We start from the raw sequence: 123,846 nt of genomic DNA, 5'->3' as shown, positions 1-123,846 counted from the left end.
TGGTAAATATGATGGCATTATTGGGAGATGGTGAAAAGGAGGTGAAGGAAGTGGGTCACTGGGGAGTGGGTTCTTAAAGGCAGTATCTTGCTCTGGCCCCTTCCTATATTCCCTTTCTTTGTTTCCTGTCTGCCATGCAGTGAACAGTTCTCCTTCACCACATGCTCCTGCTGCCACGATGCTCTGCCCAAGTGCATGGAGTCAAGTGACCATGGACAAAACACTCTGAAACCATGGGCAAAATAAATCCTCCTCCCTTAGCCTGTTCTGTCAGTTATTTTGCCAAAGAGACAGAGAAGCAACTGCCACAGGTTACGAAGCAGAGGGAGTTAGTGGCCCTGTTCCCTGCCAGGTAGAGAAGGTCTGTCTACGTAGGAGCAAAAGGGTAATCTTCAAAGAGAAGTAGAGAGGGAGGTCACACTAGAGATAGAGAAGAAGAGCAGCAGCTCTCTTTAGTTCTTGGTTTCAGAACCTAGTTTTGTGAGTCACCTCTGTATTCTTTTCAGTGAATTTTACCACCACCACCAGAGCCACACATACCAGCTTGGTTTTACTCAAGCTGATTCAAGTAGGGTTTCCCTTATTTGTGACCAAAATGGTCCAAATGATATAATCTAAATGTTCAGAGAAGCAAAGAAGAGAATCACCAAGGAAAAGGGCATTTCGTTCATTGGAGATGTGTGACAGTGACCTGTGGAATAGAAGGCAGCAAGGCTCACATGTGGCAGGACACTCAATTGTATGGTGTGCTGTAGTTATAACTTCAAAAAGTGTAGCTGCCTGTAAGAAAAGGTGAAAATTTAGTCATTGTGTTAGGTGTTTCTGTTTTTTAAAAATAGAATTGCATTTTGTTATAATATTGTTGTTACAACTTTGAAAAAGTAGAGGCAGATTGGAGAGGGTGCATTATAAGTACAGTGTTTGAGGTCAGACTAACCAGGGATTTTTTTTTTTTTAAATACCTGCTCTGTGATGCTGGGGCTGGGTCCCTGTCAACCACATTTCTATGTTGTCAGCTGCTATGTCTTAGACTTTGTTGGTCTTTGCCAATAAGCAGGGTGGGGTTAGTCCCCCAAAGCAGGAAGAGAGAGGAGGGACTTGCTCCTTTATTCCCTGCAGTAGTGTCCTATGAGCTTCCTGTCCCCGTAAGCATCACCAGCAATGCTGCAGCAGTTCCTTGCCTGGCACCAGCCCTCTGCAGGGTCCAGGGCCAGCTGATGGGCCCCTCCCCTGAGTTCAGAGACACCAGCCCCAGCAGAGCCAGGGGCTGGAGCTCCCTTCTCAAGTCTATGCCTGGGTGCTCTTCAGGGCTCTCTTCTGGGTTTTTCCTTGTTCCCTCAGCTCTGGGGGTGGTAGATGCTTCATGTAATTGCTACCTTTGGAGTTCTTTTTATGACTTCTCAGTCACCCAGTTAACAACTTCATACCTAGTTAACAATTCTTTACATTAAATTCTGTGTTTAAAAAAAAACAAACTGGTGTAGTTTGTTTTCTACATGTTCCTTTGACACAATGTTTTGCTATTCTTATCAATGCGACTGTCTCCATCCTTTGACTTATGTCTCCTGATGCACAAGTACAAGGTTCTCTAGAATATACAGCTGAGAATTAGATTGTAAGAACGTGAATGAATGCTCAAGTTCACAAGAAACCTGCTTCCCAAGGTGTGGCACCCTACAGGCAGTGTATGATTGCTTCTGCTGCTCCACATCTGGCCAACACTTGATCAGTCAATCTTCTTAAATTTTTCCAGTGTAATAGTTGCCAAATGGTATTGCAGTATTATGATCTTAGGGCTAGGGATGGAGCTCAGTGGCAGAGCACTCACCTAGCAGGTGTGAGACTCTGGATTCAATCCCCAAGCACTGTAAGAAAACAAAACAAAAAAGTCTTTTCTTACGTTGCATGATCCTGATTGCAAATGTGATTGTTAGCCTGAGTTTTAATTTAATTCCAGCTTCACATTTTGATCTTAGGTAAGCTGCTTGCCTCTCTCTATCACAGATGAGACTGATAGTCTATAAAAGGGGGGAGGGTAATAATAGCTGTTATAATATTGTGTTGATTTAATCAGAAAATGCATGTAAATCACTTTACACAGCACTTAGCACTAAATAGGCTAATAAATGACAGTTCCTTCTTACTGCTATGTGATTACTGATTTGTGACATTGTGACAATTATGAATAGAAACACATCTCTCTGCTCGACCATGAAAAGTTGAAACAACCTTGGCCTCCAATGCCAGCCACTAGAACTTTATGCTTGTCCCAGCTTCCCACTGCAAGGCCCACAGACTCCAAACCCCTCACGCCCTCACTCCAACCCTCACTCCCACTCCAATCTGGGAAGTTAGACCTGGAGCCCCTCTTACTGCCCCTCTGGTGGGATATTTGTCCTTCTCCAAGTCTCCACATCTGGAACCAATGTTCAGTCCTGACCCCGGATCAGAGCAAGCTCAGCCTGGGCACTGGGGCCTGGAGTGGAAATGAGGTCCTGAGCACGGATCCTAGAGGGTGGGGTTGGAAATGGGCCAGGCAGTGAGCACTGGGGAGCAAGCACATCATGGCTTAGAAAGGAAAAGCCCAGCGTTTCTCTACTAGGGTAACAAAACCGGTCTGCACACCCAAGCCTGTATCCAGGGTGAGGGAGGAGGGGACACAGATAACAAAAGGATCAATGAGGTCAGAAGCTAAAAATCTAGGAGCAGAAAGAAGGGTAGATGGGAAACCCACAACGGGCTGGAACAAAGGGCAGGATTCACACTGGGGCTGATGAGAAAAGACCAGAGACTTGTGTTTACTAGGGATTGGGTCAGCATGTCACCTTACAAAGCATATATTAGTGTGTAACAAACTGCCCCAAACTTAAAACAACAGCAGCAATCATCTTGTTATGCAACAACCCACTCATTATTGTTGTGAATCCTGTTTCCCATGGGTCTGGGGGTTGCCTGGGCTCAGCCCAAGAGCAGGTCTTGCTTTGGGTCTTCCAACTGGTTTCAGTCAGATGTGGTTCCATGCATCTGAAAGGCTAATTCACGCACATGTCTGGCAGTTGACCCTGGATGTCCTCTGGGACCTTAGCTGAGACTGGTAATTGGAACACCTGCACATGACCCCTCCATTTGACCTGGGCTTCCTTACAGCATTGTGGCTGGGTTTCTGCAGTTCATGTTCTGGTTTTACTTTCTAGTCTTTCTGCATCTCTTCAGGTCCATTCCTACTGCTAGTGACTTCACGCTCCTGCTACTTGAGATCAGAATCTGTAGGGAAGGAAACTGATTGGTCAGTTCAACTTTTGACACCTGGACACAGGTGACCTCCTCTCCTTTCTTGTTCTTCCTCCACTTGTTCTCCTTCCTCTTCCTCTTTTTCTCCTCTCCTTCCCTTTCTTCTTCATTGTCAATACGTATGAAATATAATAATAGTGATTAAAACCGAGGAGTTTGACAGCAGCCTGTCTGGATTTGAATCCCAGGTCTGTTATTTATCAGCTCTGTGACCTTGGCCAAATAATGTAACTTTTCTGTGTTTCAGTTTGTTCTTCTAAAAGTGGGTATAATAAAAGAAATTACCTCATAGGGCTCTTAGCACATAAAGAATCATTCTGTAAATCTTTGCTTTTGGTAACAATGACAGCTACCATGTTTAAAATCAGGATAATGGAGTGGTTGTAGATTGTAGGTACAGTCTGAAGCCTTACTGCTTCTGTTCAAATCCCAGCTCTACCATTTACTAATTGTGTGCCCTCAGACAAGTCATTAAACTCTGTGCCTCAATTTCCTCATCTGTTGCTTATCCCCTGGGGCTGCTGTGAGAAATAAATGAGTTAATCTGTGTAAAGCACTATATCTGTGCTTATAATTTAATAAGGTCCATTTAAATGTCATGTAAGCTATTCATTATTGTTGTCAATATCTGCTAACTTCCAGCACCACATTAAACTCTATAAAGGTCTTATTGTGCTGAGCCCACTCAACAGCTCTACCCTTTTACAGATGAAGGAGGCCAAGTTGGCCAACATTTACACAATGAGTAAATGGCAGTGGTGGCACCAAGTCTCAGTCCCTTCCTCTACCTAAGTAGAGCTCTTACCAAGATGGCGCTGCTCCTCTGAGCTACAGCAGTGCAGAGAGAGAGATGTTGGGCCCACATAGTCCCTGCCCTCCCTCCTGGAGGCGTCTGGTGCGTGTGAACGGAACTCCAAGACAATGTCTCTGGAACCCAGAATCTGATGTCCTCTTCCCTGCTCCCACTGTATTTAAAGCACCAGTTCAAGAGTAGGATTTCTCCCCTGCTCTGCCTTCCTGTGATGTTTTGCCCTCCCCAGGCCTTGGGGCTGAAGTCTGTTTCTCTGGGCTAAAAGCCAGGTGTTGGCCAGGTTGTACTCCCTCTAGAGGCTCTTCATTGGCTGGTGGCTACAGAGGTCCCTTCACTTGAGGCTGTATTACTCCCATCTCCATCTGGGCCTTCTAATAGCCTTCTACTACTCTTAGTGGGTACAGCCTCACTCTGTCTACCTCTTACAAAGACTCAGGTGATTGCATTTAGGGCCCACCCAGATAAGCTGGGATAATCTCTCATTATTAAGATCTTTAATTTAGTGACAGCTACAAAGGATTTACTTTTTTTTTTTTTTTTTGCATATAAGATAACATTAGCAAGTTCCAGGGATTACAATGCAGTTTTTTTTTTTAACCACAGTTGTAAATCAACAAATAGAAATTTTCCTCACATTGCATTTGAAATCATTCTCTGGCTATGTACAGGTCTAAGAATTTCACAACTGGTCAGCCCTCCATTTCTACATCATTGAATTCAAGCCGCCGAGAACAGAAAATATTTAGAAAAATAAATTGTGCCTGTACTGAACACATACAGACTTTCCCTTTACTATTATTACCTAAACAATACAGTGTAACAACGATGTACACAATGTTTACCTTGTACTGGGTATTACTAGTAATCTAGAGGTGATTTAAAGCATGGAGTAAACTGTGCTAAATTGTATGCAAATGCCACATTTTACATAATGAACTTGAACATCCTGAGGTCCTGGGACCAATGCCCCAAAGACGCTGAATGACTGTCCCTGGAAATTTCCTTGGGCCTTGTCAGAAGAACTCCTAATTGAACACCTAATATGCACAGGCATCATAACACATCACCTGGCTAGTAAGCATTCCATTTACAGAGAGACTGATAGCCAAAAAGCAAAGACCAAGAAAGCAAAAGCTGGACAATTGAGAACAAATGAAATTGACAACCAAAGTTGGGCTTCTAACAAATGTTTTTATTTCCTTACCATGCGGAGAGGAGGGTAACTACCGTGCTTTGTATTTGGGCGCCATCTAGTGTCCCTGTAGAGCAATCCTTCAGGGAATTGGCTGCTCTGGGTGGCAGGACTGGCTCCTTCACCATCTGCTTCCCTGTTGTGGGGCACTGTGTTGGGAGGATCATGGAAGATGAGGCTTTCTGGTCCCAGAGATCTGGCTTTGAACTTCAATTCTGCCACTAAGTGAATAACTTGGGGCAAGTCTCTTCTCTGATTCTCCATTTAGCCTTAACTCCAAAATGAAATTGACATCTCTCAGGGCTGTGGAGGGGACTTTGGGAAACTTCTTCATAAAGATAGAATGACTGGGGACAATGGAAAGAAGTATTGTTTGTAGCTGAAGAAGTATGAAAAAATGCGTTCTGTCAGGGCTGGGAGTGTAGCTCAGTGTTTAAGTGCTTGCCTGGCATGCTGGAGGCCCTGGCTTCGATCCCCAGGAACACCCCCCTCCCCTGACACACACACACACACACACACACACACACACACACACACAACTTATTGTGCACCAGGTGCTGTCTGGGATGTGAGAATGTATCAACAGACAAAACTCATGTTTTCATGCAGTTAACTTTCTAGCATTCCAGATTTTGAATCATTCATTCGTTCATTTACAAATATGTTTCTGATACTTCCTAAACCAAGGGCACAGAAGGTATCCAATATGGCTGGAGCCCAGGTTGCAAGAGGAAGAAGACCAAGCAGGGACAGATTCAAGTGTGTAGAACCTGAAGCATATACAATTTAGGGTACTCATTAAGAGAAAAAATATGAAGCCACAAATACTGAATTAGATTAGGAAGAGTTTTTTTTTGTTTGTTTTTTTAGAATGAGAGAAGAAATAGCAAATTACAAACTTAAAAAAGCTGAGAATTATTCCAAACCTCATAAAATCTAGAAATGTAGTGTTATGATTTGAATCTTAAATGTCCCCACCTAAAGGCCCACATGCTAACGGCTTCATCGCCAGCCTGCTGTGCTATTGGAAGGTGGTAGAAACTTTAGGAGGTAGGGCCTGACAGAAGGAAGTTAGGTTATTGGAGCATGCCCTTGAAAGGAATATTGGGACCAGTGATTCTTCCTCTCTCTCTGCTTCCTGGCCATCATGAGGTAAAAAACACCTCCTCCTCCACATATTCCCCACCATGATGTTCTGCCTTGCCATAGGCCCCATAGCAATGGAACCAGCTGACCATGGACTGAAACCTCTAAAACTGGAGCCCAAATAAACATTTCCTTCTTGTAAACAACCTCACAGGTAATTACTAGTTTCCCTTCTTGTGTGATAAGGAGATGGCCTAGAGAGGAAAAGCTCAAGCTGCATAGTTGGGAATGGTAGATGACCTTCTACAAGGTCGACCAACTTTTTGTTTGTGGATACTATTGGGCGACTAATGTGAATGATCTTTTTAATAATAACGACAATGACACCCAATATTTATCTATTGCAGGCTCTTTACATGAATCATCTCATCTATTTCTTACCATACCATACGCGAAGGTGCTTTTATTTTCATCATTTCCATTTTACAGAGGAGAAATTTCTTGAGGGACCTCTACCTAGTAAATGGAAGCGACTGGACTGCATCAGAAGGGTGTTCACAGATGAGAAAGAATTCCCTTTCGCAGTGAGACTAGAGGACCCAGGCCCAGTCTCCCACATGCCCCTTACAGGTGTCAGAAGTCTGTTTCCAGAGCCCTAGGACAGTTCCTGAGCCTGCGCTAGGACAGGGCGCCCGCCCATAATCTCGCCCATTCCCTGCATGTCCTGCTCTTGTCCCGCCCCGCCGCCCTTGCGCCACGCCCCGCCACGCCCTATACCACAAACCCCGCCCATCTCATGCATGCCCCGCCCTATCGCCACGCCCAGCCAGACTGGAGCCACGCCTCCAAGCCCCCAGCCCCGCCTGTTTCCTGCATGCTCCGCCCCGCCGCCCTAGCGCCACGCCTCCCCACGCCACGCCCTGTGCGTAGCTGTCGCCCAGCGGAGAGCTTCTCGCCTCAGACTCGTCGCAGGCCCTCGCCTTCTGCGTCTCGTCTCGGCGGCTGCAACGGCGCGCCTCGCCTCAGACCCTGCGCTGAAAGTAGGGCGCAGCCTGTGAGGCGGGGTGGGCCGAGGGCAGTTGGCAGGCTGGGTGATGGGGTCCGCGGCCCCCTATATCCCCTTCCGAAGCGCGCCTGGCGCGGCGCCTCAGCTCGCGGTTCGGGCCGGGCCTGAGGAAGAAACGCCGCGGCCTGCAGCCCTCGTGGGGCTGGAAGCGCTCCCCGGGCTCCCCGGTTCTTGGCCTCCCTCTGGCCTCGGCTTCCCTCCGAGAGCCGTGTGTGGCGGGGCCCTCGCCCCTGCCCCGAGTTAGCCTGGGCCCGCCTCCTACTTTGCACGAAGTAAATTCCGTCCAAAAACAACTCCAGGCCCTGTGGGGCATGGCGGGGCGGGGGGGGGGGTGGCGAATATGCCCAGGGAAATCGGTGTTGGGGGAATATTAAATTACGGGGTTTCAATTTTGTTTTGCAGTACTGGGATTTGAACTCAGGGCTTTGCGCTTGCTAGGTAGGAACTCTACCACTTGGGCCACTCCCCCAGGCCTTTTAGCTCTGGTTATTTTGGAGATGGGAGTCTCCCCTTTAGACCCCATCCTCCTATTTTAGCTTCCCACAGTAGGTGGGATGACAGGCAAGCACCACCATCCCAACCAAAGGTTGAGATGTGGTCTCCCAAACTTTTGTCTGGGCTGCCTGGAATCGAGATAATCGCGATCTCAGCCTCCCGAGTATCTGGGGTGACAGGTGTGAGCCACTACACCAAGCTCCTCTCCCACCCCCACCCCAGACGCCCCCACCCCCAGTTGAGACAGGGTCTTGCAAACTTTTGCCTGGGCTGGCCTGGAGCCAAGATCCTCCCCAGCTCAGCCTCCCAAATTGCTGGGGTGACAGATGTGAACCATCGGCAGCCAGCTATTGGTCGAGATAGGATTGTGGGAACTCCCTGCTAGGAGTGCCTCTCAAGCTCAGCCTCCCATGTAGTTAGGATTACAAGTGTGAGCCACCCACAGAAGGCTAGGTTGGTTTTTAAGTATCTCACACCTGGGAGCAATTTTTAAAGATAAATTGGAAGATAACAAAATTCCAGATACAAAACATATTCTGTACAAAGAAAGTGGAGCCCACACAAGGCACAAACCATAAATAACAAAATTTCTAGGCACCTCATGGGAGCTGTGGCTTCGTAGAGTACATAACCTTTAGTTTGGACATAAGGATTTGATTCTTTGGGTGGAAATGGGCATTGATCAAAGTTCGCCTACGTTTTTAATTCTGTGGCTGACTTTGTGTTTGTGTTGGTTCAGTGTTCTCTTTTACCAAAACATTAGAAAAGAAGCTTCCACAATGGCAGTTTAAAATTGCTTGTTCTCTAGGAGTCAAAGTGCTATGACATTCCTTCTCTTTGTTGGCTTTGTAACTGAGTCTTAGACTGTTACCAAGAATAGTACGCTTTGTAGGAGTACATTAATTTCTTGTTATGTTTTAACTGAAGGTTTTCTTTTGCTATTCTTATTTCAAAACATTTAAATTTGATTTCTTGTTTCCTATAGTTTCCTTTTTCTTTTTTCACTTTATGATCCTTTGGAATTCTGTTATTTTAACTACAAAAATTAATATATTTTTGAGTAAACCAGAGTATCTGGAAGAGAACAATGAAATTCATTGCCTATATATATAAGTCAGTGATCCAACACTTAACCAAATTCTTAAGTTTTGGAAAGAAGATGACCTGTTTTTTAGTTTTGTCCAGCTTTTCCCATTCTGTTGTGTCCTTTTTTTGTCTCCCATTTTTTAAGCCTTCTTCCTTTATTTACTTGAGCATATCAGTAACAAGAGAACTCAAATCCTTTGTAGAATAAAATAAATTCTAAGAAGAGGTCATTGATTAGGATGCATCTAAACCAGACGTGATTCATGACGTGCTAGTGCTCTGTCATTAGTTTATAATTTTACATTCCAAATGTAGTTCTTTTTTTTACAAGAGAATAATTTGCATTGAATAATATATTAACCTAGAAGATAATCTGAGTGTTATTTTATATAATAAAGTGTTTTTGCTTGCCATAAAATAGCAGTGAAAGGTTTCTGTTGTCAAATTTTAAATATCTTTTCATGTTCTCTCTAGTTCCTTAAATATAGCTAAGGAATACAGGCAACATGTTTTACACCCATGTGCTTATGAGTAAACGAGGGCCATTGGCCAAAATATGGCTTGCAGCTCACTGGGAGAAGAAACTCACAAAGGCCCATGTATTTGAATGTAATCTAGAGATAACCATTAAGAAAATAATTTCACCTAAGGTATGTTACTGATTTAAATGATAGTTTGTATTTGTTACGACTTCTGGAGAGGAAAGGAATTAAAATGCATTTATATCATGAAATACATTTCCAAGACAACTTTACTTTTCAAATGATCTCTTAATTCCTATAGCGTTTATTGTCTGAGCAATAAATGTTTCTATTGATAATTAATTCATACATTTATCAAAACTAGATTGGACCCTGATGAATAAAGGCCATATTTTATATTTTTGTCATCCTTTCTTATTCCCTAAAATACTATATACATAGTAGGTACCTAGTAAGTATTTCTTAGGAATGAATGAAGAAATAAGTGAATGGGGAGAGTAGAAAGAAAAAGGATTGACTGCAAATAAAATAATGTGGAACATGTTGTAAACAATAAAGTACTATGTTCATTATAAAACACTATAAAGCAGCTATTAGAATTTGCATTAAAATTATAATTTTCAATTATAATTGAAAGGATGCTGTGTTAGGCATTGGGCTAGACTTTGTGTTTATTTATTTAATCTTCACAACAAGCCTATAAAATCAGCCCTTTTAGGCTTAGTGAAGTATGGTGATTAGTAGGGACTTTTCAGTTGGTCAAATTTATATATAATACTTTTTATATATATGCCCACTTATTGCCATTTAAGTGGGCATACCACTAAGGTATCTCAGCCTGAGTTTTTTTTCTGTGAATAGACATTGTTAAAATTAAATAATGTATGAAAAGCTCTTTAGACAATACCTGACACAAAATAAGTATATAATAAATTGTAGCCATTTTTAGTAAACTGAAGTTCAGGAAGGTTAAGTGACTCAGCCTCAGTAAGTGAGCCAAGGCTTGATACCAAGTTTGCTTGAGTACAGAGTTTATATTCTTCCCCTAATATTAATAATAGCATACTTCACTTAAGTGCCACATCACATTACCTTTGTTGAATAAGCAAAAAAAAAAATCATTTTATAAGTAAGGTGAAGGTTAGATGGCTTATTTTAAATAAGAATACAAAATATGTGCTTTTTAAAGAGAAGAAATTCTTATGATTTTATAACAGGACTTATAAACCTAATTTTTATTATTCTAATACTTTAAAAATTATCAAAAGGTGAAAATTGCTCTTCGAACTTCAGGACACCTTCTTTTGGGAGTTGTTCGAATCTATAATAGGAAGGCAAAGTATCTCTTGGCAGATTGCAGTGAAGCATTTCTTAAAATGAAGATGACATTTCGCCCAGGTATACATTCAGTGTTAATTTGTCTCACTCTTCTTGTGTTGACTGAATCTACCTTTCCATGGTTAAGGGATAAATTACATTCTTTCCCTTGTTTGCAGGAAAAGATTATGCTTTCCAAAATGCTAATGTTCCTTTGTATTTATGTAAGAAATACACTTAAAGCCACTACACTTGTGTAAGAAACCCATATTCTGTTTTTAATGGTTCCTTTAGTTTGTCATGTCTGTTTTTGCTTTATGAGAGAAATTAGAAATAGTATGACTGACAAAATATAAATATTAATAATTGTCATTGCTTTTAGAATCCTCAATTTTCTAAGTTGCATGTTATTTATGAAATATTACTAAAATTCCTAAGCATTCCAAAGTGCTAAAGATTTATGTGTGTTGTATAGTGCCTTCAAATTTTAATTTACATAGCTTGTGTTCCCCTTTAAGACAGCCATCATTTTCCATTTTGTACCATGGTTATTTCAATACAGGTTTTTTTCCCTATCTTTGATCTTCAAGCTCCCTGAAGGGAAGCATCTTTGTCATAGCCATTTTTGAGCCTCTTACAATACCTATCTTAGTACCTTGCATGTATCAATTCCTCAGTCAACATTTGTTGAATCAAATGTTCTTTGTTTAAAATATCTACAGAATCCATAGGTAGATTTGTACTCATACCGACTATGGTTCACCCATTCATTTATTATTTCATTTACATATTCTACAAATATTAATTGAGGTCATACTTTGTGCCAACCATGTTTGGCTCTGGGCATACAAGATAAGTAAGGTCTTTTTCTGTCTGGTAAGGAAATCAAATAATGAAAAAGTTTTAAAAACTTATAATAATTATTGATTGTGCTTTGCTATAGAAGAAAATAAACAGAGCACTGCAACAGAAAATGTTTGCTTTAGTTAGGATAGTTGGGAAAATCCTTTCTGAAGGGATAGAATTTAAGCTCAGACTTGAAAAATGAGAAGTACCTAGCCACATAAAAAGTCCCTGAGGGAATGGCATAATAGGCAAATGAAACTGCAAGAGCAAAGGTCTTGACATGAAAAAATGCCTGACTTTCAGGGAACAAAAAAGTCTAGTATGCTTAGAGTATAATAAGTGAGGAAGAGAGTGTCCTTAGATGATACAGGATAGGCTCACAGGGATGAAAAGGGCCCAATTAGAGATTTGGATTTTATTGATGTACTGGGGGAGTTGCTAAACCATTTTAAGCATCAGAGTTATCTAATCTGTTTGCTTTTGAAAAATATCACCCTGGATGCTTTATAGAGAATGGACTGCAGAGAGTGGATACAGGGAATCCAGTTAGAGTAAACAATAGTACAGTGAGAGACAATAAAGTTTTAATTGGAAGTTTCTTATACTTAAATAGCACCATAGCTTATTGAATGTGTTTTTAATTTTTTTTAGGACTGGTTGACCTCCCAAAAGAGAATTTTGAAGCAGCTTATAATACTATCACATTACCAGAAGAATTTCATGATTTTGACACCCATAATATGAAGTAAATTTATTTCCTTTCTAATGATTTTCTTGATATTTAATTGTTTTCATATTCAGATTTCATGAAGGTAAATGGGATGTTCATAACAAAGGAACAAGTACATATTCAGTTGACAATTAAATTTAGTGTGACACTTCATAGTACAACAATAACATGTATCATATTTATTAAATGTAGCTTGCAGTGTTGACAGTGTATTCATCTATTAATTCAGTCAATATTCCTAGAGTGCCTTTCCTATGCTATGCACTGTTGTAGTCGTTGAGATAGCAATGAATAAAACACAACTCCTGACCTCATGGATCTTACATTTCAGTTGAAGTAGATTGACAAAAAAGCCAAACAAGTAAATATACAATATTCCAGGAGGTGATCAGATGATCAAATATGATGACAAGTAAAAACTAAAATAATGCTCACGCCTGTAATCCTAGCAACTCAGAGGGCAGAGATCAGAAGGATTGCGGTTTGAAGCCAGCCCAGGCAAATAGTTTGCAAGACCCTATCTCAAAAAAAAAAAAAAAAAAAAAACCCATCACAAAAAAGGGCTGGTAGAGAGGCTCAAGGTTTAAGCCCTGAGTTCAATCCTTAGCCCTGCAAAAAATAAAAATAAATAATAGGATAGTCAGGAAAGGATTTTCTGATAAGAACAGAAACCTGAGCTAAAGGAACACATCATTCAATGATGTGAAAGAAAATGTTCCAGGTAGAACAAGTGGAAAAGTCCTAAGGACACTGGACATTTTCAAGGAACAGCAAGGAAGGAACTAAGACTGGAATGGAATGAATGAAGGACTGAGTGGTAGAGATGAGACCAGAGAGGTAGCAGGGCGTGCAGGTATTGTAGAGTGTTGTAGGGAATGATAAGACTTTTATTTTACTCAGAGAGTAAGTATAGGCAGGTTTTGAGTAGAGAATAGAGTAGTAACCAGATCTGACTTGAGTTCAACATGCTCCCTTTGGGTACTTAACTGTAAATGGGAAAGAAAGGAAGCAAAGAGCCTGTTGAGAAGACTATTGCAGTAAGAAAATCAGGGGAGGGAAGATTGTATCTGTAATCAGCTTTCAGCCTTCATCATATCAAGATGGTAGAAGTGAGATTATAGATATGTGTGAAAAGCAGAGCCAATAGGATTTGCTGATGAATTGAAAATGACTCTAAGACAAAGAAGTAAAGAATAACTCTGTAATTTGGGGCATGAAAATGGAGCTACCACTTAATGAAATTAGGATAACTAGGGAATGACAAATTTTAAAAAGGGAGAGAAAAAGAAATAAGTTAGATTTTGGACAATGTATGGTTTTGATCTGAATGTGTGCTCCCCTAAAGTCAGATGTTGAAAGCTAATCCCCAACGGTGATGGTATTGAAAGGTGGGTCCTTTAAGTGGTGATTAAGATCATAAAAGCCCTCATGGATGGGATCAGTGCCCTTATAAGAGAGACCTGAGGAAGCTTTCTAAGCAAGAAGGCACAGTCTACAAGGAACAAGCTTTCACTAGACACTGAATCTGCTGGCACCTCTATTTTGGATTTCCCAACCTCCTGAACTGTGCATAATGAATTTATGTTGTTTATAAATTACCCAGTCTAATGTGTTGTGTTAAAGCAGCCCCAAGGGCTGGGAAGACCAAAGTCAAGGTGCCAGCTGATTCAGTGTCTGGTGAGAGTGTGTTTTCTGCCTCATAGATGGCAGTCTTTTTATTGGGTCCTCACATGGTGAAAGGAGTAAGATAGCACTCTGGGCCTCATAAGGGCACTAATCCCATTCATGAAGACAACCTCATGACCTAGTAGTCTCCCAAAGGCCTCACCTCCTAATACTATCACACTGGTGATTAGATTTCAACATATAAATCTAGAGAGACCATTAGCAGAAGTGGACATCTATTTCAAATGCTGTTTGTTAGCACAAGTTAAATAAGGACTAAGATGAGAACTAGGTTTGGCAACCTGGAAATGATTTATGTATATTATGTATTTAAAAGTTGTATTTATAAATAATATTATTGATATAAACAAAACTGTCCTGTATTATAATAAAACATGGTTTGGGGGTTTTTGTTTGTTTTGTTGGTACTGGGAGTTGAATTCAGGGCCTTGCACTTGATAGGCAGGTACTCTATTGCTTGAGCCATGCTGCCAGCCCTTTTTGCTTTGGTTATTTTTGAGGCAGGGTCTTGCTTTATGCCCAGGCCAGCCTGGACCAAGCTCTTCCTATTTGTGCTTCCCCACATAGCTGAGATGCCCCACATAACAGGCATGCACCACCATGCCCAGTCATTGGTTGAGATGGAGTTTCTTGAACTTTTTGCCCAAGCTGGCCACAAACCTCAATCCTCCCAATCTCCACCTCCCAAGTAGCTAAGACTACAGAACTAAGCCATCATGCCTGGCTATTAAAACTTGGATTTTGTTTTAGGTCTTTTCAGACCTAAAACAGTATCTGAATGTGTGTTCATAAAATCATTATGTTCTGTTCAAATGTTTTCCTCAAACTTACATTTTTCTATAGTGCTGTTGATGTTTCAGAACATTTTACTCAGAACCGAAGCAGACCAGAAGAAATTACACTTAGAGAAGATTATGGCAATGATCTACTTTTTCAAGCTGGGAGCTTTGGTGAGAATATTTGAGAAGTCGAAATTTAAGTCATAAATATATTTGCATTTTTGTACTAAACAATGCCAGTAGAAATATCTATAAAATGGGTATTTTCATGCTTAAGTATAATTCCCAGATAAAAATTCCCTTGCCTTTTTCTAGTTTAGATGTCAATGCCATGGCTAAATCTTAGGGTATACTTCCTTTCTCAGTGTATAGCCATTTATTGAATTCCTACTATATGTCAGGTGCTATCACAAACACATGAGATACCAGTTTAAAGAAGCAGTTCCTTCCCTCAAGCTTCAGGCTAGAAGAGAGACAAACAGTTGCTATAGTTACATATATACAAGGTTTTATATGTATGCTGCTAAAATGCCTTCAAATATATTTTCTCTGGTGTATGATAAATATCAGTTATAAAATAAGAGATTTTAGGCAAGTCCTCTACCACTTGAGCCACACCTCCAACAAAATAACAGATTTTTAAAACAGCTTAGGGGAAAGGAGGAACAAATATTACCACACTGAATGATTATGAAATAAAAGCTGATTTTTAAATGTTAAAATATATTTGGGTAAAATTGAAGTGAGATGGTATAACTAAACTACATAATATTTGTTCTTTTGGGGGCATCTAACACTATCTGTCTTGTATCATATTTGTATGCCTTCTCTAACCTCCACTTCTTACTCTCATTATCCTTCTATATATATATATATATATATATATATATATATATATATATATAACTTGCTATCTATAGTTGTATTTCTCAGAAAATATGTGGCAAAGGACTAGCTTTATATTTTTGTCAATTTCCAATGTCTGTATTATATTTTACTCTTGTATAAAATGAATAAATTATAGAAGTGAAAATGAATCACTAGTAAAATTAAAAGTTTGAAAACAAAATTCAAGCCTTAAGTTTTTGTTATCAGAATCAACATAAATAAGATTACACTGTCAAATTGCTATACATCTATCTAAACACTTACTTCTAGTTGCTATATTTACTTTGTTATGGATCAGTACTGGTCCACAGTCCACATATTTGGAGTGGAATGGGTCTCTTACTGGCTGTGACTCCAGATCTAGAAATGTAACACATTGACAAAAACATAATAATATTCTTTATTGCCCAACATATAATTTCTTGCAGATTCTACTATTTTTCTTCAGGCATGAGGAAACTTTAGGATCACTTTCAACTACACATTCTATCAGATGCATACTAGTGTTGATTGACTTAAAAACCATTTGAGATGTCTCTTGGGTCTTCTGTTTTCTTAGCCATCAAAATAGTTTACTAATATCAAAGGTCTCGAATACTGTGATATCCTCCTGCAAATACCTCTTCTCTTCCTACATTTTACATATCTCTACAAAAGCAATTGTTTTTAAGTTCCTTTATTTTTCTATTACATTCTTTTTCTTAAGTACTTTGGGTCCCTATGACTTACTATATCAAATTCCTCTGAGTATCCTCATGGCCATCTACTAGTTTATCACTTTATTTTGTCAGCATTGTTTTACCCTTAATATAAACATTCTACTCTATTCAAACATATGTCTTACAATCTAACCAATACAATTTAATTGTTCATTGTTCTGTATCTTAAATAATTTTAAAAAGTGGAAATAACATGTTCTTAGCAGATCAACAGACATGGGTTTGAATCAGCTTTCTCTATTGGCTTGCTGTGTGCATCGGGAAGATTGTCTAACTGAGCTTTACTGCTATAACTGTAAAGTTGAGATACTCTAGCAACCTCATAGGTTATTTTCTTTATTCTTGCCTTTTAGTACTCTCTACCAATATGTGATTTTTCTCTTCTTCAAAAACTACTTCAAGCCTTTTATCCTTAAGAAATGTTTAATATTTATATACCCTGTCCTGGATTATAATATAATATTGAATGTAATTTTTCTTCCTTTTTGTAATCTCAGATTAATTTTCTTTTTCTTTTTTTATAGTACTGAGTTCAAGGATTTGAACTTGCTAGGCAAGCTCTCTCCCACTTGAGCCACACCTCCAGCTTCCCTCCAACTTTTTTGAGATAGGGTCTTGGTATATAGTTCGGGTTGGCTTTGACCTCCTGATCCTTCTGCTTCAGTCTCCTGAATGTGGGGATTATAGGCATGAACCACCACCATGATCAGTTTAATCCCAGATTCTTGTGATGCTCAATGCTGAGACTATCGTGTCTGTTCAAAAGTGTTATTCTCTTGAGTTTAAACCATAGAACCATCAAAAAAAGAAAAAGAAAACAAATAAGTGTTCTTTTCTGAATGACCAAGGCTGGTTTTTTGGAGGGGAGCTATCAAGCTGCACCTGAATGATGTCAACATGTTCTTAGTTCTTTTTGGGAAAGTAACTTAACCTTTTTCATTGAGCAAATCTTCACTCCAGTGTGAAAGATGATTTTTTTTCAACTCTTCCTTTTAAGATGTAGGTCTATAGAAGAATGCTGAATATGAGTGATACCTCATGATTTTCTCTACTGTCTAACACTAACTTGGGTTTTTGAAGGGAAGAAAAACACCAACTTCTGACCTCTTGGGGTTCAGACCCAGGGAAAAAGCATGCCAGAGCTGACTTTTGGTCCCTTGTAACTATCAGTATAACATTGTGACTACCAAAATGCAGATTTTGGAGTTAAAGAGAGCTGGGTTCAGATCCTGGCTGTGTTGTTTATTAGGGTGTGACTGTACACAGATTACAAAACCTTTCTGTGATGTGTTTCCTCATTTGTACGATGAGGCTTATAACATCATCTTCTGTTGCATAATCTAGTGCACATAATAATTGCTCCATTAATGATAGCTGGCTGGGCTTGTCCTTTTTGGTGCTCTTATCTCCAACTCCTATTATATTCAATGAATATTTATTAAATGATTGTTGCAAACCCATTCTTTAGTATTTTACCTATCTTTCTATTTTCCTAAGAAGGCAAATATGGTCCCTATTTCCCAAACTCTAATGATGGATAAAACTGTCAAGCAATTGTTTTTGAAATAATAGGATCGTATGTTCTCCCTCATATGCAGACATTAGATCAAGGGCAAACACAACAAGGGGATTGGACTTTGAGCACATGATAAAAGCGAGAGCACACAAGGGAGGGGTGAGGATAGGTAAGACACCTAAGAAACTAGACAGCATTTGTTGCCCTCAACGCAGAGAAACTAAAGCAGATACTTTGGGGCAACTGAGGCCAATAGGAGAGGGGGACCAGGAACTAGAAAAAAGTTTAGTTCAAGAAGAATTAACTTAGAAGGTAACACACATGCACAGGAAATCAATGCGAGTCAACTCCCTGTATAGGCTACCCTTATCTCAACTGGCAAAAACCCTTGGTCCTTCCTATTATTGCTTATACTCTCTCTTCAACAAATTAGAGATAAGGGCAGAATAGTTTCTGCTGGGTAGCGAGGGGATGGGGGGGGAGAGGGAGGGGGCGGGGGGGGGGTAAAGGAGGGGGTGGGGAAGGGAGGAAAATGACCCAAACACTGTATGCACATATGAATAAAATAAAAATTAAAAAAAAAAAGAAGTGATAGGAAATAATATGTGGTCAAGTGGAACTGAAGTACCAAAAGTTATTCTACTTCCATAGTATTTCTACCTTCTAGGAAATTGTAAAACTATATTCCAACTATAAATTCTACCTAATGGTTTAGCATTTTTTCCTTTTGTATTGGGAAGAGTATTAAATTAGAAATCTAGTCTGATGATTAATTACGCGTCTTTAGTAGAATAATTCAAATAATTTTTCAGCTTTCATTTTCTCATTCATAAACAAGGATGTAATATATTAAATAATATTTCAACTTCTTCTACCCCTAAAAGTGTGTGTTTCCATGACTAACTCAGCATAATGATGTATACTTTTTAGGGGAGGAATCTGAAATTCTCAGAAGACATAGCTTTTTCGATGACAACGTATTGCTGAACTCCAGTGGTCCTTTCATTGAACATAGTTCTGGGAGTTTCATTGGAGAAAAATCTTTGTTCTATGATAGTGGAGATGGATTTGGAGATGAAGGAGCTGCAGGAGAAATGATTGGTATGCTATCTGGTCATGTAGAATTCAGATATGTCTTTCAATCAAATTACTGTAATGTATTAGTAGATTTATTACATCAAAATAAAATTTTACATGTTTCTGTGTCATTTAGGTCAACTAATTTTTACACAAGTTTTTAAACTTGTGTACATTTAGACTAGGTCAAAGTAAATAGCTACATGTTTTAACATATTTTCCATAGAGGTTAAAAACTACTTCCTATTTTTAGTTTTACAAAACCCTAATTATTTTTGAAGAGGAAAGATTGAGGTTAATATATCCCTCACAAAATACATGAGATCATGTGCCATAAACATTGTCTTTAACACAAAATGTAGCATAGCTACTTTAAAGGATCTTTCCAGTATTTTACACTATTGTTTTATGTTTATATTATTATATTAGTATAAAATCATAGAAATATGGTAGACAAACACTGAGAAAATTAAATGTACATATTATAAAGATTGTTAACTTTATATCAAATATACTTAATTTTTTCCAGGTTATATTAAAAGTCTGGTCATCTCTTCACAATGCCTTGCATAAAATAATGTCAATAAATGTTTAGTGAACAAATGACAGATTCAGTCTGTATGACAAAAGTATTTATTATGTTTTTCAAGACAATCTATTGCAAGATGATGAGAATATTCTATTAGAAGACATGCATTTGAACAGAGAAATATCACTGCCTCCCGAGCCTCCCAGTAGTACTGTGGGTATGTTAAAGTTTTCTTTTGTGTAGTAAGTGAGCAGATATTAATAGCCAAATTAAGCTTCAGAACTGCTGGATTTAAGTAGCAGTATAGTATAGTGAATAATAAAGTGCATTGTCCCTAAAATTCTCTTAGTCTGAGAAAGGAACAGTGAGGATAGTTAACCAGGATTGGATTTAGTATGACAGCACACTTAAATACTCTGCCAAAATACTATGCTTTTAATATTAAGAATTAAAAATAACTAGCCTCATAAAGATTCTTCAGAATTTTTGATGTTATATTTGCTTTCTAACACAGTAATAGAAATTGAAAATGTAAAGAGACAATAAAAATTTAGTTATGAACCTTCATGAGTCAATTGATAAGTGGTTCAACAAGATATAAATATTTCAGCAGATATATCAAATTTATGACTGTTATTTACTCAAGTTGCTACCACTGCTTTCACTTCCAATATGACTGTCACCCAGCCTTAAATACCTCATGTGCAAAAGAGAGTGATATACTTGACTCACCCAAATGCCATGGGTCCCAAAGCATATAACTGAGCCTCTATGCCTCTATTATATATATAATTCTAAGACTTCAGATATGGCCTCAGTTAGCAATATTATTCTTTAATTAGTTTTCACTTTAATTTTCATATAGTCTTCTAGCTTTCACTATAGCTACGTGATTTTACAATTACTTTTTTGGTGCTATTAATTAGTAGAACCAGATAATCCAGATGACATATGTCTACCTGAAAATGAAAAAATGAGTGAACCAACATTATCAAATGAAGATGAAGGATTTACTCTTGACCCAATTGATATTTCAGGTCAGAGGCATTCATGTTTTATTTTTATCTTTGATATAATACTCTCTTATTTTCCTTGGGATATGTGAATAATCCACAGAATATTATAAAAAGTAATCAGTCTCGTAATAACATTTGTTATACAATGGAAGAAGAACATGAAGGAAGTTTGAGATGTTTCTTTTATTATATTCAGTCCTGTTCAAATAATATGTCTAATTTGGGAAAATGAAAAAGTTAAGTAGATTTCAGTTTAATAAGTTATTGAGACATTACTCTGTGTTAGGCACAGGAGTGAGAAAGATATGTTCATGACTTTAAGAAGTTTCAATCTATGCCAGGCATGGTGGCACATGCCTGTAATCCCAGGACTCAAGAAGCTAAGGCAGGAGAATCATGAATTCAAGACCAGTCTGGTCTATATAGCAAGTTTGAGGACAGCTTGGGCTGCATAGTGAGACCCTGTCTCAAAAAAAAAAAACAACAAAATGTTCCAATTTGATCAAGATAAGTAAACATGCAAGTGAACATAAGACAGGATCAAAAGAGAGACAGAGAGACATTGTGCCCTTTAACATTTAACATGCTTTCAGACATGATAAAAGTGAGAGCACACAAGGGAGGGGTGAGGATAGGTAAGACACCTAAAAAACTAGCTAGCATTTGTTGCCCTTAATGCAGAGAAACTAAAGCAGATACCTTAAAGCAACTGAGGCCAATAGGAAAAGGAGACCAGGAACTAGAGAAAAGGTTAGATTAAAAAGAATTAACCTAGAAGGTAACACCCACGCACAGGAAATCAATGTGAGTCAATGCCCTGTATAGCTATCCTTATCTCAACCAGCAAAACCCCTTGTTCCTTCCTATTATTGCTTATACTCTCTCTACAACAAAATTAGAGATAAGGGCAAAATAGTTTCTGCTGGGTATTGAGGGGGGGAGCGGGAGGGGGTGGAGTGGGTGGTAAGGGAGGGGGTGGGGTCAGGGGGGAGAAATAAACCAAGCCTTGTATGCACATATGAATAATAAAAGAAAAATGAAAAAAAAAAACATGCTTTCAGGAATAAACAATAAATATGACTCTAATATATAACAAGATCCTTTAGGAGAATTCTAGTTATAAGTCATATAATTAATATGACTTCTGTTTTCTGCCCAGTAAAATTCCCTAAAGGAGTTAAATCCCATAAACCTAGATACTTATTTTGAATTTATATATAAATTTCAGTGGGGAAGGAAAAATACACTGGAAAATATAAATTAATGTTTCAAAAATTATCCTCTTTCATAGGCATTTTAAGGAACCTCCTGATTGGTTAACTTCCCTATCAAGTAGGGGCTCTGCTCCATGTTTCCTCAGTTGTTCACATAGCAGGTCAACAAAGTCTGTCCTAAGCACTTTCAAGCAACATCTTAAAAATGTATGAGCTCGGGGATCACGGGTTTCCGGGTCCCCCTGCATTCTCCAATATGCAGTCTTTCTCTTCTCTTTTCTCCAACTAAATTCTCTACAAATAAAATCTTTCCGACCTCTGCCAAAAAAAAAAAAAAGTATGAGCTCTTGGCTGCTCAGACACTCTATCTGTGCAAAAACATTGCAAACTGTATGTATATTCAGACACTAGAAGGATTTTCTTCCCAATGCAATGCAGGTTGTATTGTGGTGCACATGTCTTAGATATGCATTACCTAGAATCTCATTTTACAAAGCTGTACAACCAATCACATTTATGCTCCTTGTATTTAGACATTGCTGAAAAAAGGAAAAGCAAAAAGAGGAGATTGCTTATAGATCCAGTCAAGGAGATCAATAGTAAAATTATGCATAAACAACTTACCTCCTTTGCTGACACACTTATGATATTGGAACTTGCACCTCCTACACAAAGATTAATGATGTGGAAGAAGAGGGGAGGAGTGGATACACTTCTGTCAACTGCAGCCCAGGATTTGATTCATGCTGAACTGAAAATGGTAATAGTTTCCATCCTTTGATACAAGTGCAATATTTGTTTATAAATAAATCAATCCACATTTACAACAAAACTTGAACTGGTGAAAAAATAACCTTCATTCTAAAATTTGTTGAATATGTGTGTATGAATTGCAGCTTTTACTTTATAGCATATATACCTGTTTTATTATATCACTTTACAAAAATCAAAAATAAAAATGTATGTTTTTGCAGTTGTTTGCAAAATGCCTTCTATCTTCTGGCTTTAAACTTGGAAGAAAATTGATGCAAAAGGAATCAGTAAGGGAAGAAGTGGGAAGCCAAAACATAGTAGGTGAGACTTCTTAATCCTGTTGGTGTTGAGAAGAATGTGGTGGAAGCAAACATCTCAGTATTTTATATTTCAGTATTTTCAAGTGTAAATACAATCTCTAGAAGATTATTTTAACTTAAAATAGTTACTTTAATATAGCATTTTTCTGGGGGTTTTTTGGATTAATTTTTTCCCCAGAGACTTCATTTAAAAGACAAAATAGCCAGGTACTCATGGCTCGTGCCTATAATTGTATGTACTTAGTGGGTAGAGATTGGAAGGATTCTGGTTCCAGACCAGCCTGGGCAAAATGTTTATGAGACCCCATCTCAACTAATAGCTGGGGACAGTGGTGTATGCCTGTCATCCCAGCTACTGAAGGAAGCATAAATAGGAGGATTGCTGGCAAAACAAGAGCCTATCTGAAAACAGTCAAAGCAAAAAGGGCTAAAGGCATAGCTCAAGTGGTAAGGCACCTACCTAATGCTCTGAGTTCAACGCCCAGTATCCCCCTAAAATGAAATATATATACTCTGTAGACCATTTTTTCTCTTCCTCTTCCTCACTCTCCTTTCTCCAAAGGCAGTATGCACAAGCCTTGAAGAAAGAAAATCTTTTTTATCTAGCAAGATAATGTTTCACTTTAAAACAACTAAACATAGCCAAGTGCCAGTGGCTCATGCCTGTAATCCTAGTTTCTTAGGAGGCTGAGATTGGGAGGATTGAGATTCAAGGCCAGCCTGGGCAAATAGTTTGCAAAATCCCGTCTCCCAAACAATCAGAGTAAAAATGGCTCAAGTGGTAGAGCATTTCTTTTGCAAGTAAGAAGCCCTAAGTTCAAACCTCAGTCCCACCAAAACAAAACAAAAATAACAAAACAAAAAATAAAATAGGGATAAGAACAGTATTTAAACAATACAGTTGACCTGAGACATAGATACTGCCATCTACCCAGAGGATTCATAGATTATTAATAATCACTGATTATTGTTGTGACTACTATAAAGTAATAAAACCAACTTATGTGGTGAGTGAGTTACCTCAGTCACTTTTCTTGAAGGCATTAAAATGTACTGAACAATATCCCACAATGATCTTGAACTCTCTGTGCTGTCTTATGAATAAACGTGTGAGTGTGGAGGGAATGGTTGGCAGAGGATGGAAGTGAAGAAGTCAAAAAAGGCAACCATAGGAAAGTTTGAGCACCTTGGCTTAAATCTTGGATTTTAAGTTGTCTGTCAGAAGTTTTCTTTAGTAACAACCGAAAATCCTTATTAAAGTTTGAAAAGTATCTTGGTGAAATATTCTTTACTTCCTTGATAATTCAGAGACCTTCATGATGGAAGAGCCAAATTGCCTGCAAGAGTTAAATCAGCCCCCAAATTGGAAGAATGTGACTGACAAATCTAAGGGTAGTTCTCATGAGGATACCAATAAAAATGTTAGCACTGAGGTAAGATAATCAGAGTCATATAAATATTCTTATGACACAGCTATAGTGAAGGAATGTTAGGAATCTGATGTGTCTTCTTACACTTATAGTCCATAGTTCATCTCATATAGTTCTGCTGTTTCTTTAGTGAGTAAGAGCACTGAAGGATAATACATGATTTTCATCTGCAAGACAGTATTCTATAGAAAAAAATGTCTTAAATCACAAGATAAAGTCATTTCACACTGAAACAGTATTTCGTATGATACATTAAATGAATGATTTCTGTGCTTGAATCTGGTTATCTGCTAAGAATCTACTAGGCCCCCTAATTAATATACTATGGAGTCTTTTAAGACTCTAGCCAATAAACCTATGTTTTGTTTCTCATCATAAATCCATCCGTCTACTCCTAGGATAAATATGTTTTAGACCTGCCAACTTTCTCAATCTTTAATCTGAAGAACTATCTAAAAGTCCATGACCAAAGCAAAACTTCTTTTAAAATTTTGTTTGAAAACGTAATTTTTATTTGAAAACATAGTTGGAAACATTGTACTTTAAAATATTTTCTCAATTTGCACTTTATTGATTGTACATATGTAAATATTGCAGTCATACTAAATAAAAATAACAACCAGTGCTTTTCTGGTCTGTGTCATCATCACTGTATTTTGATAACCACTCAATTCAAAGTTAACCTATATTGAAATTGAACATCTCAGGAGGGAAGACAGTTTCACACTGCATTAAATAATATTTACTAAATAATATACTATTTGCTAAATATTTACTAAATAATATACTGGATATTATAATAATGCCAGTACTGTCTTCCTCATTTGAGATTGGGCATTTCTTTGATAGCACTTACTGAAATTATGATTAAGCAATATTTTTTAGTTTATGATTTCTGGAAGGAAAATATGAGGCAGTTATCACAGATATATTAACAAAATATATTTTCCCATGTACTTGAAATAGGACAAAGAAAAAAGGTCAAGGTACTAGTTCTTTTGAACCTTTATTCCTTTACCCTATGCTATGCTTCAACCTTCAGTTCCATTGCTCCCAGAATGGTGGACAAATGTGAAATATAGTGAAGCATAGGAGCATAATCAGTTTGAAGGGACAGGAAGATGTTGATTCTGATTAATCATTTTCAAATCATCATAAAACAGAATTTCTATATATAGTAACTACAAATTTGAGAATATGTAAAATGTAGAAAGTTCACAGATTAAGGGGGAACATAAGAAGGCTCCACAAATACGTAAAGAATAAAATACAACTCCTTATATTCATTAAAATTTTTAAAAGCTGAAGTAAAAAAACCAAGGGAGTTATGTTAGAGGAAGCTTTTAAGGTCAGAGATGGCAACTGGAGAATGAAGCCTGGAGATAGGTTGAAGGTGAAAAGAGACAACAGCTTTCATAATAACTTAACAGGGAGGAGATAGCAGGGAATGGATCATTTCTGGCTTTCTCTTTTTCCCTCTTCCTTGGTGTGTTTGCTGTCTTTTAGAGGATACAGTTTTTTCTTAGCTATTGTCAGCCACAGCAGTGGGAGCAGGAATCCTGTCATGGCCCTCGGTAGGGATGGTAATACCCCTTCCCTCACTCTCACTCCCTCTGCTTGCTCTTTGCAGGTCTCTTTCCTGGGCTACTTGGTACTTACTTACCTGAGACTAGAGGTAGGGGACTAGGGCTAGAAAAAATGCTTCAAATGGAAGTGAGTACTGCAGCACAGCAGCAGAGAGGGAAATAGGAAGGAAAAGGATAGGAAGCAAAGAGGGAAGGGGTGTGTAAGTTCTTCATTTATGAAGGGCATATGGAAAAAAGGAATATTTAAGTTAGATACTACCTATCTGGGATAGCTCAGAAATAATATTATGTGAATGTAGGTAGTACTTTAGTTTTGAGAAATGAGCATTTACGTGATAAAAGCATTTAACAAAATTGCATTATTCCTGTTACAACCACCAATAGAACTACCTGTCTTTTTCTAATTTGCCTTAGCAGGGTATTATTGAAATGGTTTCTCCTGCTGCAGAGGAATCATCTTTAGTGAATGACTTTTTGGCCCAAGAAAATTGTCCAGTCGAATTGGTAAATACATGCATACTCTTGGGGATAGTCTCTAAAACTTTGTTCCTAAATATTTAACTAAAAATTGGTTTTTAGAGCTGTCTAAAATTGGTTTTTATATTAGTTTCTAAATTTATAATTTAAATTCGTGATTCTAGCAGATAAGTTTAGCCAGGCATGGTGACATATGCCTGTGACCCCAGCATTCAGATGGCGGAGGCAAGAGAATCATGGGTTCAAGGTCAGCCTAAGTTGCATAGCAAGACCCTGGAGAGAGGGAAAGAGAGAATAAAATTTAGACCTTGTTTCGCACTCCTGCACTTCTACCAGGAGGTGCTGTTTCCTCCATACTTTTAAATCTTATTACACTAAAATAAGTCCTTACTAAGACTTAAAAAGAATGCACAATTTCTGTGATTTTTTTGTATTTCTTAATTTACTTTGACACTTCAAATAATTTTAAAGGAAAGTGAGTTTAGTGCTTATCAAAAGTGGTGATGGGTTTTAAAATGTTGAGAATCACACTTTTAAGTTATTGTGGGTTTTTTTTAAATATAAGCATCAGGAAATTGTTTTGTTGCATGTAATATGATCATCACAAGCCTTACAAATGTTCAAATTCACACATACCCAAGAAACAATGACAAATGACATGATGTACAGCTTTATTCTTAGCCTGGGGTCCACTCCCCTTGGTCCCCATCTCTGGTACATCTGGACTAGGGAGGGTAGGCAGTCACCCCATGCTTAACTCCAGGATGAACTGTCCCAATGGGGACTGGTATGACCTGGGCAGCTACTGTCAGTATGCCTCTGTACTTGCTCATGGCATTGGATTGGTCAATATTCTTTACTCTTGACAATTTTATCACTTACAAGCCTTTTGTATGAAAGGCTTTAGTATTCACCTTCCACAATCCATCTTCAGCATGGAGTACTGGGGAGGGCCCTTCCTTTGCAGTAAGACCCTGTTATAGCTACAAGCCATACCAAGTCTGGTTCTTCCTCAGCCTGTCCAGTCTGTGTGCCCCACTGAGCCAGATGTTAAGTTAGCCTTATCTCTAGAGAAATCATACTATATTAAGGGTATAGCCTGGGGCATTTGAAATTTAATTTTATTTACAAAATAGAATCTGGGCATGGTAGCACATGCCTATAATCCCAGCACATGGGAGGCTGAGGAAGGAGGATCCATGTTTGAGGTCAGCCTGGGCTACGTATCAAGACTCTTGTTTCAAAAAAACACCAAAAAATCATGCACAAAAAAATCACACACAAATTAGCGTGGACATTTTTTTCTCTCAACATTATATGGCTCGACTGGTGGAATAGTTCAAATAGTAGAGCACTTATCTTGCAAGAGTAAGGACCTGAGTTCAAGCCCCAGTGTCATTAAAAAAAAAAAAGAGTAAAAAAAAAATTTATATGGCTCAAGGCCTATATCTTGTACAAGACTTCTAAAAATAAGAAAAAGAAAATGATCTGCTCAAAGAGCCACATGTTGGCCAGGAACTGCTGGGTCACGTCTATAATCCTAGCTACTTGGGTGACTGAGATCAGGAGGATCAAAGTTCAAGGACAGCCTGGGCAAGAAAAGTTCATGAGACTCCTATCTCAACAGGAAAAAGCTGGGCATGATGGTGTGTACCTGTTATTCCAGCCAGGCAGGAAGCCTAAAAGAGAAGGATACTGGTCCAGACTGGCCTGGGCAAAAAGAAAGACTCTATCTCCAAAATAACCAGAGCAAAAAGTTCTAGTAGACTCAAGGCCCTGAGTTCAACACCCTCAGTACCACCAAAAAAAAAAAAAAGCCACATGTTGATTCAAAGACAGGAGTAAAGTCGATTCACCCAACTCCCTATGTATTTCTGGCTTCTCTAGTCCTTATCCTGGAGTACTAAAGACATTTTTAAAATAGTAAGAAATTAGTAAATTAATATCAAAACACCTACTAATGCCTGATGTTAACTTGTTTTTAACAAGTTGTCTTTATAATTTGTTCCAAGACTATTAGATTGTTTTTACATACATAGAAAACAGACTGAATTCTCTGGATAATCTAGGACAGAATAAATAGCCTGAACTTTTTACCTGAAACATCCACACAGTTGAGCCAGGGTGAGTTATTCATTTCCACCTTTCTTTTTGCTCCCTTAGACACAGTTTATTTTCTACATGGTTAAGCAAATCACAACACAGAACAAGTTCAGCCATTTTCATAATATACTGGCTTTCCAAACAATGGATTCGGTTGTAGGGTGTTCACATAGATCAAATGGACAGGCATTAGCAAAATACACAGACTCTTTATTCTGAGCTTTTTTTTTTCTGGTTAATTCAGTTGTGTGTTGTAGTGAATTTACATTTTCATGGATCTTTAATAAAGAGTTTTTTTACATTTCAGAAGTATTAACAATATTTAAGAATGAAATAAACATGAATAAGTGGATGAACTAATTTATCAGAAGGGAATAAAAATAAATTGTGATTTGAAAGATTTGGAAAATTCTTCAGAAAAAAAGTGACCATATTTTCAAAACAATCTTGTTGGGATGTAAGAAAAGATATAGCATAGGCAGTGCTAGGAAGTCAGTATAGTGTGGGAATGGGGACTCAGCAATTCCTGGATTCAAAGAGTCCCTTTAGCCTCAAATAATTTCAAGTGTCAGGCAGAATATTCTGGAGCTTTTTGAAATCACTTTGGAGTCCATGAAATTGAAAGCTTTGCACAAAGCTAGACAAGCAGTGAACATGTGATAGGGGTGATGCAGATACTGTTGGGTGGTATGGTTAGAGCTAGCCTAAGAAACATGATAAAATGGTCTGATCTGTGCCACTTCCCTGCCCCCATGCCTTTGTAGGCCTGTTCTTTCATCAGATTGAAGATCCACAACTTTCCTTTGCCCAGTTTCTGTTCTCAACTCATAAGGTATTAGTTCATAAAGGATTAGGATGAGTTCTTATAAAGGGATTTCAACTTTGCAGTTTTAAATACTGATGTATTTCTGGAAGTGGTTAAGCTTTAAAGACTGAAAAGAATGAACCAATTCAGCTAACTCACATGATGGGCAGTGAGTTAACCTTTTTTTGCATAAAACACCCTTGAAAACTAAAAGGTTTCTAAACAAATTGTCACAAACTACTAAATGCCAATTCTTTTTAGATCCTCTATATCACCAGTTCAGTTCAGATAAAGGCCTTTACAATGCAGTTTTTCTATAGCTTTGTATATATTCCTGTCAACTGAGTTCAGATGGACCAGAACTAAGATAGTCCTAGCCAAAAGTGGCTGTCTTTGCTGACTTTACTTTTCAAAGTACATGACAGCATAATGCTCTGGAATGCATCACCAATATAAAGACAGCAGAATCTTCTACTTTGGATCTCATTATTAGAAGACCGCCTGGGGAGTATAGATGTAACCCAGCACAAGTTGATCTATATTTGCATTAGTTTTATTCTCTCCATTATCAAACTATAAACTCTTTATTTGTCAGGGCTCAGTACTATAGTTGTGTTTCTTGAAGTGACTAACACTGTGTTTGGCAAATAGTAAGTATTTAGTAAATTTTGCTTTATTGAAATATTTATCATTCAAACAGGAGTCATTGGGAAGTGAACAAAATTTTGAGACACAGAGATGGAATCGAAGATTACTTCAGATGTTAAATAGATTACGGGTAAGGTGGTAGGATTTGGCAACTCTATTTTTTAAAATAAATAAAATATGGACTTTAAACACCTAGATATTTATGAAAATAAAACAGCTTTTCCTATGTTTTTATTGAGGCAAAATTCCACTAGAGTCAGATGATTTTGAGTGATTTACCTGGGGCTAAATATTGAAGTTTGGGTTTGGTGTCTGTCGGTTTTAATCAACTTCTAATCCACACTAATGTACTAATGTCCCCAGACATGTATTTTATATCCCATTAGTATTTTCAGCAATCTATGAACTAATTCTAAATATGGAACTTAGTTTATAATAGTTTTGTTGCTGTTGTTGTTGTTGTTTTGCACTACTGGGGTTTAAACTCAGGGCCTACACCTTGAGCCACTCCACCAGCCCTTTTCTTCTGATGGGTTTTTTTGAGATAGGGCCTTACGAATTATTTGCCTGAGCTGGCTTCAAACCTCGATCCTCCTGATCTCTGTCTCCTGAGTAGCTAGGATTACAGGCATGAGCCACCGGTGCCTGGCTTAGCTATAAATCCATTGACTTCTTTTGGCAGAAAATGAAAATTTTGCTTAGTTATATTTCCCATCCCAGTATACTTGCAGCATAATATTCAGTGTTTACAGTGTTATAATCATAATTGTTGTGGTGCAGCTTTAATTGTGTCTGATAGCCAAAAAATCTTTGGCTTAAAAAAGATAAAAGTTTATTTCTCTCTCAGGTAATTGGCTCTGGTATGCAGCTGTGCTTGAAAAGTTGTCAGGAATCAGCTCCCATTTTTGTTGTTTTCCTCATTCTCAAGATCTAAAATATCTAACTACCCACCATGTCTATATTCCAATCAGCAGCAAATCTTTAAAGGCACAACCTGGAAAATGTGTGTGTCACTTTTCACACTTAATTGACCAGCACTTAGTCACATTGCCACATCTAGCTGGAAAATGTACCACTGATTTAGTAATCTTAGACCCAGCTAATAATTCTATTACTGTAGAAGAAGAGAATGGATATTAAGGTACAAGTAGCAGTTTCTGCCACAAAGATTATATAAAACTAGTTCATATTGAAGCTTCATAGGGTAATTACATTTCTTTTTTTTTTTGTAAAATTTACAGTTTTGTTGCTTGAATTCATTATTACCTCATTTTTTCCATTTGCTTAATGTTTATATACACATCCTTAATTCTGTTTCTAAATTCTCTGGCAATATAATAAAACTCCTTTTAACATACACTATCAAATACATCAATTTCATCTTTTTTAAAGGTAACCCTGTTGGAGCCCATCATCCTCTTGTTCTAATCCAAACCAGTTGCTCTGTAGGTCTTCTCCATAGCTTTTATCTGGGACATTCTTTACCATAAACATGGGAATTTCTTCATTTTCTCTTTGTACCTCTGTCTCTTTGTGCTTTATTCTTCCTTTAAGTGTTTTGGTGATTAACATCCTTTCCTGAGATAGTGTCTTATGGATAGAAACAGAGGCCTTGCAAACAAGCCTGGAAGTTTATTTTACCTTGATCTTGATTGTTGTCTCTGGACATAAATTGGAAATAATTTCTCAGATGTTGAAAGCTTTGTAACATTTCTAGTATTCTTGTGTTGCTGTCGAAAAGTCAGGTGCTACTTTGGTTTGTGATCCTTATTTTCTGTCTGGAAGCTTTTAGATCTTTTCTTTTTCCTTGGTGCTATGAAATTTCATGATGATTGTTCTTTTTTAAAAATTTTATTGTGATAAACATGTAATGGGTACTTTTCATCAGAAATTTCATGTTCTTGAGTACTGGGTTTTTTTTTTTTAATTGTTGAACTTTCTTCTTGTTGTTTCTGTTCTCTTGGGAGGGTGATGGGTCCTAAATCACTCCTCTTTTTTTAAATCTTTTACCCTCTATGTTAATTTCCTTTGTCTTTATATTTCCCACTCTCTAGATTACCTCATCTTTGTATTTCAGTTTTTATGAAATTTTTATTTCTGTTTTCACCTGCTTTTACCTTTTGTTTTCTGAGAGTTTTGTTGTTGTTTTGTTTTATTAAGTACTCCTTTATCTCATAGAATCATAATCTTATTTATTTGTTTTTTAAAATGTTTATTGAGGTATGGTTAACATACAATAAACTGTACATGTTTAAAGTGCAGCATACTGTACTTAGGTAATAAACTGTATAAGTTTTGACTTAGGTATATACCTGTGAAACTATCACCACACCTAAGACAATGAACACATCTAAAAGTCCTAAGAGTTCCCTTGTGTCCCTTCATGGTCCCTTGTCCCATCCCTCACACATTGCCACCATTCCCTGTCTCCAAGTAACCACTGATGTGCTTTTTCTCACTGTCATCCTAATCATTTCCCATGGGTGCAGTGAAAAACTCATAACTTCAAAGGTTACAGCTTGCTTCTGTTATCTGTAATCTCTTTCCATAGTGATTCTCTTAAATGCATTTATTTTTGCTCTTTAAAGTTAGGTTTTACTGAAATGACTGGTGGGTCCTTGGTTACCTGTTTTTATTTAAGATGAGACAAAAATAAACTGATTGGAAGTTCTGTACACATTGGCAGGGCTTGTTATGTAGGCTCACAGTCTTAAGAGAGTTAACTGGCTACTGCCCCCTCCCCAGATGATGACATTAGTCAAAGGGTGGTGGATTTTCTCAGAGCAGTCATTAAATCATAGAAGATACAAGCATGATGCCACAGGAGGTAAGGCAGAGTCTGGTTGTTTCACTGTGCAGGAGTGGAATGTGGTGTTCCACATCCAGGCTTCAATGGTTGGTATCTCCAAAAAGAAATCCTCTTGCTCCCTGTTGTGTACTCTGGTTCTGTGAGGTTGAAGAGTGGATACAGGTTCTAACTTCTCTCAAGTAGACTCTCAAGACATTCTGTTTTCAGTCTCACCCTCATCCCTACCCATGACAGTTTAATGTCTCCGATTCCTCGGTTTTTCCAAGGTTCTAACTTCTCTCAAGTAGACTCTCAAGACATTCTGTTTTCAGTCTCACCCTCATCCCTACCCATGACAGTTTAATGTCTCCGATTCCTCGGTTTTTCCAAGGTTCTATACCTCAAATTGGCTTGCTTTTTGCTGCTTCTCCTTCCTGTTGAGACTTAGGTTTCAGCTTTCTCTACTCTGTGAAATCATGAAGTCACTCATGTCTTCCATTTTCTTCATCTTTTTTTTTTTTTTTTTTTTAGCGGTACTGGGGTTTGAACTCAGGGCTTCATGCTTGTTAGGCAGGCTCTCTACCATTTGAGCCACTCTTGTCACTTTTTTATTCCTTTACCTTCACTGTAGAGGGTTTCTAAAGGGGAAAAAAGTAAGCACATAAGTTCATTTATTTGTTCTTCAGGGTTTTTCAGAAGAATTCTTTAATAAATGTGCTGGTATACTTCTCTCGAAAAGACTGTAGATTGGTGTTATTTCTTCTTTAAAAGTTTGGTAGAATTCACACAATAAAACCATCTAGATCTAGAGTTTTGTATTTTGAAAGGTTTTAACCTATGAAAGGTTTTAAACTACCCAATCCACATCTGTCTTTCAAGGGAGGAAAGAAATGAAGGTTGGCTATGCCATCTCTTGAAAGATCGCTGACCCTGGGCCACAACTTTGGTTGAGAGAAAGCACAATGAAGTATTTTACTTATTAATTTGTTAAGTGTTATAGACTGGAAAAAATTTGTAAGAACATTTCTAAAAGTGCTTCACCATAGGAATAGGGATACTGGCTAGCAGTCACTACAGTATTTCTAACTAAAAAAGTATACTTCTGTTGGGCATGGTGGCCCACACCTATAATCTTAGGTACTCAGGAGGCAGAGATTGGAGTATCGAGGTTTGAAGCCAGCCTGGGCAAAGAGTTTGTGAGACCCTATCTCAAAAAGCCCATCACAAAAAGAGGGATGGTAAAGTGTCTCAAGTGGTAAGAGTATCTGCCTAGCAAGTGTGAGGCCTTGAGTTCAAATCCCAGTATCATTAAGAAAAAGCAAAAAATTATACACTTCTGTAGGAATCTAATTCCAAGATCTAATTCTTGTGAAAAGAGTTATCTTCATTCATTATTAAATACTTTATTGTAAATCAATTATTTCTAGTAGGTCTACAGATTGTGTATGATGAATCTGACCTCTTTTTAACCTGTGCAAAGAAACTAGGAATTGTTTACATAGTTATAATTCCCTGCCACTGAAATGGACTTCTACACTTAGCATTAAGGTTGTTTTATAGTCATCCTCATCCTAGTGCCTTTAAGGAGAAGATACTATATTTGAAGCCTCCCAAAGTCCTGTGAATTCTTTTTTGCCTGCAATTCTAGACTAATTGCACTTTCCATAGGAGGTATTTTTGTTAACATCATTTTTTAAAAAACACCTAACATTTGTATAATGCATTATATGTTAATTTATATAACACTTTTGAGGGTTTTTTTGCATGCATTTGCTCAATGAACCAAGCTTATGCTCAGTGACCTATAATCACTTATCAAAAATGCTTTACTTCTAATGAATTTTTTTCCCTTTCCTTTCATCTTTTCTAATTATTTTCCCAGGAATCCAACAAGATGGGAATGCAGTCCTTTAGTCTGAAGGAGCTCTGCAGAAACAGTGACCGAAAACAAGCAGCAGCCAAATTTTATAGCTTGCTTGTCCTAAAAAAACAGCAGGCTATTGAGCTGAGCCAGCATGCTCCCTATGCAGATATTATAGCTATGGTGGGACCAATGTTCTATAAAATGTGAAGGAAGTCCAGAACATGCAGGTTTATGTCAGCACTGGCATTTCTGTATAGATTGTTTGATTTAATGCAGATGCCATGTGGAAGCAGCTGAAGGTCTGATCCATTTCATTGATAGGCTGACCTCATATTCCCTCTCTGGAAAGCCAGAACAATCATAGCCAGCACTGGAAACCTGTATGCTTACAGAAATACCTAATTACAGCTAAGCCATTTTTAAAATTTTAGCTGATTTTAATGTATAGTATCTGTCATTTCCCTGATTGGAATGTTGCATTTAGGGTACATTTAGGATATACTTTAAAAATACTATATGCCTCCAAGAAACATACAAGGACATTTTAAAAGACCATTTTACATTAGAATTATGGGCAATACTGCTATTAACTTTAGTGAATAAATTCTTGTGTACGTTTTTATTTTTCTTGGGTGCATAGCTAGGAGTAGAATTGCTAGTTGCATGATAAATCTGTTTAACTTTTTGATGAACTCTCAAGCTATTTTCTAAAGAGCTGCACCATTTCACATTTCTACTAGAAATGTATGAGAGTTCCAGCTTCTCTATATCCTTGCTGACACTTGTTATTATCCCTCTTTTTCTTTTTAATTATAGCCACCCTAGTGAGTATGAGGTGGTATCTCATGGTTTTGATTTGCATTTCCTTAATGATAAGGAAATGAACATCTTTTCACATGGATTTGATAATATTTTATTACAGATTTTTCTATTTATGTTCATAGGGATATTGGTTTGTATCTTTCTTTCCTTGTACTGTACTTTTGTGTTTTTTTTATAAGTGGTGCTGGCTTTATAAGGTAACTTGGAAAGTACTTCTGGTATACATCTCTGGAAAAGACTGTAGATTTGTGTTATTTCTTCTTTAGAAGTTTGGTAGAATTCACATCATAAAACCATCTAGATCTGGAGTTTTATATTTTGAAAGGTTTTAAACTGTGAATTCAATTTTTAAAATAGTTGTAAGACTGTCAGTTATCTACTTCATTTGCGTAGGTTAGTGGTTTGTGGTTTCAAGGAATCTGTCTGTTTTATCTACATTGATGAGTTTGTGTAGTTGTTTCAAGTATGCCCTCATTATCATTTTGATGTCTGTGAAGTTTATCATAACTCCTCTTTCATTCCAGATATTGTTAACTTATGTCTTCTCACTTTTTTCTTTTCAGTTGCTCCTCAGGCTAGAAATTTTATTGGTCTTTTCAAAGAACTATGTTTGGTTCCATTGATTTTTCTCTTCTGCTTTCCTGCTTTCAATGTCATTGATTTCTGCTTCTGTATTATTTCTTTTCTTTGGCTTGTTTTGGGCTTAATTTGTGCTTATCTTTCTGGTTTTATTAAGGTAAAATCTTAGATAATTGATTTGTGATCTTCCTTCTTTTCTAATATAAACACCCGATGCTATATATTTCCCTCGGAGCACTGCTTTAACTGTATCACACGTTTTTTATATGTTGTCTTTCCACTTTTGTTCAGTTAAAATTATTTTCTAATCTTCTTTGGCACTTCCTTTTTTTTTTTGTGGTACTGGGGTTTGAACTCAGGGCCTACTCATTGAGCCATGCCAGCAGCCCTTGTTTATGATGTTTTTTATCGAGATTGGGTCTCACTATTTGTTTGGGTTGGCTTGGAACTGTGATATTACTGACCTCTGCCTCCTGAGTAGCTAGGATTACAGGTGTGAGCCACTGGTGCTTGGCTGGTACTTACTTTTGACTTGTGAATTATTTAGAAGTATGTTGTTTAATTTCCAAGGATGGTTTTCCTGACATTTTTCACTAATGTATTTCCTAATTCCTTTTGTGCTCAGAGAACATACTTTAAATTGTTTTGATTCTTGTAACTTTGTTAGGGCTTGATTTAAGACCTAGTATAGGATCTGTCTTGATGAATGATCCATGGTGCTTAAAAAGAATATATTCTTAATGGTCAAGGAAGTGTCAGTGTTGACTGATCTAGTTGTTGATAGTGTGTGCAGATGTTCCTAGCTTTCCTTATTTTGTGTCCACTACTCATACTGATTACTTAACTTTTAAAGCTCTACTTAGAATCAACATTTTACTACTTCAAGTGGAGTATAGACTCTTACATCATATAGGTTCCTCTATATTTCCTCCTGTAGATTGTAGTTATCTTACATATTACATGTAATATATACATTAAAACTCCATCAGACAATGATATAATTGGTGCTTTCAACAATCTTAACTGTCAAAACATATTTCAAAGAATTCAAAAGAAAGGTCTGTTAAATTTACTCAGATATTTACCATTTTTGCTACCCTTCTTCCCATCCTGATGTTCCATGTTTCCTTTTGGCAAAATATCCCTCTTGTCTGAGGAACTTTCTTCATCAGTTTTTAAGCAAGTCAACTGGCAATGGATTCTCTTAATTTTTCTTTATCTGAAACTATCCTTCTTTTACTTTCACTCCTGAAAGATATCTTTGCTAGGTATAGAATCCTGATTGACAGCTCTTTTCCTTTGGCAGTTTATTAAATTTGTTCTATTTTATTCTGCACTCCATCATTTTTGATGAGAAATCAAAAATTATTATTGAAATCATTATTCCTATATAAAAAAGTTTATCATTTTTCTCTGACTGTTTTTTCAGGATTATTTTCTTGGTTTTTAGTTTTTAATAGTAACTGAAAAGTATTGTTTGTATCATTATCATTATTTGGTTTATCTTCTTTCGGGTTCACCAAGAAGCCGGAACTTGGATCTTCACTTGTTCTGCTCTGTTTTGTTCCCTCCTTTCCACAATTGTACCTGCATTTGGAGCCAGATGGTCAGAGGACCGAAAGAGACAAAAGTCAGCAGGGCCCTCAGGACCACAGCTACTCTGATTAGAGAACTTTCTCCCCCTCAGAGTTTTAGGTACCTGTGGCTTCCTGCTGTCGTAGCCTCTACTACAGAATTGCCTGGGGGACTGGATTGTAAGAAAATGGAGAAAAGATTTGAAAAGAAAAATTATTTCCCCCATTCACTGTAAGCATTAGTCTCCTTTCCTGATCCTCACATTGGACCTGGGGGGATTGTCTGGGAGCTCTCTCTGTGTTGATTCCCAATGTCAGAGTTTGCTCTGTCTTGAAACCAGTCTGAGAAATATCAGAGGAAACAAAAATAGTAAACTCACCACTACCACAGTGTTTCATCAAGTCCTGGCCTTCTTCCCTAGTTTGCCTGCCAGTATTTTCTCTTCAGAATCCTCAAGGAGCTGCCACAAGTATTTTGTACAGGTTTTATTGCTGTATTCAGTGAGAGATGTGTGCTTACCCAGAAATGGAATGAAAATTGCTTTTGAAACTAAAAGAAATTTAAGTATTTCCTAATTACTGCAAAACAAAACAAAATTACTGATTTCTTTGGAATAATTTTATCTTGTTTTATGCTTATATTCCTCATTTGCTGCAATTTACATTACAGCTAAACACTGATTCTCTTCTCAGTGCTTTCTGATGCTCAGGAGAATTCTTCACTGGCTTATTCCACTCCAGGTGGAAATAATGTGGGTGGAGGAGCTCTCTTGCTTTGGGGACATTCTTGGAGGAGATTTCTGGGAAATGTAGTCTTCTAACTACCAAGTAAAATAAAACATGGGAGAAAGACAAAAAAAAATTATAACAATCTCCAGAAATTTTTTCTTGCTAAACATAGTGATTACATGACTTCTTTGGTTTTGCTGTAAGTATAAACAGGTCACATATAATTTATGTGTATATTATAGCACACAAAACACTTCATCAATTAACTTGCTAATACAGCATCTGGTTTTTAGACAGTAGGCCTCAACATTTCATATGTCCTTTCAACTATGACTTTCTATTTCTACTATGATTGCTCTGCCATGTTTTTCCACAATGTGTATGAAAATGATAGATACATGATAGGAAAATTCAATTTAATTGGATAGAGGGAAAATTTTAATGACAAAAATATATAGACATTTATTGCAAAAAACTGAGATTTACTGTAAATTAGAGCTGTAGAAAAAATTTGACTTTGAAAAGTAACAGGAAATTTAAAATAATGATTTCTTCATGTACATTATAAATATTAACTATTTCTCACCCACTGAAGAGTCATGATGTAAGTCAGTGAAGTTATTTTACAAGGTCTTCTGTTGGGAAAGTTTAGCCTTGGCAAGAGAAGACAGAGACTTAATGACTTGAGAAACTTCAGACAAAAGCACTTCCAGGATGGCATCTGGCTGAGTGTTCTTATAGAAAACTGGGGCCTGGAATAGTGTATTTGTACTCTCTCATTCATGCAGCCATTATTTATTGAGCACCTACAAGGTGTTAGGCCCTGTTCTAAGTACTAGAGCTATAGGGAGGACATGTACATTCTAGTGGGGGTGACACATTGAACAAGCAGTGATTATATGAATATGCTGGTAATTATGTATAGCAAAAGTAGGGCAAAAGAGAGTGAGGGAAGGGGAAGTTGGTATTTCATGTGCAAAGATCAAGGAAGGCCTCCCTTTGAGCAGAGGCTGGAGGAAGTGAAGGAGCAAACCAGGTGGATGTCTGGCTTGTTTTCAGGCAAAGGGGACAGCACATCCAGAAGTGGAGACTTCAGCAAAGATGGCAGTTCCATAGGAGCAAGTAAGTGATGGAAAGAGCTGTGGAAGATGAAGTCAGAGGTGGGGTAAGAGGAGGACAGAGCCAACAGAAACCAGCAAATGATTTTGAGCAGAGGAATGACTGATAGGGCTGGTTCAGAAAGAGGGAGCCCCTTCCTACACCCCCATGTGGGTCAAGTAAGAAACCCAGCCCAGAGAGTGAATTAACTTACCTAGAAGCAGAAAGGCTGCACAAGGAAGGTGGAAATCCAGTTCTCTGGACTTTTTGGTCCTTTGTTTCCCTATGGTGTCAGATGGAATGCAGACAGTAAAGACCTATAATGAACACTTTACATTGTGACTGCTGATCTCAGATATTTAAGATTCTTGCTATCATTTTGCTTAGTAATCCAAGTGCTGTTCACGTTAATTAACCCTGGTACTCAGACTTGGTTTTGGGGAGTGGAAAATGTTCCAAAGGCATTCAGATAAAATTCTGTGTACAGAAAGTGAGGTTGGCATTACTATTCCATGTTTCAGATGAGAACGCTGAGGCCCAGAGAGGTGACGGACTTGTCCAGGGTCATGCACCCTGTCGGTGGACTAAAGCGCTCTCTGCCACGCCCCACCGCCCAGCTTCACTCACCAGCTGATGTGTAGGTGGGATTAGACCCCCTCCTAGCGTGCGGGTTTCTCCGCTCTTGGGTCCTCTAGGAGGACACCAACTATCTCTTTAAGAAGGAATGTGAAGACGGGCCGCTTACGCAGCTGCCGGCGAGCCGCCGACTGGCTGGTCCCCTGCATCCACCTCTCCCTCCCCGCCCTCCTCCCTCCCTCCCGGCAGCCCCAGCCCCGGAGAGCACCCGGCTAGCCACCTCCAGCAGGGGCTCTGGAGAGCAACTGGGCTGCAGGGGCAGGGCAGCCAAAGCCATGAGAGCCTCCGCAGGTGATGACAAGGACCCCGGGGGTCTCCAGGCCCACCGCCCAGCTGCGCCCGCCGCTCCCAAAGGGCCAAGTTGGGGGAGGGGGGGACGAGCGGACGGAGCCCGCTGCTGGCGTGGTGACGGCTGCGGCCGCCCAGGCGGTAAGCGGCCAGGGCTCCGCTGCCCCCGCGCCCCTGGCCGCGCTCACCCGCCCCTGTCTGTCTCTTTTCCCCACCGCCGCAGGTCGCTGATCGGGACCGGGCGGCTGCAGCAGCGACTGCAGAGGCGCTGCGCCAAGCCGGGCCGGAGCCGTGCGAGCCGGCGGGACTGCGGGGGGCGAGTGGTCTCAGGTGAGGAGGCCGCGGTGGGGCGGAGCGGAGCGGGAGGGGCCTGCGAGGCGCTGAGCTGAGCCGCGGCGGCTGGGGGCGGCTTGCGACCGCTAGCTGCGGTAGCATCCCTCAGGGGGAACCAGCCGAGGAGGGATTAATCGTGACTCATTCCTACCCTCCCTCCATTCCCCTGCATTCTCCTAAGCACCACTCCACCTCCCCATCAGCCGTGAAATTTACTAATTAGAGGATGCTGCTTGCAGTAAGGAAGACGCCCAAGGTGGGCGATTAGGACGGTTTTTAGGTAACTCCCCCTTCCCCATTCCTGTCTTCCTCTTCTGGTATTTGGCAAACATGTAAGCTTATTTTTCCAACCCCACATACACCCCAAGGTCAAGTGCCAATGACTGCCTTCTTCCTGCTTTCCTCTCTGAGAAGTATCAGGGCCCTCCAGTAGATCTGGAAAAAATGCCCATGACCCCTAGAGTTAGGAGATGTGCCTCAGTCTCCCCAGAGCTTCCATGGGATCCCACTCCTCAGCAGGGAGCCTGGCATTTGCAACACCTGCTAGGCTGGGAAGCCCTGTATTCCCTGCCTCAACCCTGCAGACTAAGGAGAGGCCTGGTCACATGCTGCCTGTTTCCTTGGCCTTCTCTGCCCATCTGGTGGTGTAGGCTGAGCTGGACTGGAGAAGCTTCCCAGAAAAAGATTATCTCTGCAGGCAGAGCAGTTTAAAGAATGTGCCAGAGATTGGGGTTCCAGGCCCTAACTTGCTATTTGACTACGAGTAGCCATCTTACAATTCTTTGGGCACGGGTGTCTGTCTGGTCATCTGTTAAATGCAGGAATTGAATTAACTTTAGTATGCCTCTCAAACTGCTCTTATGAGTCAGGGCGACCCCTATACTGAAACAATTGAAATTTAGGTCCATGAAATTGGGGTTTCCTTGACTGATCTCTTTCATTCAACTTTGAACTTTTCAAGTGAAAGATTGACCTTGTGGGCCTCCTGGCACTGGAGGCATCAGACAGTACTCTAGTGGCATCCCTGTGCTATCACATTACTTCCTGTCCTCAAGCTCCAGCTTCCTCACCTGTAAACCTGGGCATAGGGTACCTGCCTCAGAGATTGTGAGGGTTAAATGAGATGTGTGTGGAACCCCCTGAAATAGTGCCTTGCCTGGCACATAGTAGGTTCTCAGGGATTTAAGACTTAGGAGATAGACTGGAAGGTGCTGGGGGGCTGCCTTTAGTCTCCTCCCCTGCCAATTTCTTCCACATCCCTGCAAAGTGTCCCTACCAGGGGATAATGAATGCTGGAGTGTTTTGGGCCACCAGGCTAAGGTTTGCAGCCAGGAGATGCAAACATTTCCACTGCAAGAGCCATGACATCATTTTAGCAAATGATGGTCCCAAGGAGGCATGTACAGCCCAGCCCTGGGTTTGGGAACCCTTAGTATCCATGGGCGGAGTTCCTAAGGGAGAACAGAGGCATCCATATCTTGTGTGCTGGTCGAGGAACAGAGACCAAGGCTCCCAGACTTCACATGAATCCCACTGCTGCTCTCTTGACTCCCTAGGAACCCCTCTCTCCACTCTCCCTGAAATGAGGGACTCAGGTTTTTGGTGCCCATACTTCCTATTCATCTCCTTTCTGCTGTCATTTTTTCAGCCCACCACCCAGCCTTTCTTACTCTAGTTTATCCCAGAGATACCTTCTGCCTTTTGACAGCAAGATAAAGGAGGTCCCCCATAGGGTGGAGCAAAGCATTTTGCTGCTGTATCATACAGGCTGAAAGAAATCATCATGTCCCCCTCTGCCCTAAATCCCCACTAGACTGTGAGCTCCTTCTGCAGAGGCCCAGGATTTTTCTCTCTGGCCCATGGCTAGGAACAAAGTAGGTGCTTAATAGCATTGAACTGAATAAATTTGAGGAGGCAATGTTCCCAAGCCAACTAAGCTGGGGAGAAACCACAATGTGTTTATGTATAGGTGAGAAGACTTTCAAATATAGGACACTATACAAATGTTTGTTGTCATTATTGTTGTCACTAATACTGTCATTATTGCCACTGCCAGTGACTGACAGGTATTTTTCCTGCTCCTCTAGGACTCCTGAGAAGGGCCAAAGGAGCTAGATATGCCTGGTGGGGAGGGTGATATTGACAAACAGCTGTCCAGATGGGGTTGGCCAGTATAAGAGATGACTGTGAAGGGAAGAGGATTGGGAAGAGTGGTTGCAGCCACTGCTGCATATGAGGGAGGGGAGAGACATGGGCCAAAACAGACAGGTGGTAAAAAGTCAGGAGACCTGGGTCCCAGGCCCACTGCCTCATTGTATGACCTTGGGATAATCAATGTCTCTACATCCCCATCTTACATATTGAAGAGACTGGGCTAGTTGGTCCCCAAGATTCCTTCTGGTTCTGAATTTTGTCAAGTAGACTTTTAAAATTATATATATATATATATATATATATATATATATATATATGGGCAATAGTGCTGGGATTTGAACTGAGGGCTTCATGCTTGCTAGGCAAGTGCTCTACCACTTGAGCCACTCCACCAGCCCCTCTTAAGTGGATTTTTTAAAATTTATGGAATCCCAGACCATTACCTATTGCAGGTAATACTCATAACAAGTTGTACCTATTTGAAAATGAGAGGACTGAGGCTTAGAGAGATTAAGGTGGAAGTGGTAGGGCTATTGGTCTGTCTGACTTGGAAGCACGTGCCCTTCCAAAGGTTCCTCTGCCTCCACATACATCCGTGCTGTCACGTGAGTTGTGTGTACAGGCAGAGGGACTTACAGCCAGGAAAGATGTGTAGGATTCATGATGAGAGATTAAGGATTTCCCCAAAGTGATTACTGCAGAGGACTTGCCGGATAGAACTGCAGAGTGTGTGAGTCAAGGCTGCAGAATTTTTACCATGAGCTCTATTTTGCTGATGGGTGGTGGGCACCCCTTTACCAAGGAGAATGACTGGGTCCAAATGACAGCCATGACAGACACTTTTTGAGTGCTTCCTGTGTGCTGTGCTCTGTTTTACATGTGTTCAATTATTTACTTCTAAGCCATCTGAATATGTAGTCCCTATGTATCATTTTACCCATTTCACAAGAGAGGAAGCCAGAGCACACAGGCCAAGGGTCTTGCCCAGGGTTGTACAGCTAACGTGTTGTAGAACCTGAAGAACGTGTAGCTGGAAGTGGGTTGAACTGAGAGTCAAGGCATTGCTTTTAGTCTGAGCCCTCCCATTGCTGGGTAACCTCGGGTGAGCCAGTGTCCCGCTGAGGGTCAGTGTCCCCATCCGTCAAATGGGCAGAATGCTCCACCTGAATCTAAAAGCCTAGTTGTGACTTATTCAGGGATTGAGGTGGAGGGGATTCCTAGTCCTGCTGAACATTGCTCAGCATTTGTTATTACTTTCTAGCCAGGCTGTGGGCCAAGTGCACAGGATGCATATCTAACAGAAGAAAAAAGATAACCAAATATGTAGGAATGAAAAGATGTCTAGGAGTTGTGAGGCATTCTGATATAGGTGCAGGGGGAACAGAGACAGGATGGGAGGTGGTCTTCCCTACCCTACCCAGTGGGTCAGGGAGGCTTTGGAGAAATGATCTCCTATACTGAGTATTGAACTAATAATAGTGATGATCATAATAGGACAGCCTGAATATTTCCAAGCAGTACTAAGACTTATTGGCTCTTGTCCCCAGCCTCTCAGAAGGTGACCTCAGAGTGAGGTGCCACCCAAACTCACTCTGCGGCACAGTTCCAACTGAACTATCCACTTGTCCCAAGCAGACCAATGCCTTCCCTATCTTTAGAGACATCTAGAAGCAGGACTGTTGGAAAGCCTGTCTAGTGCCTATAACCATCCAGTAGGGCTGGGGAATTCTCCCTCCTGGTTCCTCTCAGCATTCCACCTGTTTGGAGGAACAGATCCACCTGGAGGGGTGGAGGCATTTACTTAAGATTATTCAACATGACTCTGTCCAGTGGGCCATGACTCTGTCCAGTGAGGACTGCTTTTCTGAACCACGTGGGCTCTTTCTACATCTAGGCCACTGGGGCCTGAGGGGTCTTTCTTCATCTGGTGGGTAGCTGGTGTGAAGTGAGGTTTGATTCAGGTTGGAACAGAGGGCCCTTGCGGAGGGGAAGGCTTGTGTTCCCCAGGCTGTTTTGCATCTCTTAGGATGGATATTTATGAAATGTTTGTCACATGCCCAGCACTGTCCTCTGAATTGAGGTGCTGAGTCAACCAAAAAGGAGTGTCTGGGAGGCAGCCTGGTTCAGTGGAAGGAGCCAGCACCGAGGAGTCAGGAGACTTGGGTCCTTACTCTAGCTCACTGGGTGACCTGAGGTCAGGCCCCTTGCTCTTCCACACCTGCAAAATGGGAGTCAGATGTTGTGATCTGTATGGGTTCTTCAAGCTCCAATAGGCTATCAATTCCGCAGCTCTTTCTTCTGTTCTGTAACCACTTTAGGGGGTACCAGGGTGGACAGGGTACAAGTAGCTATAACTTGAGGAAGAATAAGATCAGTGGAACAAGGGGCACAGACAAGGCTCTGTGGGTTTGCTGGAGGGGGAGGGATTGGGAATGGCTTGACTCAAAAGCTACTTCTTCAAAGATATGGTGATTACAGATACAGATAGATGGACTGCAGTATGTTTTGTTGTGTAGTTTGAACCAGGAGTAGTAGCAGAAGCCTGCTGTCATATGGGGACAGGAAGGCTGCTGGGTAACAGGGCAGTAGTTCCTGGACTTGGTTCACAGAGGTTCATATGCTTGGGACATTGGTTGGCCAGCTTTTCCTTTTGCCGGATAAGGCCACTTCAAATGATACTTAGTTTTATCTTCTATCATAAAGTAAGATTAAGAGCCTTTAAATACTTCTATCCTCCAAATTAAAAAGCTACAATGTCAGAAAAAAAGATACCACTTCAAACTGAATACACTTTGGTTTTTTTTTTTTTTTTTTTTTTTTTGTGCTCGTGGGGATTGAACTCAGGACCTTCAGCTTTCACTCTACCACTGAGCCACATGCCCAGAATTTTCACTTTCAGATAAGGTCTCAGCACTAACTTTGCCTGGGCTAGCCTTGAATTTGCGGTACTTCTGTCTCTGCCTCCTGAGTAACTGGGATTACAGGTGTGCACCACCATGCCCAGTTACATTTTGCTTTTTAAAAATCTCACTGCAGGCTAGAGGTGTAGCTCAAAGGTATAGCACTTGCCTCCATGCCTCCATATGTGAGACCCTGGGTTCTACCCCTCAATGCTGCAAAAAACAAAGAAACACAAACTCTTATTTCATTTCCAAATTTTGCTCATTTGTCAAACAAGTGCTTCCTTATCTGTCAAATGGGGAATGATACTCTCTATCTCCTAATGACCTTAGGAGAGCTGTACACCAAAATCAAACAAAAAGCAGGGGGCCTCAACTACCTTGTCTACAAAGGCAAAGAAGGCTGGCTGGGCTGTTTGGTTCTGTAGCAATCGGGGAGTGCTCACTGGAAAGGAGCAAAGGGCTGCCCTGTTCTGCCATTCTTATTTGCAAGACTGTGGGCCTGGTATTCTCACATCTGCTGGTCTGTAGGAGAAATCTGGATAACCATTGTGACATCTCCTAATTTAAAAAGTGTGACCAGTGAGACAACATTTTCAAATGCACATATTAAGCCATGCCTGTGACAGGCCATGAGTGACCTCTGACACAGGTTTTCCATATTGGGTACACAGTGTTTAGCAGTTGTCAGCTGGCCCCCAGAGGAAGGTGGAGAAGGGAGACAAGGCTGAAACAGCAAGCATAGGCCAGGGCAGGCCTCATCTTCAAATCTGGAAGGTTAGCCTTACTTTGGTAGATGGCAGTCATTTACTTCTGGGCCCCCGACATCAAAGGCCCTAATTGTGCCCCTTCACTTTTGCCAGCACCATCAGGACTGAATGTCTGGGAACTGAGGTCTCCAGATGCCTCTGTACCCCCTTGAAGCTGGCCCTAGCCAGGCCTCCCTGCAGTGTCTCTGGAAGCTCAGTCAGCAGCCTCAGAAGAGGGGTTTTGGCAGATGGCCTGTGAAATCTGGCACAGGTGCCACCTTGAGAAGGCAGCGTGAGGAGAGGCTCCTGGCAGCTCTGTGTTAGGAGGGGCAGCTCCTGTGTGTGGAAACAAGGCTGGCCTTACTGCTCAGTCAGCAGCAGTCTGTCCGCATGGCAGGGGAGTTGGGCTGTGATTGCAGAGGACACCTAGAGCTCAGAGGAGCTCCTTGTTAGCAGGAGGAACCCCACCAACGTGGTTTCAGGGCCTTCTGGGCTTTAGATTAAAGCTACTGATGACAGTTTACATTCTTGTGGCTCCAGTTAATCAAATATTCATCAAGCACCTAACATAGCAAGGTTCTATTCTGGCCACATGGAGGAATGCAAAGAAGTATTTCTATCCTTTCATTCACCCTGCACACCTGCAGGCCCCAAGGTGTGCTCCCTCCCTAGGGAGGTTTCCAGCCTGGCTGGAGAGCACATGGATGGGCAGTGCACAGGGTCTGGCATCCAGCTGTCATCAGGCTGTGTGCCTCTGAGCATTAGGTGCTTGCCAGCAGAGCACCTGATTCAGTGGGTAGACATGGGGATTGACATAGCATTCAGCACAGTGCCTGTCACTCAGTGAAGTAGCCATATTTTTATTGGCCTAGTAACTGGGTAGACCTAGAAAAAAGTCAAAATACAGATGTCAGAGAAAAAAAGAAGTAGTAAAACAATTCAGGGGCTGGGGTTGTAGCTCAATAATAGCATGCATGCTATGCCCAAGGTTTGATCCCCAGCATTGAAAAAAACAAACACCAATGAGGACCCTGAAGCTCAGAGAGGGAAAGTAATTTGTTCAAGATTACACAGCTGCCGTGTAGAACCTATACTTAGGTGCTGGTCTATTTGGCACCAAAGATGTGTTCTTTCCACTAAGTCATTCTGCCTGTAAATAAATGATTCACGAAGGAAATAAATAAAACTACCCTTTGTTGAACACATATGACAGATGAGGCACAGTGCTACTGGGTGAGGTAGGGAGTTTTTATAGGTGAGGAAAGTGGAACTACTAGAGAGAAGAATCTGGCCCTAAGCTGGGTACCCATAAAGTGATAGGGTCAGGACTCTGACCCTGGAATATGCATGTGGCTTCCTGCACCAGAGAGACAGATGGTACTCTTTGGGGTGGAAGGAGGTCATTACCAGATATTCAAAAGCCCAGTCACAGAGAGAGTGTAGCTTTCCACACACGTGCAGGGAAGATCCCCACCAGTTTTCAAAGTGCCAGCAAGGGAGGCAAATTCTGACAAATTTCAAGGGAGAGTGTTCAGAAATAACAGCCATCTAGCAACAAGACAGTGTGTTTTGAGAGCTAGTTGCTCATCTCTGGCTGCTCACATAAGCCTGGGTATCCTAAAGGAACTCTTGCACCAGGACAGAATTGCAATAGCTGTACCTGACATCTTGCCATCCAAAGGACCTGGAATTCTAGTACAAGTCTGGTCCCAGTGATGCAAGCAAGGGGCACCACAAGAGTTCCTAAGAGAAAGAGTAGATGTAGGGTAGGATATCTGGGAAGGCCTCCTGGAGGAGGAGGAGGAACTGGAGCAGGATCTAAAGAGCTGGCAGAGTAAGGGCTGGGGGATGGGAGAGGACTGTAAGGTGAGTGGGTCCCAGGCAGCACACCTACCGCTCTGGCTAGGCCGAGTCTACTATCCCTAGAAAGGGCAGCTCCCTGTTCCCTGAGGTAGTGGAGGCACGGTAAATCCATGGTCTTTTCCAAAGCCTCATTGGGAGACCAGCCTGATATCTCTTTCCCCTCTTACTTCCCACTTATCCCCTCCTATCTTCATTGTACCACCCACCTCCTTCCATCCTCACTTCTAGAAGTGACAGACTTTGGACACTGAGCCTGAGTGAGAGAAAACCTGGCTAAACATCACCTCTGCAGTGAGGCAGAAGTGACAGAGGTCACCTCCTTGCACTTGGGGCACTGAGCCAGTGGGGAGGAGACTCTACCCCATCCCCTGAAGTGGCCCTAGGTCTCCGGGGAGCTTCTCACAGCTCAGAGTGAGCACTGGCTTCAGTTGGGCCTGGCTTGCTTCCAGTTCTGCCACTCATTAGCCTGGGACTTCAGATACACTGTGTACCCCCCAGGGCTGTATTCTCATCTTCCAGAGTAGGATCAATTGTTCAGAGGACACGGGAGCCTCTATGTAAGAGGTGTCCCCACAGAGCTGTTTCCTCCTGTCGCCTCCTCTCCTCAGGCTTCAGCTGCTTCTCTACCTCTCTAAGTCCTAATTCTTGTCCAGGTTAAGGAAAGCACTGCATTCCAGGCAGGCTCAGGGATGTGGGGCCGTACAGCACCTGAGAGCACAGCAGGGCCCAGCATTATTCTCAAAAAGGAAGCTGAGTTACAGGAAATTTAAGAAACGTCTCCAAGTCCCATGACTGAACAACCAAACATCTAATTGCAGATTCCGAGTTCTCCTCACCCCTCTTGCTACCCCCTTGCTCTCTTCTTCTCTTCCTGACCCTCATTCTGTCCTCAGAGGAGGCCTGTGCTTATCCCAGCTCTTAGCTGGGTTCTTAAGAGCAAATCTTGGGCCTGCCCGGAGTGAGCTGAGAGCTAGAGAAGGACATGTTGTTGTTTATGACTTAGGGAAAGTCCCTACATGACCTTGGACATGTTCTACCCCAGGTGAGCATCTGCTCTCCATGCTGATCCTTTCCACAAGTACTTTTACTCGTTCTATTCCCTATCTCTAAAATCTTCCTGCTACCGCTCCTGTCTCCCTATGTTCAGATCCATCCTAAGGCCCAGCTCAAATGTGTCTTTCAGGGATCCTCTTCCAACTCCCCCAGCTCCTCCCCAGAGCCCAGGCCCTGGCCGTCACGCTAAGCTCTGCTGTCTGAGGTAGGAGAGCCCCTGCCTCACTGTGGGGCTCAGGGCCTGAGAGGGGATAGGCTCACGGTTCCTTAGGACTGGCAGGAAATTGGTGTTGTGAGGAATCCCAGAGGTCAGCTGTCCAGGTGAGGGAGACCAGGACCTACCCCCAGGCAGTATGAGAACTCTTGCCCTGCTCCCTGAGTGGTTGCCAACAGAAGGCACAGGTGAGATGGAGGTGCCCAGCTTCCCTCATGGCCTCTACCATGAACTTGCCTTGTGACCGTGGGTAAGTCACTTTATTTCTCTGACCCTCTGTTACCTCGGTAGTATAAATGGGCATCATAAGCAATCCGGTCCCTAGAGGAGCAAAGCTGGTGTGGGAGTTAAATAAGATTAGGAACCCCATATATGTTAAAGCCCCTGGGGCAGGGTTCAGCATGTAGTAGGGGCTTGATAAGTCCCAGTCTCCATTTCCCCCATAGAAATAGAAAGATCTTTATTACATCCCTGTTTCCAAAGATCACACACCTCTTCAGGTGGTAGTGAGCTCAGTTCTCCCTGGAGGGGTTCAAACAGGCCTAGTGCCTACAGAATAGGAGGGTCACTCAGAGAAATGGCACATCAGTCACATGGACATTGGTCTCTGAAACCCTCAGGTTCTTTCTGCCCTGATTTCCATGATCTGTGAAGACTTGACTCAGCTCTCATTAGTCAATTATTAGAAATCAGTTGGGGTCCAGCTTGGATGTCTATGGAGTGCAGATAAAAGGCAGAATTCTGCTGGAGTCATGAGCTAATTAAAGGCTTTCTCCCAAGAGGTGGCAAGGCTTAGAAACAAAATCAGGGCCAAGAGGAAGGGCCCTGATGGAGCCTGTGAAGGGAAGCTGGCTGAAGTGCTGGGAGCATGTAGCTAAATGTTGTGATTGAATTTGGGGAAGGACACAACATGGCTGTTGGAATGCATTTCCTAAGGCAAGGATGATACGTGATTTACCTCTGCACTCCAGTGCCCAGCATGAGCCTGGCACATAGGAAATACTGAATGGGAGATGTCAAGTAAAGGACAGGTAACCCTGGGGTCACTATCGGAGGGAGTCCTCACATGGGAGACTCATGGGGCTGCCTAGAGACCATGTGGTAGTTTCATACTCAGTGTGTGTGTCCGTGTGTGTGCATGCATGCATGCCTGGCTTCTTCCTGCTTGCCACCATACCTCCCTCTTCCTTTCCCCCTCCCCTTCCTCTTCTCCTTTTGCTTTATTGAAGAATAATCAATATACAGCAAGCTATACATATTTAAAGTATACAGTTTGGTCAGTTTTGACAAATGTATGTTCCCATGAGATCATGACCACAGTGGAGATAATGGACATGTCCACCATCCCTGAAAAGGTTCCTCTTGCCCTTTTGTGGTTCCTTCCTATCAAGCTTTCCCCTCTTATCTCCAGGCAGCACTTGAGCTGCTTTCCAACACTGAAGATTTCTTTGCATCTTGTAGAACTCTCTATAAATTGAATCATATAGTGTGCATTTTGGAGGATCTGACTTCTTTTGCTCAGCATAATTATTTCGAGTCATGTTGTATACAGCAATAGTTTATTCCTTTTTATTGCTGAGTCGTATTCCATTGTGCGTATAAAGGAAAAACCTTGATTTGTTTATTCTTTCATCTGTTGGTGGATACTTGTTTCTTTTTCCAGCTTTTTGCTACTAAAAATAAAGCTGCTATGAATATTTGTGTATAAATCTCTCAATGGACATATGCTTTTCCATTTTCTTGGGTAAATATGTACAAATAGAATAGCCATATCACTTGGTAAACATGTATGTAACTTTCTAAGAAACTGCCCAAGTGTTTCCAAATGCTTGAGCTATTTTACACTCCCACCGGCAGTGCACGAGAGTTCCAGTTCCTCCACATCTTCACCAACCCTTTGAATGGTTTTCTAAAAAGTGTGTAGTAGTACCTCTTCATGGCTTTAATTTGCATTTCCTAATGACTAATGAGGTTATGTATCACTTTTGTGTGCTTATTTGCCATCCATCTACTTATTTGGTTAAATATGTGTTTAAATATTTTGACCATTATAAAATGAGGTTATTGGTCTTATGCTGAGTTGTGTCAGTTCTTTATCCATTCTAAGTACATGTTCTTTGTCAAATATATATTTTCTCCTGGTTTATGGATTGCCCTAGAAAGCCTTGTGGGAGTGTACACACATACTCATACTCAGTGTACACACATGGGTGTGTGAGAGAGAGAGAGAGAGAGAGAGAGAGAGATTAGGAGAGAGTCTGAGAGAAAGACTGGCCTCCTGATTTTAAATTCAGTTCTGCCATCTAGATTCATGGCATGACAGGTGTTTAGTGCACCTGAGGGTACTGAGAGCACACCTCTCAAGAGCCTCTTTTTCAAACAGGTGGCCACGGAAGTTTAATGCCAGGGCCCATGCAGAACTCTGATTCCAGAGGAAGAGAGCCAGGGCTGGCCCTTGATGCCTTTTAGTGCTGGAGTAAGTCAGGCAACCCTCCCTGTCCTAGTCCATAAGGTGATACTGCAGTGCCATCCGGTGGGTGAGAAGCTGGAGCAGAGCTGTCAAGCTGCCCAGTCTCACCCTGAGGATAGGAGTTTGTGTCAGCACCTTACATCCAAAGGCCTTTGGGTGATGGAGGAGAGCCAGGTATTCATTAAGGAAGGTGTACTGAACTCCACCCTGGCCAGGTTGGGGTGAAGGATAGAGCTGTGCTCAGTGCCTTTTCTGCTGTGCTCTGGCTGTGCAGAGCAGGGGAGGGTTTCCTTATCTTTTCTACCCATGCCCTTCCCCAGCTTGCCAGCCCTGTGTGTGTGGAGGAGATGTCTAGTCACTGCCCCACAGGTAGAACTGTGTGGAACAGACAGTGTCTTATTAGTGTAAGATGTGCTCTGAAAGGGGCACATGTAATGGGACCATAAGATAGGAGCTCTGAACCTGGCCTCCTGTGGCCTACACAGGTGCTCATGCCTTGAATTCCCTGGGAATATGAGCAGGCAGGAGAGGCTTGAAGGGGCTTCCCAGGTGGAGGGAACTGCATGGACAAAGCCGATGACTCCGCAAGGTGGGCTCAGCCAACATGTTCGGAAGGATGTTTGTGGTGAGGCACAAGGCTCACAGGAGGGCAGAGGTCAGCTTGCCACACAGCTCTGAGAGGTGGAGGGTGTTAACTTCATTAGTAGATGGGGAGACTGAGGTACCAGGAGTTAACAGACATGTGTCTTTCTGTGTGTGAATTGATGGCAGAGTTGTCTCTTGGCTCCCAGTACTGTGCTCTCTATACTGTGCCAGGTTTTATCCCGAGCGAGAGGGTAGGTCTCTCAGGATCTCTCTTCCAGATGTCTGGAGTGACTTGGTTACCTGTTATCTGCCTGGCTTCCTTCACCAGAGTTTGCTAGGACTTGATTCTGAGTGCCACTCTGTTCTGGGCACCTGGAAAGACTCTAAGCCACTGAAGGTGTGGTGCCTGCTTCTCTTTTAGCCCTTGCAGATGAACAGCCACTAGCCAGGTTCTCAAGTCCAAGGTGTTGCTCACAACTCACAGGATGGAACTGCCACTGCACCTGTGGGCATGGAGTTGGATCTGTCTGTTTGTGTGCATGTTTTACACTGGTGTATTGTCACTCCTGAACAAAAACCAGGTTCTGTTGTTCAGGATAAGGAAGGTCTGAACATTGGGAGGCAGTGGCTGGCCATCATCCGGGTCTTTCTCTCTCTCATTCCCCTCAGGCCATCTCTTCTGAACCCTGAAGGCACTGCCTCCTAAACTTTCCTTAAAGCCATCTCTGTCTCTGTCACCTCCTGTCCTTTCATTTTAGCTTCCACAGCCCTCTTAATGCCTCATTATCTCTCACCTGTTCTCCTATTGCCTGTCCTCACCTCTTCCCTATCCACTGTTGGTGGAGTTGCTACAAGGCCATATTATATAATAGAAACCTGTCTTGACTTTAAACCTACTCAGAGCTTTTCTCTTGAAATTCAAAAGGCACTCCCTATGCCTCCTGACCCATCCTTCCTTTCTACCTGCCTTTGCCCTTACTCTGTGGCCTCCTAGGACCGGGTCCCCAGATCTCCCTGGAAAGGTTAATCCCTGTGCTTAACTCAGAGCTCTCCTCTACTGGCAGCTCCTATGCATCCATCCATCAGAGCCCTGCCCAGGAGCACCCTTCCAATTTCTGCAGCATTTGCTTCCTCCTCTGCCCAGCCCCTCCCAGACCCAAGCCTCAATAACTGGGTAAGTACTGACTGGAGATACCATGCCAGAGCTGCCACTCAAACAGGAGCTGCTGTAATTAGGAATGTCTGTGGGCAGGAGAGCTGTAGGAGGTTTGCTTTCAGTGGAGCTAAGCCTCAGTTTCCTCCCTTGCCCCGTGGGACTGAAGATACTTGCCACAAGGCAGAAAAGTTAGATCATCTTGGATGGCTCTCATGTGAGCTTGAACTCTGCCTTATCAGGTCAAGTGCAGTGGTTTTGTCAAGTGAAAACCGAGCTGATGTGCAGACATGGTGGCTGGGAAACAGCTGGCAGCCCAACTCTTCAGGAAAGTAGGCTGGCAGCACGTTCAGACTTTTCGACTCCATAAATCCACCGCCAGGGAGCTATCCTGAGGAAATAGTCCTGAATACAGAATAACAATATTCAGATATCTATTGTTACATTAATTTTTTAGTGTGGTTTTTTTTTTTGGTGGCACTGGGTTTTGAACTCAGGGTCTCATGCTCCTACCACTTGAGCCACTCTGCCAGCCCTGTTTTCTGATAGGTGTTTCAAGATAGGGTCTTTAGAACTCTTTCCCATGGCTGGCTTCAAACTGCGATCCTCTTGATCTCTGCCTTCTGAGTAGCTAGGATTACAGGCATGAGCCACCGGTGCCCAGAGTTACGTTAACTTTGAGAGTGAGAAAATCTAAATGTTCAACATAAGGGAAAAGTTAGCCATGATGGGCCGGTGAAATATTATGCAGCTGGTAGAATACGTTTCTATAAAGACTATGCCATATGGATAATTCTTAAATCATGTTACATTTTTAAAAGATCCAAAGTTGTAAATATACCATGGTTAGAACTATGTAAAAATAACACAGGCTCCAACCAAAAAAAAAAAAATCTGTGCTTAGAAAAAAACCCAAAAGGCAAAAAACAAATTCTTTATTCAGTGGTTTATCTTGGAGTAGCAAAACTGGAAGGTTTTTTAAAGGGTGTGTGTGAGTTTTATAACTATATTTACAATTTACTCATTCAGGATAAAGGGAGCCTATTTCAGTCTGTAACCTTCTTGGGATGAGTTACTCAATGTCTTGGTTTATAAAATAAGAGAAAGAAATTCTGTCCATTGAGCAGAGGCTCCAGGCTCCATGCCCTCAGGATCTAGTTAAATCTTCACAATTGAACCTCAGATGGCAGAAGTCAAGACACGTGGTCAGCCGTCTGCTAAGAGCTGGGTTCCCAACTCCAGCCTGCCCAAGGACAGAGCCCCTGCTCTCTGCACCACACACCTAGGGCCCCTGTGATTATGAAACTCTGTGCAATCATGGGAAAGGACAGGTGAGAGGGACACTTGAGAGCACCATGTGAAGGCCAGTCTTCCAGTGAGTTTAATTTACGGGCCAGGGATCGGTGTCCACTAGCTGGGAGGAAGAGAGTTTCTTGCCAGCTGCAGCTAGAACTGTTCTCTGCTTTCCCCTCCAGCCCCAGTGGCCTTGTCCTGATAGATTTCCCTCTCAGTCCAACTTCCCCATTCCTCTCACCAACAGCTGGGACCTAATCAAAGGAACCTTGCAGGGCTGGCTCCTCAGTCTCCTTATAGATTGTAGCACCCTGGATTCAGAGCTGTGAGCCTAGGGCTTAAGTCCTAGCTCCACCACTGATGGACTTGAGGCCTTGGCAAGTGCTACCCACTCCACACCTGATGTCAGATCCTGACCCTAAAATGAGATTGCACTAGACCAGAAATTCCAAACACCAACGCCAGGCAGCTGACAGACAGGACAGAACAGGTACAAGAGCAAGCGCTCTGGTCAGAACTCTGACAAAAGGAGCATTTCACACATTAGACAATAATTGCCATGCAGGAATGTGGGTACAGAGCTGCAAGAGCCTTGATTTAAGACAAGCCAGAAATCTGGATCATATATATTCTCTCAAAATACATATAGGCCAAAGGAAAATGATCTACAGGCATGTTAGGGTCTGTGATTGCCAGTTGGGACCACTGTCACTGCCTGCCTCTGAACACCTCTGACTTTGACCCTCTGCTTCCTGATCTTCTGGTGGACAGTGTTTGTGGAAGCCAGTGCTAAGTAGAAAGAGGCTCAGGCCTGGGAGTGCAGCAAAGTCTGCCTGTAGAAGAGGCAGAGGTGTAGGAAGAAGCCTAGGTTTGACTTGTGCTTGCCCTTGACAAATACACAAATCTTCAAAGGCAGTTGCCACCTGCTGCAAGTCCTTGCCATGCCCGTTGTGACAGGCCACATGTACCAAAGCTTGTTGTGTGGAGCACTGCACTTGGCAGTACAACTTCCCTTCATTATCATGACAGTGATTCACCTTGTATACAGTAAAGGAAATTGGCCCTGAGAGTGATTGGCCTGAGTGCTCACAATCCAGGAGTGTCCTCTGTATCACCTGAACTCTTGCATTACCAGAGCCTGCTGGTGCTGGTGCTGTTGGTATGGTTTAGTAGGGAAGGCATTTGTGGGTTTAATCACAGCTAGACCTGTGTAGAGGAAGCTGTGTTTGTACTATGTATTCTCATTATTTGTAGCAATTACATTCTGTAAAGTTATGACAAATACTGAATAATAGAGCACTGAACCATTGATCCTAAGGGAAATAGAGAGTTACGTTCCTGAGAGGGTCTAGTCACAGCACTTTCGTCAACGCATAACCTCGTCATATGTGTTTCTGTTTCAATATGCATTCGTGTGGACATGCAGCCCACAGTGCTATATTTTGTAACTCATGCCTGAATAGAGCTGGTGTTGTATGTGTGTTTCTCTATAAGGCTGGTCAAAGGTTTCCCTTTTTTTTTGAGATATTAAGGGTTGAACGCAGGGCTTCACAGATGCTAAGCAAGTGCTCTGCCACTGAGTTATATCCCCAGCCCTTCAGAGTCTTCTTGTGAAGAGGATCACCAGACAGCACTTCTGCAGTAGGCTAGAGGCCTGGCTTAAACAAACAAACAACAAAAACAACAGCAAGCTAGTTCTGAGTTCCAAACATGCCCTACCCTGCTAGTGGCTGGGAGGGTGAATCAGGGAATGAATGTGCCTGGCACCTGGCTGATGCTGTGTTCCTTCTTTCCTTTAAGATCTAGTTGTTAATTGGGCACCAGTGGCTCACGCCTATAATCTTAGCTATTCAGGAGGCAGAGATCAGGAGGATTGAGGTTCAAAGCCAGCCTGGGCAAATAGTTTGTGAGACCCTATCTCAAAAAAACCCAACACAAAACAGGACTGGCAGAGTGGCTCGAGTGGTAGAGCACCTGCTTAGCAAGCATGAAGCCCTGTGTTCAAATCCCAGTACTGCCAAAAAATAATAAGAAGAACTAATTGTTGAGCGTTTTGCACTTTAGTCTCTCCAGACCCTGAGGGTTCAGATGAATGAAATCCTTCCGCTTATAACCTAGTAGAAGAGACAAGCCTGCTGAATAGGCCCCTGTGCACAAAGGACGACAGTCATGTCAACAAAGCACCACAAAGCTTTTTCTGCCTCTTCATTAACTTGCTAAGAAGCCCATATTTACTTGGGTAATGACCTCAACCCAAGTGAAAGTAGACCCACTTATTCATTCAGCAAATATGTATTGAAAGATGATGGAGTACTAAGAGCTAGTCTAGGGCCTAGAGACTAAATAAAAACCAAAATGGGCACAAATCCTTATTTTCCTGGAGCTTATATTTTAAAGATAATAAACACATAAATATGTTAAATGTTGGTAAGGACAATAGAGAAAAATAAAGGGTAGAAAGAAAGCGAGGGAGTACTGGGTGGTGAAGGCTTGTACTTTAAATGAGGAGGTCAGGGTGGTTTGCTGAGAAGGTGCCTGAGATAGGAGGAGAGTATGCTGTGTAGAAATCTGGGAGCAGAGCATTCCAGGCAGAAGAAGCAGCTTGTGCAAAGACCCTGAGGTGGGAGTGTGTGAGAAGGCAGGGTGGCTACAGCAGAGTGAATGAGGGGGAAAAGGATCTGAGGTCAAAGAGATAAAGGGAGGGAGAGATAGGACCTTACATCAGTCAAAGTAAGATCTTGGCTCCAGGCGCTGTGGCTCATGCCTGTAATCCTTGGTACTTGGAAGGCTGAGATTGAGAGGATCATGGTTTGAGGCCAGCTTAAGCAAAATAGTTCACGAGACCCCCCATCTCAAAAATAACCAGAGCAAATTGGACTAGAGGTGTGACTCAAGCAGTAGAGCCCCGGCTTTGCAAGCACAAAGTCCTGAGTTCAAACTCCAGTCCCACAAAAAAAACCCAACAAAGTAAGAACTTGACTTCTGTTCCAAGATGGAAGCCATGGGAGGAGGTTTGAGCAGAAGAGATTTAAGTCATTTTCTGAAAGGTGCCCTTTAGCCACTGAGTAGAGACTGTGGGGGTCAGGAGACTGTTGCATCCAGGGGACGGATGGTGGAGGCTTGGGCCAGAGCAGGTACACTGGAGGGGTCGCAAGGGTCAGACTCCGGATGTCACATACAAGAAAGCAAGCCGACAACTCTTTTGATGCACATGAGATATGGACCTAACCAACTGGAATGATGGTGTTGTTAGCAACAGAAATAACGAAAGCCACAGAAAAACAGATTTCTGAAGCAAAGACCAGGAGTTTCTATTTTGGACATGTTAATTTTGAGATGTTTTGGCCAACCAAAGTGACAATGTCCTAAAATTCTGTTGTTTTGTAGACAGTTACTGGTTTGTAACCCTTTTTACGTTATTTTTATTTTTACATTCTTGTAAAAAACAAAACAAAAAATATTGTCATCAGGAACTTCTGAGCTACAAACTGTTATAATTTTTCAGTTAAGATTTTGAATTGGAATAAAGATAAGACATATGGATTACATTACAATAAGAATAGACTTAGGTAAATAAGCAGTCCCCACGGTCTCTCGAGTGCTTTCCCCACCTAGGACCTTGCTGGGCCTCTATCAGGCATTATTGGTGCTCATGACCCTCCTTGTACACAAAACCATAATTAGCCCCACTTTACAGATGAGGAGACTGAGGCTTAGAGAAATACGGTGACCTCTCACTGGTACGGAGATGGCAGCTGGTGGAGCGTGGAGTCCAAATGCAGGCATATTTGATCCCAGAGCCATGATTTCTTCTGTTAGGTCAGTTGACCTCTCTACGAAGGGGAAAAACTCATTCTGGTCCTCCTTTAAAATAAGACCTGAGTGTTTGCATTATAAAATACTCACTTTGGCTCAACTAAGAGGCAAGACAGCTTTTCCAGAGACAGAAGACTTCACAGGAGAGGATTTTTTAATCACCCACCCTCTTCGAACAAGTGTGAGCCATGCCAAACCTTGTTGAGGGCCCTGGGTCTTACTGAAGGTGAAAATTCAGCATGATGTGAGAAATGCTGTTGATAGCAGGGCAGCCAGCTGCTGCAGGAAGTGATGCTGAGAAGAGAGACACGGATGCTGACAGGAGACAGGCACAGCTCCTGGGCTGCAACGGGATGGGTGAGCTGTCTGCCTCTCTGCGCTCAGCCTTCGGGCCATGGGAAGATAGATGAGACTTGGCTTCTGACAGAAGTGGCAAGCCAAGGAATGGTTGGTGGTGTTAGGGTGAGCTGGCCCACCTTCCTGGCTCATGTTGTCTGATGCTATGGCTCGTGTTGTAGCCTTTGGCAAGTCTTCAGTTTTCTGCCTAGATAATGTGGCAGTTGGATTAGACGTCATGAAAATAAAAATACTAGGAGCGGGAGAGAGAGGAAGAGAGGATGAGAAAAAGAAAAGTGGGGGAGGGAGTGGAAGAAAGGAAGAGAAGACAAGGAAAGAGGGAGGAAGGGAGAGAGGGAGGGAGAGAAAGAGGAGGGAGAGGAGGGGAAAGGAGGAGAGGGGAGGGTAGGAGAGGAGGAGGAAAAGAAAAGAAAAGGAGAAAGGGACAGAGTGAGGGGCAGGGAGAGGGAGAGAGACAGAGCTCTCTGGTCTCAGGTTGGTGGAGGGCTATCTCCAGGGAAAGGGGCTGTGGTCCCAGGCAGATCAGATGACATCTCCACATCCCTTTGATCCACATGTTTCACAGTTCCTTCAGTCTCCTACAAACAAAGCACAGCACACAGGGGTGACCTGGGTGATCTCTGAGGGCACTGCTTTTCCTGTGCCCCATAGCCCTCCTTGCACACTCCCAAGGGCATGCTTTCCCCCTGCAGCAAATCCTCTACCAAATGTTTCTTTTAACATTCATTTTAGGGATATCTTTAGTTCTCTCTAAGAATTAATCTGCTCTTGCTCTCCCCTAACCATGAGAACAAGATTGAGCATAATTTCCCTTTTTACATCAGTGGCCAGGAAACTCAGAATCAAATCTGAGCCTTATGATTGCCACCTTGTAATTCAGGTCAGGCAAAAGTAGTCCCTTCTTCCCTGGGCCTCAGTTTTACCTGTGTCATTTGTGACCTTTCTGAAAAGTTGGCAGGACTTCCCCTGTCTTACCTTAGGCTTTTTTTTTTTTTTGTGGGACTGGGATTTGACTCAGGGCTTCTTCTGAGACTAATTACTTTAAAAAAACCACCCTTTGTTTTTGTTGAACTTTGGCCTACATTTCAATGGAGGTGAGGGGCAAAGGTTAACAGAAAGCTGTTCCTAGAGGCAGGAGTCCAATTGCCACTTGCTGCACAACCTGACGCAATGCTCTTACTGGGTTTTAGTTCTTCTCTATATAAAATTATGGGCTGTGACAAATTCTACCCAAGGCCCTTTTTGTTCTAGACTTGAGGAGCACACTAGCCTCAGTTGGTACTTGGGGTAAATGCTGGAGGAAGATGGGGGGATGACTAAGAGATTCTAAGAAGCAAGGCAAAAATCTGATAAAAAGGGAGACTCCGTGGGAATGGAAGTGCCACCACCTGCCCCTCCTGTGACATCAGACCTGGAACCACAGAAGGGGTGAGGAGAGGAGCACTGTGACTTGACAGCTCTATCAGTCAAGAAGCCCAGGGAAGCATATGCTGAGGCCAGGGCTGCTGAGAGGCCTCCATCTGCCAGGAGCTGCTTGCCAGGCAGCCACCAAGCTGGGGCTGGCACCACAGACCCTCTGCCCCACACCTCTCCCTTGTGTCTGCAGAAGGGCTGTCCTGGAGCAGCTGGGAAGGTAGAGGGAGGGACCCCAGGGTTCCCCTTGCTCCCACAGATCCAGGAGGCTTGCCAGTTTGGAGAGCCATCCCTGGGTATTTGGCCTGCCAGAGGCCACCCATAACTTCAGAGTCATCCCCAGGCCTGCTCTGACTCCCTGAGGGACGTGCATGACCATCTCTGAAAAGAGACCTTGAGAGGTGGTGGTAATGACAGCAAGAAATGATCTAATTGCCCAAGAACTACCCTATTCCCCCATTTATTGTCTTGCTATGTCCCCAAAGAAATAGGCATGGGCAGAGTATGGGTCTCACAAAATGCATGAGGTAACCAAGACTTAGATTATGGGCCCAAGTTTGCCCAGAGGGACTCTGTGATATGGCTCAGAGTGCAGAAGATCTTAGGAGAGCACTCTCTCCCACAGCAACCAGGCAGCAGTGGTTGTTGGAAGAGCAAGGGGAATGGTCTTTGGGTAGAGGTGTCTCCTTTACCTACAAGGCTGATTCTTACAGTGTTACCAGAAAGCTGGTCCCATGGCCTCAATGCCAATTCACAAATAACGAGAGCAAGGTTTTTGAGGAAAAGGAATTAAGGTTTATTATTTGTCAGACAAGGAGGAGAACAGAGAGAGTCAACTTCTCAAAGCTCTATCATCCCACTTCTGAGAGAAAACATGCGCTTTTTAAAGGGGAGTTGAAAGGGCTCAGCATGTCCAGAATGGCTGCTGCCTTGGTTCTCCAGGTGTCTGTCTTGGCAAACAGGTTTACTCCTCTGGTGGTCGGAGAGGGATAAGGAATAGAAGACTGCCTGGCTTAATTGGAGAGTAAAGGGGTTAATCATGGGCTCTCCAGCATGTGGACAAAGAGGGAAAAAAAATGGTTTAATTAACAAGCAGAGTGAATTAGCCAGTATGCAACCTGGCTACACCAATTTTTTTTTCCCTTTTGTAGTATCCATTACAAGAGGAACAGGGACATACCTTCCTTGTCTCAGGCAAAGACATAGGAAGAATTCCTTGTAAGCAAGCTCTATGATTCTGTGCTGTCCTGCTTCATAGGAGTAGCAATAGCCCAGAATGTAGGGACATGCCCCCCTGCTCTGCCATCTTCACCCTCTCTTAGGAAAGTCAGGTATGTCTCCTATAAAGCATCATCCTCTGTGTCTCAGGTCCATTGCACCAAGAGACCTTTGTGATGCAAGAGAAATGCAGGTGCCTGTAACGTGGACATCCAAGGTGCAGCCTGTGTCTCTTGTACCACCATGTCTTCAGGGTTCCCATGGATCAGATGAGAGAGTCTCCTCCTGGCCTCTCTCTACAGGGAGACTGGAAAATGTCACCTGCCTCCTCCAGGCTGACAGAGGGACAGGATACCAAGGCCGCACCCCGAGCCCAGCCATTTGGTGTCAGGCGGGAAGTGGAGTCCTGGCTCTTTTTCCTGTTTCACCATCCCTCACTGAGCCATTCTGGCCCATTCTCTCCCCCTTTCTGGACTATACCTATCCTTTTACAACTATTCATTTAAAATACGTGTTATGTAGATTTTAAATTTTTTATTGAGATATAACACACACCATAAAATTCATCCCTTTAAAATGTACCATTCAGATGACTGTAGTACATTCACAAAATTGTCTAATCGCTGTCACTGTCTAATTCCAAAATGCTTTCATCTTTACCCCAAAGAACCCCGTCCCTCTCTGTTCCTTCTTCCCTTCCCCTTTGGCAGTCACCAAACTGCTTCTGTCTCTACAGATTTGCCCTGTGCTGGGCAGTTCATATAAATGGAGTTGAACAATCTATGGGCTTTTCTGTCCGGTTTTCGTTCAACATTATGTTCTCAAAGTTCGTCTGTGATGTAGCACGCATCAATGCTTCATTCCTTTCTTTGGCTTAGTATTTTGCATCATGTTTATCCATTTGTCTGCTGATGACTATTAGGAGCAGTGCTGCTGTGATCCTTCCTATGTGCACTTTTGCTTGAATGTCTGTTTTCCATTCTTGGGGTTGATATACCTAGTATGGAATTGCTGGTTCATGTGGTAATTCTGTTGAATTTTTTTTTTGGTGGTACTAGAATTTTAACTCAGGGCTTCATGCTTGCTAGGCAGGCACTCTACTGCTTGAGCAACTTACCCAGCCTTTTCTGCTCTGGTTATTTTAGAGATAAGCTCTCACTTTTTTGCCCAGGCTGGTCTGGACCACAGTCCTTCTATTTTGTAGTTCCCGCCATGACTGGAATGAGACACATGCTACCGTGCCCAGCTTCTTTCCCTGGAGATAGGGCCTCACAAACTCTTTTTTTTTTTTTCTGTCCAGGCTGGCCTGGAACCACAATCCTCCTGATCTCAGCCTCCCAAAGTACCTGGGATTACAGGCATGAGCCACTGTGCTGGCTCTGTTGAACTCTTTGAGGAGCAGCCAAACTGTTTTCCACAGGAGCTTCCTCAGTTACATCCCCAGCAGCAGTGTCTGAGCGCTCCAGTTTCTCCATACCCTTGACATGCTCACTTGTGGATATGAAGTTGTATCTCATTGTGGAAAATATATCAAGGCCCTGGATCAAACCCAGGGTCTTGTGCATTCTAGGCAGTGTCAACCACTAAAGTACACTTCCAGCCCCAAACTCTTTTAAAAAATAATCTTACTTCAGACTTTCTGTGTTAATCAGTTTTCCTTGCTATGATAAAATACCAGAGCAAAACAGCTTAAGGGAGGAAGGGTTTATTTTGGCTTATGGTTTCAGTCCATCATGGCAGGGAGGGTATAGCAGAGCAGAGATGCTCCCAATTATGACAGACAAGCCAGGGTGTGGGGGATATGCTGGTGGCTCCAGGCTTTCTCCTTTTTCCCCTTAGGGGAGGTCTTCCTTCCTCAATTAATCCTGTCTGGAAATGCCCTCACAGACATACTAATCTCCTAGATGTTCCTCAATCTAACCAGTTGACCATCAAGATCGACCATCACACTTCTTCAAGTGAAATGGCAAAGAGGGCCCAAGCCTACCCTGCTGGGTCCCCAGAGCTAGGTCCCCTTGGGTGGTTTGAAGACTTGCACTCCAGGGTCAGGAGTCTGAGCCTGGTTGCTGGAAACTTCCTGTGTAGCACAGCCTCAGCCCTCAAGTCCATTCTGGTTGCCTTGGGAACCCCTTACAGCATTCAGCCAAGTAGAGGGACCGCTCTACCACTGTACTGGAGTTGCCACAATGAGAAGAAACAATCCAATAGCTTCCCATCAATGGTTCCAGCCCTGAGGATGGGCTTGTGTGGGTGACAGACAGCTGGTAAAATACCTCTTGCCTCACTTCCTTAATCCAGAAAGGACAGTGTGGAGAGGCTAATGAGGCTCTGAAGCTGGAGGGGTTTGGCAAACAAGCCCCTCAGCTAGGAGTTGTGCGGGTATCCCTACTGCTCTGGGGTTTGGAGTGTGACTGCTGGCACACACCCAGGCCCGTTTTCCCTTCCCACTTCTCTCCTCATTAGCATGCTAGGAGCACCAGGCACTGGGCAGAATGTTCTAGTGTTGCCTTGGCAGGGAGAGGATCTCTCCTAACTCTGAATGCAACACTCTGCTCTGCACAGCTGTCAGTAGCTTGAGTCACCAGTCTCAGACTGTTCCAATCCCTGGGATTTTGCTTTCTCATTTTATTGATAGCTAATGCTTTGAAAAGAGATTACTGATAGTATCTACGGGGACTTTCACTTAGCTAGAATATTAGGTTAACCAAAAAAACCCAAGCGCCTGCCTGCTCCCTAGGCCTTGTGGATAGAGTAAAATGTCACAGTGTCTTGGAGGACATTGTGCAGCTTCCCAAGTTTACAGATGGGGAAACTGAGATCCAGGTGTCCTAAGCATTGGATAGGAGAAAAACATCTGTGAGAAGTCCATTGCCCTAAAATCCACAAATGTTAGATCCAGGAGCACCTTAGAGACTATCTACTCTAACACCTTAATCTACTTCTGGTCCAACAACCATTGTGTTACAAATAGGGGGGTGGTAACTGTGTTTGTTCCTGGGAAATTTCCCAGGGATTGTTCCTGAGTTTTAGCCCCACACATGGCCTACTAAGTGGTCAAAACAGGAAGTGATGGGGGAAGACCTTGGAGGACAGACTGTAGGGCAGAACCTGTATAACATGCTGTACAAGTGACTGGGCAAATGGGCCAGCAGAGACTTGGTGGTGCAGTGAGCAGGGCCGTCCTGAGGGTCACAACAAGACAGGAAGAGAATTGGGACAATTGTAGTGGGGAGGGTCTTGAACACCAGAATAAAGAGTTTTTCTCTAATTTACTTTATCAGGAACCTCTAATGTATTTCATTCAGGACCCAGACCTTTTCTCTATTGCTCCTGCTGCTGCCTGACCCAGACCCTCCTAACTTCACCTCTGGGAGGAGTTAGCCTCCTAACTGGTCTCCCTCCCTCTGACCTTGTCCCTCCCTGGCATACTCCACATTGGCTTGTGCTGGGTCCTCTCCTTTTTTAAAGCACTTCCATGGCTCCCTGTTGCCCACAGGACAAGATTCTGGCTTAAGTGGCTCTGTGTGGTTTGGCCCCACCTCCATCTGCAACCCTCACCCCTACCCTATGCCACTGCCTTTGGCCAGGCTGCTCCTCTCATCTCACTGGTGAACACCTATTCATCTTTCAAGATCCAGCACAAGTTTCTGGTTGGGAGAAGCTTTTCCTGACCCTTCTGAGGCCACTAATATGCCTTGAATATGTTTCTGTTTTGAAGGTCATATCGCATTGCAGTTCTCTATTTCCAGAACACTGACTGCTCCCATCTTTTGAGTGTCCCTTGTGTAATGGGCACTGACCCATGTTCCGTGCAAGCATTATTTCATGTTATTCTCGCAGTAACCACGGGAGGCACATTTTTTCATAGTCCCACATAGGAACAAGGATGCTAAAGTTCAGAGAGTGGTCTGATCTACCCAAGTCATGCAGCCAGAGGGTGAAGAAGCTGGGATTGGAGCCCAGTTTTATTTGACCCAATTTTTGCATTCTTCCATCTCCTGGTCCCTGGACCCCCACTGTAGGTCCTCAGGAGGCACTGGGCATGTAAAAGACCAATCAAAGGATTGGATGTAGTACAGTTGCTATGGGGCAAACAAGATGAAGACATGGAGGGAAGCTGGAGTGAGGAGAGGCTGGGAGAGATTCTCAGCCCCATTACCCATGGCTTAGGGTTTCCTTTCCTTCTTCCATTCCAAGTGGGAGCCTCTGGCTATCTGGGGACAGGTCTATGGGACTCCAGACTGAGCAGGTGGCATGGTGACAAGCTCCATGGCAACATGCCTTCTCTGTGGGGCCCAGAGGGGATGGAAGACCTGAAAAGGCACTGGGCACACAGTGAGGCATCACAGCAGGATCCTGGAGAGGTAGCTCCTTTTGGGCCCCACGTGGCTTCTGACCTTGCACAGGGACCTTGCCTGTGAGGTCCCATCACAGCAGGGGAAATGCCACTTCCACCTCCTCCCTGAATGAATGGCTGCTTCTGGCCTCCCAGGAGAACTTCATCTGTATCCAGGTACAAATGCCACCTAGTTCCCACCCCCAGCCACAGAGGAAGGAAGGAACTCAAGAAGAGGAGGCATGGGATTGCCAAGCAAAGTAGTAGCAGGGGCAGCTGGGACAGAGCCTTCATTGTACCAAGGCCACACGCAGCCCCAAGCAAGTCTGGCATCTTGCCTGCCTCCCAGGACCTGAGCCTGGAACTCCACCTGGATGTTCCTGGCTCCTTAGCAACCCTCCCTCAAGCGGCTTAACAGAGAGAGGCCCATCCTGGGATATGAGTCCTACCTCTGCTGAGAATTCCTCCTGAAGGCCATCCTCCTCCCTACAACCTCCCAAAAGCCAAGAGGGAGGGGTCATGATGGGAACATTGCTTGTGAGGCCAGGGAGATATGAACGGACAATCAGAGCTGGCAGAGCTGGACCTTGGGCCTAAATGAGATAACAAAACCTATTGGAAGTCATGGGCCAAGGAGCACAAAAGTGCTCCACAGGATCACCTGCCACAGAGGGATTCGGTCAATGGTAGGTGATCCTTGAAGCCCTTGCCCGCCCATGAACAAAGACTATCAGACCTGTCCACCCACCCCCAGCTCCTGCACCCAGCAGGCAGTGAGCCATTTGTGGGCATCTGGGGAGGTGGAGCACTGCTGGCCCCACCCCTATACCTGTCCATGGCTCCTGCTGCGGGGGCTGGCCCTATGGTTCCACAGGCCCTGCCCAGGTGACTGGGCCATGGTCTGTGGGAAGCATTGCTAAGCTGGGTGAACGACTCAGGTGACGGGTGTGGTGTCAGCCAGGCACCCGACACCTCCGGGCAGACAATACTGGCTGTGTCCAGGCCTTCCAGGAGAACAGGACACACTCTGTGTCACAGCAGGAATCAGGCCATCTGAGCAGTGCCTTTGTCCACTCAGGAGGCAGTCCTGCCACTGGCTGGGAGGAACAGGCTCCAGGAGGCCCTGACATGGAAAGGAGAGGTCCCTGGACCAGGGTTTCAGATTCAGCTCCTCAGCATCTGATTCGGGCATGGTTCAAATGCCCGAATGCTCTGGGGTGTGACTCAGGCAGGTCCCTTCCCTCTCATTGGTCCTGACTCATCAGTGAAATGGGACTAACCATAGCACTTCCTCATAGGGTTGTTGGGAGGAGTCGATGGCGTAATGTACGTAATGTGTGTGCCATGGGGTCAGGTATGCAGTGGGGCTCCATAAACGCTTCTCTCACAGCATGGGGGTGGTCCAGGGATGGCATCCTCAACCACCTCCCAGAACCCAGGCTGCCATGTGCAGTCCCTGCTCTGAACAGGGAAGGAGAGGGCTGGGGTCTCTGGAGCTGGCTCAGGACCAGCCCATGGGCTACAGAGAGCCTGGGCCCCTCTAAATGGGCCTGTGGGAACTCAGGACTGATACACAGTACAGTCCCCCTCTCCACACAGCTGCACCCAGCCTGGTATGGGGCCTACTCCCTCTTGACACCATTGTGGCACAAGCCCCCTCCCAGGAAAGAGACCTAAGGACTCCTAGCAGTAGCCAGTGGCCTGAGTTTACCTACCCACTTCTCAAGAGTCTTCCCAAGCATGGCCGCTTCCTGCTGGGCCCACCTGCAGAGATACCCAGTAGCAAGTTGGGAGGGCTTCTGCTCCCCTGATCCCCATCCTCATCTGCATGGCATTTGTGCCCTATGTTCCTGGGATGTGGCAGAATCCTCATGTACTTGCATGGTGGGTACAGACATGCCTGCTTCCAGCATGGGGCCAGAGCCCAGCTGCGTGTCTTGCATGTTGGGTAGGTGCTTGGGCATGTTCACAAAGACATGTGTGGCACATCTTGGAATGACGGGACATGGTACCTTTTCATATTTGTGCATCTCCATTTGTCTTTCTACACGTGTGCCGGTATGTTGGTCTGTCTTGTCTCCCCTGTAGCCGGGAAGCCCTGAACCACGCACCAACTGGGAAGGTGACAGTCAGCGAGACCAGCCTGCTCTGATGTGGGGTTCCTGGTCCTACTCCAGGACTCCTCTATCCTGCATCCCCCTGCCAAGGAGGGAGGACTGGACAGCGGGAGGCGGGGTCTGAGTGGCAGGGACCTGGGGAGAAACAGGCCTGGCTCATAGAGTAGAAGACCTGCTGCCTCTGTGAGCGTGGGCAAGGCCTTCACCTACTCTGGGACACCGTCACTCCACCAAGGACACGGGGTCAGACTGATGAACTCTAGCCCCTGCTGAGGCTCTGAGGACTGTGATTTTAAGTCAGGCAGTGGGAGCCTGTGTGCCAGCCCCACTAAACTCATTGGTGGAGACAGCTGTGGCCAGAGCCCAGCTTGCCAGGCCCTCTTCTGGTCCTGGGGTGTCCTGTCAAAGGGTGAGAGGAGAAACCATGCCAGGCAGCGGTCCCAGCGAGAGGATGACATGGCCCAGCCCGGCCCTCCCCGCGGCCCCCCCAACCCACCCTCTTTCCTCAGCCCCGGGGACACCGCCCATCCCGCCCCTCACCCGGACCCGCAGCCTCATGGCCATGTCCTTGCCGGGGAGTAGACGAACCCCTGCTGGATCCCGCAGGTGAGTCTCCCCTTTGCCCAGAACCTTGGCCTCAGGGACGGGAGGAGGGAGGGCCTTCATTTCTACCTCTGCTGACATGTAGCATGTTCCCAGTTTTCCCTTCTTTAAAATAGGCTTGCCAACATTCACTTCCTCCAGGAACTATTTAAGGCCCAATGACACAATGGATCTGACAGTTATCTGGGGTCTTAAACTACTGGGTTCCTACCAGCCCCTGCCCCACCATTATCATGCCCAAAAGGAAGGCATACAGGTGGCCTCCCTTCAGCTTCACCCTCTTTCCCCACTCTGCTGGCTCCATTCTTCCCCCTCTTCCCCTGGGCTTGGGGAACCCTGAAAGTTGAGGATCCTTGGTAAGGGCAGATGGGGGTCTCACCCTCCGCTCGCAGTCCTGCCCAGCCTCCATTCTTGTCCCTTGGGAACCAGAATGACCAGCCTCCTTCTGGTTTCCATCTTGATTTCCACTGTTTGTTCTGTCACCCTTCTCTATGTGTCCTCTTCTCCCCCTGCTTCTCTTCCCTGTGGTGACCCCAAAGTGGGGGCACTTTGGGCCGCAGCGGCCTGGCAGTGTTCGCCCAGTGCCCACAGCTGCCCACCAGCCAGAATGAGCACCTGCCTCTTCTCCCCGCCTCCAGGCGCACCTCTCCACCCGTGAGCGTGCGGGATGCCTACGGCACCTCCTCCCTCAGCAGCAGCAGCAACTCTGGCTCCTGCAAGGGCAGTGACAGCAGCCCCACACCCAGGTAACCAGCCCTTCCCCATGGCCTCACTGCCTGGCAACCTGGTGTCTGGAGGAGGTGGAAGCAGCACGGTATTTGCCATCTTGACACTGTGTGCCCTTGAGCAATTCATTTCTGCCCTCTGTGCCTCAGTTCCTTTCTGTAAGACAGATGTGATAATACCTGGCTGAGGCTTAAACTAATCAGGCCTCCCCAGGAGGCAGCCAGAGGCAGGCTTTCTGGAGCATCAGGGGTCTCCCCTCTTCTTGTTCCACCATCCTTGCAAAACAGCTTTTGTTCTCATCATCCCAAGATGGCTCCTGTACCTCCAGCCATTGGTTCAGCTATCGAAGAAGATAGCAAAGACCAAAGTTCCCATAAAGGATTTTTTTTTTCTTTTTCCTGAAAAGGGACACCTTCCCCAGGAAATTCTGCCTATACCTCGCTGGCTGGAACGGGATCAGGTGACTGACTAGCTGCCTGGCCAATTAGTGCAGAGAGAGTTAGTTTTTTCCCCTGTACAAGGCCACCCAAAACAAAACTGGGGCTCTGTTGGGAAGAAGGCAAGGTGGATGTGGGGAAGCAGCCAGGAGCATTTGCCAGCTTGTTCTCCTCAGAGGATAACAAGAATGGCAGAGGTGGTGTCGGTTTGGAAAGCAAAATGCGTTACAGAGTTGGTACGGGCTGTTGTGGTCTTGAGCATGGTGAACCGAGACCTGAGACACAGGTCAGGTTGGAGAAGCAAGTAAAGGGGAGCTGTGGGTCCCGAAGACCAGAAAGTGAGCAAGAATGGTAGCCTCATCCTATTTCCCAGGGTTGAAATACAGGACAGTGAAGGAGCATGGGAACCAGCATGGCTCTGGATTTGGTCACTTCCTGTCTCTGAGACTCATTTCCTTGTTGGTAAAATGAAGCTAATAACTGGAGGTGTCAATGTGTGGTTAGACGTATGCCACCTGCACATCCTAGATGGACGGTTACAGCCCTTCAGAGGCCTTTGCTCTGACTTGAGGCAAAAAGATGAGGAGGTGCCTGGCCTGCCTCCCCCATGGCCAGATCACATCTCGGGAAGGCTTGTCTTGCCCCTTGAAGCAGAAAAGATGTCATTTGTGTGCCATGATGTCTGGAGCTGCTGCAGCCACAATTCTCAGGGGTTCCACCATAACAGCAGGAGAGGTGACACATGTGTGCAGGTCCCATCCTGCCTATAACCCACCACAGAGCCTGGGGTAACAGAAGAGTGGTATGCTAGCTTTCATTTTGAAAAGTGTATAGTTGGCAACTTGAATAGTTTTTCATTAGTAACAGATTTTTTTGGCCCACATCATCTACCTATAGCCCCTGGGGCAGTCCCAACCTCCAGGCTGAGCCCTGCTTCTGCTTAAAATGTTCTCTTGCCCCCACCCCCACATGGGCTGCTGCCCTTGGGTGAGCAGTGGGGCCTCTGTTTGAACCTCACTGCAAATAACCAGGCTTTCTAAGCTGTGAGTAGCTGAGAAATGTATTATAGCATAGTTTTCTTCTTAGTTTCATACATATATAAGTATATATTTGTTTCATAAATTTTATTATGTACAAAATGTATATAACATATAAAATATTTATATATAATATATAAAGAAGAATGATGTGTATATTGCACATAATTTTATACAATTACATAGAATTATATAGAAGTGCATAACTTTTATATATAACTTTTTTTACAAAGATAGAGCCAGTGACTAAAAATGGGATAGTGTTATATTGGGGGAAAATATTCATGAAAGCAAATAATAAAAGTTAAAGCAGTCAGTCACTTCCCTCAGTCCTCAATTCTGAGTAGTTTAGCTGATCTTGGCTCCTTCACCACTGCCCACCCTGCCCCAGGCTGGGGAAAGACCTCTCTGTACTGTCACAAGTGTGTGTCCTCCAGCCACAGCCTTTGCAGGGCAGCTCAGTGCTATCATATGGCTTGCTTCTCTTTTGGAAAGAGGTGTCTTAGACTGGAGCAGAAAAACTCAAGCTCCCACCCCACACCCCACCCCTTGCCTAGGAAAGAGGCCTGTGTGTGACTTGGCTTGAGTTAAACTCAGGCATGGTGAAGAAAACCATTTCTATCTTTCCACACCTACCAGCACATTCTCTTCAACAGCTTACAACCTACAGATAGATATACCTCAGTAAGCATCAGACAGCTTCCATAAAACTTCTAAAATTGCCTCCAACTTGGCCACTTCCACAAATGGGCCTTCCTGAGGCCTATCATTTCCAGCCCTGGGCCTGAGCATTGCCATCTCCAGTGGAGCAGTATGTGATGGCCACAAGCCTGGGTCTATAGTTTGGGAGCATACTGGAGGCTTGAAGCCAAGATCTAAGCGGGTTTCTCAAGGAGCAGAAGAACCTGCCGCCAGGAAGCTGTGGGTGGAGCCGTCTGGACCAGTCTGTTGTGGAATGAGCTCCCTGCTCCTCAGGAGTTTGGCCTCCTCACAGCACTGATAGCTCAGGACTACACATTACCATGTAGGTGCCACTGTGTTGGGAACAGAGCTCGCCCAGCCTGCCGCCACCCAGGCTGTTGACCCATGCCCAGCCCTAGCAGTGTCCACACATGCACTCACACATGCCCCAGAGGGGTGGATGTGTGCATGTGTGCATGTGCTCGTGTCCTGGCCCATGTGATTACCCATGTGGATGGCAGGAAGCCAGTGGGGATGTGCAGGTACAGGGATGTACAGGTGTGTGTGCACACGTGGATGTGCAGGTACACATGGGCTGAGAATCCATGGATTTCCTGGGAGGAAGGAGTGACTGGGACTTCCCACCACTCCCTGTGTGTGTATGTGCCTATAATGCGTGCCCACATGTACATGAGGGTGGGTGAGGAGTCGGAGTGTGTACACACGTGCGTCTGCTCTCCCTGTCCGTGGGCTATTGGGCTCTGAGCTCAAGGGAGGAGAGCTCCCTCCCTGCCATGTCTCCTCCTCCGCACCACCAGCCCACGCACTCATTCCCAGGGTTAGGGATGACTATCTAGCTCTGAGTGAGCACTGGGACTGGCTGGGGGTGAGAGCCTCCTTGAAGTCAACACCCCTCTTCAAGATGCAGGCTTCTCTGTATCCAGCACTGCCGTGAGGACAGTGCTGATGGCTCTGTAAAGCACTGGGCAGGTGCCAGGGTCATGGGTGCACCTTGTGATATGTCTCCCCTTCTCTGACCAAAGGAGCCCTGAGTCCCCAGTCTTCATTCATAAAACCTTTACTGAAACCCACCTCCCAGAAAGCTGCATGTCCTCGTGAACACAAGGACCCTGTGCAGAAGGCCTGGCTTGGATCTGTCTGGTGGTCATGGGCAGAGGATGGTTGGGCCGGTGTTCCCTCCTCCCCAGAGGCTGTGCCTTGCCCAGCCTCTTCCTCCCCCACCCATCTGATGGGTATCCTCTTGCAGGCGCTCCATGAAATACACATTGTGCAGTGACAACCATGGCATCAAGCCCCCTACACCGGAGCAGTACCTGACCCCACTGCAGCAGAAGGAGGTGTGCATCCGGCACCTGAAGGCCCGGCTCAAGGACACGCAGGACCGACTCCAGGACCGGTAAGCAGCAGTTGGGGTGGCCTGGGGACAGCACCAGCTCCATACTTGGAGGAGCTGGGACCCTGGGGAGGAAGGGATGGCTGGAGCTGCCCACTTCCACCTGCTGTTACCTGTCAGCTAAGACATGTGCTTGTTTGGGTCCTTTTTCCTAGCCCCCAACTCCCCTTGACTGCTGTAGGTAGCTTGGGGCAGGTGGGGAGGGTTCCAGATGAGCGCTTCCTGTTGACTTCCCTTCTGTGGCTGTCCCCTTCAAGCCTGGGTTCCATAGACTCTTTTGGCTGCTTCGTATCCCCTGGTTCCTGTCTTCCCAGGAAGCTGGAGCACAAAATGTCTTTCTGGTGTTTCTGTCCCTGGGGGTGAGAAAGAGTCTTTTAACTCTCCTCTGCCTCCTGGGACAAGAAGGGGATATTAGACTCCCAAGTCAGTTTCTCCTCATCTGCTTCCTGCCTACAGATGATGTAAGCTCAGGGGACTTGTTGCTGAGCTCCTGACCAGACTGGGTCTCCCAGGAGCCCATAGAACCAGCTGTGCTCATTTTCAGAGCCCTGCGGATGCTCAATCCTAACTGTCCCAGCCTCTGTCTTTCCAGCCTGGCAGTGTCGCCCCCTGATTGCCCATCACCTTAACTGCCTTTCTCTGGACTATATCTGTCAATCACCTAGTCTGTCATGAACTGGACAAGGCCCTGTGCAGGGTTCTAGAGCTCAGGACAGACACCACAACCATGTCCTTCTCTCCTCCCCTCTCCTCCCCTCCCCTCCCCTCCCCTTTCCTCTCCTCTCCTTTTTCTTCTCTTCTCTTGTATAGAAGCTTTATAGAGCACTTCGTCCTATGTAATTCATACCATACAATTTGCCTATCTAAAGTACAGTTTGGACGATTTGTAATATAGCCACAGAACTGTAACCATGACCATTACCTACTCCCATAAACTTTTTATCACCCCCACAAAAGGAACCCTATTCCCATTTGCAATCACCCCCCCATTTCTCTCCAACCACCCAGTCACTGGAAATCATTAATCTTTCTGTCTCTACAGTCTGCCCCTCTGAACATTTCGTAATGTAGCATGCATGACCATGTCTTTCTTGACCTTGGATGTGTTGTGGTTTCAGAGTGTAGGTGGTTTTAAGTGGTGTTCCACGGGCCTCAACTCAGAGCTGCAATTTCTATTTCTGCTTCCCAATGATGCCCAGGGTTAGCTTGGTCTTTTGCATCAGAGTCCTCAGGAGGTGGCGCCCGTCTCTTCTCTTTTTCTCAGGCCAGCCCCTTGGCTCCCAGTGACCATCATCCTGCATGATTTGGCAGGATGCCCTGCCATGGGCTCTCCCTCACCTTACCCACTGCTAACCTTGCTTTGCAGGCCCCTGTGGCAAGTTGTCCTTTCTGTGCTGCCCCACTCCTCATACTCTCTAGGTGTTCCTTCCTGGTGTGTCCTACCTTCTATTCCTCACAGGTGTCATGTGCTTTGACACCTCTGTGCCTCTGGACCCTGTGTCCTCACCACCTGAGGGGCTCTTCCACTATCTCCCTTCCTTGGCAACCTCATCCTTCAAAGTGCAGTTCAAATGAAATGCTCAGTGGTCCACTGAGGCCTAGCCAGTGCTGGGAAGCCATTGCTGGCTGGGGTCCAGCTGGCTGCAAGGAGAAAAGGCCAAGAAGCAGCCAAGCCAAGCATGCCTAGTCCTTCTTCTAAACTCATTTTCTGCCCAGGGCAAAGCATGTGAGGAGTGGGGAGAAAAGCCAAGAAGGCCACCTGGAATGAGCCCTGCCCTCAGGCAAGAGGAAAAACAAGTCATGTGTCCTGCTGTGTCCTCTGTCTTCCAGCTCCCCATGCCTGTTGGTCCTCTGTAATTTCCCCTGATGAGCTATATCCTGTTGCATGCTGGCCCCTTCCAGACCACTGGAAGCCACTGTTGACCCCTGTGGCTGCTGCAGCCCCACAGTCCTAGTCCCTCCAGCATGTCGTATAGTGGGATTCCTGGGGTCAGTTCCTGGGTGGAATTTCTAGTCTGACTTTGAAAAGTCTGTGGGGCCTGGTCTAGCACAATCGCCATTGAGCTTATAACCCCCACCTCCCCACACACACACATGTGAGGGCCAGGCATGTGTGGAGTTTATTCACATGAGTCCAGGATTCAGGGTGAGTGGCTGCATGTGGACCATTGTCACTAAGAAGGTTTGTAGGAAGGATGCCCAGGACAGATTTCAGACTCCTGAGTGATCTTCCTCCTCTCTTTCAACTTGCCATCAGTTTCTGTTCCGTCTCACCCTGGTTTTACCTCCAGACTTGCCCGCATGTTTTTCAGACTCACCTGGATCCATCTGTAACTCAGAGATTTGGAAAAGCCCAAGCATTTCTGGACAACCATCTTCCAGTTGGGTTGTCTTGTGTGTCTGGCAATCCCTTCCCTAAGGAGCAGCTATGTACCTTTCCCCACCACCTTTTCAGCCTCTCCTCTTGATGTAGATGCAAAGAAGAAACTTCTTGTGTGGATGAAAAACAGCCACCTTGTCCTCCTCACCCTCCTCCAACTCATCTACCACTTCTCATCCCTCTGCTTGACGGATGAAGTAAAATCATCTCTCCTCTGCCAACACTCAAGAGGGTCATTTCTCTCTTGGCACCACCCTCTCCTCATGATCTCTGGCCAAATGTGCCTCCATTTAAAACATCCACAACCTGCTTTAGCAGGAGGCCACAACCTCTTCTTTTTTCTTGATAGTACTGGTGGTTGAACTCAGGGACTTGTACTTGTCAGGCAGGCGCTGTACCACTTGAGCCATGCCCCCAGCCCTTTTGCTTTAGTTGTTTTTTGGATCAGATCTCATGGTTTTTGCCCATGGGCAAAAACCCACAGGAGCAAGGCACCACACCCTAGCTGCTTATTGAGGTGGGATCTTATCAGCTTTTTGTCTGGGTCAGCCATGGCCATGATCCTCCCAATCTCTGCCTCCCAAGTAGCTGGGATTATAGGTATGAACCACCACAACTGGCCAGCCACATCCCTTTCTAGAAATTTTAGGTCTAGTTTCTGTTTTACATGAAGATTTCATTGTTTTTTTGTTTTGTTTTGTTTGCAGTACTGGGGCCTGCAAACTCAGGGCCTTCACCTTGACCCACTCCACCAGCCCTATTTTTGTGAAGGGTTTTTTCAAGATAGGGTCTAACGAACTGTTTGCCCAGGCTGGCTTCGAACCATGATCCTCCTGATCTCTGCCTCCTGAGTAGCTAGGATTACAAGCATGGGCCACCAGCACTTGGCTTCATTGGGTTTTTAATAGCAGTGGCACATCTTTGTTTAGTCTCTCCTCTAGATGATCAGTGTAAACTATGACCATGACCGGAGTCATCTGTGGGTTGGCCCTAAAGGGTGGGAACTGACATTTCTTCTCCCTCCCAGTAGGAGGCTTTTCTTGTTTTGTCCCTGGCCCCTGGGCCCCCACAGCCACTCTTACCACTCCCTGTGGAACAAGGACAAGAGGCAACAGTCCTCCTTTCCTTCCCTTTGAGCCATCACAGAACAAGGCCCTCTGTGCTCAATGACATGGCCCCTTCTTGCCTCTCTGAGGTGGCGGTGACAGGCCAGGGGGCAGGCAGTGAGCAAGTGTGTCTCCTCTGCTTGCAGGGACACAGAGATTGATGACCTGAAGACACAGCTGTCACGCATGCAGGAAGACTGGATCGAGGAGGAGTGCCACCGTGTGGAGGCCCAGCTGGCCTTGAAGGAGGCCCGAAAGGAGATCAAGCAGCTCAAGCAGGTCATCGACACAGTCAAGAACAACCTGATTGACAAAGACAAGGGACTGCAGAAGTACTTCGTGGACATCAACATCCAGAACAAGAAGCTGGAGACGCTGCTGCACAGCATGGAGGTGGCCCAGAATGGTGCTGCCAAGGAGGAGGGCACTGGGGAGTCAACTGGTGGCTCCCCTGCTCGTTCCCTCACCCGCAGCTCCACCTACACCAAGCTGAGCGACCCAGCTGTTTGTGGTGACCACCAGCCTGACGATCCCCACAGCGCCTCTGCTGAGGATGGAGCTGACAGTGGCTTTGTGGCTGCTGATGACACACTGAGCCGGACGGATGTCCTGGAGGCCAGCAGTCTGCTGTCATCCGGGGTGGACTGCGGCCTGGAAGAAGCCTCGCAGCAGAGCTCCTTCAACCTGGGCCCCCGCTTCCCTGCCAGCAACACCTACGAGAAGCTGCTGTGTGGCATGGAGGCTGGCGTGCAGGCCAGCTGCATGCAGGAACGGGCCATCCAGACAGACTTTGTGCAGTACCAGCCTGAGCTGGACACCATCCTAGAGAAAGTGAGCCAGGCCCAGGTGTGTGGGACAGTCCCTGAGGACTGGCACCCAAGACCAGATCCCCAACCCCCAGGGCCCAGAGACTCTAACTCAGCAGTGGTGGTGACAGTGGGTGACGATCTTGAGGCCCCGGAGCCTATCACCCATGGGCCTACCGCACACCAGCCTGGAGCCAACCCCAGCCCTGGGCTATCGGTGAGCGTGGTGTGCCCTGTGGAAGACGAGGAGGAGGCCGCCACAGCCTCAGCTGAAAAGGAGCCCAAGAGCTACTGGAGCCGCCACTACATCGTGGATCTGCTGGCTGTGGTTGTGCCAGCCGTGCCCACGGTGGCCTGGCTCTGCCGCTCCCAGCGGCGACAGGGCCAGCCCATTTACAACATCAGCTCCCTGCTGCGGGGCTGCTGCACCGTGGCCTTGCACTCCATCCGCAGGATCAGCTGCCGCTCACTGAGCCAGCCCAGCCCCAGCTCGGCAGGTGGCTCCCAGCTCTGAGGAGGCCTGTCCAGGGCAGTGCTCCGCTCCAGCAGCCTGACCACTGATTGTAGGGATGTCATTTGTTCTCCGCCTCGCATATCCCCATGGGCAACATATTTATTTAGTTTTGGGTTTGGAACCATTTTCCCCAGGATGTTAACAGTGTCAGGGGCTGGGAGTAGAGACTGAGGAAGTCATCCCACAACTTTAAGAGTGAGAAAGTAGGGAGTCATACTGATTGGATGCACTGCAGAGAGAAAAGCTGGTGAGGGCCCCCAGCCTGGCCCCTCTGTCCACCCAGTCCTTCAGGTAGGATGGGCCCTGCTCCAGGAGTCTCTGGCTGCATTTATTTATCTGGGAACCCTCTGCTCCCTGCACTGTCCTGCCTCCTCCATGCCTTCTTTCCCAAGCCACCCCTTGCCCTCTGCCCAGATTATCTTCTCAGATGGAGGCAGCTGTGGCCTGAAGTGTAGAATAGGGTCTAGAACCCCTAGGCCTGAGCTGGAGCTCCAGCACCCCTGGCCTGTTCCCCACTTGGGATGCAGAAGCTCAATTGAGGCCATGGGCTAGAGGAAAGATGTTGGTGCAGGAGGGGCAGAAGGGAGAGTGGTTTCTGTGCTTGTCGGTCCTTCTCATCCCTCTCTACAATCTTGGCTTCTGGGTGTATCAGCTCAGTCTTCCTGTGAGTATGGATCCAGAGAAACTCTGTGCCCCAGCCCCAGCCACCATCGGGGGAGCTCACTAGCACAGAGGAGGCAGGGCAGGGAGTTCCAGGAGCCCTCACCTTCTGAGATGAGGCTCTTACCTGCAGGCTGGAAGGCACGCTGGACTCAGGAACCTTTGGCTGTTATCTGTGGTGAGGAAGCCAGAGTCCATGACTGTCTCTGGGGCTTGCCTGAGTCCCTCTGGCCTGATTTCTGCTTTGCACTATATTCACTTTGGGACTCAGTTCCCACCTATCCCAAGACCTACAATGGGGTGGCTGCTTGCTTTCTGGGATGAGCGTTCCTAAATCTTCAATGTGTTTGCCTCTGAGGAGAGCAGGGACTCTGTCAGGATGAATCTCCAGGTTGGGTACTGAAGCCATGATGTCATTCAGGCCAAAGCAGGGAGCCTGGGGTGTGCTTCCTGGACAGGGCTGTGGCAGGGTGGGCAGGAGCCCTGTGGCCTCTATTCCTAGCCCAAGCCATCAGCCTGGGAAGGTTCATTGTCCCTTCTTTCCCTGGGATCACTTTTGAGTCCCAGCAGAACTGCTGATGTTTTAGTCCCACTGTTAGTCTACCAAGTAAATTCCCTCCTCTTCCCCCCACCCCCCGAGATCACACCCATCTGGTCATCACACCCATCTGGTCATCCCACCTACTCGTCAGGGGTTAGGCGCCACATTTGGGGAGTTGGTAGACCTTGAGTCTCACTCACCCTCCTGGCCTCAGGGCCACTCTGGTTCTCTGCTGCCCCGATGGCCACTGCCCTTCCACACTGTGCTCTCACAGAGGGGGAACCTGCATGCACTGGAAGTGGGCAGCCAGCCCAACCATCAGGGTGAGAGCCCCTCTGCCACGCGCTTTGTGCCTCCAAAGCTCCCTCACCTCAGCCAGGGCCTCAGGCCAGCCATCCATTGGGGAACACCCCCAGCCACAGCTGAACCAAACCTGAATACCTGGGGCCTAGCTGGAGCTGCCCCATAGGACACTGGGGTAGTGCCACGGAGGGGGCAGTGGACAAAACTAATCCAAAGCCAAACCAGGACTGGCCACGGATCCAGCCTTCTGTGCCGTGTACTCACGGAGCTGCGTAGCGTCTCCTTAGAAACAGTCGTCAAAGCTTTGCTGAGAAAATAAACGTATGAACTATATTTGACAACAGGAAAAAATATCTATATATTTTTCACCACTGGAGTTTAGTCCAGCTTTGCAGCCCCTCTGCTCCTGTCCACGTCTTGCTGTCTGTGGCCTTCCTATTGTGTTTTGTGTTTTGGTGAACGTGAGCAGGGCTGGGCTATAGTCCACAATGTCCCTGCTATGGGAGGAGCCATGGTAAAGGGCTGGGCTGTGGGTGGCCCAACACCTGCGGACAAGGTGAGTGGGGCTGATGGCCACCCTCTGCCCCTTCTGTAGCCTGAGACCTGCCTGTGTGGTCACCAGGAAACCTAGCCCATTGTACTGAGGGGCCTGACTTTTGTGGGTTCTGGTGAGGCCTTTGGTGGGCTTTCTTCTTGCCAGTGAAGGAAGAGGCTCACTGCCCAGCGTTGGGACAGATTCTGGGGCCCCGCAGGCCGGTGGTCCTGGCCTGGCTCCTGAGTATGTGTGTGTGTCTGTGTGCGTGTCCATGTGTGTCTGTGTGCTCAGTGTCCTGCATCTATGCAAAGGGACAGCACTGCCCATGTGGCTCCTGGAGGTAGGTGTGCAGCAGCCTGCTGACTCGGGCTCCCAGGCCTGACAAGTCAGGGTATAGAGCAAGGGACTGGGTAAGGCTGGGGCCAGGGGCCAAGCCATCCCCTGAAGCTCCCTTTCCCTTCTGCTCAATGCCTCCCCCTGTTGAGCTGTGGCCCTTCCCTCCTGCCTCAGCTTCTGGAGCAGAAATCTTTGGGGCTCCCCTCTCCCCAGTCTCCAGCCCAAGCTGATAAAATCCTGAGCAACAGTGTCCCAGGAACCACTGTTTCTTAGATCTGGGGCCAGGGCCAGAGCAGCCCTGCTGCCCTCTGATCCAGGTTCAGGCAGGACTTGGGAGCAGGACTTCTGCAATGAGCCTGCCCTGAGCAGAGTTTATGACCCATATCTCTCAAGGGGGTAACTTAGCTTTTCACTGAAACACCTTCCCAGTCGCCACTAGCACAGGGGCATCTGACAGCACTTGGGGGTGGGGTGGGGGGCAAATTACACTCTAGGGCAAAGGCCTCCTGAGGGGCCTCTGCCCCAGGAACTCACAACTCCCTCTCTGACCTAGGGACAATGCAAACAGGTCACAGTGCACTCATTTTAGGCCATCCTCGTGACAAGAGAATTCAGGGGATGTGGGAAGGGGGGAGGTGGGGAGGGATTTTGACTCTGGTCTCCTTTGTCCTTTCGTTCAGACAGAGTTGTATCTACAGCAGACAGCTCTGAATTAAAGCATGAACACAAGTGAGCCTCCTGCCTGGTCTCTTTCTACTGTGTCAGTTTCTAAGTTGCAGGGGAGAAGTGTGTGTGTGGGCGGCGGAGTTATTTCATCCATGCCCAGCACAGAGGAAAGCAGAAAGCAGCATGCTAGGTCAGCCCCTCCAGATCTTGCTACATGGGGCTGGGAAACCACAGGCTGTAGAACTCTTGCTGCCCTCTGGTGTCAGATCCTGCAGGGCACTGTCAGGACACTGCAGTTCTTCCTCCCCAGCAGCCCCCATACTAGTTTCTTATGCCCACTGCAACCATGGTCACACCATGGCACTGGAGGGGGTCCGTCTACCCATCCTGCTGCCTCACAGCCCCCAGTACCAGTCATCCCTGCACCAGACTGGCAGGGAACACATGACATGTGATGGAGGCACAGCCAAACCACCGCTGTCAGAGGCAGTACATAATAGAAAAGGTTTGGCCTCGTCACGATTTATAAGAAAAGCCCCAGCATGACATGGGACCCGAATTCTGGAATTTCCAATTACTTTTGAGAACAAGATTGTGTTTAAACCAAATCTTTATTCAAAAGACAGTAAAGGATTCTAACTATACAATCTATATACAGTCTGTGACAAAGAGCAGTAAAGGCAAAGAAAATATTCTCACTAAGAACACAGTTCTGCTCTCCCAAATCCTGTAGCTGTTCCCGGTAGCAGCAACATCTTGAAAGGGACCCAGCCCCAAGTCTGAGAAGTGTTTGCCCTGTCTGCATGCCCAGCATTTAAGCCCAGAGAATGTGCTGCCTGGGGGCCCTGCCTGTGCCTCCGCCCAACTAGGACACTGAGACTCCAAGGAAGCCTGTGTGCAGAAGTGACAGACTCACGCCATTCAAAGTCCACCCACCTGGAACACCCCCTTTCAAGACCCTGACCCCAGGCAGCAGCCCAGCTGCAACCTGTCATCTGAAGATGGCTATTCTTCCCTGCAGGGAGGTGGGAGGCCCAAGTTGCCCTCCTGTGGCTTCAGACATCTGGGATAGAGTGGTCCATGGTGTGATGGAGCAACCTTGGGGACAACCTAGACACAGAAACAGTGACAAGGGCTGAAAGTGCAGCCCCTTCTCCCCGCCCTCACAGAGTCTGTGCACCCCAGGGGTGCCATCATCTCATACCCCACTTCTAAGGCTTTCAAGTCACCAGAAGCTACCAGCCACCTTGGAGGGAGGGGATAATGGGGAGGGCAGGACTGCACCCAGGGTCAGCACCAGGAGGCCAGGGCAGGGGAGGGGTGCAGCCTTAGACCTTACTTTTTGACCATGTGCTCATAGATCACGGTGGGAATGATGGTCAGGGTGACAGCATTTCCAGCTGTGGCCAGAATCTCGGTGATCTTTTTGTCCTGGAGGAGAAGTGAGTGAGTAGTCAACCTGGAGGCCAGAGGCCCCTCTGTGTATATGTGTGTGTTGGGGGGGGTGGTAGTGGTCAGCATGGCTGTTGCCAAAGGACACTACTGATACCAGCCTGCAGAAGTTGGGCCGCCTGGGACCCTGGGGCAGTCAGGAGAGGGTCACACGGGGTCTTGCTGCAACAAGAACATGGGTTTCCCACCTGAGGATCTCCAGTGTCCCAAGAGAACGCCACCCCCCACCTTCCCCTTTCAGGCTAGCTGTGTGGGCCTGACCCATAGCACAGCCTCACAAATGTGATTCTCCTCCTGCCTCCAATGGCCTACATTTCCCTATCTCCTATCTCCTTGACAAGGAGATAGTGTTTGACTGCCCTGTGTTTGACAGCCACAGTTGGGTTCTGGCCCAACTTACAAAGAATGTGTCCAGTGGGACACTCTAGGCCCACCTGAGCTGACCACATGGGTCTTCTTCCTCTCCCACCTTGTTGACTGGACAAAAGAGGAAGCGTGCAGAAGTCATTTAGATTGTGGGGAGAATGAACTAAAAGTCTGCAAGTGCCAGCGGTCCAAAACACCGCAGCTGTGGCCAGAAGAGCCTCTGCCAGTATTCAGGGCCTAGTGACCTTTTCTTAACACACAGAAGTAATCAGGTTATGTGTTTTCTTAGTTGTTCTAGACTAAATGGGAGATGTGTCACAAGAGTGCCACTAGCAATGGCCACAGGATAGAAGTAAGTAAACTTGGAAAAGGTAAATGCTTTTAATAATCATCTGAGCCACACAGTAGAGGGACAAACCTTGTCTCTAAGAGCCTCATGGGGCCATGGCTTGGTAGGGGTCCTGATGATGTCTTGAGTCACCCATGCAGATGAGAGACTCACATCTTAGCATGATGGTTCTCCAGAACAGTTAAGATCTAGGAGCGATAATGCCTTCAAAGGAGTCAATTTGCTAATAATCTGAACCTGACTGCTCTCAATTGGTATTGCTACACTCAACTATTTTAGTAGAATGAGTTTCTTTTGGATTGCTGGTATTTGAGCCAGGATAAAGGGGCAAGGAGACATTAGGAGGCATCATCATAGTCAGATATTATGGAAGAACTTCCTGACCACAATGGTCACCAGAACAAGCCTCCTAAGATTGTGAGAGAGACAGAATCATGTGACAGGAATGGCTTGTGCCAGCTGCCAAGTGAGATGCAACCTCTCTGCTGGGACAGCCCTGCCCCATGATCACAGAAGCTCTGTCACAGGAGAGAGACTCACTGTGCATGACAACTGGGATTGAGAACCACTCTTAGCACAAGTGGCATCGAGTCAGGATAAAGCCCCTTTCACTTGTTCAATACCAAAACCACATGACTTGTTGTCTGTCCATGGTCCAATCCTGGAAGACACCTTCCTCATTCCATGTCTATGGCACTAGACCACTTACATCTTCCTGGTTTTGTAAGGATAAAACTCATAGGCTTAGGGCGTGGCTGACATGGTTGAATGCTTGTCTAGCATTTGCGAGGCCCTGGATTCAATCCCTAGTGCCACAAGAAACCAAACCAACCAAACAAAAAATAACCTGACCACGCCCTTTGAAAACTAAACAAGGTCAGAAATGGACTTCTGAATAATGATTTTTCTAAAAGAAACTATTACGAAATGTGATCAGCATGCAAACAGAAGTACCGCGCAGTCAGGAGGCAATCCATGTAGCCAGTAGCCACCTTCTGGGTGCCTGAGTCCTCATGCATGCTGACACCTTCTGTGAGTTAGTAACAGCAGCTGATACTTACTGAGCACTCACTATATACCTGGCACTGCTTGGCGCTCTAGGCACATGGTCTTATTAAAGCTTACAGTACTTTTGAGGTAGAGAGGATGCAGCTCAAGCAGGGGCCACAGCCTGTGCAGACAGGAGCCGTCCCACCCCAGCTGCCTCCCTAGTGCCCACAGCTCCTGGAAGAACATGGCCACCACCTACCTTCAGCCCGATGATGTTTTGCCCATTCACCTCGCACACATAGTGGTTGGTGAGGAGCCCGTTGCGGGCAGCAGAGCTTCCCTTGACCACAGACACAATCTTCCCCTTCTTGATGACAAAACCAACTTGGCCCAAGCTGTCCTTATGCATGGTGACACTCCGCTGGAATGGCCTGGTGGAGAAGAAAAGTGAGCTGGGCCTGGGGGTGTGGCTGGAGCCCAGCAGAGAGGATCCTGGGACCTGGCTACTCACCTGTCCCGAACAACCATGACAATCCTCTCTGCTGATGCCTTCTTCACCACTCTGTGGGCTTTGTGTGCACTCCACCCGGCACAGTCTTGCCCATCAATCTGCAGGATCTGGTCCCCAAAGCGCAGCCCCACAAGGGATGCAGGGGTGTTGGCCTGGACCAGCTGCACAAAAAGCCCCTGTGGGAGGCAGGACCAAATTGTCAGAATCCCTGGCTGGTGAGCCCAGATCCCTCCTCCAAGCTGATCCTCCTGGAGTCCACGGGGTAGGCTTGCTGTGCAAGGCGGGTACGATGGGTATGTGCTCTCTGCCCCCTATGTTCCTGGGGAGGAAACACACCAGGCCACTCAACTAGAATAAGCTGAGTCAGGATTTTAGCCCTTGCCAGAGGTGGCTCCCAACCACTCTACTATCCTGCCTCTCCCAAAGGCACCTGTCTTTCTTGACTGCTATTGCCTACAGTCACCCCAAAGCCAGATCCTTGGAAATTGGGGTACAGGAAATGGGAAGCTCTGGACCACAGGAGCCCAAGAGTGGTAGATGGAGGGTGGTTACTGCAACCAGGCACAGTCTGGAGCTCAGTGTTAGGATGCCCACCCTGCGCCTTCCTTACTGTGGACAAAGGCTCTCTCAGGGCCCATGGTGGGGAGGCCCCTTGTGCACTGCCCCATCTTGGGCAGGTGGGCAACTATGGCCCAAAGCCACAGCACATGTGCATCCCCAGAGCGCTGTCCAGCCCCAGAGAGGTGCGTTTTCCTCCTAGGCACTCATCTCCTGCCATCGACCTACCTTGTCGATGGCCCGCAGCTGCAGCCCAGTCTTGCCTCGCTCATCCTTGCACAAGTGGATCTCACGCACCCCAGGCTTGATCTCGGCACGACGTATGCCCAGGTTGTTCCCAGACACTGGAGCCACCACCTGGCTGGGCCAGGGGCTGGAGACCGCTATCTGCAGACACCAGAGGAGCATATCAACCAGAGGCCTGGGGTCCTATGCCTCAGGGATCCCTGAGGTTGGGGTAGGAATGGGCAAAGGAGGATGGAGCAGTCCCTGAGTTCCTTCCACCCCCTCCCCCACCTCCCACCCCAGACAACACAGTTCTTAGCAGGGACTGAAAGTGGACGTGGCTTTATGAAACCACTAGAGGGCATCAAAGTTCATACCCCTAAAAATGGGGAGGAAAAAATCAAGCTGGGACCCTCATTTTCCAAGGGAAATTAATATCAAGAACAGGTCCCTTTAAAACCCACTTAAAATAGAAATAAGTTTTATAGTAAATAGTAAGCAATAGGGGATAAGAGAGCTAGGCTTGATCCAATTTTTGTCTTGAAAGAATTTAATCCATAAGTATAAAAATTAATGGATGCTTCTTCCTAAGATGCAGAACAAGGCAAGGATATCCATTCTCACCATAATACTAGGAAAGTTAGCCAGTGCAATGGGTCAAGAAAACAAAAAAAAATTCATACAGACCAGAAAAGAAGAAATAAGCTGTTCCTATTCATTGATGACAGGATGGTCTACTAGAAAATCCCAAGGGATCTACAAATAAATTCCTAGGTCTAATAAATGAATTCAGCAAAATTATGGGATACAAGGTCAACACACAAAAATCAATTATGCTGATCACGGTGGTGCATTCCTGTAGTCCTAGCTGCTAGGGAGACTGAGGCAGGAGGATTGCCTGAGCCCAGGAGTTAAAGACCACCTGGGCAACATAGCAAGACTCCATTTGAAAAATCAATTGTATTTCTATATACTAACAAAGAACAAGCAGATGCTGAAATAAAAAATACAATACTACTTATAATCATTTTTTAAAAAGGAGATACTTAGGTACATACCTAACAAAACATATACAAAAACTGTATATGTTTTTGCCAAAATGACAAAACACATAAACATCAATGAAGATCTAAATAAACAGGAAATCTTCTGCAGCCATGGATTGAAAGAACCAGTAAAGGTGTCAACATTCCTCAAATTGATGTACAAGCCAGGCAAGGTGGTACACAGCTACAAACTTGGCACTAGGGAGGCTGAGGTAGGAGGATCATGAGTTTGAATCTATATAGCAAGACACTGTCACAAAAAAAAATGAAACTAAAACTGATGTACAAACATAACACAATTTCTAACAAAATCTCTACAAGTTGTTTTGTAGATACAGACATGACTAATCTAAACTTTACATGGAAAGACAATAGAAACTATTCTAGGAATGGGAGGAGAGGGGATAAAGGAGAATGGTGGAGGGGGTGAATTCAAGTATGATATATTTGATATATTGTAAGAACTTTTGTAAATGCCATCACCAGCACAACAATAAAAACTGACAATAGAATTAGTATAACTAAAACAATTCAAAAAGAAAGAATAAAATGAGAAGAATCACTATGGCAAATTGCAAGACTTCTCCTATACTTACAATAACCAAGATAGTGTGGTACTGGACACAGGGTTGACAGAATGGAATAGAAAGCTTGGAAATAGCTACACACAACAGGAACAACTGTTTAGTGACTTACCAAAGAAAGAAATGATAAGTTGGGCTTCACTGAAATAAAAATCTTATGGCTGGAGGCATGGCTCAAGTGGTACAGTACCTGCCTACCAAGTGTGAGGCCCTGAGTTCAAACCCTAAGAAATAAACAAATTTTTCTCTGCAAAAGACTCTTTTAGAGGTGGAAAGATAAGTTGAAGACTGGGAGAACATATTTACAAACCACACATCTGAAAAAGCACTTTAGAATAGGTAATGCAGCCCCAAAACTTGACTTTAAAAATCCAGTTAGGATGCATGAAAAGATGTCCGCCATCACTAGTCATTAGGAAAATCAAAATGAAACCCAGGGTGAGCATCTCTACACCCTTCATGATGGCTACAATGAACACACGCGCAGGTGGTGCACTCATGCACTGCTGATAGGAAAGTAACATGACCCGGTCCCTCTAGAAAACAGTCTGGCAACTTCCTAAAAAATTCAACAAAGCTACATGGGAGGCTGAGATTGGGAGGATTGTAGTTCCAGGCCAGCCTGGGCAAAAAAAATTGGGGAAACTTCATCTTAATGGAAAACAGCTGGATGTGCCTGTCATCCAAGCTACAGCAGGAAGTGTAAAATAGGAGGATCCCAATCCAGGCTGGCCTGGGCAAAAGGTGAGGCCCTATCTCCAAAATAAACAGAGCAAAGAGGGCTGGGATAAGGCTCAAACAGTAGAGAGCCAGCCTAGCAAGTGTGAAGCCCTGAGTTTAAATCCCAGTAACACCAAAAATAAAAAAAAAAATCGACATACATTTATCATATGAATTAGCAATTGCACTCTGGACATTCATGCAAAAAAAAAAAGGAAACTTAAGTCCATACAAAAACCTATATACAAACAGCATTGTTTGTAATCATCCAAAACCAAAAACAACTAAAATGTCCCTCAAGGGGTTAAACACGTGTGTGTCACCTCTCAGCAGTAAAAAGGAACAAATTATATATCACCCCAACTTGGACGGACCTCGAGGGGCATGACTTAGTGAAAACACCAACCTCAAAGTCACACACTGTATGATCCTGCTTCTGTAACTGTCTGAAATGATAAAATTATACAGACAGGAAACAGGGTTGCCAGTGGTCCGGCAGGTGTGGAAGGGAATGGGTGTGATTACAAATGGGGCCACCAGAAAAGACTTTTGTGGGATGGACTGCAGTGTTGGTTACATGGATCTAAATACGTGATAAACTGACCCAGAAGTACAGACACACTGCCCCAGTGTAAAGCTCCTGGTTTTGATATTGTCCTCTGATACTAGTATATTTGCGACTTCCTGTGAGCCTATTATTACTTAAAAATAAAAAAGTTAAAAACAATGAAAAAACTAAAATTATAAAAATCCACCTGTCATAACTTGGGTTGAATCTATTCAGGTGCTAAGCAGTGGAATGAAGACCAACTGGGTCGAGCTGTGTCGAACACACCCTTATTTCTTCATGGCTGCATTTCACAGCTTGATCACCACAGGAGTCATTGTGCAGAAACTCCCCAGAGTGCCACACTTTTTCTCAAGGTCCTCATGTCCTCGATCTTATGGACTTTCTCCTGTCAGATCTCATTTGTCAATGGCTTTGTATATGATCATGGCAGTTCTCTGTGGTCACATCCACCAATTTCACAAAACCCTGCAGCCTCACCAAGATTTGTCGTTGAGCTCTGCAGTCGATTCCTTTGGCTCAGGAAGGGGCTGGCAGAGGAGACACTGACAGATGGCCCCCAGAGATTCCAGAGCTGATGGGAAGGGATTTTGAGTTTGTACCAAATCTGTACATGAATGAGTTTTCAGTAGTGAAGGCCACCATGTCATGGTCTCTTTTGCTATCTGAAGCCAGGAAAACCAGGAACCAAGCATTATTGTTTAACTTGGGGACCAGAGCTGGGTGACAAGTTCCTGATACTGCTTCTAAGGCACATGCACGCTGCCTCATCCAGCTGGGTCAGGCCAGCAGCCTTAAGTCATAGCTCAAAGAGCAGGGAAGACATGACACCATGAAATCCCAACACATTTTTCCTGAAGACTCAAAATGAAAAGTGCCACCAAGAAACAGAGCCACAAATAAGAACACCGGCAAAGAGGAGATTCAAACAGAGAAAAAAGAGGAAGTCTAAATGGTAAAATGAAGAGGGAAGCAGGTTCGGACATGGCCGCCCACATTAGGCTGTAAACAAATACCTACACTGTCACCCTCTGGAATCTGAAGCAGGTTCTCCTGGACTGCTTGACTGGAGAGGGAAAGACCCATGTAGCTCTCCAGTTCTGCCAGGTTTGGGTACAAGACTGGTGGGGAAGAAGAAGAAAGGTATTACTCAAGGCCCCGTGTTTAGCTACCCTGCCTGGCCTCCAGGTGGCTGCTCTGGTCAGTAAGAAGTGGAGCTTGGGCAGCTGTTCGTTCTCGAGAATGCCATGGTTCCCATGGCACGCTGTGTCTCTCCAGGAGCTCTCGGTAGGATGCGGCTCATCTCTGCACAAGGTTTGAGATGCGGGCTCTGCCTTTGTCCAGAAGCAGCCTGGGACAGCAAGTACCTCATGTATCACTGGGGTATTGAACTCAACTGACTTTGTACCAGCTCACACAGAGCCAGCATAGGTATGGGACAGGCAGGCCCCTGGGAGACAGCAACACATTGGGGATAGGAAGAGGGGGCCTGAGTTCAAGCTTCAATCTCAGACTATTCCAGACTGCCACAAGCACTTCTAGAGGGCACCACAAACATCCTGATCTCCCCACGTGGACAGGTAGACCAAAATCAGGTAGTTACTGCCTCACTAAGCCACTTTTCCCAGCATCCCCTTAAAGAGTTCTGGTGAGAGTGAAGTGTGCATAGAGCCTACCACAAGGGTGGGTGAGGGGAGAGCACTGGGAAGTAGCCAGAAGAGGCAAGGCCACATCCTCTGGCCCTGGTGAGGGGGGCATCTCCAGTCCTACAAGAAAGCCTCCAAGTCCTTTCCAGTGCTGGAGCCCCACAGTAGTGCTCGAGCTGGGGATGGGTTGTCATGGTGCGAACACCTCACTCACCTGAAGGTGGGGAGGGAGCTGCCTCCTGGGCCGGCAAGGCAGGCATCCTGGGCAAAGTTCTAGCCTGGGCCTGGGAAGAGGCAGGGAGTGTGGGTCAGCTGCAGCTGGAACCCCAGGAAGTCTCGGAGCTGGGGCTTCCTGATCCAGAGGACTCGGCATTGGATATGTCAGTGGATACTAAGGTGGGGGCTGTCCAGGAACCCTCAAGGTTTCAGGTCATTTGTAAAAGTGGACTCTAAATTATGCTAAGTGAAATAAGTCAGGCATGGGAAGACAAATGCCACATGTTCACATATGCAAAAAGTTGATCTCAAAGTAGAGAACAAGGGAGAGGGGGGGACAAGAACATGTAATAGAGGGGATGAATATGATCAAAGTATATGTTGTCCCCAGTACAGAGAGAGAGAGAGAGAGAGAGAAAGAGAGAGAGAAAGAAAGACAGAGATAAAGAAAGAAAAAGAATTTTAAAAAAGAAGAAGAGAACAGAACAGCCTTGGGGGAGTCAGGATGGGTTTTGGGTACAGGGTGCTCTGGATAGGAGAAATAACTTCTAATGTTCTATTGCACAGTAGGACTCTAGTTGACAATAAAAAATTGAATATTTCCAAATAGCTAATTGTGAGGATTTTAAGTGTTCCCAACACAAAGAAATGATAACTGTCTGGGGTGGTGGGTATGCCAGTACCCTCATCTGATCATTACACATTGTCTTCATGTATTGAAATGCCACACTGTACCCCGTGAGTGCATAGTTACTATGTGTCCATTAAACTTTTATATGAATATATTTAAATGTGGCCTCTGCGGACATGCATCTTTCTGGGAGGAGGTTCTCCTGGAGCCCATGACCACCCATTTGTTGTCTGTGGCAGCCAGGGCCACCTCCCAACCAAGTTCTCAATGGGGAACACCCAAATTCTCAATGCCCTCTGGGACCATAGGGCAGTGGGATGAGGATAGGGGAAACTTCTAGAAGTTGAGCAGGTCAAGGCCCACACCCACTGGGTTTCTTATGGAAGTGGGCCCTGTGCACAGGGTCTACCTGCAGAAAATAAGAAAGCGCTGGCACAGAGCCAAGCATGACAGGCATGTCTGTGGATGCTTGGTCTTTCCTCTCCCATGACTCCATGGGCCCTGACTTCTGGATACCTCCTCTGCCCAGAAGACCCTGCATGTCCTGGGGCCTCTCAAGAATGCCCAAGGTTCCCCGATTCCCAGCACCCGCCAGGGCGATCCTCCCTTCGTTAGTCTGGGGTAATCCTCCAGGCCACCCTCAGGAGGCCCAGGCTAGCTTACCTGGATGACTTGGTCTACCTTCAGATCCTCCAAAGATGGGTACAGGGCAGACATGTTGGCTCCTTGGAACACCCTGCAGAACACAGGTGAGGAGGGATGAGGATGCAGCTCCTAGCCTCCTGAGAGGAGGCATGGACATCTACCTCCTGCCAGGTGTGCCCCTAGCACAGATGTGAGAAGGGTACTGGGAGGGGTTACTCTCCCCACTTTAGACACGGGAACTGGAATCTGAGCCAGTCTGTTTGGTTCCCATGCTCAGACTCTCCACCCACAAAATTCCATTCTACCATGGTTGACAGAATCTGGGCTTTAGAATTCAGGTCCAGGATACCACTCAGGACACAATGGCCAGGAAAGGCAGGATCATAGGCCACAATCTCCCCTGCCATGTGGCAAAAGCCAGACAGACTAATGAGGTCAGCTCATACAAGACCTAAATCCAATGCGGCAGGTGTATATTGAGGACCTGCTGCGTACTACTGCATCACCCCATAACCACAAAGGCAGTAGGACACCAGAATCCTCCCACCTCCACCTTCCACCCACCTCTAGAAATTTGAGCTCCACTGTATATTACCCATTTTCTGTCTACCTGGCAACTCTTGATCTTGGCTAAAATGAGGTTACAACTCATGGAAATCTGTTAAATCATGCACACAGCGTCTGGGACATAGGTAGTGGTAGGCCACTTGCCTCGCATGCTGGAGGCCCTGGGTTCAATCCCCAGCACTGCACTAGCCTCCCGCCCCCATCCTGGGGCAGAATTTAAACATTCAACAGAGTGTTGCTCCAGAGAAAGGAGGGACTGTGGGTAGGGGGGGCACTGCAAACACTAATATTTTCAAATTGTCCCAGGGGAGAATTGGTAGAGCCTCTGAGCAAGGTGCCCAGAGAAGTTCAAATTGTAACCTCCTGAGAAACATGTTCTTTCCTTCCTAGATGGCACATGGGAAGGAGCATTCCTTCTTCTAGCTTCTTTCTCTTTACCCACTAGCCAGACCCTGGCTCTGTCACACCTCCTGCACCCTGCTGGGGCAGTCCATTGCAGCTGGATGCCCTCACCCTGCCTCCTAGTCACCCTCAGCTGCTAAACAGGCCTCCCATGCAGACAGGCCAGTACACCATCACCCTGAGGCCCCCAGGACAGGCTCTGGGCCAGCCTCCTGCCCTGCACTCTTCAACTGTCTTCCTAGTTGGCTGAAGTTACTTGGGGTTAAGGCAGATCCTAGTTGCCCAACTTTTATAGGTGCATGGGATAGAGGAACGCCTGGTGGTAGCACAGAGAGTCTAGTAGTCTGCACCAGGGTGACAGAAGTCTAGCACCCCCAGGACCAGCTCTGCTGGGAATCTCCCTAGGTGACCCATAGGCACAAGGACATTCTCACACATCACTGTCCCTCCCCACTCTGCCCCTGCTGCCCTAGCCTGTGTCCTACTCTCACCCAACCCCACCATGCCTCTGACCTGTCATCAAATCTCTCTCTCTCATATCCTGGTAGCAGACCTCCTTCACCTCCCTGTCCATCCCAGTGCCACAACATCCCCCAGGTGACCACTTCCCCTCCTGCTGCTTTTCAGAAGGCAGCTACCAAACCCTTTCAGCCAGGATGTTGTGTCTATGCTCAGAGGCCCTCGGTGGCTCCCCACTACCCTCGGAATCTAGCCTACATTTCCCAAAATGGCTCACAAGAACGTCCTGATTCTTCTACAGATTAGAACTGGTGGCCCATTGGCCAGATGGAAGCTGATAGTATCTGACCTTACAGAGTACTTAATGTTCAAATTAACGGCCTAAATGTCAAACTCAAGACATTGCATTTAATAATCTAATGTCCCAATACTCCTGAAAAACAGGAAGAGCTGGCAATCCCGAACTGCAAGTGCTACTCAGGTGAGTAGCAGCAGACTCTAGGGGGCCCAGGCCCCACCACTTTTTCAGGGGCACAGGGTGGGGGGATACTGGGAATTGAAGCTAGAGCCTCCAGTTTTGCTAGGTAAGCACTCTAACCCTTGAGCCACCCCCTCCACAGTCCTTTTGGTTCATAGATAGGGACATGCTAACTTTCCTCAAACTTATGATCCTATTGCTTCCACCTCCCCTATAGCTGGGATTACAGGTGTGTACCACCATGCCTAGCTCCTACTGTTCTCTGTTGTTTCCTACACCCAGGCCATGTATTCACTGGAGTCCCAATAGACATTTGTGTGCAACGGCCTGACTCTCCTGCTTCATTTCTTGCCATGTGTCCTTCTCCCAACCCCCACTTTCAGCGCCTGCCATGATGAGCTACTGTCAGATAGGCGAATGAATGTTGTTCTTTCCTGTCTTTGGGCCTTTGCAAGTGTTAGTCCCTCTGTCTGAAATAGCACTCCTTGCCTAACTTGTAGTAATTTTCAACTCTCAGACCAGGGGACCCTTCTTGCAGGAAGCCTGCTTTGATTTGTACTCCTTGTAGCCTTCGCCACATGTTCTTACTTCTGTTGATTATTTGCTACTCCTATGGCTTTTGGGAGTCCCAAAAGGGCTGGAACTTGGCCTTCTTATTCACTCTAGAACTGTTAGCCCCTAGCAGTAAGGCGGTAACATCAGCAGAGGCAGTACCTCTGGACTGGGCTTCCTCCTTCTTCTTGTAAAGCAAACCTCTGGTATCTGAACACCACCCACCTTCCTAGGATGAAACCAAGGGCCATAGATCCAAATATGCTTCTTTTGTCTCTCACAGTCTTGTTTTGTTCCTCAAATATGGGGTGTTTTTTCTTTTTGTGGTACTGGGGTTTGAACTCAGGGCCTCCTACTTGCTAGGTGGATGCTCTACCACTTGAGCCTTGCTTCCAGCCCTTATTCTTTTATGTTTGAATTGGTGCCAACATTAAAAAATATAAATTATAAAATTTTTCATTCTTAACTTGCAATGAAAAAAAATTAAAACATTTGACAAGGCAAGGGAATGAATTATGCATGGCAACACCCAGCCAGGGATTGCTCTCTTCCAGACGGGGGTACACTTGCCTTTGTGCTTCCCGAAGTACCCAGCCAGCCCTTCACTGATTTATACTGCCTGCTTGGCTCCTGGAGGCAACCAACTCCAGACCCTTGCCCTAAGCTGACCTTTGGGGCAGAAAGGAAATGATTATCCCCAAACAGAAATTAAGGGAGACCACATCTGACTCTGACATCCGTTAGGGCAGCAAGGGGAAGAAACCCCTTTAAATGGGCCTGGGACCTTCCCACTATGTACACATGTAGGGACAGTGCTCAGCAGTTACCACCTATCAAAGCATGCCTTGCCCCAGGATCACACATGAACAGCAGAAATGAACCTAAGAGACCACCTTTGCCCTCCTTTTTCTAACTCCATAGCACTGAGCAGTTCTATTTTTTCAGCTGTCCTCTGGGAGAGCACAAGATCAGAGATCAAGTTCATGAAAATTGCCCCAGACTAGAACCCTTTTACCACTGACACCTCTGGGTCTCAACTCTGTGCTGGGCTCTGGGAGGGAGTGTCAGGAAATGTGTCTTTCCCTGCCTTGTAGCAGCTCACTATAGAGTGGGGAATGGCTCCCTGCCAGCAGAGATGTTTTGTCTTGATCATCCATCAATTTACTCAAAACATCTGATTGTTTACTGTGCACCTGTTTTAGTCATGCTTGGCACAACTCCCTCCTCTGTGTAGTTCCTTTAAGGCCACATTCAGATGCTACTTCTCTGGTTGGCTTTTCCAGGCCATGTGACCCCTGCTAGCTGGCTGAGTCCTTTTGTATATTCAGCCCTGACCTGTACTGTGGTCTATGGTAAGCATTTATCATATTATTTGGTTAATAACTATTTTCTCACGCCGGACCTTACTTTACACCCTACCCCTGCTCACCAGACAGTGCCAGCACACATTTGCTGGCCCAAACTGTTATTTGACTGAATTGATCACATGTGGTTTTCCAAAGAACAGACTGGGAATTTGTGTGGGCATTTTTAGCTGTCACAAGACTGGAGAAGCAGTGCCAGCATTTAGAGGCAGGAATTAGGGATATGGACTTCTTGTAATGGACATGACAGTTCATCACAACAAATTGTCCTCTGTCTTGCAGAACCTTCCAATGTCTGCCAAACTTTCATGTAGGGGGAAAAGAAAGAAAAACCTGCTGATAATGTGTTATATACAAGTATGATTAAACTTTTTCCCATTTTAATGTACACCATGTTGCCCAGGAATACACAGACCAGGTTAACAGCAGGAAGTTATACTTTGTTTTCTTCACCATTTTGGAAAATCACTATGGACTTGCTTACCACAGGTGAGTCACCAGAACAGTACGCCCATGTCTGCTGGCATTTGTAGCTGTCACAGTGACTACAAGCTGGGAGACAAATATACTTAGCCTTTGACTCAAGGTCAAAGTTCAGTTGAATTACTGTCTTATTAAGTCTAAATTCCTAAGCAGTTACAAGCATCATGGGGTTTAATCCGAGGGTTTTTTGTTTGTTTGTTTTTTTACAAAAGGCAATGCATATTGTTATTATAAGCTGCTGTCATTTCTGTCACTTCTCCTTTACGGACAAGGCACACTACTCATTTTTTGTTTTGTTTTTGAGACGGAGTCTCGCTATGTACCCCAGGATAGCCTCAAACTCTTGATCCTCCTGCCTCCGCCTCCCGAGTGCAGAGACAACAGGGTTCACCGCCGCGCCTGGCTCTGATTTTTTTTTTTTTTAACCAGGAGGAGCCACGGCGTGGGTTGTACACCAGGACGAACTCGCCCCTTCCCTTCGCCTCAACTGCCCGCTTTTAGCAACTAGGCTCAACCCCCATGTGCTGGGGCACCGGAGAGAAGCGCAACGGTCACTCAGACCAGTCCTCCATACCCAGCCTCAGACGGCTCATCTGTCACAACCATCCAGCAATCCCCAAACGGAAACCACGACCCCAAACCCGGCCGGAAGCGACGTCTTCCGCTTGCTGTGGGCTACGGCGCCTGCGCAGGCCCCCCCTAGGACGCGCTGGTGACTAGTGCGCATGCGCTCTCTGCACAGCCAGGCTTGCGCGGTGAGGGCGGCTCCCACGAGTCCTCGCGACAGCCGAGCAGACGATCGCGGCGTCCTTGCCGCGTGGGTAGTTGGCTAGGTAGTTACTGGAGTGCACCCAGCCTCAAGCTTTCTACAGGTGTCCGTACCCACAAAGAGAGGTCAGGTAAAGCAGCAGAGTAATGATGGGAAGGTTAGGTCCGGCTCTGCGGCCCTCTCTTCCGGGGTGGAGGCTGAACTTGTCCGGGGAGTTTTAAAGTGGGCTTGTGCCCTCTCGCTCCCACACACCCCAGGCCTCTGAGAGCCACTTGACTGCGAAGGCGTGGATTGCGTTTGAGCCTCCCCCTCCGGATGGATAAGATATGTATAAGGCAGTAGTGGGCGGAAAGGGTTCTGGTACTGAAAAGGGCACCCCCTCCCCCAATTGGTTTCAGCAACGCCCTTAAGTCCGTGAGTGTTTACTAGCGGTTGTTATGTTACTCTCTTCCACCCTCTCTCACCCAGAGTTCTGGCTTGGCCCTGACTCTTGACCCCTTGCTGAGCTGAAAATGCCCCTCCCATCCCACGCCGATTCTTCTCCGGCACCACCCACCAGTGATTGATTGAGCTCCTGCTGCCCAGGAAGGGGACTTACGCTTGGCTGGGCAGGTCACTTCCCACCGTGATAAGTGACTCAGGCATTTGGGTCTGCGGGGTGCAAGAAAAAGGACAGGGAAACCAGGAAAGGCTTCTGGAGAAAAGGAGAAGACCCTGATGTGGCTATGAACGATGGGAAGTTCAAGCTCATTGGAGTGAAGGTGCTATTCCAGCCTTAGGGAGGCCCCTGCCTGAGAGTTAAGCCGCTTTCTGGATATTTGTTACTTCCTGAAGATTATCCCCCTGAACCTTTCCCCAGCTGTGCTTTCCTCCACTGCAGCCCCACCAAACCCACACAGGGGCTGAACCAGAAATCTGGGAGCTATCCTCAGTTCCTGCCTTTCTCTCCTCTTAATACCATATCTAGCTCTTCTCAGGATGAATGTCATCCTTCAAGTGCATTATGGTTTTCATGACTGACTCCTTGATGTCTCCCATCTCACCTCACCTAGTCACTGCATCTCATTCATTCCAAACTACTTGATTGTCCTAAAACTCAACCTGCTTAGCTCATGCCTCTGAGCTTTACCAAGTGCTCCTCTGTCTGGAATGCCATTCATACCTTCTCTCTCCTGGTTCATCTGGTGAACTCCAGTTCCAAGCCTTTCCCTAAGTCCCACACTGACACATAGCCCCAAGGATGGCAAGCCTCCTTTTTCTAGAGCAGAGCATATTTTATATTTCTCTTCATTCATTCCTGAAATGCTTATTAAACACTGACTGTGAGCCAGGCTTTCCGAATTTCCTGGGTTGGAATTCTACTCTGCTATATTTGTTTGCCTGTCACTGGTCAGGGAATGTCACTCATGAATCCCCTGTGCTGAGCACAGTGCCCAACACACAGCAGGCATCCAGTTACTGCTTCTTAAAGGAGTGGAAAAACAGACAGGGAAGAGAAAGCCTGAAACCTAGATAAACAGTCTTCCCATTTTCATCTGTGTTTATAACCAGTTAGTAACAAGTTCTTTGAAGAATAACCCTGGGCCTAGAAAGGGAGTCGAAAACAGGTAGATGGAAAGTCTGCATGGCTCCTACAATGTGACAGTGGAAGAGTTTGCTCAGTTCTATGCTAATGGCTTCCTGCAATTAATTGGCACCTCTGAAAGGAAAAGAAGCCATCTACCCCTCTCCAAGAGGAATTTTCCTCTCCTGCAGTGCTTTCCAGCTCTCCAGCTCTCAATCCCTTACCTTCCATAGTACTTGATATGATAATCAATAGCAACACCCACAACAAACCAGCAGTCAGGTCCTGGGAGATGAGCAGGGCTGAAAAGGGTCTTCAGCCCCCATCTTTGAACTTAGAATGAGAACACTTTGTTCTAAAGAGCAAAACTCTGGGACTCCCACTTGTCCTGTGGACAACTCATCTGTGGGAGGGGGAGCGTGGGTTAGCACAGCAGGGGAACAGCTCCTTGAAGGCCAAATTAGCCCAGGGATCTGCTGAGTGGAAAGGAAGAGGCTGTTGCTAGGCCACCGGTATACCCCCTCCTCCTCTCAGGGCTGTACTGCCTGCTAGGGAAAAGCTGTGGATTTCAAGGAATGCAGATGTTCAGAACAAAGGCTCAAGGGAGGCAGGTGGGAGGCTGGACTGTTCAGGCTGGCCTGTGAAAGCAGAGCAAGGCAATGTCATTTGTTTTTTAATATAGGTAATATTTGCATCTCAGAGTTATCTGGGTATTAGAAGCTTTTAAAAAGACGTATGGAAAATATTTAGCACATCATAGGCGTTCAATAATAGTTGTTCATTCAGCACATGTTTACTGAGTGCCCCTAAGTTACTGACACCTAGAATCAGTCCTTGAGGAAGGTACTTTTCAGTGAGGAACTGAATTTAAAAGCTCCACGACTTTGTAGGCTACATTAGGTGGTGTGATGTGCTGGGGAGGAAAATGAAGCAAGATGAGTGGCAGAAGCCCTGAAAGAGCCTCACAGCGGGGATGGAGGGCATTTGAGCAAAGGCCTAAAGGAGTAGGTAGGGAAGAGCATTCTGGGCCAGCTGAGAGCACAGCCACTACACAGGCCCTGAGGTGGGAGTCCCTGCTGTGGTTAGGAAAGTAACATCTGACCATTGAGACTGAATCAGCTGTTCAGAGGAGAGCAGTGGGAGAGGAGCCTGGAAAAGAGGCAAGAGGCACCAGGGCCTGTAGGTCTTGGCGAGGACTTTGGCTTTTCCTCGAGTGAGGTGGGAGCCACTGGGAAATGCTGAACAGCAGAGTGAGATCACGGTCCTCTCATTTATCAGGTCCCCCTGGCTGGTGTTTGGAGAGGGGGCACAGGTGGAAGCAGGAGCCCAGGTGTGAAGTGCTGATGGAGTAGTTGCTAGCCAGAACAGCCCACTTGCAGCAGGCTCACTCTAAGCCCCTGTCCAGAGCCCCTGCTGTGTAGAGGGTAGGTACTGACTACTCCATTTAATTTCCAGCATCCAGACTAGGACACTGGTTCTTAGAGAGGTGAAACCACTGGTCTGCTTCCCCACCAGGTTCTCCTTGTTCTGGCAAGGGGTTGTTGATAGAAACAGCTTCAGACAGAAAAAAGCGACAAATGGAGGCCCAGGCTCTCTGCTGTTTGCGAAAACAGGCCCTTTGGCTATCTGCAGCCTGTGGTTCAGCTAGGGCTGTGCCACCAAGGGTTCTCTTTAGGGAGCAAATATGGTTGCCACCTCTTGGGCCTTAATGATGAGAAGCAGAGTGAGTACCATGATCTGGCTTTCCTTTGAACAGGCTCCTGGCTGATGTTTGGGGAACAGACTAGAGGCCAGAGTACAAGTGGGGAACAGTGGAGAAAATCACTCAAACCTGGTGTGGGTCTGGGGTCAAAAGAGGAAACCCCAGTTCACACTTTGTTCCCAGAGTGAAGCATGTTGAAAGCAGAAGTGAAGCGGTCCCATAGGAAGCCCCAGAAGGGTAGAAACAGGGAGGGAAGGAGATGAGATGGGAGATTTCCCTCACCCTATTCCACCAAATACAGCCCTGTCTTACCTGCAGGCCAGGTGCTGCTTTGTCCTCTAGCTGCTGCTGAGCGTCTGTGTCCCTACCTGGAAGAGGGTAGAGGCTCTTATCCCAGCTGGGTTCTTGCTCTAGGAAGGGTGGTACCTATCCCTTGTTCAGCTGACTCACCTTGGACTGGGATAGGCCCAGGTCAGGCCTTGTGACTGGGTAAAAAGGCAGTGGCCAGGCCCACAGGAGGCCTTTGCCTTAGTCTAGGTTCTGAGGTGGGGTTAGGACGCACACAGCTGATGAGTGTAAGTGCTGTTCAGATGGGTTGGAACCTAGGCTGCTTGGCCTCTTGAGGTAGTCTGAAGTTGGACTGAAGGCCTAGTCCTGATGTGGGAAAGGCAGTTGCCTGGAAGGCCTTTAGGTAAGTGATCTGGATCATAACATTTCTATTGGCATATATTAGTTGTACAACGGGTTTCTTTGTGGCATTTACATACGTGGTATTCTGTTACAGTAGAGCTCAGGGCCTGTTACCTAATAGAGATAATCTGCAAATCCTGAATGTCCACCACTGCAGTCTGGCTAAATAAGTCATCACTGATGGACGATCACAGCCTTTTAAAGTTATTTAAAGCAAGGAGCTGTGAGGAAATTTTCCTGAGATGCTGGTGAGATAATGTAAGTCAGTATTGCAGCTCTGCTCTCGTGTTTTATTTTCAGAGGAGTAGAGATGTAGTACAGATAGTTCAGGAGGGTATATGCTCAAGTGGCATACGAGGGGCTCTGGATTGGGGAACTAAGAATGAGCCTGCCTGACTCCCTCCTCCGGTGCTGGGGATCAAGCCCAGGGCCTCCCATGTGCAAGACAAGGGCTGTATTGCTGAGCTGTATCTCCAGCACCATGAGCTTTTCAGTTTGTACTTTTGTGTGTGTTCCATGATGATAATATTTTTCTTTTTTGAAGTTTTTGCTTTGATTTTTTGTTTTTTTGTTTCTGCTTAAAGTTTTTGTAAGTAAGGAGCAAAATAATTTTTTTAAAAAAGGAATATTGAGCCGGGCCCAGTGGCTCATCCCTGTAATCCTAGCTACTCAGGAGGCAGATGTCAGGAGGTTTGCGGCTCGAAGCCAGCCCTGGGCAAGTAGTTTGAGAGACCCTATCTCAAAAATACCTAACACTAAAAGGGGCTGATGGAGTGGTTCAAGGTGTAGGCCCAGAGTTCAAGCCCCAGTACTGCAAAAAAAAAAAAAAAAGGAGAATTGATTGGTCGTCTCCTGAAAGAGGAACTAAAGAGCTGTGTATTGGAGTGGGAGGAGATTTTCTATTTGTAGCACATTTTAATGCCTTTTAAATTTTGAATATTTTACCTGTGTTACTTGCCCAATTAGTGATCATGTGAAAGTTAAGTTAAACAAAAGAGAGGAAATTCCTGTCAGGTTTGGGTGGAGGGTTCTTATCACACTTGGTACCTGGGAAGGGACCTGGACCTGTGTCCTGGAAAGTCCCATGAGGAGTGACGCAGCGTACCCACTCAGGGTGGAGTGAGGATCAGGGCTGTTCCCAGCCAGGCAAACCCACTCACAGTGCCCATGACGAGCCTGGGCAGAGGCACACTAGTCTTGGGCAGCAGATCCTGTACTTAGTCCCACGGAGAAGACACTGCCTGCCTGTGAGGAGTCTATAGCCAACACGCCACACAGGAAATGAGTGACAAGAATGGTGACATCCCTCTCCATGTGGCCTCTCACCTCTGATTTAGGCAGATGTTACTGGTGCATTCTTTGAGAATCATCACCTCACTGGCTGCTGGTGAGACCCTCACTTCCTGGAGGCCTGGTGGTTAGATCTATAACAATGGCTCTTTTCAAAATCAACAGTGGAACCTGAGCTCTGACCAGGGTAGGTTCCTGCTTTGTTACAGATTTGCATGAGCACAATATGAACAGGTCAAACAGGTGACCAACATTCAGCATCCATTCAGGAACTCCCTAACAGCACCCATGCTGACCTGAGTAATCAGCCACTGACCCCCTGCCTCCAAGCCCAAAGGCTGCTCAGGATCGTCTCATCCTTATGCTACAGGAGTAGGCCCTGAGGTGACATTCCTGTAACATATAGAATGGGCACTCCATGGTAGCAAGGTATTCTCTGGGCTTCTTATCCTAGGATGTAGCTGTGCCTGGCACATGGTAGGCTCTCAATAAATAGGATTGAAGTAAGTGCCCCTCCTAGAAAACTGGCTGCAGCAGTTGTAAACTTAAAGATTTTAAAAAGAAAAAGGTTTGATTGGGGTATCAGCTATGAATCACAGCTCTGTGGGCTACAAGTTGCTAAACCTCTGTAACTGTGTCCACATGTACCTGCTTTACAGGTTTGCCATTGGGATTAGATGAACTAGTCAAGTAAAGTGCCTAGGGCACAGCTGGCATTCAATAGATGTTAGTTTCCTACTTCCTCATGGCTGAAAATGACAGAAACACCAATTTTCTGGTTCAAGTGAAAGTGGAGGTGCTCTTCCCACAAGAGGGGAGAAATAGTTGACAGGCAAAGAAGGAGCTCTGTGTACTCTGACCTTCTGTGTATGATCTGGATGGTGCAGCACAACCTAGGCTGATGTTACTGCAGCTGCACCTGTCCCGTGGGATAACGATGGAAGGAACACCATGTATCAAGGTCCTGCGTACTGGATACTCTGCTGGGCAGGGGGCCTAAGCTGATCTCATCTGTTATTCATAGCAGCCCCTGGATTCAGAGATTTTACCCAGGGTCACACAGCCAAGAGTGGTAAAGCCAGGCTTTGGCTGAAAACTGGGCAAAAGAGCCTGGCTCCCAACCCATGTAGCTGAGGAAGCCCACCAAGACGTCCTAGGTGGGCTTCTGCTTTGGGTGGTAACAATTTAATCAGGCTACGTAGAACTGCATGGGAGGCTGGGAAATGAAGTCTGTTGGCTGGGCTGATTGCTAGATAATATTGGGGTTTTTTTCACCAAGGAAAGGGGGATATGGATATTGGGTAGGCAAGGAGCAATCTCAGCCACCCTTTCCCAGGTGCGCTTAGGACCTGAACCAGACTGATCCTACCTGACTGCCTGCCCATCATTCCCAAGCAGCAGCTGCCTTCCTCCAGGCTGTAGAGAAGGGAAATGGGCTGGACGCTGGCAGGACCTCGCCCCAGGCCACACACAGCAGAACCTGGGGCCAAGGCCTCCAAATCGGGGTGTCTTTGGCTACCAGCCTGGTGAAAGCTGCCCAGGCCTTTCACCTTTTGGCCTGGTGTAGGAGGGCAATGGAGGGGGGGAGAAGTAGCATGGTCTGAGAAGTATGCTCAGGCAGACTAGGACCACTAGGTCCACTAGGACCACTAGGATGAGCTGTCCCTCACCCTGGCTGGAAGGGCCCTATTAAAAGCCTGCACTGATGGAGACATGGCAGCAGGACAGATTGCTTCATCTCATGTAACCCCAAGGCAGGTCTGCTGGGTGAGTTCCTCCATTGTTTTCTCTTTTTCCAGCGAGGGAACATGAGAGTGGGGCTCAGTGTCAGGACCCACAGTGCAGTGCTCACCACACCGAAGTGGGCACACCGGAAAGCGGGAACAATGGCTGGGCAGTGGCTGAGGCCAAGTACCTACTCCTGGGGTGGGGCAATGGGGAACAACAGCAAGACGACACCAGCATTTTTGAGCACTAGTTTGCCAGGATCCAAATTAAATGCTTTTGAGGGGTTGTCCCAGAATCCTTACCTTAGGCCCATTGTCAGCCCCATTTTACAGGTGAAGATATTGGGGCGTGGAAAGTATAAAGTAAAACGCCCGAGGTAAATATTGAAAAAGATTTGAACTCAGGTTCCAGATCCTGTGCTCTGGATTTGGTGGGGATCCTATGCCCCACCCCATAGCCTCTGGCTTCCTGTTCCTACCACACCATGGGCTTTTCCTGCTCTGACAGATGATCTAACAAGAACACTGTTCTTCTCTTGGCGGTGGGGGATCCAGAAGTCACCTTCTGGATCTATTATTATTGTATATTAATGTAATATACTTACATGTTACTCTTCCATAGATAGCTGTTTGGGGTCACCCAGCACCCATTTGCTCTTATGGTAGCTGCCCCCATTTTCGTTTGGGGAAGCTTCCCTTCCTTTGCCTCTGACTCCAAAGGAGAATCAGAGGGGAAGGAAGGCCAGCAAAACCTGCATTCTATTCCCCAAACTGGGAGGAGGTTTGGAGTCTTGTGACCCAATTCCAGCCAATGTCATCAAGCTTGAGACTGTCCTTCTACTTGGAGAAATCTGGAAGCTTCAACCCTGAGGGTAGTTGAGGCTAGGGTTACTGGTCATCATCCCGCCTTCATGGAGAATGGAGCCCTTGCTGCCTGCGATGGAGAGAAAACTCTAGGTGATGCTGTAGTTCAACCAATCCTATCTGCGAGCATCAGACCCCCTTAGCCCTTGGGTTTTGCAGTGCTGGAGCCACTCAGGTGCCTTGCTCTGAGCCAGTTCCAACTGGGCTACTAGTCACAGCCAGAAGACTGCTGCTTTGTTGGGTTTCCTTGGTTCTGTGCCACCAAGTCAATTTTTAAAGAAAAATATTGAGTCAATTTGATATTTGATAGTGTTTTTATTTAAAATATATATGCATCCTTTAACAAACTGACAATAGCTTGCTTTTGTGTATAAAATTGCATTTTGGTAATCTGATCAAGGTTCTTCACATCTACAGTCTAAACACTTATTTGGCAATTTTTACTTCTAATTGCATTACCTGGTGGTGATAATCAGTGTTCTGCACACAGTAATCTTTTTTCCTTTTGGCATTGTGAGGGAAGCAGTCTTTTCTATCAAAATGTGTCACCATCTTAGCTGCTTGCAGTTCCAGGTTCTTGTTCACTGAACTCCATTTTCACACCAAAATTACTGCCTACCTCCCTCTCCCCCAGATTCCAAGTGTAACATTAGCCATTTGTGAGCAGATTATGCACCTGAGGTTGACCAATCCAAGTAAAGGGGCAGAACACACTGCATCAGGAATAAAAAGGAGGACCGGTTGCCTGCTCCTCATGCCAGCTGTGCCAGTGCACTTGTGTATCCTTCTGCAGAAGTAAGTCTTGCCTTGCTGAGACAATTCTCCCCTTCTTTTTCTTTAACTGTGACCCCAGTGGTCTTCAGGGTCTCATTTCTAGCAATTTGGGCATTCGTCTGGGAAATCCCATCTGGGAGAGTTGCTTGGGAGCCTCTTCCTCCAAGGGAGATGCGCCCCTCCACCTCGTTGCGGTTTCCTTGGGGCATTGGGCGACCTGCTCTTGGACTGGAAATCCATTCCAGGCCTGAGTTATCTTGGCAACGCAGGGAAAAGGGGCTTTAGCAAGCACTGTAGAGACCAAGCAATTCTGTTCACAGGTCACGTAAGAAACACTACCAATTGGCAAAGTATTCCTTGGTGGGGAGGATCTCAGAGGTTGTGTGAGAGTGAATAAAACAGCTCTGAGACACAGGGCAAGTGTGGAGTCCCAATCTGCAGTTCCATAAATATCCAGGCGACTACATAAGGCTTATTGGCAGTCTATTTGGACCTAGTCAGGGACTCATACTGACCTGCTTATTGCCGAGTACTGTCACCCACTGGATATCATCTCACAAGGGAATCAGATGGAAATGGACTAAGTGTGTGGGGGGTAGTGTGTGAGACACCTCCAGGAAATTAGGGAGGTTGAACATTTGCCAGGCATTCTCATCAACCAGGTAGAGGAGCTCTAAGGAAGGTGAAACTAATCTAAATGGCATGTGGCTGAGGGTTGGAGCTGCTTCTCTCCTGGATTGTTTTCCACCTAATTCTAAATCTCTCAATCTGTCTAAACTCTACTAACAATTAACCCCACTAAATCTTGCTTTCAAGATGGGATACTTGTCCTATCACAGACAATAGAGGGGACAGGTCATGTCCGGGTTGCTGCAAGTGGCAACCATGGGCTGGCCAGTTCATATTCTTGGCCAAGACACCATGCAGCCAGGGTTATGGACCCATGCTCTTGGCCTCATATACACACAGGCTGGAGGGACCAGAGAGAATTTCAATTTCCTGTCTAAGCTTTTCTTTCTCTCCTACAAATGGCCATGTTTTAAAGTTGGGACCTTAGTATTCCAGGTTGGTACATTAAAAGACAACAAGACAGCCCCTTCTTGGGTTCTGTTATGGATTCAAAAGACATTTGGGTTTTTTTTTCCCCTTATGATTATAAAGGGCTCCTTTGCTGAAATTAACTCGACAGGCTAATTCGTTCTACCTTTTCAATGCTTACTAAGATATCACCAGTTTCATTGGAGATGTAATCCCCTTTTTCCTTGCCTGACATGCAGATTCTGATTTGAAAAACTAATTTTTGGTGTAAATTAAGAGGCTGAACTCATGCATCCTGTATCCTTTTTCTGGAGGAGGATCTAATAGGATGGCCAGCTTTCCACCCAAAACAGGCTCCCTAAATTTTCTTTAAAAGGTTTGACTAATAACAAAGTTGCTGTAGTACGAGTTAAACTGTTATTGGAGGTTATTTTAAAAGCACCCTCTAGGGTTAAATCTGAAGTCTTAAAAGCAGCCACTTTAAGTTAAGACCCCCACTCATTGATTCTAGTTGTGTGTCTCAATGTGCCTAGTAAGGGGACCCCTAGAGGATGGGGAAGTCCAGGACCCAGCAATAAGGACCAGGAGGTGCAATTATTAAAAAGTGACACGTCCATAAAAATCATCGCAGGTTTAATTAATCATGCTTGTTAAGGTGTAAAGAGACATTCATCCTTAAGGGTATAGATTAATTGTTCCAAATAAAGGGAACAGATGCAGATATGCATGACTCCATTTCTATCTTTTCTTCTTTCTGTCTTTCTTCTCCAAGCACAAATTGAGATAGCATAGGAGAAAATGCAGTCCTGGAGATTCTCCCTTAGGATTTTATGAGCACTGCTTACTGCACTAATGGTACTACTAAATGTGCAAAATTTTTAAAAGGAGAGATTAAAAAATTAATACATGACCAAACCTAACATTAAGATGCCTCAAAATTGGGCCTTAAAAGACTCCAATTGCAACTTTGGCATTTTGAGCCATTTGTGTTACTTTTAAACTGATTTTGAGTTTCTGCAGTTTGTCTAATGGGGAAATTTGGATTCTATGTGGTCTTTAGCAGGGAAGGGATGATACATATTAAAACAGGAAGTTTAAAGAGATTTGTTGTGATTTGTGTAAAAATTAAAGACCTATCTTGTTGCTATCCTAGGAAAATTCTAACTTACACATGGTTTAAAAGGTTTTACTTTGAGTCCACTCTATTTGTCTTTGTGTGTATGTCTATTAGTCTTGCATTTATGATTGTTCTGGAATTCCAGGTTTTCTATGTGTCCTTAAATTGACATTTATGGCATGCCTAATTTAAAACTTTGTTTGCATATGCATGTGTTTAAACAACTTTAAAATGATTCTTATTATAGAGTTAATATAAAGGAATTGCTGATTCTGTTCTCTTCTCTCCCACACCTCTTCTGCTACTTTTTAGAAAAACCAGGTTTTCAAGATTTTATTTCAACCAGGTCTAACTAAAATGCAGGCATTATTTTATGGACAGTAATATTGATCTGTTTCATCCCGTCTTACATTTAATTCTCTTTCATAATTGGATGTGTCTTTAAGTTACTTGTATAGACAAACAGTTTAAAATTGACTATCATCATGGATCTATATAGTAAAAATAGAGCTAATTGAAAAGACAATTTTATGTAAAATAAAAATTCTTATAAAAGTTATTTTCAAATACAAGTTACAAAGTCAGCAAGTAGAAAGGATATAAAAAGGTATTGAGTCTGTGTTTGGGGAATAGTTGAAGGGATAAAGTGTTTTTGGATGAGAAAAAATTTTGTAAAGCAAGGTTTGTCCTAAAGATTATTCCAAATAAAAAGGGATGAGGACAAACCATCAGCAGGTTCAGAATGCCATATGAAGGTCCTGAGTAAGTCTTGAAAGTGTATGATAGATGGAGTTTATAAAAGTTTATGTGTGTAATTAAGTTGACTGTAATTTAAGAGTTATCTAAGGGATTTCCTAAAGTCAAAATATTGCTTGTGGAGATCATCAGGGTTTTGACTCTTTAGGAAACTGAGTTCTAACTGTCTCTTCAGTGATTTTAATAAATTTGTCATGCTAAAAATGTGTGGGATATATGTCTAAATTTCATTTAAATGCTTTAGAAAGGTTTATGGGGTTAAAGTTATAAAAGTTTAAAGTGACCAACATTTGAACATTAAAAAAAATTCTATTTGGGGGCACTAACACTGTCTCCCTACATTTGTAAGAGTTCTAAAAGCTTTGCTAAATCTTACTCTAAAGCTAAAAATTTAAATTACTAGCCCTAATAATCTTAAATTTAGATAATCCTTTAAAACTAAAAGGCAGGACATAATATTCAAAAAGAAAAAAGCAGTCCAGCCTATTGCTTCCTCTGGGGAAGCAAATGTAAGTTATTTTAGGGTAAAAAGCACTCAAGGCTGTGGAGGCATTCCTCTTCCCTCTAAAAGCCTGTAAGTTTATCCCCGCTATAAGAAAAAGTATTTAAAAGATCCATAGCTCAAGAAACATCATTTGCTTACAATAAAGGTGGATGTTTATATTTGATTGTAAGACTAATACTGTAACTTTTTGCAACATAACCGTTGTTTGTGAGTCAGTAAAATTATTTGCTTGGTCTCTCTTCAGCTTTATCATCCCTTAGGCAACAGGGACTGCTGGCCCAGACTGCACTGCTCAAATTTCCAGTGCATTTGCACCGGGAGATTACATCCTGATCCAGACTTGGAGTGGAGAAAAACTCGAGCCATCCTGGGAGGGACTTTATCAGGTGTTACTCACTACCAAGGCAGCAGTACATACTGCTGAGAAGGGATGGACCTGCTATATCCGAATAAAACGAGCTCCCAAGGAGAAACAATGGACCATGACTTCAAGTCCTGGCGATGCAAAAGTAACCTTAAAGAGACTATAATAGGGTGTTATTCCTTTTCCATTTGGGAAACTATCAGTATCACTCAGACCTCTCCTCTAGCTATTGAATTTAATGCATGCGTTGTAATGCCCTGTGGGGATCTTGAGAATCAGTGTTATATCTACACGAGGGCTGAGATCATACATATATGTGTGCAGACCCCCCCCCTTTAACTCAAAAAGTAGTTATGAAGGTGGTTGTAGTCCATGGGATGTGATGCATGGGACATGATAGGATGGACAACTACACCTGGGGCATATATCTCACCATACTATGGGATGACATGGGGCAAGTAAAAATGGGGTAAGGAATTAAAGGACAAAATCCATCTTAAGAAAGTTATTCCCTATCCCAGTTGTCAGCCCCTCCAATGCAACCCCCTTAGGCTGATCATAAATTATCCCCATTCTATGACCACAGGGCCATCTGTCTTAAGGTGCTATGGATTAGGAGCTAATCTTATTGGTAATACTGATCCTATAGGTTCATTTCTCTTAGAATTGCTCAAAGAACCTGCTACCACAGCACTCTCTAATTCCCTGTCCCTAACACTATCCCCCAGCTCTGTCATCAGGCTGGGATAACTGTAGTAGAAGTCAAAGATCTAAGATGGACTACAGCTATTAAAACTGGTTAGGGCGAAACAAAGGCCTGGCTGGAATTGATTAAATATTCTGTACACACTTTAAACAAAAGCAAATGCTACACATGTGTGACAGGAAGACTGAAACCCCAAGATGTTTCTTTTCTTCTGGGATGGACCACTGACCCTGCTGGTATAGCATGCATGATTGCCCTCTTCCAAGAAAGGACAGCCTGGGGCAATGGATATTGCAGGACCTTGTCCCTGCTGTTTTCTGAGATTAATGACCATGGAGAGGCTAAAGCCGCCTTGGCTGATCAGACTCCATCCCAAAGCTCTAACTTTACCTCTTGCCTCTCTAGGTGGGAGGAAGGGCTAGAGTTTCTGGGAAATGCATCTGGGTGCAGTTTCCTTTGAAGGTCGATCCTTTGGAGAGATGAGCAATAAGTCTGCTCTGTCACCAGGGCAGATGTCTGGTGGTATTGCAGTGGACTTTTACTTGAAACTGTTCTGGTCAAATGGAGTGGGACTTGCACACTAGTCCAATTGGCTGTCCCCTTCACCCTGGCATTTCATAAACCCAAACCTTCCCTAATGAAGGAAAGACAGAAATGAGATCTTGTTTTCCCTGGAGGGTCGTTTGACTCCCATGTCTACATAGGTGCCATTGGGGTCTCAGGAGGAGTCCCTGATAAATTCAAAGCAAGGAACTGATAGCAGCAGTATTTGATTCAGCACTATTCTGGTGGCCCACTATTAATAAAAATGTGGACTGGATTATGTTTATTATAACCAGCAGAGATTTGCCAACTATACTAGGGATGCAGAAGGGAATTGCAGAACTAGGCCCCACCAGTCAGATGACATGGGAAAGCCAAATGACTCCAGACATGACTCTGGCAGAAAAAGTGTGTGTGGGGGTATGTGTCCTGATTGGGGGCAAATGCTGTACAGTCATACCCAACAACACAGCTCCAGATGGGACCATATCCAAGGCCTGACAGCCCTGTCGAAAAACTAAGAACTCCGGGATAAATGACCCCCTTACTAACTGGCTAGAACAGTGGTTTGGAAAATGGAAGGGAGAAATGACCTCAATCTAATGTCCCTTGTTATTATATTTGGGACAATGGCTTTAATTGGGTGTTGTGTTATAGCCTGTATATGGGGACTAATTCTTAGACTCATAAAAACAGCCCTAACTAAACAAACTTCCATATCAGACCAATTGTTGTTGAGTACAGCTGAAATAGAGAGTCAAATAATGTTAAATGAGTTTGAAGAAAAGAACGCAAAATAAAAAGGTGGGGGGTGGTGGAGAAATGTGAAGGAAGCAGTCTTTTCTATCAAAGTGTGTCGTCACCTTAGCTGCTTGCAGTTCTGGGTTCTTGCCCCTTGAGCTCCATTTTTGTGCCAATTTATTATCTATCCCATCCCCAGATTCCAAGTATATCATTAACCAATCCAATTGTGCACCCAAGCTCGGGACCCACTGCATCGGGAATAAAAGGGAGGACCAATGGCCTGCTCCTCATGCTTGCTGTGGCAGTGTGCCTGCACACCCTTCTGCAGAAGTAAACTTTTGCCTTGCCAAGACAATTCTTCATTTTGCTGCCTCCATTTGTGACCCTGGTGGTCTTCAGGAGTCTTATTTCCAACAGCATCACTTTAGAAGTCACTTGAAGTGATAATGAGGGATTCAATCTGGTAAGATTCCATTGGACTTGATCACAGCCACTCACACAACTGAACAGTGATGACACCTAACTCACCCTCCACCTGCTGGCTGGCACGTTTCTCAGACATCAGACACTGGACGCATCCTCATTCCAGAAATGTCAAGCTAGTGGTGGTAGGAGGCTGTGTGTCAGAACTAGTCATGAACGCAGTCACCATTTTCAGGGGACAGTCACTGAACCAAGCAGAACAAAGATAGGACCTTAGGCAAGTCACTGCTCTGTTTCTCAGCTGCCACATCTATAAATGAAGATAATAGTAACTTCATTAGTAACTCCTTCAATGTAACTTCTGGAGTTAAAAACCTCAAAGAGGGGACACCAGGTCCCTGAGAGGAAAGCTCATCTAAGGATATATACCCAATGAGAGACAGGGCTTAGGCTAGATGTCCCTTTGCTTGATTCCGTGTGGCTCTCACTCTTCAGTGCCCTTCATGGACACCCATCCTAGCAGCTGAGGGACCCAAGAAGCCCTTTTTAGCCAACCAGTCTACATGCATGTGCTTCATGGTAGGATCTCAACACTCACTTGGCATTTCAGATGTGGACAAGGAGTCAGGGAGACCTTGGGTTTGGAGGTTCCTTCTACCACTTAATAGCCATATAATCTTCCATTCATTAACCCCCACTTACTGAGCCTCAGTTTCCTCACCTGTAAAACAGGCTACAGAAGCCCCCTCATGGTGTTGATATGAGGTTTCGGGTAAAGGGAGCGAGCCCAAGGCTAAGCACAAGTTGGCATGTCAGCCTCCATCTAGCAGCCTACTCAGACCAGATTCTTTTCTCACTCCTCCCTAAATAACATGATTACTATTATTATTAATGATCCAAAAATAATAGTAATGGCTAGAAAATAAATGCAGACTGAAAATTTTGTTTTACTGGATTTTACATATTGTACCAGCATAAAAAAACTAAGTACAAAATTATAGTATAAAGGAGGAAAATAGTAATGAATTAATACTTTGAAATTGTGCTGATGTCTTTTTTTTTTTCCAAAGAGAAATGCAAAGAGCCCATGGGGCTCAGTGTGATTTGCTCACTGAGGGGTAGCACTGAGGCTGCTCAAACTCCTCACAGTCACATGCTGTGGAAGTTTGCATCAAGCTGATGTTTAAATACGGAGGTGTGTAGAACATAGGATGTGGAGGGAATGTGTCTCAAAGCAGTATATGTCCACTAAATTTGTGCTGCAGAAGGTACTTAAAGGAAGAAAAAAACACAAAACACAGTCACAAACATGAGCTCAGGAAAGAATACATTTCATGAGAGGAATAAATGAACTCATAAGAATTAGGCAAGAATTCAACTCAGCTAACCAGCCAAGTCCTAAGACAAGGGTGAAAGGAAAGAAGAAACAGTACACAAAACAAAACAAAATCCCAACAAAACCACAAGAATCAGCAAATACCTCTCAATAATAACAACCCTAAATGAAAATGGTCTTACCTCTCTAATCAAAGGATATAGACTAGCTGAATTAAAAAAAAAATCCAACTGTTTGTTGTGTGTAAGAAACACCTCATAGGCAAAGACACAGACTAAAAGTGGAAGGATGGAAAGCCATATGCCAACCAAGAAGTTGAAAGCAACCAAGAGTAGGTAAACTCACATCTAACAAAGCAGATTTAATTAAAAAATAGAAGAGACAAAGATGTTCACTACATAATAGGGAATAGTCTGTCAAGAAGACATAACAATTCTAAATATATATGTACCAATGCTGGTGCACCCAATTTCATTTAAGAATTACTGTCATAAGAGCCCCAAACTGAAAATAACAAGTGTACATCAACAGGAGAATGCATAAATAAATTGTGGCATATTCATCAATAAAATACTAGTCAATAATAAAATAGAATGGATGACTGATACACATCAAAATGGACCCATTTCACAAACAATGCTAAATGAAAAAGAGACAACAGAGCACACACTATATGATTCCATTTTTCTGAAGTTCAAGAACAGGCAAAACTCATAAGAATAGAAATCAAAATACTAATGCCGATGGTAGAGAGTAGGGATTGACCAGAAAAGAGACCAAAAATGTTTGCAGATGATAGAAATTGTTTTTGCTGATTAGCATACTAATTACATGTAATTATATTTACATTAATTCAGTGAATTGCACACTTAAGACCCATATGTCACCTCAATAAAAATAGATGATTCATAAATCATTACTGAACATAAAGGGGCAGATAGATCTAGGCACAATAATAGTAACATCAACACCCCACTCTCATCAATAGATCATCCAGACAAAAAAATCAACAAAGGTATCTGAGAATTAAGCTGCACCATTGACTAAATAGACTTAATAGACTTTTGTGGAATATTTCATCCAATAGCAGCAGAATACACATTTTTCTAAGAAGTTCATGGAACTTTCTCCAAAATAGATCACATTTTAACCCATTAGAAACATCCATGGATGTGATCCATGGATGTTCTAAAGAACTGTAAATAGAACTATATTATATTTGGCCCTGCTACACCACTCCTGGGCATATGCACACTGGAATGTAAGTCAGGATACAATGGGCACACCTGCACACCATGTTTATTGCAGCACTATTCATAATAACCAAGTTATAGGATCAGCCCACATGACCATCAACAGATGAATGGATAGAGACAATGTGGTGTATACACCACTTTATTTAGCCATAAGAGAATGAATCACTTGCAGAAAAATGCATGGAACTAGAGATCATCATGTTAAGTGAAATAAGCCAAACTCAGAAAGACAAGTTGTGTTTATAGCCTCTTGGTTCAGTTTTGGTATATCTTTGGTGTATAGAAACTTATCCATTTCTTCTAGATTTTCCAGTTTATCGGAATATAAATTTTCAAAATATTCCCTAATGATTCTCCGAATTTCACTGGTATTTGTTGTGATATTACCTGTCTCATGTCTAATTTAGTTAATTTGGATCTTTTCTTTCTTTCTTTTGGTTAGTTTGACTGAGTTTGTCAATCTTGCTTATCTTTTCAAAGAACCAAGTCTATTTCACTGATTCTTTTGTGCTTCTTTTAGTCTCCATTTCATTAATTTCTGCCCTGAACTTTATTTCTTTCCATCTGCTGCTTTTGGGTTTGGCTTATTTTTATTTTTCTAAGACCTTGAGATGTATCATTAGGTTATTTAAGATCATTCTGATTTCTTAATGTAGACACTCATAGCTATAAACTTTCCTCTTAGTACTTCCTTTGCTGTGTCCCAAAGGTTCTAGTAAGTTGTGTTTTCATTTTCATTTGCTTCTAGGAATTTTTTGATTCTCCCTTATTTCTTCAGTGACCCACCAATCATTCAAAAGTATATTGTTCAATCTCAAAAGTGTATTGTGTTTTTATATTTCATGTAGTTTCTCTTGCTGTTGATTCCTAGTTTTATTCCATTGATACTTCAATTTTCTTGTATTTGGTAAGACTTGCTGTATGTGTTAAAATAAGGTCCATAATGAAGAAACTTCCATAGGAGTCTGAAGAATGTGTGTTCTGTGGCTGTTAGGTGGAATATTCTGTAGATGTCTGTTAAGTTTATTTGACCAATAGTTTCATTTGATTCTAATGTTTCTTTGTTGATTTTTTTTTTTTGGTCTGGATAATCTATCTATTGGTGAGTGTGGGATATTGAAATCAGCTAGTATTATTGTGTTGGAATCTATCAGTGCTTTTATGTCTAGTAGTGTTTGTCTTATGAAATTGGGTGCACCAATGTTTGATGTGTATATGTTTACAATTGTTATATCCTCTTGATATATTGTTCCATTTATATTAAATTACCTTTTTTGTAGTACTGTGGTTTGAATTTGCCTCACACTTGCTAGGCAAGTGCTCTACCACTTGAGCCACTTCCTCACCCCATGTCCCCAAAATGACCTTCTTTGTATTTTCTGACTTATTTCTGTTTGAAGTCTGCTTTGTCAGATATGAATGTAGCTACTCCTGCATGTCTTTGGGCTTCAGTTGCTTGGGAAATAATTTTCCATCATTTCACTTTAAGTCTGTGTTTGTCTTTGCAAGTAAGGTGCATTTCTTATAACAACAAATAGTTCGGTCTTGTCTTTAGTCCAAGCCACCAGTCTGTGTCTTTTGATTGGAGAAATGAGACCATTAACATTCAGAGTTATTATTTAAAGGTTTTTAAGTATTTCCTGTCATTTTATTGCTTTTGTAGTGTTTGATTATTTCTTAACCCTCATTTGCTTACCTACTTGTCTAGTAAGAATTATTCTTTTCCATATTTTCGTGATTGTGTTTATCTTCCTCTTCTCTGTGTAGGATTCCTTTAAGTATCTTTCTTAGGCAGTGCTGCTTTAGTGGTTATGAGTTCCTTTAGTTTTTGTTTATCAAGAAAGATTTCTATTTCTCCTTCAATTATGAAGGACAGCCTGCTGGATGCAGTAATTTAGGCTGGCAGATACAATCTTTCAGAGATTGGAATATACCATTCCATGTCCTCCTGGCTTTTAGAATTTCTGTTGAGAAATGTGCTATTATTCTGATGGGTTTGCCTTTATATGTGGCACTTCTTTCTTGTAGTTTTCAGTATTATTTCTTTGCTGTCTATATACTTAATGCTTTAATTATAATATGACATGCAGAGATTCTTTTTTGGTCAAGTCTGTTTGGTGTTCTGAACACCTCCTGTACCTGGATGACCATTTCTCTCTCTCTCTCTCTCTCTCTCTCTCCCTCAAGATTTGGTGAAATTTCTGTTATTATTTTAACAAATAAGCTTTCTCCAACTTCTATGCCCATGATCCATAGGTGTTGTTTCTTAATGGTGTCCCTGAGGTCTTGCCTGTTCCATTTGTCCTTTCTTTTCTTTATCTTGTACCTGAATGTTTTACTTTACCTATCTTGCCCTCAAACCCTTATATTCTATCTTCAATTTGATTCAATTGATCAGCAAGTATTTCAACTGAGTTTTAAAATTTGATTTATTGAGCTTTTTCATTTCTAGAATTTCAGTTTGATTTTTCTCAGTATTCCTGTATCTTTATTGGATTATATTTTCATATCCTGCATTGTCTTCCTTATTTCATTTAGGTGTTTCTTTGTATCCTCTTTTAATTCATTGAGGTATTTGTGCCCTTTTTAATTTTGTTGATTACTCCTATAACTTTCTTTTGAATTCTGTTTGAGATTTCATCCACTTCACTATAGAGTCCATCTTTGTGGAATTGCTGACTTTTGGAGGAGTTATGTTGTCTTGTTTTTTCATAATTCATGTGCTTCTGTATTGGGATTTATTCATCTGAAGCCAAGTTATTGGTTGGAGGTTTTAATCACCTGTAGTCCTTCAGCTGAAGTAGTCTCAATGTTTAGGCAGGATTGGGTAGTGTTAGGATTGATGCACAGTGTCTCACCACTGGAGTGGGGTTATTGCTCAGCAATGGTGAGATCACCAATTAAAAACAAAACCAGATATTTAAATGAAGTAAAAAAATAGAAACATCATTTACATACTCAACAAGATTATATGCAACAGGAACTGGGGTTGTTATAGTGTACACCAGGAGTTTTTATTGGAATTAAAAATTAAGTAGTAAAAAGAAGGGGATGAGGGAAAGAAAAAGGAAAAGGGAATCCAGGGACAGAAAGGTGAAGTATATGAAATACATAATAGTGTGCAAGAACACAGTATAATCATTGTGGAGAAAGCACAACTTTTTTTATTAAAAAGTTAAGAATAAGAAATCATTCAGCAACACCACCAACAACAGGTGTTGGCGAGGATGCGGGGAAAAAGGAACCCTCTTACACTGTTGGTGGGAATGTAGACTAGTACAACCACTCTGGAAAACAATTTGGAGGCTACTTAAAAAGCTGGACATCGATCTACCATTTGATCCAGCAATACCACTCTTGGGGATATACCCAAAAGACTGTTACTCCAGAGGCACCTGCACATCCATGTTTATTGCGGCACTATTCACAATAGCCAAGTTATGGAAACAGCCAAGATGCCCCACCACTGACGAATGGATTAAGAAAATGTGGTATCTATACACAATGGAATTTTATGCAGCCATGAAGAAGAACGAAATGTTATCATTCGCTGGCAAATGGATGGAATTGGAGAACATCATTCTGAGTGAGGTTAGCCTGGCCCAAAAGACCAAAAATCGTATGTTCTCCCTCATATGTGGACATTAGATCAAGGGCAAACACAACAAGGGGATTGGACTATGAGCACATGATAAAAGCGAGAGCACACAAGGGAGGGGTGAGGATAGGTAAGACACCTAAAAAACTAGCTAGCATTTGTTGCCCTTAATGCAGAGAAACTAAAGCAGATACCTTAAAGCAACTGAGGCCAATAGGAAAAGGGGACCAGGAACTAGAGAAAAGGTTAGATCAAAAAGAATTAACCTAGAAGGTAACACCCACGCACAGGAAATCAATGTGAGTCAATGCCCTGTATAGCTATCCTTATCTCAACCAGCAAAAACCCTTGTTCCTTCCTATTATTGCTTATACTCTCTCTACAACAAAATTAGAGATAAGGGCAAAATAGTTTCTGCTGGGTATTGAGGGGGGGAGTGGGAGGGGGTGGAGTGGGTGGTAAGGGAGGGGGTGGGGGCAGGGGGGAGAAATGAACCAAGCCTTGTATGCACATATGAATAATAAAAGAAAAATGAAAAAAAAAAAAAGAAATCAAATTTGCCAGGCACTGGTGGCTCATGCCTATAATCCTAGGTACTCAGGAGGCAGAGATCAGGAGGATCACTGTTCGAAGCCAGCCCCAGGCAATTAATTCCATGAGACCCTATCTTGAAAATACCTAACATAAAAAAGGGCTGGTGGAGTGGCTCAAGGTGTAGGCCCTGAGTTCAAGCCCCAGTACTGCAAAAAAAAAAAAAATTCAAATTTAAAAATGAAGGAGTCAGTGCTTTTTTTCCTGCTGAGGAAAAAGTGTACACTAGCTGTGCTTTGTCAATGTAGCAGGTGTTCCCTGATTTTTGGCCCCTAGCTTTCTATTCTCCCTCCATTCCTCTCTGGGTCCAGGATTGCCTGTGATTCCCCTCTGGGTACAGCCTGGGTGTGGTGTTCCATGATCAGCTAAGACTTTGGACCAGGAGCAATAGTTGGAGGGGGGGCAGTGCAGGTCCCATGGAGTAGCAGCAACTCCAGGGATTGGTCTTCTCCAGGATGGGCTGGTCCCAGTCACATGTGGTAACAGTTGGGGAAGAATGGAGTGGGCTCTGTGTGCAGCTAGTGGGTGGCAGTGGGATCCACTAAGTTCTCTCACTGCTATGGCTTTCCCTGGGCCTGCACCTTGCTCTGAGTAGGGGACTCAGGGGTGAAGTGTAGCTCTAGTTCATCCACAGTGAGGTTTGCCAGTGTCTCTCCTAGAAGGCCAGGCCAGTGGTCCATTTGCAAAGTGGGGTGGGGCATGTGGCCAGTACTCACCACACAAATACATGAGGATGGTTTCTAGGGATGGAGTGGTTTAGATGCACTCCACAGGGCAGAAGTAGCACTGGGCAGGAAGATTCAGAGAGTGGGGCTATTCTGGGCTCCATCAGAGAAGTTTTTTCTTTTGTTTCTTTTATATCTCTAAGTTTGGCATTTTTAAATATTGCTGGTGCCCTCCACTGCTTTCTAAATTGTCTGACGTTTCTTGTAGCCACGTACCTGAGATTTTACTTCAGATTTGTGAACACACAGGAGTGTGGTGGGTGTCTCTAATCTACCACCTTGGAAGTCTCTCAGGCATTAAAAAGATATTAAAAAATGTAAAATAATGTTTCTAATACTTTTTGTGAGCCTGGACTGCTGTCTTCTTATTTATGCCTCCTTCATAACTGGGATGATACGCATGTACCACCATGCCCAGCTTTATTGATTGAAATGGGTCTAACTTTTTGCTTGGGCTGGCCTGGGACTGCAAACTTCCTGATCTCCATCTCCCTCTTGAGTAGCAAGGATTACAGACATGAACCACTGCACCAGCTCTCCCAGCACTTGGAAGGCTGAGGCAGAAGGATTGCATGTTCAAGGCAAGGCTGTGTTACATAGCAAGACCTTGCCTCAAAAAGCAAAACAAAACAAAAGACAAGGGCAAAAAAAAAAACAAAAAACATAGCAAGGCCATATTATGACATTTCATCATATCATAGATAAGCAGCAGATCCTGAACAATATAGAGAGGAATAAAAATGATCATAGTGAAGGAACAGAAACTACAATGCATTACCCTTCTCAACAAGCACTGGGAGCTATGAAGCAATGCAGCAATGCCTCCATTCTTGTCTAAGCGACCATAATTCTCAATCTAGAATAATATTCCCAGCCACACTGTCATTCAATCAATCAATGGTGACAGTACAAGACAGTGTTAGACATCATGTGGCAGCATGGCAGATCGATATGGTAATGGCCCCAATGTAGCACACTCCCTGTAATCAGAGCACTTTACAAAGTGACTTTGCTGTTCCTTGCAGTGGGGAAGGGATCTATTTTTGCACCTCTTTGTCCCTGGGCTGACCTTGGGACTTGTTTTGGCCACAGAATGTAGAAGTCACACTGTGTGAGTTCTGCAGCAGTAAGAGGCCTCACATCTTCTCCTCTCACCTTGGAACCTTGAGGCCACTGTGCTGTGAGAAGCCCGTGCATGTCTATTGGAGGACAGCAGGCCACATAAGATGTGTAAAGGTGGGACATCAAGACACAGTCATATACTTTGGAAATCTCAGTGTGATTTAATGCTACTCTCCACTGGATTGTTTCTTTTTTTGTTAGAATTGTTATATGTTTAGGGTATGTGATTTTTGTTATATTTTGCAAATACTTTCTCTATCTTATGGCTCATCATTTTTTTTTTTAATCCAAACTGTGTGAATTGAGGGCTAGGATATGGCTCAGAGGCAGAGCACTTGCCTATCATGTGCAAGGTTCCAGGTTCCATCCCCAACACTCCAGACAAACAAACTGTGTGTTTTGAGATGATTTCCCACTCATCTTGATTCAGGGTGACTTTAGTGTGGCTTCATCCTGAGGAAGCATACTTCTGGAAGCCTCCCTCCTCCCCCTGAAGCCTGGGAGAGTACTTTGGAGCAAGTAGCACACAAAGATACATGTGCTAATGACCTGGGGATGTGGTGCATCCCGGGACCTTTCACATCCGTGAAAGGGGTTAGGGCTCTGTGCTGCTTCTTGCATTTCCTTTTCACCTGGAGAGGGATAAAGAGGTCCTCTGTGAGAGGCACATTCTCATGGGAAGGTTGTCACAGCTGGAAAAGTGGCTCATCTTTTTAACTTGTATCTTTCAAGATAAAGTTTCTTTTTATTTTTAGGTGGTCATATCTATTAATAATTTCCTTTATGTTTTTGAGGGTTTGCTTAACAGGGCTTTTCCACTTGTTCTATTTTTTTTTTTTCCGGTGGTACTGGGGTTTTGAACTCAGGGTCTCACACCTGCTAGTTAGGCACTCTACCACTGAGCCACTCCATCAGCCCCCACTTGAACTAAAAAGCAACTTTTTTCCTTAAAAAAGATAAATTTTCCTTTTTTCTTTAAAAATACTAATAAAGGAAAAAATAGTTGTAGAAGCCCATGTTTGATGCAGTGTGGTGGTGGTCGTTAGAAAGAAAGCTGATTCTAAAATGGTCTCTAAAGAGTGGCTTGGAGCGAAGGACCAGGCAGAATTGCTGCTTTTTGGTTTTGCTTTGTTTTTGAGGCAGGGTCTTGCTATGCAGCCCAGGTTGGCCTCAAACTCAGGATTCAGACCCGTCTCAGTCTCCTGAGTGCTGGGATTACCGTCAAGCACTACCACACCTGGAATTACGGTCTTCTATTAGAACTCTTTCCCTCCCATTCCCAACTCAGAAATTGCACTAATACAGTGAATGTTGAATCTGACCACTCACCAGTCTATCTAGTCAAGGGTTCCATTATCTCTTGCCTAGATAACCCCAACAGCTGGCTACTGATATCCTTTGGCCCTGCCGTTTGTTATCTACTGCTATGAAATAAACCACTTCAAAACCAAGCTATGTAGTAGCACAGGTTCCTGGGCTGGGTGGAGTGATTTCTCCCTCCGTGAGCTTTTGTTGGGACTCTGGGCACCTGTAAGCTCAACTGCGCGATGTCCCCGGGGCTGCTTCCTCTGGTTGGTAGTGGACTGAGTTCTCAGGTGGGACTGTGGGTTTCAAGTCCCCTCTGTGTAGTTGTTCCACATAAGGAGGCTCAGACTGGTGTTCCAAGAGGAAGGAAAGGGAAGCTGGTAGTCTTAAGGCAGTTCCACTGTCTCCTGTGGTCAGAGTAGGCACAAGGCTAGCCATGATTCAAGGGCTGTAGAGAGATGTTTGGCGGCTATCTTGGCAGACCAGCTTTCACTCAATTTTCCAGTTTTCAGAAATTGTTTACAGATAAATAGGTATCACTCCCTTGTGGAAATCCACCAATTGCATCGTCATGCTCATTACATCTACAATGTAACGCTCTGCCTTACCTGGCTCCTCCCACCTCTTCCCATCTGCAGTTGTCACTGCTGTTTCTCCTGCTTCCCATATGTGCGACCCCGCAGGGTCTTCACACCGTTCCATAAGCCTAGAACAACTTTCTTCCAGGACCACACTTGGCTACTTCATGCTCTTCCCAGCTTTTAGGCTTGGATCTCCAACATTGTTTCCTTACATGTGTTGGTCAGCTTCACTAGAATGTAAGGTTGTTGGAGATAGAACCTTCCTGGTCCGTCCTGTATCTAACACCTAGCATGGCATTGATTACAGGTGGACCTAACCCTAGGTATACTCTGGTTAACTGAATTTATTTTCCTAAATCTTGGGTATGTGCTGCTTGAGAAGTAATGGAAATTAATGTTAAGATGGGGGCTGGGGGCTTGCCTCAAGTCATAGAGCATCTGCCCAGCAAGTGTGAGGCTCTGAGTTCAAACACCAGCACCACTGCAAAAAACAAATGCTCTTAAAACAGGAAAAATGACAGTGGTCATCAGCAGGCAGATCCAACAGCACACCAGCCACACATGCATACCCACTGGCATAGATTTCTACCTTTCTAACGGAAGCTGACAGCTGTTGGCTGAGTGCTATGCAGGCCAGCTGCCCTGCAAAGCCCGGCCTCTAATGGGTGCATAGCGGAGCTTCCTGATGCATGCCTGGAACTCAGATGAACTCATCACACTCTCTGGGCAGAAGCCAGGGGAATACTGCCCTTGGCATTTTAATTTTAATCCGTTTTTGATGTCTGCTATCCTTTATTGGTTCACCAAATTTAATTAGAGGTATGAACAAGAATCCCCACGCTGGCTTCTTGATGGTTCTGCGAGAAGCTAGAGTAGTTCAAGGCTGTTAATCAGAGTGAACTTTATTCAGGACTTGTGTTAAGGACAGAATTCTTACCTACACCCCACATGTGTGAGAGAGAAAACTAAGTCCAAGATGAAACCAACGAAAGCTGCTTGTTCATAAACTCGTCGAGGAAACCTTCAGCAGTCACCTTTGTTCCAGTAGGGTTTGAAGTTGTCTGAGAGTACGGTTTATAGAAGACAAAGAGCAAATACAGAGTGCTGTGTTGGCCAATGTTCTGTTAGGGTAGGATTTTGTGGAAGCCAGAGAGAGAGACTAACTGGCCTTTAGTAAATTCTTGATTAGCAAGGGGCAAACATGTAGTTTGGGAGCCCTTCTCAAGAGGAAGGGGGTGAAGTTTCTGGAGTTATTTCCTGGAACAAGTTCGGGCTGATGGTGTGCTGTTTTAATTTTCATCATGATTTTCACAGGAGAGGTTGGGGGTATGGTTGCCATGGCAGGAAGGGTCTCACATGGACCATCTGTTTCAAACAATTAACATTTTAGATTTGGAAGCTATCTTAGTTTGTCTGGACACTTTGAACACCTATGTTCCTACTCCCACCTTTGGTCCATTTAACAAACAGAAAAACTCAGACATAGGGTAATTTGATGTCTAAGCCTTAGCAGAAGCCTTAGCAGATGGAAGAATTAGAAACAAGTTTTCCTGAATCCTGGGACTTTGAATATAACCATCAGGCTTCTCAAAAATAAAAAGAAATTAAAACGTAGTCAGTAAGCACCATAAGCCATTTCCACCTGGGCCCCTGCTCATTTATTAACACAGCTGGTTATGTCCAGGGGCTCTGGCTGAGCATAACTCAGGGCCTCTCCCCATCCCTGCCCCAGGCCATCAATTCTCCACAGATTTCCATTCTCTCAATGAAAGTGAGAGAATGGAAGTCTTAGTTCACTTTGTGCTGCTCTAACAGAATATGACAGATGGGGTATAACGAACAGAAATTC

The 123,846-nt window shown here is 44.5% G+C and overlaps 3 protein-coding genes and 1 long non-coding RNA gene across 13 annotated transcripts; 3 read left to right on the top strand and 1 right to left on the bottom strand.

Moving 5' to 3' along the window:
* Positions 1-7,299: 7,299 nt before the first annotated feature.
* On the top strand, positions 7,300-35,439 carry Rad21l1 (RAD21 cohesin complex component like 1). 3 transcript variants are annotated; one of them, XM_020176258.2, is made up of 13 exons: positions 7,798-9,677; positions 10,778-10,907; positions 12,324-12,417; positions 14,932-15,038; positions 18,921-19,091; positions 19,718-19,813; positions 20,523-20,633; positions 22,360-22,586; positions 22,801-22,900; positions 24,208-24,332; positions 26,330-26,419; positions 30,001-30,078; positions 34,619-35,438. In XM_020176258.2, exons 1-13 carry the CDS (start codon positions 9,534-9,536, stop codon positions 34,805-34,807), a joined length of 1,662 nt encoding a protein of 553 aa, XP_020031847.2. In that variant the 5' UTR covers positions 7,798-9,533; the 3' UTR covers positions 34,808-35,438. The 3 variants fall into 3 exon arrangements, with proteins under 3 accessions (XP_073930588.1, XP_020031847.2, XP_073930589.1); XM_074074488.1 differs by lacking the exon at positions 20,523-20,633 and having other exon boundaries at positions 34,619-35,439; XM_074074487.1 differs by lacking the exons at positions 26,330-26,419; positions 30,001-30,078; positions 34,619-35,438 and adding an exon at positions 7,300-7,420 and having other exon boundaries at positions 9,502-9,677; positions 24,208-24,849.
* Positions 35,440-40,177: 4,738 nt separating this feature from the next.
* On the top strand, positions 40,178-81,138 carry Snph (syntaphilin). Of its 6 annotated transcripts, none has more exons than XM_020176255.2 (6): positions 40,178-40,329; positions 40,550-40,656; positions 68,860-68,956; positions 69,493-69,699; positions 73,102-73,251; positions 76,881-81,137. In XM_020176255.2, the coding sequence occupies exons 3-6, from the start codon at positions 68,907-68,909 to the stop codon at positions 78,052-78,054; spliced, it is 1,581 nt and encodes a 526-aa protein (XP_020031844.1). In that variant the 5' UTR covers positions 40,178-40,329; positions 40,550-40,656; positions 68,860-68,906; the 3' UTR covers positions 78,055-81,137. The 6 variants fall into 6 exon arrangements, with proteins under 6 accessions (XP_020031844.1, XP_020031845.1, XP_020031846.1 ...); XM_020176256.2 differs by having other exon boundaries at positions 69,592-69,699; positions 76,881-81,136; XM_020176257.2 differs by lacking the exon at positions 69,493-69,699.
* A 549-nt stretch (positions 81,139-81,687) lies between these two features.
* On the bottom strand, positions 81,688-100,331 carry Sdcbp2 (syndecan binding protein 2). 2 transcript variants are annotated; one of them, XM_074074483.1, is made up of 9 exons: positions 100,255-100,331; positions 91,621-91,693; positions 90,325-90,394; positions 89,485-89,585; positions 85,550-85,708; positions 84,764-84,939; positions 84,512-84,683; positions 82,435-82,526; positions 81,688-82,205 (listed from the first exon to the last, which is right to left on the bottom strand). In XM_074074483.1, exons 2-9 carry the CDS (start codon positions 91,672-91,674, stop codon positions 82,151-82,153), a joined length of 879 nt encoding a protein of 292 aa, XP_073930584.1. In that variant the 5' UTR covers positions 91,675-91,693; positions 100,255-100,331; the 3' UTR covers positions 81,688-82,150. The 2 variants fall into 2 exon arrangements, with proteins under 2 accessions (XP_073930584.1, XP_020031841.2); XM_020176252.2 differs by lacking the exon at positions 100,255-100,331 and adding an exon at positions 96,482-96,648.
* Positions 95,367-115,804, top strand: LOC141423387 (uncharacterized). 2 transcript variants are annotated; one of them, XR_012448203.1, is made up of 4 exons: positions 95,367-95,412; positions 96,337-102,109; positions 105,148-105,308; positions 108,948-115,804. It is a non-coding gene; the product is annotated as an uncharacterized lncRNA (long non-coding RNA). The 2 variants fall into 2 exon arrangements; XR_012448202.1 differs by having other exon boundaries at positions 96,337-100,633; positions 108,948-115,803.
* The last annotated feature ends 8,042 nt before the right edge of the window (positions 115,805-123,846 follow it).

This window comes from Castor canadensis, chromosome 5 (assembly GCF_047511655.1).
Source record: "Castor canadensis chromosome 5, mCasCan1.hap1v2, whole genome shotgun sequence".
Lineage (NCBI taxonomy): Eukaryota > Metazoa > Chordata > Mammalia > Rodentia > Castoridae > Castor > Castor canadensis.
The sequence above is the reverse complement of the archived record's forward strand: the minus strand, read 5'-3'. Positions and strand labels throughout refer to the sequence as shown.

Bases quoted from the DNA above. Each gene is read 5' to 3' on its own strand.
- Rad21l1 (XM_020176258.2), top strand. From the start codon at position 9,534: ATGTTTTACACCCATGTGCTTATGAGTAAACGAGGGCCATTGGCCAAA. The intron at 10,908-12,323 runs GTATACATTCAG...AATTTTTTTTAG, and splicing joins GAAGATGACATTTCGCCCAG to GACTGGTTGACCTCCCAAAA. The intron at 19,092-19,717 runs GTATGCTATCTG...ATGTTTTTCAAG, and splicing joins AGCTGCAGGAGAAATGATTG to ACAATCTATTGCAAGATGAT.
- Snph (XM_074074484.1), top strand. From the start codon at position 68,775: ATGCCAGGCAGCGGTCCCAGCGAGAGGATGACATGGCCCAGCCCGGCC. The intron at 69,700-73,101 runs GTAACCAGCCCT...ATCCTCTTGCAG, and splicing joins GACAGCAGCCCCACACCCAG to GCGCTCCATGAAATACACAT. The intron at 73,252-76,880 runs GTAAGCAGCAGT...CTCTGCTTGCAG, and splicing joins CAGGACCGACTCCAGGACCG to GGACACAGAGATTGATGACC.
- Sdcbp2 (XM_020176252.2), bottom strand. From the start codon at position 96,513: ATGGTTGTGACAGATGAGCCGTCTGAGGCTGG. The intron at 90,395-91,620 runs GTAAGCTAGCCT...GCCTCTTCCCAG, and splicing joins AGGTAGACCAAGTCATCCAG to GCCCAGGCTAGAACTTTGCC. The intron at 82,206-82,434 runs GTAAGGTCTAAG...TTCTGTGTCTAG, and splicing joins TATGAGCACATGGTCAAAAA to GTTGTCCCCAAGGTTGCTCC.